At 44.8% G+C, this 143,101-nt stretch overlaps 4 protein-coding genes and 1 long non-coding RNA gene across 7 annotated transcripts in view; 4 read left to right on the forward strand and 1 right to left on the reverse strand.

Annotated features, from left to right (window-relative positions):
* The first annotated feature begins 1,891 nt into the window (after positions 1–1,891).
* OLIG2 (oligodendrocyte transcription factor 2) lies at positions 1,892–8,973 on the forward strand. The gene is made up of 2 exons (XM_080374733.1): positions 1,892–2,038; positions 2,372–8,973. Exon 2 carries the CDS (start codon positions 2,409–2,411, stop codon positions 3,291–3,293), a length of 885 nt encoding a protein of 294 aa, XP_080230859.1. The 5' UTR covers positions 1,892–2,038; positions 2,372–2,408; the 3' UTR covers positions 3,294–8,973.
* A 248-nt stretch (positions 8,974–9,221) lies between these two features.
* On the reverse strand, positions 9,222–88,038 carry LOC308058655. The gene is made up of 3 exons (XR_013925927.1): positions 87,963–88,038; positions 86,782–86,907; positions 9,222–31,170 (listed from the first exon to the last, which is right to left on the reverse strand). It is a non-coding gene; the product is annotated as an uncharacterized lncRNA (long non-coding RNA).
* IFNAR2 (interferon alpha and beta receptor subunit 2) lies at positions 87,345–103,905 on the forward strand. Of its 2 annotated transcripts, none has more exons than XM_080374718.1 (9): positions 87,345–87,574; positions 90,582–90,678; positions 93,945–93,986; positions 94,314–94,443; positions 95,468–95,631; positions 97,944–98,116; positions 98,866–99,028; positions 99,465–99,589; positions 102,571–103,905. In XM_080374718.1, the coding sequence occupies exons 2-9, from the start codon at positions 90,588–90,590 to the stop codon at positions 103,255–103,257; spliced, it is 1,575 nt and encodes a 524-aa protein (XP_080230844.1). In that variant the 5' UTR covers positions 87,345–87,574; positions 90,582–90,587; the 3' UTR covers positions 103,258–103,905. The 2 variants fall into 2 exon arrangements, with proteins under 2 accessions (XP_080230844.1, XP_080230843.1); XM_080374717.1 differs by lacking the exon at positions 87,345–87,574 and adding an exon at positions 88,422–88,713.
* Positions 103,906–104,822: 917 nt separating this feature from the next.
* Positions 104,823–117,668, forward strand: IL10RB (interleukin 10 receptor subunit beta). Of its 2 annotated transcripts, XM_080374749.1 has the most exons (7): positions 104,823–105,078; positions 107,172–107,295; positions 108,616–108,785; positions 111,045–111,229; positions 112,845–112,995; positions 114,531–114,688; positions 116,905–117,668. In XM_080374749.1, exons 1-7 carry the CDS (start codon positions 105,030–105,032, stop codon positions 117,115–117,117), a joined length of 1,050 nt encoding a protein of 349 aa, XP_080230875.1. In that variant the 5' UTR covers positions 104,823–105,029; the 3' UTR covers positions 117,118–117,668. The 2 variants fall into 2 exon arrangements, with proteins under 2 accessions (XP_080230875.1, XP_080230874.1); XM_080374748.1 differs by lacking the exon at positions 104,823–105,078 and having other exon boundaries at positions 106,118–107,295.
* A 9,915-nt stretch (positions 117,669–127,583) lies between these two features.
* The window catches only part of IFNAR1 (interferon alpha and beta receptor subunit 1), a 22,457-nt gene continuing 6,939 nt past the window's right edge, over positions 127,584–143,101 (forward strand). The window contains exons 1-8 of the mRNA XM_080374715.1: positions 127,584–127,884; positions 135,592–135,712; positions 137,109–137,302; positions 137,931–138,088; positions 139,241–139,388; positions 140,317–140,431; positions 141,269–141,471; positions 142,678–142,832. Coding sequence (XP_080230841.1) covers positions 127,665–127,884; positions 135,592–135,712; positions 137,109–137,302; positions 137,931–138,088; positions 139,241–139,388; positions 140,317–140,431; positions 141,269–141,471; positions 142,678–142,832 — 1,314 coding nt within the window. The 5' untranslated portion in view covers positions 127,584–127,664. The remainder of the gene's footprint in view (positions 127,885–135,591; positions 135,713–137,108; positions 137,303–137,930; positions 138,089–139,240; positions 139,389–140,316; positions 140,432–141,268; positions 141,472–142,677; positions 142,833–143,101) is intronic.

The following is a 143,101-nucleotide window of genomic DNA, read 5'->3' on the forward strand; positions in this document are numbered from 1 at the left end:
GTCGCTTTCCTCCGCCCCCCCGCCAGGTGCCCCCGCCGCTGCCCCTGCTCCCGGCGCCTCGGGGGCTCCTGCCCGCCCCGCCCGGCCGAGCGGGGCCCGCAGGGCTGCGGGGCGGTGTCGGGCCGGCACGGCCGCAGGAGCCCGGGGGGGCCGGCCCGGCCCCCGGCTGAGGAAGCGGCCGGTGCGAGCCTGTCCCCGGGGCTGAGCCCCGGCCGTGGCACGGCGGGGCGGCGGCAAACCCGATGGGGAGGACGAGGCCCCCCGATCCGTTTGGGGTGCGGAGCGGCGGCGGGTCCGACCTTTTAAGAAGGAAAGGTCCCAGCCTTTTAAGAAGGAAAATTACCGGGCCCTGGGAGGCGGAAGGCAGACGAGCGATGCCGGCGTTTTCCTCGTTTTCGCTCCAGCACCGCGGCCCCCGGGGCGGCCACCCCCCGGCCTGCCTGGCCCGGCTGGTCCCGTTCCCTCTCGGCGGGCCGGGCCCTGCCGGGAGCCGGCGGCCGGGGGAAAGGCGCGGGGGCTTAATTAGTTGTGTTCGTTGTTGCCCTGTTTTATGTGGCTCCAACAATGAGCCGTATAGAGCCATCCGTCAGAGGCAGGCTTCCTGCTGCCGCCTCGCCGCTTCCCGACCATGAAATAAATGCAAAGTTTGCACAGACGTGTCCCCCCCTCCCCGTCCCGCTGCTCACCTCCAGGGCTCGGCCCCAGCTACCCCCGCCTTACTCCCTCCATCCCCAGGGTGTGGGGAGGGGGTGTTCCCCCCGCCTCCCTCCGGCCGGACTCCGCAGCCCCCCAAGCAGGTGCGGGAGCTGAGGGCCAGGGCGGCCCGGCCGGCCGGGGGAGCCGGGGGCACGTCCCGGGTGGCCGGACCGGGGGCCGCCCGGGCGGCAGCGGGACACACGTCGGACCGCGAGCGGCAGCGGGCCCGGCTGTCGCTGGGACAGATTTTCCTAATTGACCTGTTACGGATCATCCCCGCAACCGTTGGGAAACACATTTCCACGCTTCACTTCTTAACGTTTTAAATACATATTTAACGGATGGTTGAGGCTTGCCGGGCCAGCTGGGAAACACACGGGTGTAAAAATAATACAACAAAGGCAAAGGGGCCGGGGGGATTTAGCCCGGCGGGAGGAAGCCCCGACCCTGTTGCACGGAGCCGCCGGGGTGAGGGGGCTTGACGGGAGCCGGCGCGGCGCGGAGGGAGGCGGGAGGCATTTCCGAAGGTCATTTTTTTTTTTTTGTTAATGTCATTTCTTCTTTCTTTCTCTCCCCGCTCCTGCCCCGGTTTTGCCGGAGGGTTGGATGGGGGTAGGTTCTGGTGGCCGCTCCGGCTTCTCTCGGTCACTGCGGAGCCGGCCCGGCGATCCCCGGCGGGGAAATCCGCTCGTGGGGAACGGAGCGGCCGCAATCCCTTTTTTCCTCCCTTGCCGTCTCCCCTTGCTGCACTTAACGGGGGTAAAACGACCGGGCTGGGAGCAGGAGGGGGCACCCGGCGGGGGAAGCTCGCCGGCCGCCCGGTGTGTGTGGCTGGGCCGGGGCCGAGCGCTTCCCGGCGGGGAGGGACGGGACGGAACACAGGGAAACACCGACGTACCGGCGGGAGCCGGGCAGCGCGGCCTCCCTGAAGGCGTTGCGGCGGCGGGGCTAGGGGCTGTTTGGTCCCGTCCCCGTCCCCGTCCCGTCCCGCCCCCCCAACAGCTGTTCCCGGCGCTGTCATTGTTGCATTTTATTATGGATTTGACAAAAGTCCCTCCCCCCCACCGCGCCCCCCCGCCGGGCTCCCCGCGCCGCGGCCGGCCGTCGTCCCCCCGCCCGCCCGCCCCATCGAGCCGGACCGGCCCCGGTGACATCAGCCGCCCCCCCCCGCGCCCCCCCCCCCCCCGCCGCCGCCGCCGATTGGCGCAGCCCCCCTCCCGCCCGGTGACATCGTTCCTCCCCGGCGCGGCTATAAAGCCGCCGCCGCCGCCGCCGCAAGGTGCGCGCTGCTGCCGTGCTCGCCCGTCTCGGCGCGCCGCTCCCCACGGCCGCCCCGCGCACGGTAAGTGCCCCCCGCGCCCGCGCCCCCCGGCGCGGCACCCCGCTAGCCCCCGGCCCGGCGGAGACGCGCGGAGGGAGGGATGGGACGGGGCGAGATGGGATGGGATGCGATGGGATGGGATGGGAGGCGCGGCGAGGCGCCCCCCGCCTCGAGGGCGCCCCGCGGCTGGCGGGGAGGGGAGGGTGGGCAGCGCGGCCTGCCCCGCCGAGGGCGTCTCTCCGCGGCCCCGCGGAGCGGGATCGCCGACGTGGCGGGCGGGCGGCGGCGGCGCCCCGCCAAGTTTCCGCGGGCGCTGACTCGAGGCCGCCTGCGGGCTCTTTCCCCTCCCCGCAGGCAGCCCGGTGCGCGCCGCCTTCCCGCCCGCCGGGCCATGGACTCGGACGCCAGCCTGGTCTCCAGCCGCCCGTCCTCCCCGGAGCCCGATGACCTCTTCCTCACGGCCAGGAATAAAGGCAGCGGCGGGGGCTTCACGGGCGGCACCGTGTCCAGCTCCACGCAGAGTGACTCCCCGCCGGAGCTGAGCGCCGAGCTGCGCAGCGCCATGAGCGCTGCAGGGGTGGTGGTGGTGGACAAGTTGGGCTTCAAGTCCTCGTCGTCCTCCTCCTCCTCGTCCTCCTCCTCCTCCTCCAAGAAGGACAAGAAGCAGATGACGGAGCCGGAGCTGCAGCAGCTGCGGCTGAAGATCAACAGCCGGGAGCGCAAGCGGATGCACGACCTGAACATCGCCATGGACGGGCTGCGGGAGGTGATGCCCTACGCCCACGGCCCGTCGGTGCGCAAGCTCTCCAAGATCGCCACGCTGCTCCTGGCGCGCAACTATATCCTCATGCTCACCAACTCCCTGGAGGAGATGAAGCGCCTGGTCAGCGAGATCTACGGCGGGCACCACGCTGGCTTCCACCCCGCCGCCTGCCCCGGCGGCATGGGTGCCCACTCCGCCCCGCTGCCCGGCCACCCGGGCCACCCCGCCTCACACCCCGTACACCACCCCATCCTGCCCCCCGCCGCCGTCTCCAGCGCCTCCCTGCCCGGCTCCGGCCTCTCGGCCGTCAGCTCCATCCGCCCCCCCCACGGGCTCCTCAAGTCGCCCTCGGCTGCCGCCGCCGCCGCCGCCGCCCCGCTGGGCAGCGGCTTCCAGCACTGGGGGGGGATGCCCTGCCCCTGCAGCATGTGCCAGGTGTCGGCCCCGCCACACCACCACGTCTCCGGCATGGGCACCGCCAGCCTCCCCAGATTAGCCACCGACACCAAATGAGCCCCTCGGCGGGGCCGCCCCGCCGCGCCCCGCGCCGCTCCGCCACCTTCAGGACCTACAAACGCGCCCCTCCGGCGGCAGCCCCCCTCCCCCCACCCCGGCCCCGCTCCCGGGGCCGTCGGAGGGGCGGCGGGAGCGGATGGAGCCCGGCCCGGGGTCTGCCCAAACGGCGGGGACAAGCACCCCGACACAAGAAAATGCCCGTGCATCTTGTTTATTTTTCATTTTACGTTGTTGTCGGTGACTTCGTTAGGAGGGGAAAATAGCCCTAGGCTCGTCGCGAATGGAGGACCCAAAACTGCAGAGGGGCTTCTGCTCGTTTGTTTGTTTGTTTGCCCCCCTCCCCCTCTCCCGCTTTCGTTTCTACACGTAGAGCCTCCGGAGCCGTTCCTGGGTCACGTCCCGCCCCGGAAAGCCCATCCCCGGGACGTTCGGCCGCCGCTCCGGTAGGTCCGCGAGCAGGCGGGGAGCAGCGGCCCTCCGGCTGGAAGCGTAGCCGGGCAAGGCGGCTTCTTTCCCCCGCTCCCCCGCCCGCCGGCGGTTCCGCCGGTTTTCTTTCTGGTTCGGGATTTGTAAATATACCGTCTGACGATAACGATGCAAGTCCGCTCTGCCTGAGCTTTCCGTCCGTGCACTTGTACTGTGTAAGCCTCATGAGTGAATAAGGGGTCGGTTTGCCTTGATTTCGTTGGTTTGGGTTCTTGGGGTTTCTTGGGTTTGTTTCTTGGGTTGTTTTTTTTTTAAGCCTATAACACGTGGTTTTTTGTTTGGGTTTTTTTGGTTTTTTTTTTTCGTTCCTGCCACCTTTAACAAAGTTTGAACTCGTTAATGCTCTTTCTGTGTAGGAACTTTCACACTGTCCGTGTTGCAATACTGAGAACTTGGGCTTGTTTCTGAAATAACAACTTTTCTTATCGCTGCCCCTTGCAGAGATTTTATCATCCGTTTATTTTTGTAAAAAAAAAAAAAAAAAAAAAAAAAAGTTAAAAAAGAAAAAAGTTGCTAAATAATATTTATTACTTGTTTGGTTGCAAAAAAAAAAAGTGATCCACTGTTGAGATTTTAAATAAAAAAAAAAAAAAAAAAAGCATTTTAAAGAAATGACCTTTTTCTCTTCCTTGCTGTTCCGAGGCAAGCGGGGAGGCGGAGGCGGGTGCCGGGTGCGGGGCGGCGGCGGGACAGCCGGCGGGTCACCGGCCGCAACGCGGGGAAGGGACGGGAATATTCTAGGCGCATCCTTGCCTTTTCCTTAAGTTTCTTGTTAGTTTGCTTCGCCGGCTAATCGAAACCGTTTGGTTTGGGGTTTGTTTTGGTTTTTTCCCTTCATTTGTTTCTCGCAGCGCAAGGGCGGCAAGGAAAGAAACAACTGTTCCTGGGTTCGTAATGTGACAATTTTTGTCTTCTGAACCCAGCGCTTGGCAAGAGCTAAATATTAAGTCGGGGAAAGGAAACATTAAACTTGGCGGTGAGGTGTTTGCTCACTGTAGTCGCTTCTGCGCAGTTGACCTTCAGCCAAAAACCACGCAAATGAAAATCCACTGAAAGGAAAATTATGTGGGGACAGTCGAGACAGTCTTCCCCCCACCACCACCCCGAAGGTGATAGTATCTCTCGCCCGTGTGTATTTGTAGCAGACCTGTACTCAGGTGTTTGGGCAGGAAATACTTCGCCCTCCCGCAGACCCCAGGGAAAGGGCTGTCTTCACGCACCTAGGGTGCGGGCGCGGAGCAGCCTGTGGCTTCCCCTTTTCCCTCAAGGAGAAGGGGAACAGCCCAAGCGAATCCCAGTTTGGGGTTTTTTTGAGGAAAAGGAGGCCGGCAGCCCCCGGCGGCGGAGGCTGCCCCCGGGGGGGCCGGGCCGAGCCGCGGGGCTCCCCGGGCGCGGTTCCCACGGTCCCGCCGCCCGCCGCCCCGGGGGGCCGCTCCCGCCCGGCACCGCGCTCCGGGTGGGCAGGGGGACCGCAAGCCCCCCAGCCTTGCCCAAGCAAATCCTTGCTCATCTCTCTCTAGACCGAAAAAAACCTAGACAGCTATTTAGAATAACTAGCTAGCTACATACGCGTAAATACAAAACAGTATATATATATATAATTTTTTAAAAATATATATAACAGGCCAGGGAGGAATTTTGGGCTCACAGACACTCGCGGGGTTATGAAAGCGAGTCCGGCCCCGGGGGACCGTGGTTTTTTACGGTGTAAAGCGAAGCGGTTTGCAGGCGGCCGGGGCGGGCTGGGGTCCCCGCGGGGTGCGAACCGGTCCCGGCGCGACAGCCCCCTCAGGCTCCTGCCTGGCCGGTTTGCTCCTTCCTTCTGCGGCTCGCTCCACGCCAATCCTTTCAGGGGAGGGAAGAGGGGCTGGGAAAGGAGTGCCCCCCACCTCAGCATCCCCCCAGCAAAGACGAAAAATAGCCCTCCTCCTTCTCCAGAGATACCCAGACCAATCCCGCCCCGGCCCCTGGAGAGAAGCTCCCCTTCCCAGCACCCTCAGTACCGATTTTAGCAAACAAAACCCGTTTAACACCGGGAGGAACGAAGCCCCGGGGACCAACGCCGAGCATCCCACTGATGGCCCAAGTGCCTTCTCCACCAGGAGAGCTGGCCAGGACGCCGGGGGCCAGGCAGGCTCCGGCGCTGCCCTTCGCTCTAAGGCCGCCTTAGGGTGCTAGCTCTGTGGCGGCCCGCGGCTTTGAAGGCGATCCTCGTGGCACAAGACCCTCCGCTTCTGCCTCCGCCGGCGGGGGAGCAAAAAGTCGCGCAAAACAGGGGGCTGGCAGCCAGGTATCTGCCAGCGGCTTGGGACGGTCCCCACGACGGCCGCCCTTCTGCCAGGCTGCGCTGCACGCCGAAGGCCAGGCTGGCCCGGAGAAGGGACAGAGACCACCCCGGTCCCCGCCAGAGCAGGCTGCTCCTCCACCGAGCCCGAGGCGGCCCGGGGATGCTGGGGAGCTCCCGTCAGCCCAGCCCCGGCTAAGGGTGTTGCCCCTCTCCCCCGGTTTTGTTGCTGGACCCCCGCTACCTGTGCCCTGCATCCCCTGCCCCAGACCTGCCGTCGTTGCTTCTCCCCACCCCCAGCTGTAGGGAGGCCGCAATAAGCAGAGCAGCTTTCCCAATTAGCAGGGCTCCGGCGAGGGAGTGCTGCTGCGGAAGAAGGGCAGGAGCAGGTGAGAATTAGAGGGAGCATCATTAGGAGCTGTTCTTTGTCTCTATTAAAGGCAATAATTAGCACCCTGACAGATGCAAAAGTCGGCAGCGGCCAGAAGCTGGCAAATCCTGCTCGTCTGCCTTCCCGACCGCGCTCCCCCACCCAGAGGGGCCCTTTCCCGTCGCTAACAGGTGGCCCCGGGGAGTCCCGACGGGCAGCGCCGCCCCGGCGGGGAGGGCAGTCCGTGCGGATCCGGTTCTTTTGCGGGGGTATTTCGGCCCCGGCGGGCCCCGCGGTGGCAAAAGCAGCGAGGACAGCGCCCCTCCCCCTCCCCCCCGGAGCCCCCTGCCCGCCCGCTGCCACTCAGGCTGGGGCTGAGCACCCCCACGGCAGCGGAGGGAGCCCCGCGGCCGGGCCGGGCCGCCAGCTGTGCTCCCCCGGCCCCCTCCTCCTGGGCTACCTGCAAATGAAATTAGGAGCCGGGCCGGGCCCCCGACGCCCTCCCGCCTGCCTGGTTCCCCATATGCTCCCCTGCACCAGGGAGTGCCCCGCAGCGCTCCCCCGATCGCGTTGCCGCAGTGGAGCCGCGGCTCCGGGCAGATAGGGTTACGGGGCGGGGGGAGCCCATATGCTCAGCGCCCACCGGCGGGGCTGCCGCGGGTCACCTGTGTCCCCAGCCGGGCTGGGAGCCCGAGGACCCGCGTTGCTCCCCCCTGAGCTGGAGCGGCCACCCTAATTTTCAGGTTCCCACCCTGCTGATCCCCGTTCCTCTGAATCCAGCCTTGTTTTCCATGCAAGCTGGCAGGGCAGACCCCTCCGTCTTTTTTAGGCTGCCTCAGGTCTCTAGCGACTTGCCGTGACAGGAGGAGGGAGCCCCTGCCCACGTAATCCATGGTCCCACTCGCGCCCTTGCCCACCCCTTTCCTTTCCCCTTCCCCAACCTCCTCCCCACGTTCTCCTTCTCTTCCCGAGTTCTCCCTTCCACCACCACCCCCCATCCCCACCCCTGCCCCCCCAGGCACAGCACAGGCAGCGGGGAAAGGGGCAGCCAGGGCTCGGCAGCACATTTAAGGCATGAACAGCAGTGCCTCAGGGAAGCCAGGGGAACAGAAAGGTTGGCCATGCCAGGGCACCCAGGCAGCTCCTCCACCTTTATGGGTCCCCCCGCCGTTCTTGTCTCGTTTCAACAGGGGATTTCTTCAGCCTCTGCCTGGCAGGTTTTAAGCCAAGTCACCCAAAATCTGCTGTGAAACCCTAATGGTGGCATGCTGCTCCCTCCAGGCCCGCAGCTTCTGCGAGGCACGTGTGCCTCTCCCGCAAGGGGGGTACCAGGGGACCAGCTCTGCTGGCTGGCGATTTGGTCCTGTGGGATGGGATCTGTCAGTCCCCTGCATGGGCCTGCAGGATCCCTTCCTTTTCACTTGAATGAATGTTTGGAATGAATATCCAAATCCGTCTCAACATTTTTCCAAATATCAGTCTTTCACAGAAAGAAGTGGTTCTTTTGTATCTACAAATCTCCCCCCAGTAATACAAACTAGGGCCCGCTCAGAGCAGGAGCCATGGGCAGGGTGAGGTATGCAAGCACAGGTTACACGCATCTAGTTATAAGTTGGATACAGAAAATCCTGTTTTTTCCCCCTTGAAAACCACAGTATTCTGGGGCCAAACTCGCCCTGGATGCCACTGCGATCTCCCCATGCCAGAGTCAGGGTGCTGGTTGCGAGGCGTGGTAACTGGGGCATAGTTCCAGAGACAAGAGTTGGGATCCTGTTCCCCTTGTTGGAAAATGGGTTGTTTTTACACTTCCGCAGGTGAGAGACTGGTGTCCCATGTATCCTGACAGCCTGCAAACTGTCTGAGTGATTCTCTAGAGGATAGGACAGAGGTGTGACAGGAGCTGAACAGCCCTCACTTGGTGCTGCAAGATGGTGCTTGCAGCATAGCTCCAATTTCCCTGTGTTGGAGTGATGTTTCCATCTCTGCATGGGATGGGGACCTCCGGAACTGTGACTTGATGTTACCCAGATTATTTCTGAATGCTCAGGCATTTTTCAATGTGCAGATGAGGGCCAGATTTTCAGAAGAGTTACCAGCATCTCTGCAAATGCTCAGCACCCATAACCCAGCCCCACACTTCTGAAAACCTGGTTGCCCATGTAGGGGGTTGAGATGGGAAGGGAGGTCTTCCAAACCTGGCTTCCAGCCATGAAAGCTGGCCCTTTCCAAACTTCCAGCCCACGTGGGTGTGGGTTAAAGAAAAGCCTTGGCCACATTGCAGCCTGCCAACCCTCTGGGGACCACAGGGGCAGCAAACCATAATTTGCCACTACAGACATTTAATAATATTTAAATATTTTTATTAAGAATGGTTAAGGCGAGACAGGAATTGTAACAACAGCAACAGGGCCATGCAAGTGTGCCAGCTCCACCTCTGCAGAAGGGCATGAAGTACTGCTGGGTCAGCCTTCGAAAGTCCAACGTGCTCCCATCTCACTGCCCTCTCCTTGGGTGGTGCTTCTGAAGGCGAGAGCGGTTTCTCACACACACACACAGACACACACAGACACACACAGACACACACACACACACACACACACACACACACACACACACACCCCCACACCCACACACACACACACACACACACACACACACACACACACACACACACACACCCACACCCACCCACCCACCCACCCACACACACACACACCCCCACACCCACACACACCCACACACACCCACACACACACCCACCCACCCACCCACACACACACACACACACCCCCACCCACCCACCCACCCCCCCCCTGAATAGCCCTGCGGTTGCTCAAACCTCTCAGGAGTTACAAACGGTCCAGGGTCGAGATCCTCCAAAAGCCCGGGGGGCTTACCCCAGGGCTTTTACCCTAAAAGATGGATGTAAATGCAAAAGAGTGTTTCCCTTTTTCATTCATCCCCATTCTTGGGATTAGCTTTAGAAGTTTTGTTCTGCCATTTATCTTCACTTGTTGGAGATGTCTTGACAAACTCCTGAGAATTAATTTCCCATCAGCTTTTTGCCTCCTCTTCTTGAACTGGCAGGTCAGATCTCACCATATGCATTAGAAGAGGTTATCTGGATGGGCCACCCTGCTCCATTGTCCCTTCTTACGCCTGTCCCTGTCCCAGCAGGAAACTAGTGTCATGCACATGGAGAGAGCACTGAGGGAATCAGACTCCTCTTCCAAGCAGCCCTCCACTCCCTGCCTGTCATCAATCATTGCATCCTGCTGCCAAAACCAATACAATTGGATCAGGCCCAATACACGGGGTGTTTCCTGCGAGTCAGAAGTGTGCCTTTTAGTTTAATATATTCCCAATGTTGATCCTATTAGCAGGAAAAATCAATCAATCACTGTCAGCAAACATCACCAGCCTACAGATTGATCACAGTGTCAGGATTGTTGGAGGATTCTGCAGATGCAGAAGGCATTTGTTAAATGCTATTTTCAGAAAGACATATACATATATGTATAAGACACACATTTATAAATGTCTTTGTCTGCTTAAAAAAAGAAAAAAACACACAGTTCCTTTTTTTTTGTATTTTTTTTTCTTTTTTTACAAAAGCGGTCACAGTGATAGTCACTTTTATAAGAAAAATCCTTTTTGAGTAGGAAATTAGCAGAGTTTTGGGAGGAGGGAGCTTGTTTTGTTCCTCCTGAGGAGTCAAGCAGGGTTTGGCTTGCTGTGCCTAAGGGAAAGGAGTCTGGAGACATATATACCACAGGGGCAGGAAGGCTATAGACTTTCCAAAGAGCAGAATTGAGGCAGCAAAAGCTGTCGGTGTGCTCTGTGGGAGAAATGACCCACTAAGGTGTGAATTCAGCCATCCCCCTCCAGTGCTCAGCCTTCATTTGGGGCTGTGCTCAATAGCCCACCAAGTTTCTCTCTCCACACCCTCCGCTCCTTTCCCCCAGCAGAAATAATTGGATTTTTTAATGCTGCTCAAGCAACATAGAAAGGAGATTTCTTCCACAACAGGCAGTGTAGGGAGCTGGGCGCACCGGCACTGCAGGAACCTGTTCCCCATCCCAAACCTGGGAAAGCCTGGTGACCCCAAGAGCCAGGCAGAAGCCAACATTTTCCCTTGCCAGCCCCAGCGACAGTGGGAAGCGGGCGAGCTCCTGGCTCTCTGTGGTGCTGCAAGCCAGCACAAAAGGTACACAAAGAGAGGCGTGAGGGAGCCTTGCCCGGGCATAGTGTCCCAGAAGGGATAGGGGGAATCTTTCTCCTAGCCAGAATGCCAGCCACAGTGGGCAAAAATTTAAAGCAGGGGGAGGGGGGAGATGAGCTGTGGTGAGAAAAAAATTTTTTTGAAGGGCTCTTGACATATGAGATGTCAGAGGAGAGGCTGTGTAACTACAGCCCCTTCCCCTGTGCTAACCAGGTTACGTTTTTGGGACTGTTTTTTCCTTCAGGGGCTGTGTCTCTGCCAGGCACTGAGCAGAGGTGCTCTGAGGAGGGATTTGCCCCCTCAGGACCCTCTCCGTCTGCTCCTCACTTTCCAGGATGGCCAGTTCAAGCCATCTGAGGCCATGTTTGCATATGCCTTAAGCTAGCAGCCCCTGAAAGCCAGCCCCTGTTTAAGTGCCTGAAGATGGTTCAGGGAATCACCTGGCCCCTATAAAATATCCCAGGTATAGTACAGGGCAACGTGCCCCATGTTAAGCTGGTCTATGCAGTGGAGGGACAGCCTGGTGTGACCTGGGGACCATAAAGTGGGAAGCCTCAACCACGACTCAGCAACATGCCCAGCAGTAGCAGTCCCTCGGTTTGTTCATCTTTTTCAGGGAAGTTTTAACTAAAGCTGGGTTAAAGAAGGGAAGCACCCCCCCCAGGGACTGACTCCTGGTTATGCTGAAGGTAGAGATGGAAGCGATGGACTTTCCCCAAGCATGACTGTCACATGTCACCGGCATGCTGGGAATGGCTTAGTGCCACCTAACCAAGGCCTAGGGGTGGTCTGTGAGGATCACTCCAAATAGCCCAGCCTTCTCACCTGCAGGCTTTGCCCACACAAGTGTTGCACAATTTAATTATTCTCACGTAGAGAAATTCCCAAAATGCCTTAATGGGAATGGAGCTCTCTTGTGCGAAGAGGAATGGGGATGCAATGCCCAAGCAGCTTTTGTACTGCTTGAAGTCTTTTGTAGCGATGGCGAGGGGAGGAAAGAAGCATCACCCATCTGAGATGCTCACAGGAGAAGTGGAACCCAGATCAAGACTTACCCCTGGGCACTACTCAAGCACCATCCTGTCATACGGACCTTGGCATCTGGCATACCCCACTCAGAAGTGGGAGATAATCCCTGAAGTCATCAAGCTTCAGGGTGACTGTCTCTTGCCTGCAAAAATGCAAAAAGCTAGTGGAGAAGAGGGGAGATGGGAGAAAAGGAGACAGAGTTCCACAGCATATGTGTCCTGCAGAAGGCAGAAGCCCCTCCTGAGATGGGGCTCTGAGCAGGATTTGCTTGAGACAGCACAATAAACACATGATTAAGACTTCATTTCTTCTTTCAGTTCTATGGGGGAAAAATATTCAGTAGCTTCATTAACAAACCTGTCCCTAATCCTAACCATACAAACTGATCCTTCTGCAAAAAACTGAAATTATATTAGCAGAAATCCACCCGGTCTTACAGAGTCTGTTAGTAAATGAACTTTTAATGTATTGAAAACATATTCATTATAATGTATAAAGAGGCAATTTTCATTTTGTTTGTGTTCTTAAGAGTGTGACAGCGTCTTGTTTGCGACTGCCCCTGGGTATAAGCTATCATTGTGTAACTTAATTAGATATTCTACATGCTAGTGTGAGGGACATATGTCTATTCACTGTAACAAACATCAAGAGTCTGCCACATGCTTTCATGTTTCTGCTACGTTGAAATAAAGGCAGAGCAAGTGCAAGCTCTCCCAAGGACCTGTGGCCCCAAACAGCTTGAACACAACCCGCCGGCATTCACGGATTGGTTACAGTTTATTAACAGCCCATAAACTTCTCATCTGCTCTTGGGCACTCGTTAGGGTTGTCACCTGCAACTGCCAAGAGCAGCACAATCGCTTTGCAGACGTGGATCAGCGTTTCTCAGATGACACTTGCACTCGCTCTCTCCTTCCCAGCTCCAGCAACACTTTATACAGGGCATGAGGTTGGTTGAAGGTGACCCAAAATTAAAAAGAAAAAGCCTGCTGGTGGAAGTTCGGGTGAGCAGTAGCTACAGAGAGGCTGCTGCACTGCCTCGTCCTTTCAGCTCACGAACCTGCAGTGAGACACCGATGTACTCAGGTTTCCAAATCCCAGCCTGAGGACCACAGGTGACTGACATCACCTGTTATGTGTGCTTGGCCCCCATCTCTTGCCTACTTTTTCCCTCATCGGAAAAGCCATAATTTTGGCAAAATTAAGGGATTTAAGAAGACAAGAATGTCTGACGGTGAGTCAGATCACTTAGTCCAGGATCTCTGACCAGCGGCATCGGTGGAGGTTTAGAGACAGGGTATGAGGACAGAGCACAGAGAGAACAGGATTTGCTCATATATTGTCTGAGCATCTGGACATCTGCAGATACCACTAAATACTTCAGGAAAAAAAGTCTTTGCCTTCACAATGTAATCCACATAGACAGTGCAATTGCACCAAAATACCCCGGTGGCACATCCAATTTGGCTACGAGCCTGCAGAAATCCAGCCCTGCTTTTTCCTTCAAGGATCTCAGCAGCTTCATTTTCTGTGGCACCCTATGCTGGGCGCTCCATCTGAAAGCAGATCATGCCAAGCCTTTCTGACTGTGCCTTTACACCAGAGTAGAACAAGACTTTACCAACTGGGAAGTGTGTGGGGAGGGATATCAGTCCCTCCATCATGCCAGGTAACTGGGCACAGGTGCCTGGCTGGGGAAATCTGGCGGAATAATTGGCAGGATTTAACAACTTGCTCGCCTGCAGCAGAGTCATAGTCTGGATGCAGAAGCTTAGAGCAGGTAGAAGTAAACCTGAGGTGTGCATTTTTCTCAGCGATTTCTCAGTGCTGTTGCAGTGCACCCTACTAGCCCAGCACCTGAGTGCCCTTTGCTCACCCAGAGGGAGCGCGTCCCACACACACACACGCTGAGCCATGCAAGAGCTGCTGTGGGCTGGCTAAGGGAGGCTTTCCAGCCTGGCTGCTGCCAGCAGCTTGCATTTTTGTCATCCCAGCACTGCTGGGCAATGGAAGAGGCAGAAAAGCCTGCTAGCAGTGACTGTCCTGGAAATAGCACGCTTGACAAATGCTTCCCAAGGTGGATGTTGTTCGAGTTCGTGGCAGGGCTTCTAGTTTTACTATTAAAATAATACTTCCACATTATTCTAAAGAGGACAAAAGCTACAGCACTTTCAATGTCTTTTGTAAGGCATAGGTCTACACACACACAGACACACGATCTTTCCCACGCAGGGAGTGCAGCAACCCCAAAGTCCACAAGAGGTCCATAAGTCCCTGAGTGTGGACCCATATTTCACAGAAACCATGGACACTTCTGCACTGGAAAGGGCATCACTCTGGTGCCTGGAGGGTGGGTGGGTTTTGTCACCGGCACTTCACTTCTAGTGTCCCCGCTTTTGTCTCTGGTCAGTGGCACGGCCAGAAGGACAAGGGCAAGGAATTACCTGGTGCCCTCAGCCCAGCCAAAAGCTTTTCTCATCTTCCTCCAGCACGAATTTTCAGCAGCGACCTCGAAGCTGGGGTGCTGCTCAAGGCCATGGCAAAGGGTAGGGCCCTGCCAACATCCTGGCTTCAAGGTTACTGGTGAAAATCTCTCCTCGCCTGCCTCTGCTCTGTGGGCACAGTCGTGGGCCTTGTAAGGTGAAGAAGATGCTATGGATCGGGTAGCTCCGGGAAGCTGAACATGCAAGGAGCCAAGTGAAGGTTTTGATGCTGATATTTTTAGTACTTTTAAATTAGAAGTAGCTGAAAAGACCAGATTAGAAACAGCACAAGGAAATAGCTGCTCGTGGGTGCTGCATGTGTCAGCATGCAAAGGCAGTGGAGGAAAAGTTAAAGGCTTTTTATTTGTAGTTTTTGTTCCCTGCTCACATGCGCACACATGTGCATCCAGAATGTCTAATACTTTAGATACCTCCATCAAGAGGCCAAAACATGCTTCTTCCAGGTTTGCTCTTTAAGGAAACAAAACTGTTCTGTTTATCCTCACAAAGGCTCGTGCAAGGCAGGCCAGACTGCAAGCTAATCCCCACCACCTCCCATCCCGGGACTGTCCAGCCCACCCTTGGCTGAACATCCCCCCTCAGAGCAACAGGGAGGGAATTCATCTTTATGGGAACGGTCTCAGCCTGACATGAGCAGGGACGCTAATTATGGGCCCCGCACTGCTCTGTATGCAGGGGGAGGTTTCAGTGGTGTGCCCTGCCATGCTGTCCCGGCTATTGTTTGCTGTGCACGTCAACCATCTGGAAAAAGTGAGCGGCGAGAGCACCCCGCTCGCTTCAGCAAGCTCCTGCCGCTTCCTGCGAGAGGGGACCCACCAGCAGCCAAGGAGAATGCTGCGGCTGTGCTGCTGCTCCCGCACGTGAGGATAAGGATGGCTCTTTCACGCCATGCCACCAAGGAGGCTCTCCGGCAGCCGTGTCTGCCCGGGGCGACTCTCACCCTGGCATTAGCATACAACATCTGTCATGGCTGAGCCCTGGAGGGCTCAGCACCGTCCTGCGATGCCGTTGACACACACGTGTGGCTCTTTGCAGCTTTCGTGCTGCTGGGCAGGCAGAGCCAGCACACGGGCAGGGACCAGAGTGGGTGCTGCACTTCTCGCCAATGCTACCGCATGGTCTGTGCTGTGCCAGGAGTGGACATGCCTTCTCTCCCTGCACCTATATGCATTTGCTCTACACCCCACCCAAGGCATAAAATTATTTTAAAAATTCAGAGTAATTTTTATCTCATTTTTTGAGACTATTATTTGAAGATATTTGTGAGTGAGATCTGTTTTGCATAACTTTACTTGCAAAGAAGTGAGTGAGGGTTGCCGGTTGTACTGATTGTTGTTGTACTGATGCCTCTGCTTGCTTTCCTCAAAAGCTTTTTTGTTTGGTGAAGGCAAGTTTGTCCAGGCCAGAACAGACAAGCAACTTTTCCATCACTCCAGCATCTCTTGTGTCCAAATGTACCCTGGCCTCGCTATGAGGAACTGCATCTCTGCGGGCATTAAAAGTTTGGCTAATGGAAAAAGAGGGAAGGAAACTGTAAAATGGAAGCGACTACAATATCACCTGCAGCAAAATGAGGCTGGTCATTCCCACTATTTGGTGTTTTCCTGTTCTTCCAAATCTTCTTCACCACACAGGCACAGAAATCATTTCACTGACTATTTTCTGAGGCAGAGACTGTAGTGCCTGCCTTGCTTCTCCACGTTATTCCTCCAGTGGAATTCTCAAAGGGGCTTCACTTCCCCACACCACCAAATGACCACATACAAAACAAATGTATAGGGGAATTTGGGCATCATTCCACTCAGCATGCAAAGCCTAAGCAACTTAGCTAATCCTATTTAACAAAGCGCCTTGAGGACGTAAGGTTCTCCATTATGCTGACTTGCAGGCATTGTCTCTACTGGGAAGCTCACACAAAATCAGTCAGAGCTGCAACGTGCAGCACCATAGTTATCACATACCAATCTGCCACGTGAATTCCTCACACCGTACCAACTTCCCATTGCAGACAAGCCTTTAGGTCCCACACACCTGTCCTGCTCTCCACTGCGGCTGACTAAGCCACTTACACCTCTGACCCCTGGTGAAGCAATGCCTGTGCAGCACCACAGATCTGCGCCCAAACCCGCCTGTTCAAGCATCCCCCTCCAGCGCCTGTTCCCCTCTGCAAATCCTGGAAGAAAAAGCACAGTCAAGACCTACCACTGAAAAGATCGTTTTGCCTCAAGTAACAGGAATCCCAGCATGGCCAGCAGGGCAGGACGGGTTAGGACCACAAGGCATGCAGCACAGAAAGCCGGGTTTCAGCTCTCCCTTCCCCAGGCATTCAGTCCACACCGGGCTGGAGCTGGGGGGTGGTGGTCAGTCCTTGGGCTCATTGGTGGCAAAGGTCCGGCTCATGGCTCCTCCCAAGTTTAAGCAAAATCAGACTTTGCTGAGGCAAAAGAATGGTGTAGTTCTGTCCCAGGAGGAAGGCAGGAGCAGGGAGTGGGGCTGGGAGCTGGAGTGGCGGTGGGAAGATGGGATGCAGTGAGAGGACTCACAGCATCGTCCTACAGAGCCAGAGGGTGGTTAAATTGTATTTTTCAAACTTACTGATTTGTTGCCAAAACCAAGTAGACAAAGAAGATGTTTTTATCCTAATGTAGGAGTAGCCAGCCACTTACTCCTTACCACATACAACTTGTGTTTCAGCTTAGCAGGTTCTTCTGTGCTTCGCTGAATTCATAGGGCAGGCTGGAATTTTCAAAGGCGCCTAAGGGAGCCAAATAGCCAGTCTCCATTTAACTGCGGTGTGATCTGAGCATCTAATTCTCTTCAGGTTACTCTCAAAAATCCCATCTCTAGTACCTATGTGTGCGATGGCCTTGTGCGCTGGCTGTCGGGCTACACAAAGACGAAAAGAGTCAGTATCTTAGATCTTCATCCTCTGGTCTCAGGACCAGATCCCAGACACCCCCCCACCCCCCTATTCCCTTTTGGCATCTAGGCTTGCTCCATTTACTTTCTCCGCAGACAGAGGGGTTTTGCTTCCTACATACAGCAAGCGGACATGGAAATTGCCCACGCTGCAAGGAGGCTGTGCCAGCAGAAAGCAGACCAGGTGAAGGGGGGAACAGTACCCCTCTGTGCTCTCCATAAAGGGGGAGAGTGGCTTTGTCTCCCGGCGCCTCCTGTTTTCGCAGGTGCTCTAGGAACTTGGCTGCAGGACGCTGGCCTGCCACATCTATTACCTTTTGGATGCCTATAATTAATCATTCATCCCTTTCTGGGCAGGGAGAATGGGAGTTTCGCCCGGCGCGGCCCCGGCCCTGGCTGCCTCCCCACCAGCCCATTCGGCCGGTTTGTTCCCTTTCAGCCCTGCTCTTCCTGCCGCTTTCTGCCCCCTCAATGGGGAAGGAGCGAAACCGGATGGCTGGCTTCAGCGCGGGGAAATGACTTCAGAGCCACCTTTGTTTCTCCCCTCGTTTCTTTGCCCGCACTTGGCCGTGTGTCGCTATGAAAGGGCTCGTTTGAAGCCGTCTGGGACATCCAATAAGCGGTGCAGCTTCGGCCAGAAACGCTCGCATCTTTTCGGGCCGAGGGAGAAGCTGAGCCAAGCTGCCAACTTTCTGCAGCACAACTGACCATGACATCGGGCATTGTGTTCGAAATTAGCCACAGGCTTCCAAGCAAATTGTCCTTTTGGATTGTATCGGTGTAAGCCCTCTATAGTGTTTGGCTTTGGCTGCTGACTCCAGAAAGCCTCCAAGAATATTTCTTGCTCTCGTGAGGAAAGCCAAGGCTTTGAAAGGGATTTTATACACCAGCGTGTGTGATTTCACAGCTTGCTGGCATGACTTTATTTTGTGAAAGACTAGATATTATTTTGCACGCATCTTCTATCATGTAATGTCGTTAAAGTGAGCATTTGATTGCTTATTTCAAGTTGTGACAAAGAAAAAAAGCTTCTCTTTTTTTTCCTCATTTATTTTCAGTGAGTTAAAACTGTGGGTAACTACATTTTGTATTAAGGTGTTTCAGGTTAACAGAGTACAGCCAACTGCTACAAGGTGATATATTTGTACTTTTATTATTCTTGCATATTTTTCGCTAAAAAAACCCCCAAGAAGCTCCTGATGTCTGCAGCAAAACATATTCACTCAACAGAATTATTTGCAACTGAGATACGAGTTTGCCATATTTTAACAGAAACAATAAATGTGTTTGAATTAGAAATTACTTTCAATTCATCCTTTGCACAGTTACTATGCTCATCTGCCTGCATTTTGAAAATGGTTTATTAATATGAAAGCAAGAGAAAACCCAAGAATTTGCCACCACAACCACATACATCACTCTCTTTATAAAAAACCCACAGAGAGGTTAAATCAGGTACGTGCTTATCCTGGCAATGTAATGAATTCCCACCTCTTCCCCAACACAGCATAAAAGGCTTGAACTTATGTATTACATTTAGAGAGAGTTTGTGTGTGTGCAATACCCACAGAGGTGCAGGTGCCACAGCCCCTGTGGTAGTCCCAGCTTGGTGAGAGGGGACCCCAATCCGCTTCAGTAGCAGCTGTCTGTTGCCCCTGTATGCCTGGAGCAGCTCCCCCAGAGGCAGTGGGACCCCTTGGTGGGACTCCCTGGTGGCAGGACCCGCCAGGGAGGGAGCAGGGCAGACAGGCTGTATCACAGCTTTATGAGCATCCAGAAAATGCCAGGCAAGAGCTGACTTATAAATAGGAGGCAGCCGGTATCGCTTCCTCCCCTGGGTGTCATTCTCCCCTCTCCCCGCAACACTAATTTGCCTGTTTCTTTCCTATTTTTTCTCCTTCTGCCTTCTGTCTAGTAGGGTGGCCAATTCAGTCACCCACCACAAATGCCTTTTTTTTGCTGTAATCAAGAAGGTGACTTGAACACAATGAGTAAGGCCAGCCCTGGCCCAGGTTTGCCAAGTCTGTGCCGAGAGAAGAGGCTGTGTGCCATGCCTATAAGCGTGCCAGGAGCTAGCTTGCAAGCGTGAGAGTCTGAGAGGAGACCCCTGCTTTCTTTTTGAAGGTTTTTCTTTCTTTCATTAATTCTTTCCTTTCCTCTCGGGGATCTGGGAAATGCAAAGGGGGAGGGATGGTAGTGACCAGGACTGAACTCTTGCAACAATAACTCAAAACTGTTGTTGTTGTAATGTACTTTTTTTTTCCAGAGATGAAAAATACCCTTCCAGGAGAAAAAAACCAACCAAAACCCTGCGACAGAGCAGAAGTCTAAGCAGTAAATTTTCAGTTTTGAGCCTGCTGCATTACACCTAGCAGCATATGCGCTCCTGTAATTCCCTTGGAGAAGAAGGTGTCAAAACTGTGTGTGTGCGCCCAGAGCTCCTCTCCCACAGCAGGAGACTCCACTCCCCCCCCACCTGGGACCCTCAAGGTGCTGATGCCAGAGAGGTGGTTGTGAACAGGGTGTAAAACAGAGAAACAGGGAAAGAGGATGAGGAAAGCCCTACAAGCTTGGTCCTCACCCCCTCTCTGGCTTCACTTGCACAAGGAGGGAAAGGGTCCCATTTCACCACAGGCCCTGATGCCACCTCCTCTGGCCAGGGACTCCCTAAGGGAAGAACTGGTTTCCTACAAGGCCCTCACGTACTCCAGTGCCCTTCTCCTGTCAAATGGGAATTTGCGCATGTGGTGGGACAGTTTGTTCAGAAAAAGAGCATCCTTAGGAACGTCAGTCCCAGCACCTTCCTGGAGAGATTCTCCTTGTGTTTTCTACCACCTGCAGGATGCTTATGGGTTTTTTCCTCTGCATTGAACTTCTGCACAGGTTTTGGTGAGGAGCCCCAGAAGAACACGGGAGTATGTTACTGTTTTCAAAACACGCGCTGAACGCTGGAAGCAGGATTCCCTGGAGCGTGAGGCAGGCTCTCCCTCCGACTACTCACAGTGGGAGCGAAGCTTCTGCTGGTGGGTCTTGCCACTTCAACCAGCACTACACCACCACCCCTGGGCAACGACAGGGCGCTTCCGAGGGAGGCAGGAGTCTCCCATGTACCGTTTGGTAGAGCACGAGGGATTTCTGGAAGCGGGGCCGGGGTGCCCCTGACAGCCTCTTGCCGTGTTTTCCCGGATTCACGAGCAGCTCCTCTCGGCCCCACCAGCAGCACGTCTGCTGTACGTTATGAGCCCAGGTCACTGCCGGGCATGCATCGATCTCCCGTTTGCCTGAACTGTCAGGCAGAAGCTTAGAATCCTTCAAAACCCGCCCGCGTGCTTTTCCCGTGGACCCCCCCCTCCCCCCCACCGAACAGGTCCGGTCCCCGCCGCGCTCGGGCGCTGTGCCCGAGGGGACCCGCGCGCTCCCGCCGCCGGCACGCGCCCACGCGCGGCCTGCGCTCGCCCCTCCCCGCCCCGGGCCCGGCCTGCCCGGCTCCGCGCAGGGGGGAGGCGGAGTCCGGGGAGCCCCTCCGCACCCCCGGCCCCGCGGGCTGCCCGGCCGCCCTCCCAAGGGCTCGGCAGTCCCGGGCTGAGGCATTCAACAGGCAACCGAGAGACAAGCGCGTCCGTAACCTCCCGCGGCTGCTTTTTGCGGGTATTTCCGCAGGACCGTTCCTCCACTGAGAGTCACACGCGTCCCTGGGAACACCGTTAGCCCGGGCCTCCCCTCCCCGCGGCGCCACACCGGCCGGCGGGACACGGCGCGGAGCACCGGGCGCTGCCCAGCGGGCGCGGAGAGCGAGGGGCGGGGCGGCGGGCAGGGCGGTGACGCCCCCTCCGGGCCGCGCCTACCGCCCCCGCCGCGCGTCGCAGCCAATGGAAGCCCGCTCCCCGCCGTGCCCGCCCTCCCATTGGCCAGCGCCGGGGCCGAGCGGGCGCGCCGCGTTTAAAGGGCCCGCAGCCCCGGGCGGTGGCTCCGCGCCCCGCGCTCCCAGCGGAGCTGCCGGGAGGAGCGCCTTTCGGGCACGGGCGGCTGCCCCGGTGCTCAGTCCGTGCCTCGCCTGTCGCCGCGGGGACAGTCGCCTGTGCCGAGCCTTCAACGGGAATCACACAGTCACCGCAGAAAAATCACCCCACGGCAATTCACGCGTCCCACCCCTCCTTTGGCAGGGACAGGCTCAGCGGTCGTAACTGTAATACTTGGTAATTATATGATAAATATTTATAGTGCTCCACTGCTCGGGGTGCGGTGCCTTATTTTTTGTCAGCTGGCAGGCATCCCATAATGAGCCTTCACACTCGGGATGAAAGGCGTGTGGGTGACTTGGCTGTGGCCTGCCAGAGAAGGTGGCGGCAGGGAGAGCAGAGTGGCATTCTGTGCTTAAGTCCATGACGCTAAAGAAAGGTAGTACCGGAGCCCTGGAGAGAAAGGGTGTGTCCTCCAAGAACAGCTTGGAGACCAAATAAATCAGCATGCCCTCCCCGCCACTGGCACCGCCAGCATTTATGAAAAAGAAATGGTGACTTTGTCCTATGCAGTGAATGAAACTTCAAGGCTAGTCCAGATGGTTATTGTACGGCTTGGGTGGTGGCAGGATCCGAGATGCAGGTTGGGCAGCTTGAACAACTTCGGGGAAAAGCTTGCCAAGCATTCACCGCCCGCCTGGGCGCGCTTGCTGGCACCATTGATATGGGCAGGACATCACCGGGCACTCTGAAAGCTCCATGTGCTTTCAGAGCTGTGCACACATTACAGTACTTCTAGGAATAAAAAGTCCTTGGAGTTGATCTGCAGGCTTTTGCTGCAATAGGAGTAAAAGACTCCAGGAACACAGCCTCTGAATGTAAAATGAAAGGCAGCTCTTCAAAGCCCAACTTACCATAAGTCTCTTTCTTGCCATCATGGTCCCGCTCAGGTCATCTCGCAGCCGTTACTGCATTGACAGATGCTATTTGTTACAGTTCTCACTTCTCCTCTTTCACAATGGAATTACCAACGCTTTTTATTAGGAAAATATTGCAAACACTTGTTAATACTAATAGCAGCAAGATTAAATTGTTGCATACTTTGTATGCAGGGTTTTCAAAGTCCTTTTAAAGTTGGTCTAATTTTTTTTTCTGTATTCCTACAAGTGAGACGGTGGTAAGATGGCTTGGGCCAGGGATTGCCATCATGCCCCCATTTCATGCTAAGAACAAATCCAAAGTAGCTGCTAGGCAGTCTGGGAGAAGTTCAAAACCTAAATTATTTTTTAAACATGGCAGGATAAATATGATTATTTTTTAATTTATTTGGGACCCTCTTGCTACCAATTTTGCTGCAGGGTACATGCTTCACTGTAAGCTCTCTTAGTTTGGTCAGAACTGCACATGGAGCAACTTTTTCTGCGTGTTTTTGAAACAAACCTCTGCATCGATTTTCTGTGGGTACCTCCCAAATTGCCAGCATTCACACTGCTTCTTGTTGACATTTAACCTCAGTCATTTCTAATGACAAATGAAAAAAAACAACTTGAAACTTAAGCCAGCCTTCCCGAGGCTAGCTCTGATGCTCTGTCTGATCCAAATAATGTAAATAAGTCTAACACTGACACGTTTCAGAGAAAATGGTAATAAAGTTATATAATTACCTGGATGGATGGATGGAAAACTTAATAAGACATCGCTGATTTATTAAACAGCATTCAGCATTTGGGGGCTGTGGGAGTTCTGAAGGCTTCATTGGCATACAAATCACTTCTTAGACAAAACTAGCAGGTTTCTTTCCTGTTCCTTTAATTAGAGCATTAATCTCATTCCCTACCAGTTTTCCTTAGAGTGGCCCTTGGAAACTACCAGGACAAAATCCTTTACTCTTGCGGAGTCTGATTCCTGCTTTAAGAGCAGCCTCCAGTCCCCACGTAGCCATTTTCTTGCCTATGGCAAGATTACAGTGTGCAGCAGGACACAATTGTTTTATAAAGTAAATAAAGTGACTTTTGTTGAAGCCAGTGTGAGGCAACCTAGCAATGTAAATGAATTAATTAAAATGCCTCACAGGAGTCACCGAACTACTCACAAAAGAGGCGGCTGAAACAGGATAAAAATAAAAAGCACCTGTGCAATGTTTTAGGGATGCCGATTTGGAGAGAACTATTGAAAATCACTGGGAAGGTTCACTGAATAAATCATTCAACTCCAGAACATATGTGTGCTCCTGGTTATGGAAACACAGTACGTAGCTGGCTCTGAACTGCAGGAATCATAGGACAGTCTGGGAGACAACAGCAGAAATACAAGCCACAACTTCTGGAGCTGCATCTACATTTAAAAAAAAAAAAAAGACCCTCTTCTGTTCATGCTTGATGTAGACAAAAATTTATGGCCTTCTGGGTCACACTGGCTTTGTCCTCTCTAAAGTAGCTAATAAATCACAATGATTTCGCTCTGATCAATTGACATCAGTCTCACTGTAGCCACCCTGAACAAACAAAAAAACGAGAGGGAAAATGTATGTGAAGCAAATAAAGCATTTGATTCTGAACTAAAGGCCTGTAAGTAAAGAGAAGAGAAGGAAAGAAATAAAAATATGAGGCTCAGATTGTCTTCTACTCCTCAAGACTTTTAGACTTATGGGAGGAGGTTACAAAACACTCAGATTGAGCTACGTGATTTTTTTAACACTAGCATTTATTGGGATTTTTTTTACAGCACTTCCATTACAAAGTGATTATAGAGAGATCACAAATTAGCATGAGCAGGTTTTTAATCTTAGATAATGCTCAAGGCCTGACTGATTTGTGCAATAGTCTCTGACTTATGGGTATCTGGGGCTAAGAGTGGTATTTCTCAAGTGACTCAAATGTTAACATGATAAAAATAATATGCTTCTCTTTTCTTTCAGTGGTTTTACAGTAAATTCCAAAATACTGCCTTAGGTCAGCTCCTTGGGGCAATTTCTACAGAAAACTCCACAGGGCCTCCTGGTGGATTCTCTCCTGCGCGTACCTCTTCTTTTGTGTTGGTACTGGCGAAGGCAACCATAAAAACTTTCACTTGCCACAGAGAAAGAGAAGGTCTGAGACAAACCTAAGCACAGCAGAGAATTGGTTGCACAGTTTCAGCTGGGATTCAGAGAGAGCTCTGCTGCCCACATGGAAGATGTACCCGCACAGAGGAATCATCCCCAACGTATGACAAGCAGGGCATCACTTGCCAGCTTTGTGCTGAAGCAGGAAACAATCTCTCTGACATCCTGAGCTTGGGCCGCTGTGAAAATACAGGGCAAGATCTTGTACTCAGCACAGTAGATTCAGAGAAGCCAGTTCAGAGCACAGAGGACAGATTAGATGGGTTTGCAGAAGATGTGCTGCAGCCTTCAGTATTGGCCACCATCAGCTGATGGCTTCCCCGACTGAGTTATGGCACACTCTTGTGGACCAGCTTCAGGTATTGAAGGCTGGATCTGCATCTGCCAAGTCAGGAGAATATCTTGTAGCTAGCCCATTATAAAAAGCCTGCCTTGAAATGTAGGTTAGGAAAGGCACATGTGAGGAAACCAGGGAGGCTCCCCAACTCCAACTGTGAATGCACATAGGGAAATTTCACTGGAGCAGCACAACTGTCTGTTTGGTTTTGTCCACCCATCACTATAACCTTCACTTGGCTCACATGCAGAAATAGCATTTTCCCATCATCCACGAAGGAGCTCACTGAGGTTTGAGGATGTCTCAACCGTGGCAAGGTGACCACGTAGGGTGTAGAAGCAGCAGGGCTGTGTGCCACCTGAATATGGTTGCTACTTGACTCCACTGTGACTGACAAAGCTACATTCAGTGCTTGTGGGTGCTTTCATATGGCCAGAGAGAAAATTCAATCTTATGGGACAGGGAACTGGATTTGTTTAGCCTGGAGAAGGAAAGCCTGAGGAGTGAATAACAGCAGTCTCCTGCTGCTTACACGGAAGCTGCAGAAAAGATGGAGCCAGGTGCATCTCAGAGGCATGCAGCAAAAGGACAAGAGGGAGTGGACCGGAATCAGCAAAACCCTGAGCACCCTGATATAACTTCAAAGTGAGCCATGCTTAGAGCAAGAGGTCAGACCACAGACCTCCTGAAGTCCCTTCCCACCTCAATTTTTTTATGATTCTGTGACTGCAAATGACGATCACCAGCCGTGTCCTCTAAACCTACGTTAGTTAGCAGTTAACTTCTGCTGTGATGCATGGTAGATTTTAGCCTTTCTGTACCTGTGAGATTAAAAGAAAAAAAAGTCATTGCTGTTAAATTTCACATTTTCTCACTTTCTGCATGGCCCAAATCAGTACTTCAAAAACTTTGTATGACAACTGAAGATCTATTTTAATACAGTCAGTGCAATGAAATCTAATCAGAGCAAAGAAATGCCATACACCACTGCAGCATTTTGAAATATTAATAACTTGTGACAGTCACTCATCTAATAACATGTAGTTGCAGTCCCGCTGAGCAGCTACGGAAGGTGTAACACTGCTAGCAGTGGAAATAAGACCCTGTTTATATGTGGGTTTCGCTATATCAGTCTGTTTCTTCTGTGATGGAAAAGCCTATGGATCTGTTTAAATGCAGGCTTTTGGTAAAGGAAAGGAAACCCAAACTGCTGGTATTTGTTCCTGGGGAGCTTGAGTGTCTCTTTCAATTGGTCTCCCTGCAGGAATCTGTACTGAGGATTTTTTTTTACATTTCTGGCAAAATAATGACAGTCTGAGGCTCCTTGGGCATAATTCAGTAATTATGAATGAAGGCCATCTTCTGAGAAGGATAAAAAAAGAAAACAGAAATTAAAAAAAAAACCCAGCTCTCTGAATTGAATATACTTGGAAAAAAAATTTGCATGCACTTCCAGATTCAAGCAAAGTAAAGACATCTTCCAGATACTTGTTCTTTTTTCCAAAGAATTTCCTGACTGACATATGTAATATCAATGAAACAATACCTCGGTAATAATACAATTGATCCTGCTGCAGTAATGAAATTGTAAGTAGAAAGACAGCAGGCTGAAGACCTCAGACTTTCACTTGAAACAAAATATTCAGGCTTATTTAGCCTGTGGTGGTTTTTTTATGTCAGGTTTTTGAGTGGAAAAGTAGCCACACTTGTCAATCAGCTAACTTGCAGCGCTAATAGATTCTGGTGTTTAGGGGGTCAGCACAGAATTTAATTTAACAACTTACAATACGCCCACATGCCCAGAAAATGTGGACAGCTTGATAGGGTTCACTGAGCCAAAGAAGTAAGACCAAAACAGTGCATTAATGTATAGGGGAAGAATAGTTGCAATCAGTTCCCTTGTGAATTGGACAGAGAACTTGGAGATGAAGCAATTATCAGCCATCGGGGATTAATAGTAAAGTGTGAATGCCAAGCTGTATATGTTAGGGGCAGAATATGTTGCCTATAGAAAACAACAAAGAGCGTTTCTTACTATTAAGTGAGATTAAACGTAATGGCCTGATTTAATCACAAAGGCAGAATTAAATTCAGATGGCAACTTCAAAGTGGACACATGCACAGAGCCTACTGCATACATTTACATATAGCTGGCATAGCTTGGCTTGCATCACAATGGGAGAAAGTTTCTTTGGCCACTTAAACAATTTTCTATTCTTGGCTTTTTGTTAACATTCACTGTATTTAGCTCTAAATTGCTTTTAGTTAATAAGATGGAGCTAAGAGTTATATTTATTCATGGAAGCTGTACTTTTTAATTCTTTCAAGTAAAAAAAAAATCCACAAAAAACAACAAAACAAAAAAACCCACCCCATAGCAAAGGGTCAGCAGGAACAGAAAGGCTGTAATCAGATCGCAACAAAAAGCTGCTGTCCCGACCTACCCGTTGTCGCCAGCCCAGGGAGGTGTTGCATGCTGCAGGTCCAAGCATGATGTCTGACACTGGGCGTGCTTCCCTTCTTCCCTCCTCCCAGGGCTCCCACACCAGGGTTGCACTGTCCAGGTATGTCTGGCTTCTTTCACAAAGCCACAAAGCAGAGGCACTAACGAGGACATCTGGGGCCAGTGTTCCGAAGCTCCAGGTTTGCTTCTTCATCCAGAAATGGACCACCGAAAGCAACACAGCAGGGCCTGATGCTGCCAGCGCTCAACTTGCTTTGCTTGTTGAGTTACAAATCTTTTGCTGGATCTTGTTCGTCATCTGAAGCTGCCTGTGCGCACCTGCATCACTAAGCCAGCCAAGATCAGCAAGCCCTGCTGGACCTGGTGTCCCTGGGGTAACAACCCTGCCTACCCAGGGTCGGTCTTGATTTGGCTGGGCTGGAGATGAAGAGAGAGCACATGCAATGCTCAAGGCTTGGATGAGACTCTCCGTCTTGAAACCTCACTTATTTTTAACAGTTTTGCATGGCTTGCTCTCTCTGGTGTTCATCCCTATGTGTCAGCCTGGATGCAAGTCCGCTCTTCCACTGCAAAGTAAGTGGCCTAAATTTACCATGGAGGGTTACTGCAGTGGAACCAAAGTGCTATAAATTCCCTTTCCAGTTTATTTCACAGCTGCTACATGGAAAATACGCTCAGCCTTTGGTCTGAATCTGAAACGTGGGTATAAGCCTTCCCATGCATACAAAACTACCCTGTGACAGGCTGGGCAGAGCAGCAGCGTTGTAACACTACATCACATGTGGTACGAACAGGTATTGACCGTGGGAGTAAGTGACGGGAGTAGCAACAGCTCTTTGGAGTTGGATCACGTTGGTACAGAGCACCAACAGCACCCTCAGTAGAAAGAAGTTGGAGAAAAAAGCTGAGGAGCCATCAATGAAATTGAGATCAACAAGATAAACTCCCAACTCTAAAACATCAGTGCCCCGTGCTGACCCCATGCAGCTCCCAGGGTGGGAAGCAGCTGCTTGGCAGAAGTGCCCATGCAGGCTCCAACCAACCTGACATAGGATGAATCTTCAGGAAGACACTTTTAAACTTCAGAGGTCCCCTCAGACAGGTTGTTCTCTCAGCACAAGGCCATCCTCACTGCATAGAGCCTGGAGTCCAGCTCCATCCCAAAAATGCTGAGAGACCACCATGCGGTGCTCACTTGCTACCCAGGCCCACAGACTCCCTTCCTTGGGGACGTGAATTGAGAAAGTAATGGAGAAAATCTCTCCCACCAGTACACAGAAATATCAGTGACATTGGTGGCCAAGGACCCAATAACTGTGGCCATGATCCACCCCCCTCCCCAGGGTGGCTCCTCTAGAGTCTTGTCCTCCAAAGCCCCATGTACTTCTGCCTCCTTGAAGACCCTGCCCAAGCCCTGCTCCCTAGGCTCAGACCACCCAGATCCCTGCTTCCCAGTGCTCCCACCCACAGACCCCCTAGACAAAGTCCAGGGGAGCTGCTGAGCCAGAGCGGGTAATACAGCCAGCAAAAACCTTCACAGTCTGACACTGCAAAGACTGGCTGTGAAAGGAAAGGGGACAAAATGGGCTGGGAGGGAGAAGGTATTCCAGAAACACCCATTTGTTTCCCAGCCAGCTGTGGGCAGTGGTGCACTGCTGGCACAACGGCATTAAGAAAAGCATACTGCTCCTCCTCAGGGGCAGATGGCAGAGACACAACCACCTCCATCACCTCTTACCACCTCATTGAGTACAACCCACCCTGGCTGTAACCCCAAGGAGATGGTCATGTCAAGGAGGTACGTATTGCTGGTGAGGTCCAGGCCACGACAGGAGAAGGCAAAGCCACGCAAAGGGCAGCTGCCTGTCTGCAACGCTGAGCAGGCAGAGGAGACCCCCTCCCATGCTGCACAGCCCCTCTCCAGGCATTAGGTTTGTAGCGGGGGACAGCAACCTCCCTGCTGCAGGATGGCTGGGGCAAAACTTACCACCTGTTTCCTTGAAATGCCACAGTTCACTCAGCAGGTTTTTAAGGGGCCTGTTTTGATATTCCTCCTGGGAATAGAAGGAATATCCCCGGTGCCTTTAAAACAAGCTGTCTAGGAGAGGAGCCTAAAATCCTTGGTCCTCCTCCCATCAGCCTTCTGGATAAAATTTGCCAAAGGCACATCTAAGCAAGGGAGGAGCAGAGCCTATAGCTCTGGCTAATAGAGGAAGTTGTGGGGTTTTTCCCCACACTGAGATACCAAGGCGGTAACTCTCAGGGTGGAGGTTTGCATTATATAATGCCCATGAAGATCAGAGAGCAGCCTGTTTACTTCCCAGGGAACCCACCGCACAGCATAAGTGGCAGAGCCCTCTGCTTCTCATCCCAGGGCTGCTTTAGTGCTGCTGGGATGGGAACCTCTGCTTCAAAGGAGGTGAGACATTTCGGACCCGCCACTGCTTATGGAGAAACAGCTTTCTCTCCTTGCTCCCTTAACCTCGGCAGGCTGATGGCTCTAATGACACAGCCCAAATCCTCTCACATCGAAAAGAGGAAGGCCAATTTCCCAGAACAAAAGCCTGAAGTACTAGTGTGACAGGTCACTAAACATGATCATCTCCTGCTCCGGGTGAGAGCATTGAAGAGGGATCCTGCTAAGTAGGGACAGAATATGGGACAAGGTCTTAACCTCCGCCTGTGCCTTCGGACACTGGGATCGGCACATAAAGCATCTCGAGTGCCGGAGGGGGGGATGCTGAGAGCCGGAGGTGTCGGCCAGGGGCTTCAGCACGTTTCTCAGGCAACTGCAGGGGGAATGTCACAGCTATAGCAACTGGCTCTCCAGTGGTCTGGAGGGGAGCGGGGCCAGTGGCAGCACAGCCATTGTAGCCCAAAGTGAAAGGTCAGGCCGTTTCATTTTTCACTGGTCAGCTGTAAATTTCCTAGGAGCATTGGCCATGATTTACATGATTGTGCTGCTACCTGCCTTCTGGCTGGTGGATTGGCAGTGCACAGCTAAATGCAGTTGTGCTGTGCCCTCCCCTGTGTCCCATCTCAGCTCCTACAGTCCTTCACTGCTGCCTGGGGCCTTTGCTGGGCAGCCACCAGGTCTTCTTCCTGCACAGAATCTGCCCCCAGATGATCATGAAGGTTGGGTAGTCATCACACAAGCTTTTAACTGTCCGAAAATTAACTCCCTGGTCCAAACCGACTGTCCTGTCTCCTTTTTGCACTTACGGGAGGTGCAGGGGCACCCACTTTTTCCTATACCTGCCTTGGGATGGACGAGGGGACACAGGAGCCCTGAAAGAGGTGAGATAAATCCTGCTCTGTGTTTCTCCTGACCCTGGCTTGCAGCATTGCTTCGCTCCAGCTCCAGGCCCAGGAAGCTTTCTATTTTCTTCATTCCATCCAGTCTGGGATGTCAGGACGGGCAGGATCCAAAGAAAAAAGCATCCCAGCATCCCAGCATTGAGTCACCAATTCAAGGCCTCCTTGTTCTGCTGGTGCAGTTGGTGGCTGAGGTAGTTTTAGTGGCTGGGAAAACAGATGATAAAACCTTCTCCACCCCAAACTGGTACCTCCCTCCTCCCCAAATAAACCCTGACTGGAAACAACCCACTGGCTTTCAGGCTAAGCAGCCAGGCAGGACTCTGCTTCACCACATAGCCAGTCTGTACAAAGGCTAGCACTGGAATCCCTTCTACACTGCCCCAAATTTCAGATAGACCAGCCTGCAAGGGAGAACCAAAGCTGGGGTGAGCCCACGTCCCCATCTGGGCTAACATGATGTGCATGTTTGGGCTTGGTGCAGATTTCCTTCTCCCTTGCTTCTCCCTCTGTAATACAGATCTAATGCTGCTTTGCCATGTCAAAGAGCTCCTGCAAGGACTGGCACCAGCATTGCTTCTGGGACATAGAGAGCAGGTGATAAATAGTCTGATATTTACATTCTTGAGGAGCAGCAGCATCTCTAGGATAAGCACATGGGTCTCCTGGAGGCAGACACCCTTCCAGCCACAGTTTCATTAGGTGGAGCAAGCTGCTGCAATGGCTTCATGCTCCTGAAAAGGCATGCAAAAACATAATATTTATATCCCACAAGCAAATAAAATTCATACCTTTCACAGTAATAAAGTGGACAGTGTGCTGAGCCAGAGCTGAGACCTGATCCTCAATCCATCCTCTTCTGTAGAGGTACTGAGGTTGCACCTGGAAGAAATCACAATGTTCAGTTAGTGAGATGGGCAGTCAACAGTAAGGTTTTGCAACATCCCACTGTCTGTAACTGCCAAAACCAAGTTGTATGGGTTTTCTTTCTTTTAAACCAAGAATAATTCTGCTGGCTCATTAAATATTGCCACCAGTTCAACGAGCTTTGGATCAGGTTCATAATCATGCAGATAGTAACAGCGCTGAAACTGGGGATACTTAATTTTCCCCAGAGGTTCTGCTATATGATGGATGAATTTTATTTATCACTGTCAAACATGCAAGTATGCCTTTAAATTATCCCAAGGACATGAATATGCAGCAGAGAGAAGGGTGCTGGAATATGGAATGTATAGAGGTGATCAAAGAAAAACAACGGCACTTAGAAGTTTAAAAGGGATATTCTAGCCTTCATTAAGAAATCGCTTTCAAATTATTTGAAAAAAACTATGAATACTCATGAGACTAAAAAGATTTAGAGCACAATGTTCAAAGGACACTGTACAAACTATTTGTGTAAATGATTTCTTCTAGTTCTTTGGCTGAGCATCTCTCATCTTGTATGTTTGGGAACTTGGCATTATGAGTTTGATTGTTTTGAGGGGAGGAATTATTTTTAAAGTATTAAATAATATACAAAATCCCACTTACATGTTATACTTTATCCTGAAGGACAGTGATAGTCAACACAGGCTATACACAGATCTCAGCTTTATTCGAAGTTTATATCCGGAGCCTGAATTTTCAAGTAATTCAGGCAAAGAGGGAACAGGGGGCAAGCAAGCAGTGCCCTTTGGGAGGGGGCAGGTGAATGAAGGAGGTCTTCAGGCTGGTGGCTTCTCAGTAGTGCTCCCATTTCATATGCTCTCCCAAACAGGCACTTTCTGAGCTAAAACTTACCCCTTTCCTGGAGCCACTTGGTTTATTAAACCCCAGCCCTCCTGCTCCGAGGTCTACACGTCTTTCTGAAACCAGCTGGTCAAAAGCCTCCTCTCTGTCCCCCCACCGCAGGGGCTCCTGGCTGCTGGCAGCAAACCAGATTGTGTCCACAGGCTCCTGTGGAAGCACTCGTAAATCTTGGCCGACCAGCACAGCGCCTGCCCTTCCCACCCTGGGCACCCTGCACCTCTCAGGTGCATCCCACCCATGCCCTCCCCAAAACCAGCGAGATGCTCAGTGACCACCAGTGGCCAGGGCTTAAATATTACGTATTTCTAAGGTGTCACTAGGGCTCTTCCAGCCACTGCTTGTTGTAATTATCTCATTTACCCTGAGAGATGCAACCTGTCCAGGTTAACGGAAACTATTCATTGGAAGCAGCGGAAATGGCAGCAGTGAGAGTTCAGTGCTGGCTCCCTGTGCCGCTCCCAAACGCTTTACCTCTGCCTGCATGGGAGGGCTGATGCTCACAACCTCCTGCCACAGGCGGCCCAGCCTTGCCCTCCCATCTGCTCGCCTTTTCCTTTATGAAGGCAAATATAATGTCAGATAAAAAGAAAAAGGAAAAAAATAAAAAAAGAAAAGTGCGCGCAGACACTAGTTTTTAATGACTGCATCGTTAAGTGGCAGCCGATCTCCATTTCATGCATGTTCATTAATCCACAGCCGCGCTCCCTTTCCCATATGGCTTTGTTTCTGCACATACAGTTGAAGAGAGGTGGGAGGGGGGGTGAGTAGGGGAAAAGAAGGCAGGAGGGGGGGGGGTCGAGATCTTGATGATTTCATATCGTCATAGGTTATTGCTGGTGCCTTGCCAAAGCCGTCAAGCCGAACCATCTGGGTTTGGGAAGGTTCTGCACTTCCCAGGGCTGGGCTCCATATGGGCGGCGCGGCGGGCGTCCCTGCCCTCTCCTGGCCCGCTGTGAATCACACTGATTGTTATTCAGGTGGGATGGCCCGGTCATGAACTGCACTAATCAAAAAACAAACTGCACCAAAACACTGAGGCTCACACACTGGCTCGGGCCTCCCCCTGACCTCTGTTAACCAGCCGCTTCCAATGGATGTAATGCAGGTTGTTCTTCTGGATTTTTGCACCTTCCACAGTTACCAGACATCTGTGTAAATCCCCACCCCCTCGTGTTGGGCATCAGGGTCAGTAATGTTCAACAATTCAACGTGGGAAGTCTCACTGAGGAAGTACCAGGCCATAAATTTCCTCCAACAAGAGCCACCTATCAAGCTAAGCCTTGTTAAGAAGCTTCCCAGATATTAATCACAATAAAGGCCGCCGCTCCTGTACCGTTGTGTTGGGAGAATGAAACAGTCGGAGGTTGCAAAAAAAAGGTTTCTCACTTCTTTACCCTCTAATATTGGAGCATTGTGATTTCATTTGTCATTTCACAGGCAATGCCGGCATGCTGGTACTCAAACACCCCTCTGCTTTAAGCTCATAACACCGTGAAAAGCTGGCACAACTCACATTGGCAGACTCTGCTGCTTTCCATGGGACATCAGCCTCATCTGCACCAGTGCACACCACAAGAAGTTTCCTCTGCACCTCATGGCTGTGTAATCAGGTAAAAACAGCCTGCGACTGCACCTCAAAGTCAGTTTTATTTGCCAGGGGTTGCAAGCTGCCACCACCTGCTGCCGTGTCCCAAGCCCTGCAGTTGCAATGCCATCAGTTACCCTGCGCATGTGTTTTTTTGTCTGTATTTGTACGTGTATGTGTATGTGTTCGTGCATGTGTGCACATCTGCCAGCATGAGGAAGTTTTGTAGGTCTCACAATGGCACAGCTGAGGATGGCATTTGAGATTTGTGCTGGTGCTGGCTCACATCTGCAGTGGGCTTTGCCCTCATGTTTGCAGTCCCACCCAGCAAAGCACGCCCCAGCATTTCCCATATTTGTTCCCATCCCAGAATTCAAAAGGGAATAAACCACCCTTATTTACAAAAGATCACACCACTTTGGGAATGTCACTTCTGATGGCTGGCTTCCTTTATTCTTAAATGAGAGGCTATAGCAGGACTGGAAGAGCCCAAGAAAATATAGCAAAGCATTTAACGGCTTGGAGACCCATTTTGCTTTGTTAATTTTCATTAGTTAAAACAGTATCGGTCTGGTTTGAGGACTAGGGGGACTGCTCAGATGTACACAAACTCCTGCCTGGCAGCTACAACTGAAGAAAAGAGGTGGCTGGAGTAGGAGAGAATAGGGCAATGTGCAAGCAAAATGTGCTGTTTATCTGAAAAGAAACAACCCAAGCCTAACTCTCTTCCAGATAAAGCCGTGGTCCTTCAAAGACCCACATGTGTGCCTGCTTGTGCAGGGTGAACAGCCGGCCCATTGATTTCAGAGGCGGTAGGCGCGCTGTGCAAAGTCAGAGCAGCCCCGACCTTTGCAGAACTGTAGCCTAAAATGAATTTATGCTCTTTTAATGGAGATAAAGACAGAAGGGGAGAACATAACTCAGGGAGACAGTTCTGCTCCACCGTTCCTTCCTCCGTTAAGAGCAAATTTTTCCCTCGGAAAAAAAAAACAAAAACCCAACAATGAAAGCTCAGGCCCTTGAAGCACTCGTGGTAAGAGCCTCATCCCTTTCCTTGGACAGAGAGCAGCTGGCTGGGTAAGGAGCAGCCTCGCCAGCCTAAGAACAGGATGCTGCAATGCTTACAGAGCAGATCAGGTCTCTGAAAGAAAAGAAATCAAGCGCTTCTGGCATTTTTGCTTGGGGCAGTGAGGTTTTGCAGTAGCCACAGACCCATGTGTGCAACACGCAGCTGCCAGGCTCTCAGCAGAGGTGCAGGGAAATTTGGGAGGCTCCAGAGCTACCCTCTGTCCGTGGTGGGAGCAGGAGCGGTTCGGTCTGCTAAGCCCACAGCCAGCCCTGAGAGGAAAAAAGTGGCTCCCCTTTCAGGCAGTTTAGAAAACCGCTTGATCCCCACGGCTGACTGGTGGGAAGGGATACACACATGTGCCTCCGGCTGTGCCAAGCACCCAGTGCTTCCTGGTGCACCTCAGTGCCTCTGGGATGTGGGTCACCCCAGGTCCCATCACAGCCGGGGCGATGGGTGAAGCAGTATGTCACGATAACCCTGGCTATGCCTGGCAGCACTGCAAAGCAAGAGTCTCCCTTCATTAGCCCGTTGAGGAATGTGGGCTGATGCCGCGTCCCCTTTTTACCCCCACAGCTCTGTTTTTGTGAGGTTGGCAGAAACTGACACTTTTTCTTTTGCTTAATTAAGTTGTTCAGAAGAAGGCTGGTCAAACAGTTGCGTCTACGTGGGGAGTCTTGAAGCGAAGAGAAAGCGGTGGGCGTTGCCAACATAAAAAGGGGGATTCTGTTATTGTTTGGGTGTAGACGGGTCATTTTTTCAAAGTTACTGCTGCCTGAGTGACCACAACCCTGCAAGCAGCAGCAATGAAAGGACACTAAAGCTGCTAAATGCAGCTACCTTGGGCTCCAAAGTGTAAGGGAAAAGAAAAAAAGGACAAAAAAAAAAAAAAAAAAGAAAAAGAAAAAAAGCCAGAAAGCAGGAGCACTTATTTTCTCTCTCCAGAGAAAGCGTGAACTGATTTCCATATGGTGCAGTGAGAATTAGAGCAAGTTCCTCTGAGACTCCTGTTCCAGGGGGGTGGGTGACAAAGCTGGTGCCAGGGGAGCTCTGATAGGCACCCTACTAACTGCCCATCCCCATCCCCACACAACAGCCCATTCCTTATTCATCCCCAGCCAGAGAAAAAGCCCTAGGAACAATTACCAGCCACTTGTAAGTCCACCTGGCTTTCAGCAGAAGCCTGCCTGCATTTCCAAGACTGCTGGTATCCCAAACTTGAGGGGTGTTTCTCATATTTCGGCAGTCCAAAGGCAGGCCTTTGACCCTCAAAGCTCGGCATTACACCTGCTGCGGTGTCTACATGCTGCTTCATGTTCTGAAATACTTACCGACTTTTTACCACATGGGTTTCAAGTCCAGCGTCACCTGGCTTCTCCTAATGCAAGCGACTGAGCAAGTGCAGATCTTACCTCTACTGGCACAGGTCTCTCCAGGCAGCCTCAGGAGCCCCAGTTTAACCATCACTGTGGTGTAAACTTAGGCTTATGGCACACGTGTTGTTTAGCCACAGCTTGCCACATGGTCAGCACCTGGGGGTTATGACTTTATAGCCATGCAACTGCACATGATAAGAGTCAGGTACACCTGGGAGCCCCAGCGTTGGCATCAGGCTAGTGGGTTTTAATTGAGACTATGGATCAAAGGAAGGTGCCTGCTGCCCTGACAGCAGTCAGAGATGGTTTGGATTGTGGTCCAGTCTCAGCTGTGAGTTCTCTGGGAGCTGGAGGGCCATGTCTCCATGCGGTCCTCAGACCTCACCACTGGCTTGGATGTTTACTATATAAAACTGAAGCTGTTACGCGGGATTTGGAAGGGTTCACCCCTTCTTTGACTAGAAGTTGGTGTGGGATATACATCTTTAATCCAACCAGCATGTTCTCAAAACCCAGTGATCTTCCCATCCAGGGTCTGGACTCACATTGAAGGTCCCAAACTTTTCTGAATTTGCAGCCCTTCTCTATTCAATGAGCACTCCAAAATGCCTCCCTCCCTCTCCTTCCCACTGCATACTTAGGGGAGCAAAACACCCATTGTCCCCCATGCACATGCACCCCCCTGCCAGACCCCACTGGACTCCCCTGGCTTTCCAGGGCCTGCTCCGTGGAGGCACACAGGAGACCCGCAGCTGCTCCCAGTGGCTGTGGTAGCCAGCATTTCTCTTCGGCAGCCAGTATGCGGCCAGCAACTTTGCTTTATTCAAGGTGCCTCTCCTTCCTTCCTCTTCTTTCCTTCCTTCCTTCCTTCCTTCCTTCCTTCCTTCCTTCCTTCCTTCCTTTCCTCCTCCCTCTCTCCCTCACCGGTCAGAGTCGGCCGCAGGTTTTCATGCGGCGCATGCACAGCCCCTCGCAGCCCTGTGCTCCAGCTGCTGGCGAGAAAGAGCCTTTTTTTTCGGCTGAGACTCCACCGACATGATGTCTTTACTCCCAGGAAAACAGAAGGCCTTCCTTGACACAGGCAACCCCAAAAGGGTTGGGATGCTGAAGGGAAGGTCCTAAAAGACAGAAAGGAGGATTCACAAGGGCTGGATGGAAGCCATCGCACCATTCCTGGCACTGGCCCTTCCACATGGGGCTCTGCTGCCCGGCAGGACAAAGAGCGCGGTTTTCACCAGCCCCACGTTCTGCTGACGAACGCATAATAAACTGACAGAGGGAGACGAAGCAGCATTTCAAAGCCCCACGTGCGGAGGAGGTAGAGCATAGCAGGAGTGGGGATGGACACTTTCTGCAGGTGTTCGGCCAGTGTCCCCCCATTTGCATACATTTGCATACTGTCAAACAGTTGGCTGACAGACCCTCTGAGAAGGTCTGGACTGAACCCAAACCTGTCAGGGACTTTCTCCTTGCCAGTCAAGGTTGGCTTTGGTTGCAATTAGAGAGAGGAAAGAAATACTTCTGACATTGCCATATAGGAAACTATGCATGGGGTGAGTTTAAACAGAAAATATATGTTTCTTCAGGAAAAAATCCCCTCTGAATTACTATGCCAGGTCTTGAGGGGGAAAATGCGGGGGGGGGGGGGGGGGGGGGAATGAATTTGACCTCTTTGATCTGGAGGAAAATATCTTCTTCTTTACCCACTTGCCCGCCAGCACTCTCTGCGCTACCAGCTCATGGGAGAGTCACAGCCAAGGGGGTGCTTTTGGGGATATAAACCAATAAATAACCAGAGTCGGGCTTGGCAACAATCTACCTGCCCAGACACCACACCCGTACAGAGGGCTACAAGCAGGATGGGGTGACGCTCCCAAGCCCCAAATCCCCACCATGGGGGCAGCCGTGGTGGAAGATGCCCACCGGGCTGGGGGCAGAGGATGAGGGGGACCCGAGCGCTTAGCAACATCAGACAATGGCGAGGCATGGAAATACCTCATGGATATTTACCGAGAGAAAAAAAAATAACAGAAGGGACAATGAGGGTATGTTTTGGAAGCCTACACCCCTTTTACTTGTTGTTTTACATATTCTTCCCTCAGCCATGAAAATTTCATACTTCATCTTTACCCAGCGGTGGACACTAGAGTTTCACGAGCAGGGGACAATAGGTTCTGTTTATTCACCCACAATAAAGAGCCTGTTTAACTCCGGACTGCAAGTGGCTGAGCCATCTGGCCCATATCTTCACAGTAAAACATTGTCCATGACACAAAAAATGATTACATCCACAGGACAAACTAATGTGACCTCTAAATAAAGCCTTCCTCTGAAGCTATGATATCATACTGCAGAGGGGACACCGGCACAATTGAATCTGGTCACCCAGAGCACAAGTGAGATAGGACTATTTAAATCCAATTTTACAGGAGACTTTTTGTCCTCCGTGGCAAACCACCCAGATCCGACGACAGCATTGAAACATCTTTTTTTATGCACTCTTAAGGCAACAGAGCAGTTCTGTCTGGCCTTGGCAGTCCTCTTCAGCTCGCCCCGGGCCCAGGAAGCACCCGTCCATTTTCAGAGCCAGCACCTGCAAGCTTTTCTTCCAACAGCATTTTACTGATAGAGCACCACCTGCACTGGCCCCCTTCTTCCCCCACCCCCCAAATAGCGGGCAAACAAGCGCCTCTTTCTCCTCAGTGCCAGTTGGAAAGTCCAAGTCTGCCACAGACTCACAAATAGTTTCTGAGCTCGAACAAGGCGCCCTCAGCCCCACCGTACCTGAATGGCGGCTTCATGGGGCAGAACAAGGACCCAGGCAAAGGGCCCATCTCAAAGGCAGAAGTGTCGCTCTCTCAAAGGAGGCAATTTATCTTCGCCGGTATGGTGCTCCTACCACTGTATCTCTTAGAGAAACGTTCATAAAAGGGGATGATAGATCTAATTAAAGAGGCTAATCCTTTTACAGGGACAATGCTACTGATGTGTGGATATTTACAGACTTTGTGGGAATGCTTCGCAGTAACCCGAATGATTAACGCAAGCTGAACGCCCATTTTATTAAGCTGAATGTCTGCTTGGCTGGAAGGCACTCTGACAGGCAGACAATCTAAAGGGTATCGTTGCAGCGGTGCGTGCTAGCAGACATGCACATCCCTTTGGCCTTACACAAGTGCTGGCTGCTGTTCCTCTTGCTGGGGCACTGCTGGTGCTGGGGCAGGATCAGACCCGGGGGTTTACAGGCATTAAAAGCAAAAGGTGGTTGGAGAGGACAGAAGTGGAGAGGGGACCTTTGCCAATGAATTACTTCGCTGTAGTAACTTTGATAAATCTGGGATTTCCAGAAGTTCTAGGCATGAAAAGGCTCTTCTTTCTTAGGCACAAAAAGGCTCCTCTTTTTTCTCAGTGACAGCACCTGTCTGGAAAAGCACACTCTCCTCACACAGGTCAAGCAGGCTTTTTTTTTGCACCTAATTCATAGCATCAGAACTGTAGTTATAGTGAACTGAAAGTAAAATCAGGAGCAGACTATATTGCTCAGTTTTATCTTTGCTCCTTGGAACTGAGTTCGGGACTGATTCAAAACTCTCTTTTCAATTTAGCAGAAATTCTTTTTACCCAGTTGTTTTTTTTTTTTTTTCCTCAGGCATAAAGTGCCTTTGTATTAGCATGCTTAGCTTGAACACCTGAATACCCGAACTCTATCTTTTCATATGAAAATACAGTTTGCAGGCCCAATAGATAAAAAAATCAGTCACCAACATAGAGTTTTCAATGGCAAAGGCTCTTAATCCGCTGTGGAATTATAAACCTCACACCCAAAGGATTAAACTTCTCCTACACAGATCATTAAACGGTGCCGCATTTTTGGCATGGCACTTCTGTTACCCGCGTAGGTTTCCAGACCCAGGCCTCTTAGCCACACAACACCTGGCATTAAAAATCCTGCAAACTTCCTTGAAGCCCATAAAAGTACCCTGAAAAATACTGCAGAAGCTTTGGTCCTGGGGTGCAGTGCCAGTGCCACCAATCTGGGACCAGCAGGGAGCTTATTGATGCTTTCTTGGTGTTGGGTCCATTGACCTACACAGGCAAGGACGCAGCTCCCACTAAAAGGCAAACATGTGAATACATCCCAAACACCACAATTTTATATATATATGTACATGCATCCACAAAACCCCAACATAATCAGGTTGAAAGAAGAAGATTATTCAAGGCCAAGTGTTGGCTTCTCAGCGGAAAAATACATTTGAATTTAAAAGACCATTTGCTGAAGGCACAATTATCAATAGGATACAGCAAGTTCTTTTTTTTTTTTTTTTTTTAAGTAAGAGGTAGATTTTCTGCCAGAAAAAAGGCACCTTTTCCTTTTGCTGGCTCTTTACTTTCTTCTCGCTTTTCCTGTATTGAAACAGAGATTTAAATACCTTGTTCCACCATCTCAAAGATTATCTAGTAGTAAACGTCCCTGGAGAAAGTACATAACTCCCCAAAGACAACATCATTTTTTTTGTTTCTTTCAAACTTCTTTCATTTCAGCTCTTCCTTTTCTCTCTTTATCACTCTCATTTTAATCCCTTTGAACTGTAACACTGGGTTGATTCGAGCCCTGCTTCCCCTCCCCTGTACGTTAGCCTAAATCTGCAGTACCTTCCATTATCTTGGTAGAGTAATAGTGAGATAACTGAGAGGGAAAATCAGTCATGATTTTGCACTGAAGTTCAGTTATGGTTTTAGAGACTGGAATAGAATGAGAAAGAAAATAAATAAGGTTTAGTGCCTTCTCCTTCCCAGTCCTCACTGCCATGAGCTTCCAGCTGCAGAAAGGGGGCAAAGCAGGCAGCAGCTCTCCCACTCAGGGCAGGAAAAGGTGTGCACTGTGGGCTGATTTAGCCAGCTATTAGCACGCTATCTGCATACAAACAAATAAAGCAGAGAAATGGGAAGGGTAAAATTTGCCTTTCCTGTAAAATAATGAGCAGCTGGGATGGAGCTACCTCTCTCCCAAACTGTAACTCCAGCCGTTTGCTGTTATGCATAAAAGTAGTGGAATTCATCACCGGGTGTGGAAGGGTTGGGTGCCCCAATCCACCACAACTCCCTTGACCGTAAAAGAGACAAGATGCATCTCACCTCACAGTAGGCTCCCCAGGAAGGTGGGAGGAAGCTGGGGCAGAGGAGCCCCTTGTGAAGATGCTTGGTGCTCTCCACGGGTGTCACTGCTCCCCACACCTGTCTGGGAAGGAACCAAAGAGGAGGCTGGCGGAGCCACTGCACAGCTCCAGGCACCTGGCCCCAGCACGCAGAGGGCAGGGATGAGGATTCATCCACTAGAAAACTTACTCAGGTCCCCCTAAGTTGCCTCATTCCTCAAAACGGGTATTTTAAGAAATTGCTGTGGTTGCCTACAGCTTTAGGAAAGGGCTTCTTGGCAGCACAGCAGAAATATAAGCAAAACCATATCTAAGTTGTTCCTATGGTTGTGTAGCCAGTTCTCCAGTGGAAAGGGGCTGGAGTTAGCCGTGCAGGTTGCTGCAGGGCCTGGAGTGGGCAGCAACTAATGTAACGGCTCTTTAGCAAGGCCAGAGAAGGCTCAGCCTACGGAGAAAATGCAGGAAACAGAGAAATACTGTGTGCTGTAGGCACATTGTGGGTCACTACTTGAACACTTCTGCTCCCTTGTGCATAAACTGTTGGGTTTTTTCCTGTAGGGCAGGGAAATGGACAGTTTGACCCTCTAGTCTCCCGTGTTTCCTGTGGGTAGGAGGATGGTGAAACCGAAGATAATATGGAGGACTCTGGAGTCTACTTTTGCTCATTTGCAAGGTTCCTTTGCTAAAAATAACATCACAACATTGAAAGAGGGTGACTGTAACTCAGCCAACAAATTCCTATTGTAAAGCCCACACTAGCTATGTGTGCACATGGTGGTGTGCACTGAAACCTGGAAGCTAAATTCATTTTCCCCTGTGTGGATCAGAAAAAGGAAAGTATTAAAGGAGAAGGACTTGAATCAAAATGATCAATCTGTTTGCACTCAAGAGACAGAAGAGTTTTCAGGTTCTCCAAGGGCTACTCTTAGCATCCACAGTGGTGTGAACCCAGTCCCCAACATAGGTCTCTCTTGGCTTTTGGAGGAGTTCAGATCTGGACCTCGGCTTTTTGCTTGGGCACATCTGTAGGTGGCACAGGTGTCGCAAAAATGTCCTTTCATCCATGTTTTTTTGGAGAGGATGTCCTGGTCAGGATTAAATTACATTGAATGTAGGAACAGATTTTCAGTTTGCTCTTGCTAGACAATTTAGGAAATTCAGTTAAATTAAAAAAGACTAAAGAAAACTTTCAAATGAGATCTGGTTTTGTGACGTACAGTCAAGGTTTGAAAAAATCATTGCTACTTTGAAAACTTCAGTTATATTTTTCATTAGGTGGTCTGGAGTATCTAGGTCTTGACACAATCATGTCCTGGTTCATATCCGATTGGCACCATGACCTGACATGATGGGATGGCTTGTGACAGCAGGGATTTTAAAATATTTGGTAGACAACAGGAGTCACTGTGCTTATGGTAGAGCAGCTGCACATGGGACGGGCTTCCAGGTACGCCAGTTTTGTAATCAGGTTTTTAAGAGGCAAAAGCTGAAAGCTAGATCACTGTAAGAAGGTAGAAATGGAGGCTGAGACAGGGAGCACCCATCTCATGCTAGAAAGCAGAAATAAGTGTTGTCGTTCAAATGTGCCAGAACTGGCAGTACCTCTGGGGCTGCAGGACACAGGTAAAATGTTTCTGTGCCATCTGAGAGCAAGAAGAATGACTGGAGTAGAAAAAAACCGTGCAGGAGCACCAGCCATTCCCAGCCCAGGGCAGACACTCCTGTTTCACAGTCTGTCTTCCTCTCCAGAAGATTAAGAACTACAAAAGCCCAGGTAATGTAATGCTGTTGTAGGTTTTTCTGCCATTTACATATTACCTAGCATGGGCTGGCGTGGTCAGGAAAAGCACAAAGTTGACAATGTTACAAAAAAGGAGAGGGGAAAAAAAAACACCTTGAAAAAAGAAAACTCAAAGATGTTGGCTGCAGCTTCCCACCTGTGTGCATTTCTTATTCATCTTTGGTACCTCTTTCTGCACCTTTTATTTACTCCAAGTCTTCTTTACCTTCAGTAGTTGCACTGTGTGAATGTGGATCAATGTGCTTAAATCACAGAACCCACACAAATGGCCTCTCATCCATGCCTGCACCACTGCACTCGCTAATAGTCCAGAATACCTGTGGGATGCTCACCGTTACTGGAGTGTTATAGTAAAAACATCAACATCTTCCCTGGGAGATACAGTAGCAAGCATTTACAGCTGTTTCAGAAAGCCTTTTGCTGAGCTGTACTCTGCTTCTTATGAAATATCATCTATTCAACTGTATCAGTGAAAAAAAGAGATAAATTTCTGATCTGTTTGCAGACTTCAGATGTGGGAGATCCCAACGGACATCCAGAAACAGGGGCAAGTTTCACAGCGTCAGGGGCCAGTATCATCAGGCTGCTCATAAGAGCAAGGAGTGTTGGTCTAAGCAAAATTCCCAACAATATTGTGATAGTCAGATAAAATGGTGATTTCTCCAAGCTCTTTGTGATACATTTTCTTCAGGAGTATTCCCCTTTACACTGCCACCAACCTATTTATATCCATTTTAGTCAAATCCTCGTTGTCCTTAATCCCACTACAGTTTCAAAATATAATAGGCAAATATGTAAAGCTTCTGTTCCTTTAGCTGAAAGAGTCTGCATTCTACCTACAGAGCTTTCTATTTCTTTTAATGTGTCACCGTAACTCTACATAACACCTTCCCAACTAATTTCCCCTCAATAATTTCTGGTGGTTTCAGCTACCTCCACCACAAAAATCCTCCAACTTAAACCGATCCAAATCTAAAACAGCATTACTTGCCTCTAGATATGTCCATTTAATATATCCAATACAAGCAGCCAACTGCTGTTCTCAAAAGACTATCTGACAGATTCTATTCACTTTCAAAGTAGCTCTCCATGGTTTGAATAATTATCTTTCATTTCCCCCTTTCTGACACTTTTCAATGATTTGTTGACATCTGAAGAGATATGTGCAATCTCACAAGAGGCAGCTGGACTTTCTACCCAAAAGATACAAATACAAAAAGGATTCCCATACAGAATTTGAAATAACTATGTTCTTTGCAAATGGAAGACTAAATCTGCATTTTAATGGGACATGTTTTTAAAAAGCGGAATTCATGAATAACCCTATGAGTTTTAACTTTTTCACTGCCAGTGACAAATCAGAACTGATGCTGGGAAGAAATCCTACCTTCCCTTTGTCCGATTTGCTTTCCCAGCACTTGCTGCCACAGCGGCTGGAGCTTTCCTGCGACGCCTTCCTGGCCCTCCCAGCATAAAGCTGAAGATGCAGCTCTTGCGCCTGGCTTGTGGGTCAATTATCAGCTGGCCAGGTTTGGAAAACAAGGCTATTCCCCCTGGCATCTGTGTGCAGCCACAATCACGTGAAGCCCACAAATAGGCAATATACCTTCGGAGTTATCCAACCCTGTTACAGGAATATATGGGCATTCTCCAAACCCAGCAGTGCTTATGCTTACACTGGCTGCGTGAATTCTTGTTTCCACTTTACAGATGGAAAACAGAGGCAGAAAGAGTGCAGGATTCAACACCTCACCCAGGATCACTCAGCAAGCCTAAATTTGATGTCTGTTTGTGAATACCCATCCATTACTGAATACTTTACCCACTACGGGTTATGCTTTGCCTGCACAACCATTCTTCTAACTTGTGCTGCGACACATTAAAATGTCCCTGGCAGGAAGGGCTTTATCCCCTCTTCCCTCCTGAACAGTGTACAGAAAAGATAGCATTAAGCAACAAGTTCTGTGGTTTGTTCTCAAGTTATAGAGTGTTGTGTTTGTTCTCTTTGACTCCCAATAGATTAATTCCTTGCGGCACAAAAGAGGACAGACAAAACCTTTTTCTCCTTATGGCTTCCCTCTCTCAGCGGTGCTGGCATCAAACAGGCCTCTGAGACGTGTGGGAGCAGCAGCCCAGGAAAGGTTGGCTGGAGTGTACGTAGCTGCTGGAGGGCCCAGGCCAGCCCCGTTTTGTTTAATGAAAAGTCTCCCTTTGTGGGAGGGCTGCTGCACGGCACCCCGGGCCGAGCCGGTGCCTCACTTGTACATCCCAGGCAATGCCTGCGGAGCGAGGAATGTGCTGCGGCACTGGGGGAACAGCGCAGGGCACTGAGCTAAAAGAGTCAATGTGGAAGGAGAGGTGGGCCGAAGGGAAGAGGGGAGTCCGAGGGGCGCTGGCGGGAGGACGGGGAGGCAGAAGGACAACACTCTGGCAGCTCCGAGCTGTGTTTTGGGAAGCCCTCTGCCACCCTGGCTGACACCTCTGTCATTTGGAAGCACACAAAGGAGTAAGCGGGAGGAGAAGATTTCAGGGCGCTCCTGGAAATTCCTACGTTGCTGCACAACTTGTGGAATAACTGTGGAACACCTTATGCCATGACCCAACAGTAAACAGAATAAAAGGGTGGAAACCCCTCGCTTGACCCTTAGCCGCGGCCACCAAGGGCGGTCCCTGCACCGTGCGTAAGGCACACACGGCGCCTGAGGAGCAGCCGGGCCACCAGGCGCCAGCTCTGACGGGCCTTCCTGCCGCAAGCCGAGCCCCGCTCCATGTCAGGAACTGGGAAGCCCTGTTGTGTTGCGGGGAAGCCGGGGGGCGCTCCCCACCGCCAGGTGCAGCGCGCAGCCCCCCGCTTGCCCTCCCCCCCCCCTGCCCCCGCCGTCCCCGCGGCACAGCGCGGGGCTCTCGGGCTGCCGGCAGCGCCGCGGGGCAGCGGGAGGAGGCGCCGTCCCGCCCCACAGCGCCGCCTGCCGGTCCCGCGGCGGCCCGGACCTGCGCCGGGCGATGGCGCGGGGGGGGGAGCCGGCGGAAAGGGCCGGCTGAAGCGGGTGGCCGTGCTCCCGGGCCAGCCGCTGCCGCCCGTGCAGCCGTCAAGAACCAGCGGTCGATGTATCCCGCTGGCCCGTCCAAACAGCGCTGCCGCTGCCACGGGGTCTGGCCGCGTGTGCCTCCTCGGAAAGGCGAAATAATCCCGCGTCCTGGAGGGACGGGGCGGGGCGGGCGGGTCGCTGCAGCAGCAGTGGGCAGCGGCATCTACAGCTTTTCATACGCGGCGCCTGTGCGCGAAGGGTACTGCTTTCACCTATGACAAATTCCAGGCTACCTATTTACATACACTGAGCTGCAGAGCACGCTGAGCAAGCGCGGGCGGCAGGTCTCGCAGGTGCCCTCCGAGGGGCACCCCCTGCTCCCGGGGCGAGCGCGCCCCCTGGTGCCAGGGCAGGACCGCACACCACACCGCACCGCTGCGCCCGCCCGTGCTCCCCCTGCGGCGGGTCATCACCGACACCACTGCGCAGTTCCTAAGCGCCAGCATAAAGAGAGAAAGAAGGACCCATCCTCTCCAAGTATGAAAACGATAAAAACTTGGTATGACGTTTTCTTGCAGGTATCTAGTTTAAAATAAATTAATTTTCCAGGTAGCAACACCGTACTAGACGATGGCACCATTCAGCTGTAGATGCTGTAGATCATAATTCTTGTTCAGTCAATGCACACTCTAAAACCAGTGTGGGTTTGGAGCAGAAGTCTGGGCTCAACAAAAATGGACCCAGCCCTACTCCTGATGTGTGAGAGCCCAGAAAACCTCAGTTTGTTCCCTGCAGGTGTTATCTGTCCAAAATCGCAGGGAGCGCTTAGAAGACTGGGTTTTCACCTGTACCTGCCTGCAGTGACTTCATCAGCTTTGGTAAGCATTTGGGTTCGGTGGCCCTCCAGCTTGCTCTGGAGGTGCTCCTTGCTCCAGTAGAAAAAATTCAGGACTTGCTCATATGCCCCTATAGTTGTGGCCTCAGCTCTCAGACCTGTCAGAGCTGAGTTCCGAGCAACTGACTCGCGCAGGCAGTGCACAACTGAAGGACATCTTGGCATGCTCAGCCTGCCTTCCCTTTGCTGTTCAGCCTGAACTCTTGAGGGAAAGGGATGTCATAACCAGGATGTGTCGGCCCGTGCAGCCTTTGGAGCCATTGACCAAGTTCAACTAAATGTGACAGTGGCACCACACGCAGATTCTACATTTTTGCAAGTTTTTGTGAAAATCAGAAGCAGGCAGCGGTCTCACCAGGGTGCTTTCAGCTGAGTGACCAAGGCAAAAGCCAGCCCTCTGCCCATGCCAGCAGGTGCCAGCTTGGCAGTGCCTCCCAAATTCCGCCACATCCTTCCCTGAAGGCAAGAAGGGGACACATGGGTGCCCGAGCCCACCCGTAACTAGCAAGGACCACTGCTCATTTCCTCCCCAGCTTCCTCAGTCTACCGCAACAAAAAAGAAAGAAATTACATTTCATCTTCTCCTTCGGTAAGCATAGGGCAGGTTAAAAGTTCATGGGTTGCTTTTCCAAATCCTCCATCAAACTTCATGTAAAGCTTTTGAAACGATGAACATTTCTCAGAGGCGGCCGATCTACTACTACTGCGGAGTTAAGCACAATTCTTGCCATGACAAGACAGGAGCCTAAACAGTGTAAATGCTTTTATTGCACCTAATTTTATCTCTGTGTGTGCCTCATTACTGTATGGTAGCTTGTTTCATGCGAACGATTGCTGGTTTCCAGAAAAACAAGAGGACCTGTGGTGTCTGCATTGAAGGTATCCCTCAGAGAATAAGAAATCTCCAGTGGAGAAAGAGGTGGGTTCTTGTTAAGCGCTGGAAATAGGCTGAAATGTAAATGTGTATTCCTTTCTGCAACATGCCTAATTGCCCATAAATGTCATTAAGTCGAGAAATGTTTTCCACCAAATTAACTTTGACTGGTGATGTCTAATTAGCTGGAGATGCTGAAAGATAACAACTTATCAGTCACTGTTTAAGAAAACATACTTAATGGTTGACTTTTTTGTTAGCAGCCATGTTGAACCAGGTATTGCAGCTGTCAAAACCCAGCATTATCAGAGCAATTAAGGACAATACCTCGGTGGAGCTCCCCACCAAGATAATTTGACAGCTCGTTCACAGACAAGAAGTGCAGTTGAGCCTAAACTTTCTGTGAATTGATTTTTCATTGCACAGAAGTAACCATAAATTTTACTCTCCACCCCCCCGCCCCCCACCCCCCCACTCCCCTGAGTGTGCTACGTGTAGGCTTCACGCATGCAGCTCTCTTTTCCCACTCACCTACAATCAAGGTCTCCAAAAGCAAAGGCTTTACCATCAGTGTTTTCACAAGGTGGTATTCAACTCTCTAAAGTAAAGGAAACTATAAGGAAGGGATGGTTAAAGCCTCATCTTTTAAACCTGTAGTCGTGTACATCCTTTTATCTTTTACAGAAGGTAAGTTTTCCACAAGGAAGGTCAGTGCCCACTGCATATGTGGGGGGATGGCACCGAGCACAGAAAGCCTGAGCTCCTGGCGCATCACCCAGAGCATATTTAACAAGGTTATACTGCAAAATGGAAACCTCACATCCGAGTTCTCATGAGGAAAAAAATAACATCAGGCTTTCAGAACTGTCTTCCTTTTAGACGTGATCTCTCGTAAGAGCTTCTGGATTCCTCTCTGCTGAGTTTATGTCATACTGCCCATGCACAGAGCTGTTTATTCAAACTTTTCAGTATAATATGTGCCCTCTCTCATTCACTGGATTTCTGCCAAATCACTTCCAAGCTTTCTGACTTCTTGCTCAGTCCTGGTGTAAATCAGCACAGCTCCACCACAGCCAATATATCTGTAATTACTTATGCACAATGAGCACCCTCTTCTTAAAACATAGAGGTATTCTACAATATTATTATCCTTATAATCTATTGGATTACTATGCATTAGAAGATTTTAACAGTAATTTCTGCTATTGGCTTTTTAGCCCATGATACTGGTGGTACACACTTCTCTCCTTTCCTTTCCTAAACCCACCCAGGTGCTATTAGCTCTACCATAAAAACAGCTGTCTAAGTTTCCCTCCAAAAAGTGATTTTAACCAAACTCCCACTTTTCTCTTTAAATTGTGTGTGGCCTTGTTCTGTTTAATACTCTATCTAACAGGATGTGTTGGAGGAAGAATAGAAATAAAATCTATGTGAGTGGAGAGGGTGATGCATTAATAATCACCACAGTTAGGTTATAAATTAGAATTATATTTCTTCTAGCCTGGGAGGTTATTTTAATCTCAACACTATGAACATTTCTCATGGCCCATTGCACATATGCCACCCACCAAGGACATTGAATCCGTGTTGTAAAGAAGATGCTGACCTCCAGAAAAGGTTCCATAGTTCAAGCTTAGGATGTCAAAATAGGAACAGATCCTATCCAACAGAGGCAGGGCTATGACTTCCGACTATTCTTGTTTTATCCCAGTGGGTTGTACTGTAGGATATCAAAGGCCTGGGAATTGCAAAGCTATCTACGGGATGCAGACACCAGCCTGTTTGTGCAAGTGGAAGGTGTGTGGCTAAACACTGATGGGGGTGATTTGCAAACTCTGAACTGTTTGGGATGAAATTAAACATACATATAGACGCTTCAGTAGATGGTACTGTGTGTTATATTGTGATATATTGCAGTTATCTGCTCTCTATTACCCATTTCCTTTGAGAAGGCCCCTTTACAGTGCTGGTGTACAATATTGCTTCCTCCTGTGTCAATTATTTGTGCCTGGCAGAGGATGTCATTTAGTGGGTCATCTCCCTCCAGCCTTTTTAGCTTGAGGATGGGAGCTGGATTATTTGGCACTGCATGCCCCAAGCCCTCCTCTGCACAGCAAGCTTTTCTCCTAGGCTACTTTCAGCAGAGCAGCCACCAGCCACCTCCAGCACCTAGTCAACAGCCCTGTGCTCTTGCAACAGTCCAGCACCACTACTCACACAGCATCCTTGAGGACTTGTTCCCTTTTGTCTCCTTGCTTGACACCGGCTTGTCCCGCTCATTCTGGAACCTGTTCTTTTGGATTTATTTTTTTTTTAGCCTTTTTTCTTTTCCAGTGTCTTTCCCTTGCTCCCCTGGCTGTCCGTACAAAACACCCCCTTTTCTGCCAGCTGAGCAAGCTTTGTTCGAAGCCAGACAAAAGCTCTCCATCACTGTCCTTGTTACGCGGGGGCCTACACAGTAGGTAGCTGCCATACCAAGTATGAATGTGTGATAAAGTTTCCATGGGGGAGTTCTCCCTTTCAGTCTTTCCCTCTACTTCTCAAAAGCAGCGGTCAGCAACGTCTATCCTCCAGTATTTTCCCACAGTTACTTCATTATTTTAATTGTACGTTGAACCAAAATACTCTCTTTGATCTTGGGTGAAAGTTAAGATAGGACGTGTTGATCGAGGAGTATCATTTTATCCTAAAGCTAGGGGCAAAGACATTACTTTATACTGGAATTCTCTAAAACCTAGGGAGTCTTGAACTAGGGGTTTTGTTTCAAAACCATTCTATATAATGTCATTTTCCAGAAAAAAAACAAAGTCTCTGACGATCTTTTTGCAACAGGTCCTACAGGTGGGTTGGAAAAATTAGCATGTCACCCTTTTTTGCCCACAAAATGTAAAAAACCTTTAAAGTATTTCTCTCTCATTTCCTCACAGTAAGTTATCATTTACAAAGGAGCTGCATATTCATACATTATTTATTTCATGTTCACAGAGTACTCAAGTGTCTAGCTTTTTTTTTTTTTTTTTAAGTGGACACACACTTACAAATGACTCTACCGCATGTGCCACCCCATGCAGAAGTGGGTCCCACACAGCAGCTGCTCTGAAACTCACAGAAACCGCAAACACGGCTTCAGCGCAGGAAGGAAAAGAATAGGTCTGCTCAGTCTGCTTCCCCACTTCCATTAACAGGAGTAACTTGGTTACTTTGAAGCCTGCCTGGGACACTAAGGTTAACATCCCTACGAAACCCTCACACAAACAAAAGTGCTTAAGGGCTTTTGAGTCAAAAATACTCTAGAGTGCAGAATCCCCTAAAGTCGTGAGGAAATACTTGGTTTTATACCGAGTCAGCTCGCCACACAAGATAATTTAATGGCATGCCATGTAAAGAGTAACAGCCATTGACCCAGGGATGTACAAGCTTTAACTGTTATCTCCCACTAAAAAAAACACATGTGCCACTTGTCAGGAGACTGATTGAAGAAGCTGTTCAGCTCTTAATAGCTCAACGGCGTGAAGTATCTGTGTAGAGGCTGGGGAGATGGAAGTCAGAAACAAAGCACTGAAAATTTTGTTCAAAGCAATTTACAGACACTTACAAAGCTGATATTTCCAATGGAATTATAATAATCACAACTTTTTGCTAAGGCTGGACACTATAGAAACCTGTGGGTTTTTTCTTGCCTGATGCAAGGGATGCCTAGTGATCAAGGCAAAACATACCTGAGTAAAGCTGATACATATTGTACCCACGTTCCAGTGTGCATTGTAAAATTTAGTAGAAATCATGCCAGACCTTCTGAGGTAGCTGGGAATTTTTTTCAGAATTATGTGAATTGTGTAAAATTTTGTTACAGCTTCAAGCATTTTTCCCTTTTAATTTGCTCCAGTGAAAGACACTTCTTTCTTGAAGCCTCATCACACTGTGTCATTTGAAAAGCCCTAGTGTATAGAAATACTGTCAAGGACTCCAGGGGCATGCACAGTCTGGACTGTGCTTCATCTGGGCTTCACCTCATTGCTTCTGGGAGTGGAGCACTATGTTTTATTGGGACTTCTCATCAGTCCATCACACTGAACCTCAAATATCTGTGTGTTCTCAGGTGCATTCACATTATGGATACATTTTGAAAACAAGTCACTATACACTGCCCATGGTACTTACAAGAAAAAATACCCTCTACTTTAAAAACATGTCTGGGGAGAACAAAGGTTTAGCAGTGAATTCCTTATTGCAGAATTTTAGATACTGTACTCAGCACATGCAGAAATAGTCACAGCTATAGATAGCCTTGCAAACCATTTTAAAATGAACAGTGATAAAAGAGAGGGCATTTGGAGCCTTGGATTAGGATTGGCATCACGGTCACAGTGACAGCTTCCACAGTAAGTTCCAGTCCAATGAAAACCACAGGCTTATAACCTGCTAAAACTAAAAATCCTCTATGGGGTTATCTATGACTCTATCTACAAACTGCTGCTTAACACAGAAAGATAAAAAATAATGGAATGTACCTTGTAAAATGGCCAGGGGCTTAGGTAACACAGCTTTTGCATTGTTTTAAAATGATCTCATTTGAAAGCCAATGAAACTAATTCTTTCTTTTACCTCCATTGCCTTTCATATCAGACTTTTGGAAATACAGGAGGATGATATTTAAGTTTACATTGCACTGTAATCGTTGCTGCAGCTCTCACAGAACAGCAGGCTAATAGGGAGGACACAGGGAAGAGAAAAGGCAGCAGCCAATTTAGAGGCAGGGGAAATGAAATTCTTTCCAGCTCTCCGGCAAACAGCTATTTCCTTTGCTGGCTTTCAGCACTCAGACTTAAACCCACCACTTAATCTGGCCACGGTGAGCTGGAAAGGCTTATTTGCTCACCAGTGATACCTGTTGACCGGTTTCTCTCCCTCTCAGTTTCAAATCCTCTGTTGCTGTCAGCGACACATGCTTTCCTGCTCATCTGGGGTGGCCCAGCCTCATTAGCAAAGGATTTTGTGCATGTTAGTTAATTGAGCCCCATTCCCGCCACCTGCCACTCGCGAGCCTCATCTGCGCACTAACTGCTTCTAATTGTCATCATACGGCCGGCGCGCCGCAACAACTTGAGAACAGACCCGTAGCAGCACGCACCGGGCAGGGCTCTCCCGTGATCTGGGGAGCAGCAGTGCGGTGAGCGGTGGCGAGTGTAACAATTTATCAGGGGACCAGATGTTTCGAGAGGAAAGGCACCTTGTGCTAACATCAGGTGCTAAAGCTTTGATGTTTATTATCATGTCAGCCGCTAAGTCAAGCCGCATCTCACTGGTAAGGCAGCTTGATAAATGGATTGCCGCTAGCCTCTCCACCGTCTTATTGACAACGGAGATATAAACAGGGGGGAGCAAGTACAATGATTTAAACATATGTGAAGTTTTGCAGCTCATTAATCTACAGTGTAAATCCCACAGCAGAAGTCCCATCACTTGCTAGGACTAGACAGGACAAAGCACGAAGAAAAAGGTATTCCGGAGGGACAAGGCTGTGAGAGGACTGGACAAATTGACCTACTATGTTTTTGACATCTCCAACGTTTATGCATAAACTGGTGCTGCTGGGCATTTTGTTCTCAGCAAATACAAAATGGATGCAGTCTTTAATCTTGGAGGATCCAGCAGCGTGAGCGGGATGTTCCTGGTTTCCACAGACCTCTTAAATATGCAGGCTGTCCACACATTGTGGAATAGTTCCCTGTCCTGAGGAGTGGTGGTCTTAAAAGAACAGATAGTAAATTACAATAGTCTTAAAAAAGCAGATAAATGATACTAGCAAATAATGTCATAGAGAAAACCAGATAAACTGCAGCAGTAAATAATGTCAAAAAGAACAACAGGGTAAAAATCATGAGTTTTCCTGTGTCATTAGTTGTAAATGAGTTTTCCTGTACCACTTGGTAAGGTATTTCCAGGTATACTGTGAATGTGTCCTAAGATTTATTTTTTTAAAGAATAAACAGATATTGTAAAAAACAGGCTTTTTTTGAGCTACATCTGTAAATGCAAGGGAGTATATTCTGATGATGTGAAAACCTGATTTAAACATTGATAAACCCTGCCATCTGATACTCAGTTGCAGCACAGTGTTAGGCTTTGAGGTCCATACTGAATGCTCTGAAACAGGGACCACTTCATAATGATTCTGCAATGCCCCCTCCACCTGCCGGAATAAATTTCTTTCCATCAACACAACCCCCCCCCCCCCCCCCCCCCCCCGTGCCTGGGCTCAGGGTTTTCCCTGGAACCTGGTCCAGGATTCTCCATGGAGACCCTGCAGCTTGGAAAACAAGGGGATTCTCCCACAAAACAGACATTAAAACAATGGTGAGACAATTGCTCTCTCAGGAATAACCTTCCCATGGCAGCATAACTTGCAATACAGTTTTCTTCTTCAGACTCCTCTTCCCAAGCCTCTGCTCCCTACTGCAGATGGCTTCCAAGTACTGCCTGCAGACTTCAGGGCACTCCATACACCTCCCACCACTCCTTCCCTCCTGCCTTGATCATCTTTTGCTGGGTTAAGCCATTGACCAGTGAGGCTGTGCAGGGTCCATCCTCGGTTTTCAAGACCCACTTGAGCAAAGCCCTGAGCAGCCCAGTCTGATCCCAGAGCTGGCCCTGCTTGGGGCAGTGGTTGGACCAGAAACCTCCTGGAACCCTTCCAACCTAAACTAAACCCTCCAATAAAACACACCCAGTATGTTACAAGCTAGGCAGGCCCCTGTATGCAAAATTCAGTGAAGGATTCAGGGCAAAAAACTATTGTGAGCCACCGATTTTCCAGGGGTACTGGCAGTCCTAGATATTGGGGCATCTCGCCTTGCTTGAGCTTTTTGAAAGTTCAGCATCTACACCGACTGCAGTTGTCCTCCACAGTCAGTGGAAGAACTGGGAACCACTGGAGCGCGAACGGCCCCACATGTCTCAAGCCCCTGCCTTAAGGCAGGACAAATCCACCCCCTCTGGCTGAGCAGGTCTTTTTCCAAGACTGCATCAAGCAGCCTGTGCAACCAGCTCAGGGTGGAAGTATAGCAAGGTAGAACTGCAAGGGATTTTAGAAATGGGGCTAGGGCTCTCTCACAAGTTTCATTTCTTGTCTTTTTCTCTTGCAGTAGAGAAGTGCAGACAAATTCTAAAAATCAATTCTGCTGGCTCACTTTACTAAAAAAAAAACCCATTTCTTAGGGGATAATCAGGGAGGAAAACTAAATAGAGTCAAGGATATGTTCAGCAGAGGAGGGTGATGCTCTTAAACCATAACTCCATTTGATGTGGTAGCTTAAAACACAGTAGTTAACTAAGAATGAACTGTGCTGGTGATCTCAAACACTAGCCTGATTTCCAGATGTGCTCAAGTAAAATGGAACGTTATTTAAGTCCCCCCTGCGCCTTGAAAAATCAGAGAGCTTTTATTTAGGCATCAAAATTCAAGCAATTTCAGTGTTTCATTTTGCGTACCCAAGATTAAGAAGTAATCCCTGTGACAGACCCCAGTTGTACAGTCACAGTGCAAGCTTCCTTGGCTCATGTGAGCCCAGGTTTTCAGAAGAGGTCAGGGCTGAACGAGAACATCTCTTACTGGATAGTCTTTGAACATCATACTATATTAGCCTTTTTTTTTCCTTTTTCTTTTTACATCTGTTTCTATAGACACCCATACCAGCAATGAAGCAATGCTGCTTCAGGCTTCAATTCATACTGATTCACAAGTGCCCGCCACTGATCCCTTGGTAAATAGAACTGCAGTCCCTTGAATGCAAAAGATCTAAAGAAATTGCCTTTTAAGTTGCAGACCTAAAGCTGGCCCATCACAATGCTTTTTCTTGATGCCTTGCCTAGGATTTCTCTTTATTTTCCTTTTGTGGTTTTGTTTACTCAGTTAAAGATTATCCTGACAAAGGAAAAGAAAGAGATTTTATTTTTAGAAACATTTAAATTTTTTTTAGGATAGAAATAGAAGCATCATTTTGTGCCTGAAGAGTGTACTCACTGTATACTGTCCTCTGGTGCAAATGCAGCGTCAAAAAGACTCAGCTGGGATGTTTTTAAGCCTCTTGATTAACTTCTGCAGGAGAAAGTTTTAAAATGTTGAACTGAAAACCTGTTTTTATAATTCCTGGACTTTACTAGAAGAGTTTCCTCTTTGCAGCATGGTACAGGTACAGCAATAAGCAACTAAAAATTCTGTATGGCTAATCTATATATCCTGCATGTCACAAGATGATAGCTAGTATGTCATAACAAATCTGAATTTTGCTGTGTTACACTGATAGTCACAAAGAGTTTTAGTTTAGTTTGGCTTCTGCAGGCGACAGCAACATGAGAAAGGAATTTAACACCATGAAGTGCCTCTAACAGGCAGCACAGAACTGAGTGGGGTGCCACTGATTATTAGTATCGCTCCGCTGCCTGAAATTCTGGCAGGTTTTCCAGAACACTAACAGCTTTCTCTCAAATATTTTTATCACCTTACAGAATATAATTTTTGAAAAGAAGTTAATAAACTGATCTACAAAGACAGCACTAGATGTAGAGAGTGTTAGGTCACTCTGATTTCTTTTCTGCTATATCACAGAGCTCATACCAGCAATAATAAGCCACGCTTTGTATGCACTAACTGTGTAGTGGAATTACCTTTTTTTAAAAAAAAAGAGCTTGGAGTGAAGTATTAAACTCCAAAAGCAGAACTCTCCCATAACTGCAGAGCTTAGTGTAAATGCATAATCCTTGATATACGTGATCTTTTTGTCCCCTGGCCTGCGAACCAAAGGCTGGGGCTTTGCTGCTCTGGAGATGTGGCAGACTTCAGAAGAAGAATGGCAGTTTGACACCGTACTGTCACAGTGAAAGCGGGTCCTTCATGTGACCCAGGCTTGGAGGCTGATGCTCTGTACCCAATAACAGCTGAAGCTGCATCTGCCACGTTTCGTGGGCCCGCCACACCATGCTGTGTGACCAGCTGCCTCTGTTTACGCTCGGCCCCTCGCAGCCTTCTGGCCTGGCTGCAGCCAGCCGCAGCCCCATGCTCGGGCGCGGGGTTTCAGATGTCAACGTGCGCCAGTCGCGGCACCGCGGGACGCCCAGCGCATCGGGAAGGCTGGAAAAAGGTCTGCTGGCTCCGCGAGCTGGAAAGTGAAGCCGGCTCCGCGTCGTAGCAAGTGGCCTCTTTGCACAGGGGAAGTCAGGCTAAAAACTCTTTAGCAGGGAAAAGGAAGCACTGGGAGAGCCACTGAAGAGAATCGCCTTAAATCTCTTTTTATTAAAAATAAATCACCTGTGCCACAGTGTAGTCTTAATCAAATCAGATGGTATCCTACGCATCCTACAAACAGCAATAGCTAACGCCACTTTCTTCAGGCCAGCTTGCTCTATAGATGTATGCACCAGATGACACAGAAATCCCTGATATGGCAGGGCAGTAAGTCTTTATCAAGAGCACGGTAAAACGCCTCCTCCCCGCCTCTTTGGAGAGGAAGGGAAAGGGCCCGATCCTGCAGTTTCAGTATCACAAGGGGAATCTGCAGGATTGGGCCCACGTGTCTTTTCATCTACCAAGAAAACAAAGCGATCGCACTTTGTCAACCCTCCCGCTGATCGCTGTCATGGCACATCATTTCCCGTTCATCCCTTGAAGATGGCCCTGGGACCACAGGCAGGAATCCCTTTGACAGGAAATAATTTTGTCTTCAACAATGAGAGTTTCAAAGCAGTAATAAAATTGGCATTGCAATAAGAGAGTGCTAGACCTAAAGGCACGGGACGAGCCTCCCAGGAGACAGGTCCCAGCACTGCCCAGCTCAGTGTGCTCTGAGCGCTCCTGGGCTTGGCCAAGAGCATCAGTCGATGCGCAACTGGTACAGCCCTCCTGTGAGAAAAACTGCTGCACTGCGTGTAACCCTGTCACTGCAGCTTGGCTGCAGACAGCACGGACTCCTGAGCCTCTGCCTTTGAAAAAAATTTAATTCATCTTGATTACTGCTTTTACCTAAATGGAAAATGAAAAAAAGCACAAAATATAGCAGAGCTTCCTTCAGGTCTTCCTTTATGTGTGACAGCCAAACTTCTGTCCTGGTCATGAGTATCTGAGTAAAATAGCATGGACAATTTGAAGATTCTTTCTTTGACAGTGATCTGAAAAAACTTTTTCAAAATAAAAACACTTATTTTGATATAAACTACCTACTCCCACAATCTTAGCTTCTCCTACTCCTTTCCTACTATTTCTCAGTTTAAAAATCATTTTGATGCTGAAGGATTATGGTCAAGAGTGGGCAGAATCAATTATGCTGCTAATTTTTTTGCTTCTTTTCTCCTGCAGGACAGCCAGCTAAGAATGGTTAAGGGGCACTGAGGTAAATTCCCATTCTCCGTAGCTAGGCAAAGTGTATAAAGAAAAGGAAGCTTGACTCTTGGTAATTCACTAGCATAACAGATGTTTAAGGTAAATGCTACCACTCCTACACTGAAAATGCAATTAAGTAGGTTGTCAATAAGAATGCAAACAACAGCCAAGCACCTAAAGAGTTTTAAACATGTTGTGGAAAGAGCGGTCACTACAAATCCTGTTGACAGCTCTAGAGTCAGTGAGTAGGACATCCCAAGGGGAGATCTAGGACATTAGCCCTGCCTCTCTCACATTGAGCAGTACCCACTTGTCAATCTGGAGGGAGGACAACTCCACCACCCAGAATCTGAGCTGCCTGAATTACAGCCCACCCACAGATAAAGCCAAGGTCAGCAGTGATGTTCCCGTACCCAGAACACTACCTCCTGACCCAGGACACCCCGAGACAATTCCGTTTGCAAGGGAAAGGGAGGAGGATGCATCTCTGTTAGCTGCTGAGTGCAAGCTTGAGCCACCAGGTACTGCCATGTCCTGCCCAGACTTCTCTGCGCGCAGTGTGGCAGGTGGGAGCCCGCTCTGCACAACACACACACTTACACATTGGCAGGGGGAGGGAAGGGCGTCCTCTTGGTGCAGTTACAGCATGTGGGACAGGAGAAACCAGGGCAACTCTCCCTGCTCTACTTAATCTTTAAATATTTTTACTTATAAATTTATATTTCTATAATAAAAATAATATTTATATTATATAAAAATATTTTAAATATGTTCACTATTTATTTTTCTTCCCAGAATGCCTAAGTCTGGTCTTTTAGATAAGGTGCAGTAGACGCTATTCTCTTGGGACCCCCAGTTACTGGATTCCTGTTATTTCGAAAGGGCCGTACTCATGATGTCCATGCATTGAGCACTTGTCACAACATGAAACAGAGATTCGGGTATTTGTTTCTACCAGAACACATGTTTAAACCGCTGTCAGCCTTCTCTTTAACAAAATATATTAATGCCCACTTTTCCTTTTGAACGTCTAGCCCCACTCTTGTAAGGCCTTATGGTATAGTCCTGAGGGCATTCCTCACAGTGGTGGAAGACCCAGGTTCAAACTCCTTTGGGCACAAGAGGAAGTTAAACCAAATTGCTGGCTACTAGAAAGCAGCATTTGCAAGGAACATAGTAGCTATGCTCTGAGGATGCCAGGTGAACCGTGGCTAGGAAGCAAGACTGGTAGTGAATGATGGATTCATGAGTCTCAGCTCAACGTGTCAGATTAAGCAGAGATTTGGAGAAAGCATCATCTGGATCAGAGCGGTGCTAGGCACACTTCTAAGTAGACATTTATGCAGCTCCAAGGTTAGGCAGCATCTTAATCATCTAAGGCTGTAAGTTCAGGAGCCTATGGGCGCCCAGGTCTTCAGGTGGCACAGACTGCCCACCCTCTGCTCAGACTGCTCTCAAGCCTATTTGGTGAGACACTTTGGTGAGAATGGCCAGTACCCGCAGTTGTTCAGTTGTGCTCATGAAAACAGAGAATTACAGAGACCTTGTGATGATGAAAGCAAGCTAGATTTATTAACAGATGAATTGAAGACCTTGCCTCACTTTCACCATTAACAAACAACTTCTGAGAGAAAAAGGTATCTAAGCTTTTTTCTAAGTTTTAGTGGTAGTGTTAGGTAGTGTTAGGACTTGGTAGTGTTAGGTTTACAGTTGGACTTGATGATTTTAATGGTCTTTTCCAACCTAAATTATTCTATGAGTCTATAATTAAACACAACTGAAAGTTTTGATTGTGTTCTTTGCATGATTACTGCAAAGTGTCATTCAGAAGCCTCCTCTAGGGTAAATCCTCAAGTGGTGTAAAGCTGTCATTATTCTCTCAAGAATACGGCTATGAATATCACAAAATATTTAAAACTTCAAAAATATTTACAAACTCTTGAAGTCATCCACTCTTAATTCTTGCAAAAAAGCTAAGCAGTGGTATGCCTTGGAAGAAGTCAGGCACTACTGTAAAGGTTACTGGTGTTTTCCTGACACCAATCCACGTTTTGCAGTGATGCTACAGCTTCCAGATGGCGAGGGAAGGCTGAACTGTGGCAATTAAATTCAGCACTGATTTCCAGCATGGAAGGTCACCTTCAACCTTTCCTCCACCTAACCTTAAACTCTGATGAAGAAAAAGAATGGGGAAAGCAATTCTGTCTGCTCAAATATTTTGTTGGGGAAAAAGAAAAATATTCACAGCTTAAAATCTCAGCAATGGTAGCACAGAAACTAGCAGAGATCCAGCTGGAGCTTCACATCCTACAGATGCAAGGACAGCAGGAGTGGAAAATGCTGAATGCTTCCGAGGATCAGATCTTAAACACATCGTGCTGGCAGAGCCTGCTTCCCTCTCACCACGTTTCTGTTTTTAACATCCACAACTGCTTTCTTTCAGATTTGTATTCCACATATACAAAGAAATGTCAGGCTGAATGAGTGCTGGTAAAGTTTGAATTTCTGGAAATCACTGTTCTTTAGCAATAAGGAGTGAAGAAATGTGAAATTAGCCAGTATACATTTTGAGGATAGAAACAGAATAATTTGAAATAGTCCATGGAAACATTTCCTAGAAGCAAATACACAGATGAATGGGTCCCTCGAAAATTACCCCAGTAATTTGCAGGTGGCAGCTAACTATTAATATGTAAATTGGTTTTAATACTTCTTTTCCAACAAATCAGGGAATGGATCTTCTGTTCAGAGTGAGCACCATTAAAGGTCACATGGTGTTCATGGCTGTTCACAGCCAGTTTATACACCTTTGTGAGGACGAGGTCACTGGCACAAACCAAACTTCACTCGCTCGTGCTGATAAGTACCTGGGCTCCAAAGTCCAACTTCACATGAGTCACGACCCTGTTTGCTCTCAGACTGGCAGCACGTCTGTCCTCAGTAGACATCATCCACGCTTCCAGTGGAGAATCCACCTGTGCTTTCCAAGCTGTTGTTCACGTGTGCTGGGCTGATGCTTCCAGCCCCATGCAGACAGTTGGGGTTGTCTTGCTGAAGTTCATGCAGCTGTTTGCAACATGTTTTTGCAACACGTTTTTGCAACATGCAAAGCTTCCTGTGGGTCTGACTTTCACCAACCAAATGCCTTCTGACCTCATATTGCTCCCTTTCAGACATTTTTATTCAAACCATTCACACTCTGAGTTTCACTCCAGCCTTGCTGACCTCTTTCAGTTAGCAAACTCTAATTCAGTTGCTGCGATCTGTGGGTGGCGATGGTTGTCTGCCTGGTTTGGTTGGGACGGTCTTCTGGTTTTGCTTCTTCGACAGAATCTCTTCCTGGAGTCTTAGCACTGATTCAGCCTCCAAAGGCAACACCTTGGCATTATAGCAAAAAAACCATTTTCATTTTCTCTTTGCAATTGAATTAAAATTATGTTACAATTCACATTTACATGCCATGCAGAGCTCCTCTGACATACACAAAGCATTTCATAGTTCCTTCATTCTCCCAGGTATCCATGGTTCGTAGATACATAAGGAGGTACTATTTCAAACTATTTATTTTCAGATGTTTCTGAAAAAGCTTCTGATCTGATAGGATTTTTAACTGCTACAGCCTGCTGTTCCACGTATTTTCTTATTTAGTGTTCATATCTGACACCTTGCATGGAAAAAGAGAAAATTCAGCCCTAAAATCTGAGAGGTCTGCACCACTCAGTGCTCAGACCAATGCAGAGCACAAGAATTGTTCCAACCAGCTAACACAAAAACCTGTTCAAAGCTGCAGTTTACCAAATCAAGATTGAAATCCAATATCTTTTAAACTCTCTTTTCAAAAAAAAAAGCTGCCACACTATCCACAACAGGATACTATCACAGGGATTTTTTTGGAGTACGAAGCTTGTTTGCTTGCAGGCTGAAGGGAAGGGTTGTTTGCAGTACAAGATAAATTTCCATAGGAGTGGTTCCAATGCTTTCAGATTTGCACCTGCCAACAGCTGAGCATCCAGATTAAAATTGAAGTGTTGAATTTGGTCTGAAAGACCTTGCCTGGATTGGGGCATTCCTCTTTGAAGGACAGTATGTTTTACCTGGGACCCAGCTGCAATCCACTGCATCATTTATATTGGAGGTACCAGGGAAGTATAAGGGCCTCTCAGCTTTGGTATCTGCTTCTCACCAGATCAGTCCTACAGCTTTGAATTCTGCAGGCGGCAGAGCCCATCTATTTCAGTAAGCTCAGCTACAGGGAGAGAGGAGCTAAGGCCTTGTGGAGATATGTTCTTGTAGAGGTTTAAGCCGAAGGGCTGTATTATGCTTTTTAAGAGCGCACCATTTCAGTTTGGCTTTCTTAATGGGGTGTAATTGTAATAAGCTACCACAGAACTGGTATCTTTGCACCAGAATCTTTGCATACTATTTTAAGCCGTAAATTCCTAAAACATTTATGCTCCTGCCACTTCAAGAGACTTATTCTGACAAGCAAGGCAATGTCAAAACAGTCAGTAAAAACTTCTGTATCACTCCAATCACTCCTCAAAATCCTGGCCCCACTGAACCCAGTAGCAAAATTACCTGTCTTCCTAGTAACTGGCCACACCTCTGTAAATGACAGTCTTCACATGTTACATTCTGTTCCAGTTCTGAGGGATTCTGTCTTATTTAAACAGAGATTTTAGGAATGACCTCTAAACTTTCTGAAAAATCAACCATGCTGTCCTCCAGTCCAGCAATGACTTTCATATGATGCTTCTGATCTTGTATAATAAATTCACAGATGGACCATCCTTGTCCTTCCAACGCCTAAGAATAACTCCTAAGTACTGTTCCCAGGGGATTTGATTTAGTTTACACACATCTGCTGAGATACGTGTCTTTGAGCTCAGATTAAGTCTTTGTTTGACTATATTTGAGCATTTGTGAAACCACTTGGCAAGAATGTCCTTATTTTATTCATTCAAAACATGTGCTGATTGTTGCCAGTGTGATCTGAACACCTCCGACAGAATTGTTGTCTTTCATTTCCAACCTATTCACAGGGAGAAGGAAACCCACCGCAGAAAATGCTCAGCTACATTAGCCCTAAAGCTGTGCTCCCCCAGTCTCTTTTCTTTTAAAATAAACAAAAAACAATTGTTCTAATTTTGAGCAAATGCATTTCAGATTCATATCTTTTCGTAACTAGACTAGTAACATTTTGCTTTATTAGCCCCATCTCTCAGTTTAATACCTCTTTACTGTCTGACATGCTGTGTATCAGATGGGGGATGTTTCAATGAAAGCATTTTATCTTTCGTAGCAGAGAAAGGACTAGGAAACTGCAAAACATAAGCTCGCGACTGGCTCTCCAGGAGAAAGGTGAGGATGCCAAGGCCATGGATGTAGCTCACAAAAGCAAAACATGTCTAACAAAGAGCACATGACACTTCCAGCTATGTCCCGGTCTGCCTCAGCAATATACAACTTAAACTTTTTTTGAGTGTAAACCACCAAGTCTGTCACACAGCAAAGCCACAAGACTGATGCCACCGAACCTGCAGTAAGAATATGTGCAGCCCAGCGCCTCAGGAGGACAGTATATCAGGGCCTGAGGTTTATGGAATTTTGTATATTTTATATATACCTATACATACCTATATATACCTATATATATGTATATACCTATAATTTAGGCAACTGCATTAACTTGTCAATCTGTTCTTCTCCGTAGGTCTCATCTCACCCCCCTAGCATAAGCTCCCTACATCATGTTACTTCCATGAATTGAGTTACAACACGGCTGACCAAAAGCACATTGCCCGGGAGAAGCAATGCCTGTGTCTTTCTATAGGAAATATGGCATGTAGTGAGCTGTGGCCTTCTTCTGGTGGCTTACCCAGGTACCACAGCCACCCCAATGACCTTCCTCATCCTTGCTGTGCATAGGTAGCTGGTACTAACTGCAACATCAAATGTGCCGGCTCAGATCTCTCTTAGATGGATTATTGTTACCATTATTTTCACAGATAAAAGTGGGGCATCCAGCTGTCTGGGGACACACGGGGCCAGTTCCTACTGTCTCCTTCAGGAGCAGCTTGTAGCGTCGGTGGACGCAAAAGGGTATTTTGGGGAAAGGTAGAATCAGATTTCTCCTCCCCACTGTGCCCCCACCCACTCCTGCAGTACGTGGCAGGGCAGAGAAACAAGGCTGTAACAGCATCAATAAGGGCAGGCTCAAAGCAACAGCTTCATGGCTGTCCTGATGGATGGGGCTGGTTACTGTTCACGCCCTTCCAAGACAAGGACAGTCGTGGGGCCCCGGCAGTAACCTCCATGCTCTGATCCCTGCATTCTCCCACCATGGCAATGAGCCTGCTTTGGGCAGATTTATCCCATGCCTAAGGGACTCCCTGTCGCAGTGTTTTTGTGAGGACCCAGGCAGCACCTCCAAGCACAGGCGTGCAGCAGTACCGTGCTGCACAAGGTCAGAGCTATGGCCTCTCCTCGGAGCAGCAAGCAGAGGATACACAAATAAAAAGCCATAGGTGGTTGCTGTGCATCTACAGGTCTTCTAGAAAGCTGCTGGATGTTTTGTAGAAACAAATGGTTTATGGTTTCTAAGACATACTTTAAAACCTAACATAGCTGATGTCACATGAAGCCCAGCCAAGGGAAGTCAGAAGCCTTAGGACCTGTGTAAGCCCTTGCACTTAACCACACAGAGCAAGCCCAGGCTAGCTGGAGCTTGTTTCACCAGACACACTGTGCTCGGTGAGGCTGGGGAATGCAGCCTTGTGTTCACTTTGTGGGAAGACCTCTGCCCAGAGACAGAGCTGCTCTGACACTTAACCTGAGCTGATGTTTCTAAGAGCAGACACAACAAGACCTGCCCTGTTCAGAGCACGGTCCCAGAAGTTTTGGGAAGCATTACCCATACAGGGCTGGTCCCTTCTCTGTGCTACTTAAAATTTTAGAACTGAGATGTTTTAATGCTGTTAGCTGTATAAGTGCAATACTACGCTTTTTTCCTTCCATGCAATATTTGTGTTGCATTTTCCTCTCCCTACTTAGGACTGTTAGTAAAGTTCTTCCAAATACGCTCCTTTGATATACTTGGTTTCTGTGGAGAACTTCTCATCTCCAGCTGAATCTGAGGACCAACAGTAGTGCCCTCACACATTATCCTACTTTCTAGTCAGAATGAAAATCAATTTAAAAAAATTTAAAACAACTAAAAGCTCTCACATTCCAGCACATTCTTAAGCATTCTGGTCAGGCGCTGTGTTGCCAGCAGTAGGCTGACAAGTGCCAGGCAAGACTGTCAAACAGGGGATGAAATAGAGCCCACTGCTTTCAGAATGTTAAAACTTCTTGTATTTTACCTCCCCATTTCCTGTGGTGGACATGTTCCCTCAGCACAGGATGACCATGCTGCTACTGTCCCCATCCCAGCACTCTCACGTTGCACCGGAGGAGAGAAGAGCAGTCTCCACACTCCTATTCAATTTCTGTATGACTTAGATTGCTCTTCTTAGCTCCCCCTTATTCTTTTGGTTCAATTACTGCTGGAACAAGCCCAGATATCTGGGTACGTATCATAAAGGCAATTTTTAAATAAGGATTTGTTGTGATGAAGTCATTATTTAGTATCACTGAGTCCCCAGGCTGTTTCCCCCCAAAGTCTCTCTTCTTCACTGGTAAGTGCTGCTAACAGCAGTCACAGCTGGGAGGGGACAAACGGGCTTAGGAGGGGAAATATGGACAGGCTGTGGCCTTGCCAAGGCTCTCTTAAAGTGTGGCTGGCAAGTGTTCAGTTGTCCATGACAGTTATGATCTCCTCCCCATCATGTAAGCAGAGCAACAGCAAAGGCGGCTGGGAACCCAGGCATTTTCTACGCTTTGGGAAGACTGGGATGACATGCCACAGATTTGGGGTGAGTTGTTTTTCTGCCCTTTTATTTCCTCAGTTGCCAGTCCCTGAAATGGAGGAAAGAGTGGTTCTTTACACACCAGCGCGGACACTGTGAAGATAAACCCATTGTTCTTGTGACAACAGTGACCCGCATGTGAATATGTGTGATGTGCCAAGCTCACTATCACACTTGCACACCAGGTGAATGTTTCCCTTCCCATGCCCCTCTCCGGAGCACTAGACAAGACCTATATCAGATGAGAGGCCAGCTTTACGATAAGGAGGTGTGGAGGTGCCCGCGTAGCCACAGCCAGCGGAGACATCAGAGAAAGGAAAGGACACGGGAGCTGCCAGAAGCGGAGCAAGAGGAGCGGATGTTTTGCAAGCGTTCAGTGTGCAGCCATAGGGGAGGGTGTTACCCTGTCTTTTATAGCAACACATGGCAGTCTCAGTGTGACTCCATGTTGGCTGTTGTGCCTCCAGGAAAGCAGAGAAAGATTGCAGACTCTAGCACATGAGACTACCCGTCCATCCTTTGGAAGAACTGATGGGAGCTTCTTGTATGCCTGCCAAAGGGAAAAAATAGCAACACAATTTACCTGGGAACAGATGGGCCTTCCTAGGCAGCCAGCCTTAATTAACCAACAAGACAACTTAACAGCCTCAGGCCGCGGCGCATTGCAGAGGCCTCGCTGGAGTGGCGCAGGGCAGTAGCCCAGCCAGCGAAGAAGCACCGAGCCAGGAAAAGCCCTGGACTCAGCACAGCAGCGCGGGGCAGCCGGCGAGTCAAAGATGTCACTTGTTCTTTGCTCTCCCTGCTGCTCCTCCATATCACACTGCTGACACCGCAGCCTGGGGCCAGCGCTCGAGAGGAGAGGCGGCAACCCAAAAGGACAAGGACGTTTCCCTTTCAGGACAGGGAGGGGAAGCAGCCTGCTGCAGCGCCGAGCCTGAAAGCCTGCCAGGAAAATGCCCCCTTCCCGGCTGCTCGAAAGAGGTCACCTGCGGTGCCTTGTGCCGTCTCTTTCCTCAGTTTTATCAGAAGTTAAGAGTTGTAAAGTTAATTTGGAAGCGCTCAAAGGCAGATGGGGAGGGGTAAAGGGAAGGAGCACAAAGGGATTGCATTCACAGTGCTGAAGGAAGGCTTCTCACTTGACCAATTAACAAATTTCTCTTCATTTTCCAGCCCGTACATGGTTCTTTCTCAGCAGCTTTTCCCGCCAGGCTCAAGAATCATTAGTAAGTCCCCGTGTGCTCCTTCTGCACGGTAAATGTTACTGGTTATCAGACATGGCTGCGACAGTGCCTCCATTCCAGACTGTGCATCTGCTGGCTTTCAAACTCACACATTCACTTTCTTACTCTTGTCCTTAACCTTTTTCTCGGCTTAAAAAAAACCCCAAACACTATTATGTGAAGAGTCTCAAAAGCATCCCATACACATCTGTATTCCCAGTCAAAGAAACCAGTGTATTTTTGCCTTAAAAATGATAGCAGATACTCCTTTTCTGCACACAACGCAAACTGGCTAGATTTAAAGCTTTAAAGCTCTGCACAGGGTGAAATTGTAAATAATGAAATCTATATATTGAACCTGTTGGGAGTTGAATCTGTTGGTTTTGTTGAATCTGCTGCTCTGGGAACTACAGCCCAAAAGCAACTGCAGGTTAAAGACAAGAGACCTACATTGGTTCACGAGTAAGACAATTAGATCTTTTCTATACATTTCTGTATATACACATGTCTGTCTAGCTGTATATACTCAGACACATATGGAGACTGAGGATCCCACTTTTCCTCTTATTCCCTCCCCCATTTTGAAGAAGTTTTTAAAACTGTCATAAAAACGCTGCAGAATAGACTTGGATTATTCTGTATGTTCAGCCTGTGCATTACTGACCTATGATTTAATTTATAGATAATGCAGAAAGCAAGTACAATTCTCCATCTCTACTCTACCACGCATTGCTGTCCTGCCGGTGCTGTACATTTGCCTTGGTGGAGGCTATCTCTCTATGCCACGTCTGGCTACGTTTGAGGGTTCATGTTCCCTTTCACATGGAACCTTTAAAAGCAGCAGGAAACCATTGTTCCCAGCACAGTAATTGTCAGAGTACATCTTTTCCTATAGACTCCGTTTAGCAATAGGAAAAGCTCGCATTCACACCGCCAAAGCAGAACTAAGAGTAGGTACACTAGTTTCTGTGATTATTGGATTAATCTCCACGATGTACAAATAAGGTAATTTCAGACTCTTTTTTCCTTATGGATGGCTCAGTTATAGTCACTTGCGGAGCCATAAATAGGTAGCCAGTTAGCAAAAGACTATTTTTTTTTTCCCTACAGAAATCACACTATTGGGTTTTGAGCTAATCTTCGCATTTAAGAAAGTGTCAACTGCCTTTCAACATCTTGGATTTTCTGTTAAGGTGAATCAGGAAATTTCTAATATGCTGTGTAAAAGTTAATTAGCTTCTAATTTTTTTGTATAATTTAAAATGAAGAATATTCCCTCCTCTTGTCTGTTAAATGAAGCTGAGCAAGGCTCTTTTACATGATGAGCAGACAGCAGGACAATGTGAAGAAAGTCTTCCTCCCAATCTAAGCAAGTCAACCCTAGTACTTGTAGGCCAAACACATTCTGGTAGGTTGCAGTCAGCCAAAAATATGAAGAAAACGTCATGAAAGGAGAATATATTATTTCTGAGACCCTTTCTTTTCCTCGGTTCTCTATTATTGGCCTTGCATTTCAAATAAGCTCATAGCAGAAGACTATGGTTAAAGCCTTTGGACAGACCGCTCTGGGTCTGGCGGTATCAGGAGGGAGCCCCATTCAGATGAAAAAGGACCTGTCTTTTAGTGTTCCCCACAGCCAGCCTGATGTCCATACCACATGGAGGAGTCTTAGCCCTCCCACTTACCTCCCTCAGGCAACTCTTAAAAAGCAACGCACAACTCCTGATCATTAATGATTCATTATCTGTATCCCTCTCTTTCTCTCTTTTGTCCTAACTGTCACAGTGTAATTCTTTGTCTATTTACTGTGTATTATTGGCCAATAACACTTTGTAGGGTCTTTAAAAAGAGCTGTTTACTCAGAGTCAATAACACATTCATCCACGAGGAGTTAATGCTCTCACATACACTAAGGGGGACAGTTTCAGAGGGCTGCACAAATCCCACTGCATTGTTCATGGGGATTTGTGCACAAACTTCTGCTTACCCCTCCTTGGAAATCTACATTTAATTCTGTTGTGTATGGTAATGAGAGTGCAGTGTGCTAACATTTCCACGTCTGCTAACCCAAACAACTTAACAGAATATACTTTTTATGTCATTGTCAGTCATTGATCGGGTAGTTGGTTGGCTTTAGTTGACAGGGCAAAGGTGAAAGTCTATCTGCATCTGAAGAATTCCTGATCAGGAGAAGTACTGGAGGAGGTATAATCCAAATAGAACAATGCACTGCAAATGACCAAAGAACATGTGCAGCAACAGCAGCAGTCCCGTGCCCGGTAGCAAAGGGAAGCCTCCAGGACTACTTATACACTGCTTGTGTGATGGATTCAAGACATGCAATCTAATCACTGGGAATCTCCATCAAAAGAGACCTTGCACAACAGCAAACCTGCAAAGTTTGGAAGGACTTTTCAGAACCATGGAAAACAGCACAGTAAGAAACCTGTACATTCTAGGCATGTATAGAAGACATCTTCAAAGCACTATGCAAATTTTAAACCCACTGCAAAGCCCGGTATTTCATTACTGCCCCTACTCAGTAATGAAGCAGCGGAGTTTTGTCTACTGACTCCACACTTCAGAAAGAACTGGGCTAACTGAGGTTACCTTCTCCCTTCAGCATCATTACCACACAACATGTAAACCTACAAACTCACAAAGGTCTTCACAGAATAGGAAGACAGGAAAAGCTCAGTCTCAGTTTAGCAGAACACAAAATAATTGAAATAGCAACCAGTACTTTGATTCAGCTCCCTGTTAGGTCAGACAACACGTTTAAAATAGAATGACTCAGTGTGTCTCTCTGGCTCAGTGGGTCCTTACCTGTTTTCAGGTTTTTTTGCCTAAATCCTTGACACTAGCCAGTGGTCTCTGGGTTTGAATGAATTGTCAGAGTAGCCATTTTAGACAGTCTAGAAAAAGAACCTCAGGATCTTGTCTCTTTTGTGTATTCACAAACTTTCTCACAGTCCCTAATGCCAGCTAAGACTGTCAGTGCTAACCAAGCAGGCAGGAGGACAGCAAGCTGTTCTGCTGCTTTCCCAAGCCCATAGGTTGAGCACCAAACCTGAGGTGGATCACATCACACTTGTTGAGTCAGCCTGGGAGATGAACAACAATTTTCCCACCTGTGTGATCATCAGTTCTCTCTAATTCACCAGCATAGCCCTGCTTCATCATCACACACAAGGACTGCGAGCATGGCCAACACCACCTATGGGGTTTTCCTGCTTCTCTGCATTGTAGGTGCTTGAAAAGCTTGTAGGAGCATTCATGTGTGCCTGGGTCCAATGCATGGAGACAGGCTGTGGGGCTCAAGGCACATTTCTTCTGACCCTGTACAAACCAGCCCCTATATATTATAGTGATGGCATTTGAAGTATCCCAACTGAGCAAATAGGCATGTTCAATTTATTTAGCATGATTTGGACAGCATGAATGCTCCCCTTCTTTCCATGAGTCTATTGATACTTTTCTCTCTAGGAATAGTCAGGACAGGTGCTGCCCACACAGTCAGGTTACTGCCTCTTTGGAAGCTGCTCTTAGTGCCTCATTTCCTCAGTGTTCCTCTGTGTTCCTGCCTGTTAAGAAAGAAGAAGCTGCCACTTCATTTAACAATTGCGAAGTTCTTCCATGCTCCTAGAAATGACTCACTGCAAATCTGTTTTGGATTAAAGCTACAGGAATTCTTTCATGAGTTACCTATATCACACTCATGCACGAAAGGCTTTCATTCCACCTCAGAGCTGGCTAGGAATGAAATCCAACATCACCTGTCTAGTTTCAGTGCCACAGAGAAACCTATTTAGTGAACAAATAGCCTGAAAGTCAAAATGTGGTGATCTTTGAAAAAAACCTCAAAAATGTATCATTTCAATCAAGTTATCTGTAGCACACAGAAAGAAAATAATATTTCATTTCCACATGACAGCCTAACTCTAAACGTCTAATAAGTACTTCAATAAGCTGTCACTTTGCTTGAAAAAATCACTTGTGTATGTCTAATTCTCATCTTCTACCTTAATCCAAGGAAGGCTAACCCTGGAAATCTGGACTTCACCACATGCAAACTGGAGGCAGAATTTAGCAAAGGGATTGTATAGGAATTACTGTAAAAGGACTTGAGGCTTTTAGCCATGGTTTGTGCCACCAGTTTATGTATACCCCACTGGAAAGATTTGCTGAAAAGGAAAACCAAGGAGAAACATAACCTTCAGAAAAATAAATCTGAATATTATATATATATACTATATCAAACCTATTTGATTTAAAGCATTATATATATGGACTGTCCTGAACACTGTCGCTATTATATGCCACTGTCAAACTAAACTCATCAAGCCAAAAGCTTGAAATTAACGCTCCCGGAAAGAACTGCTGGAGGACCCACTGTTAAACCCCAAATATGGTGTTATTATTAAGCATTTGAGATCAATTGCATCAAATCCCTCTGATAAATTCAGTGAATTAAAGCTAACACAGAACTATTAGATTTAGCAATAGAAAACACAATAAAGGAATGGATAAAGGGTTATTTCTGAAGAGTAACTGTATTTTAGCATACCTCCACATTAAAGTCAATGATCTTTTTGAAGAACACCCAGGCTCTGGGCATGATTTGTTAGGGTAGTTACAGCACAACAAGAAATAATACGATGAAAATTATTTCCTTATCTTCTGAATTAAAATATATTTTCCTCCAAGAAAGAAATACAATCTCATAACAGAAAAAGCCATGAAAACAAAATGCAACTGATGAAACTACAATTTTCTCCCAGAAGAAGAGGTTTTTCTCTTGAATCCTATGAAGTATTACAATTAAAAAGATTGTATCACATCTGTTTTCTCAAAAAACACGCTGTGCATTGTTTTGAAACTACTCTTCCACGACAGGTACTAACATTTTCAATGATCAAAAACCTATGTGCCCTATGAGATATGTATGTTCTATGTATAATATGAGATAATTTCTTTGTTTAGAACAACACACAAGAGGCCACACTTATGTGAACCATTTATGCATGTGAAGAGGATTAAAAATAAATAGATGATAAAAATAATGCCTTGATTACAAATACATATTTATGAGACAGGGTAATTCTCTCACAGACACCAAGAAATTCTTTTATCCCAAAGAAGTTCTAGTGGTGTTTATTTATTTTTACCAAATATTACATTTCACAGCAAACCTCACCTGATAGAATAGCTGCAAAAATTATTTACAAACTGTAACTGGGATCAAACACAGTTAAAGATAGAAAACTTCTTTTTGAAAGTAATTCTTTTCATGTCACAGAGAAGAAATTGAGGCACATGTAAGCACAGATCAGCAAGCCAATTAAGAGAAAGGAACAGACCCAAGGTCTCCCAAGTCCAAGGACACAACACTGACCTTAGAGTTACTACACAAAGTTCAACAAATACCAGATAACCACCTTAGCTGTCTTTGAAACTTCTGGGAACCCTATTACAACTTCAGGTTTTAATCAGCTGTAACACAAAGATAATTTTAACAACTTTACAAAGGGAATATCAGAACTGACTGCTTTGTGGTATCTGGCACCATGCTTGCAAGCATAAATATAGATTTGGGTAACATTTATTTTCAAAGCAAATAGACACTAAGGTTTCTCTAAAATAAAGTTTAGGAAATGTGGTTAGTTCATTCTTTTGTAACTCCAGGACCTGTAAAGGTTTAGCCTTTGAAAATGATTTGTTCCTTCCTTCATTTATTTTAATCTTTTATGGATTTCCATTTATTATTTAGAAATGTAAAGTGAGTTGTTTATGCAAACAAGGAAAATTATAATTTTCTGATTGTATATGCAGAATCATGACATTCCACTACAACGCATTATTAGCATGATAATACTTTGCACTTTTATAGTGACTTCCATACAAGGAATTCAAAGCACTGAAGAAATTGTCACTTTGACCATTCAAATTTATATTGCCAAATTGGCTAGGAAAATATGGTTCTGCAATCTTTCAACTGCTCTCAATTGAACTGTATTTAACATAATGGAAATGCTTTATAATTTCAACTGGTTCAAAAACTGTTGCTTTTGAATAAATACTATATGCAAATCAACACTTAATTGCATAGTAGTCCCCCACAGCTCCCTGCATGCTGCAACTTTACAGATGTTCCCAATAGTTCAGTGGATTGTATAAAGAGAGATTACAATTAAGAGTTGTCTTGCTAAAGGTCTAAATGCACCAGCAGGTCTTGCTAGCTTCCTATGGGCATGTAGTGACAGGAGAAGAGGTAACACCTTTAAGCTGAAAAGGGCTAGATTTAGATTAGCTATTAGGAAGAAATCCTTCACTGTGAGGGTGGTGAGGCACTGGCACAGGTCGCCCAGAGAAGCCGTGGATGTCCCATCCCTGGAAGTGTTCAAGACCAGGCTGGATGGGGCTTTGAGCAACCCGGCCTAGCAGAAGGCACCCCTGCCCATGGCAGGGGGGTTGGAACTAGGTGATCTCTAAGGTCCCTTCCAACCCAAAAAATTCTATGGTTTTATGATTCTATCACTCAGTCAAGCAGATATTTGATACACATCTGCTTCTCCTGAGACATCAATCCAAAACGCTCAACAGGATACTTGTTTATTTTTCTTTTTAGAATTAAGAAATACTGGGGATGAGGGGTGTTCTCTGGACAACTGTCCTATAGCTTGGGAACTGCCAGTTAACTGCAGCCTGTCTAGTTCCTCAAGCCTGGCAAGCCTGACACAGCAGCTTACTCTTGAGACAAAGATGTGAATGTTGTCATTGCTCTGAGTGGCAAGATGCTGCTTTGGGTGCTTCTCTTATTTTAACACCATTGCCTATCCTATTTCTGCTGCTTTAGAAATCACACATCAAAAAATCTCACCACAATAACACTAAAATCCTCTGCCTTCCCTCCTATACACCAGTCAACCCTTCCATCACTGAAATGTCACATGCCAGCATTAATACTCTTCAGAGTCTGTTCAATTTCTTCTTGTCTCCTTGTGCAACAGTCTATTCTCCATATCCCCATCTGTCCCTTACTGACATCTGAGTCTCCTCTCTGTCCTCACCAATACACACAAAACTCAGTAACAATTTTTTTTTTTTTTTTTTTTTTTTGGTTGTTGTTTAAGACCGGAGTATGGATAACCCATATTCCAGATATGGTGGTCCCTATTTTTTCAATTTAGATAATAAGCTCTTTGAGTCTGAAACTTTACCTTATTTGTTTATACAAAGTGGGATGGGATGCTTACTTGGAGATGCAGTCTGTGGGATGCGCCTGCTTTATATGCTACCTGCATTGCACAGGTTCAGTCTCAGCTAGGATCTTCAAAATGCATCTTACAAAGCTAACAAGAGAGACAAACCTCTTATTCAAAAGTCTTCTGTTCTGAAAAGCTTGTGGAATCCAAAACTAAGGATCAATAGATGATGTTTTCTAGCTGGTTTCTCTTCTCAGTAAAGCCTGCCCGTAAAGAAGTTGCCTTGTGCCCCAGGCAGCCAGAACTGTAACCATCCACAGGCAGAATCTGGAGATTAAGGACTGCGCCTCAAATCCTGGCAGCAGATAAGAGAGTGACAGGAGCTGCACATAACTCATCCCACAAGAGAGGGAGGGAACACAGCCCCACAGAGGGGCTTGTGACAGCCATGTCCACACAACACAGCATTCACTTTTGTCAGGTCTCCCAGGCAGATGTTACTGTCATGTTCAGGTGGATCTGGGCAGCGCCTTCAGGAAGGAGGCCAGGGAGAGGTGCAGCTGAGAGATGGCAGGCTGTTTTCCTGAAGCTGATCCTTTTCCTTCCCCTGAGGTGTCCTGGGAGCCCATTACACAAGGAACTGCTTCTTTCAGAAAGTAGAGAGTTTTCAAATACATACACCAGCAGACTCCATCAGGATCTTAAATGTATTCAGGTGGCTACTTCCTCTAAAAGCAATGCAAGTTTTTTCCCACTAATCTTATTTAAGAAGCTGGGCTGCATTTCCTTCTCCTGCACTTTAATTTGCTTTGTTTCCTCCTTCCTAAGCCCTATGTCTGCCAGGAGTAGAAGAGTGATCATTTCTCACACGTGTAAATCACAAAAATTACCAGCAGGAACTGGTTTACACCTACTGCACTGCTCACCCGTATCTTGATGTTTCCTGTGCCATCATCCAAAGAGCCAGAACTACCTGTTTAGTACAATGCCACTACCGAAAGTTAAAATAATTACCTACAAAGAGAGTACATGTTTCTTTCATCTAATTAGATAATATGCCCACATGTTAATATGCTCACCAAGGCACCTACTCCTTAATTGGAAAAGTCAAGGACAGAAACTAATTAGCAGCATTAATCAAAAGCAGAGGTGTAATGATAATTAACAACACATCCCCACTACAAACCCAATCCCTTTATTATAAGGTGTTCCAAACTGTGAAATTAAATGAATAGAGTTTTACAATAAGTGTTTCCAAATGCCATCTTCTGGTAAAACTACATGTTATTTCCCCAAAATAAAGACTACTAATCAGTCTAAACAATGTCATTTTTCACACAATGACTGTAAGCAGTTTGTTCAGTAATTTGCAAAAAAAAATAAAGAACAACCAAATTCCTAGGTAACTCTCCATATTATTGCAGCCACTGAGTGCCCAGTGGCCAGACAGGTCTGTGTTCTCGCTGAGGTGGAATGCTACCTACCATACTCAAGGAAGTGCTCACATTAGCAGAAAAAATCCATAGTGATATGTAAGGGTTAAAAGAAGAGATTGGTCAGCTTTGGTGGGTTGGCAGGGGTTCACTAACCTTTGTGCAATGTGCTAAGATACGCAGAATGTAGGAAAATACTTAGTTGCTACATATTTGTGGCCTGGGAGTTTAGACTTGGGGATATAGAACCAGAAGAGTACGTCATAAATAACCTTGGACAATAGTAAACAAGCACATTAAAGGAAGATACAAGTTTTCTGTAACTAGAGAACAGAACAATAGGATAAGAAGTTTTTAAATCAGTAGAAATGAACTGCACATGCACAAGAGACCCTGGGTCAAAAGTTTATGCAGACAAAGACTTTAAGGAAGACTTTGACTTCCTCAGAAGACCTTCTGAGAAGACCCCCAAGGTGGCAGCACGTGTGCGTGAGGAGGTGGAAAAATATGTAAAACATTTTGGCAATACAGTTTGAATATGTATTAGTTTTCGGGGAAATGTTATGCATATGTGTTATATTGTAGCATAAAAATGGTGAGAACCAGAGCTGGCATGTGCATACTGGGAGGAGTGCTCCTCTGTGCACCTGGTGCTGTAAATAAAGAATACCTGCTTAATAACGACTCTGTTGTTATTGCATTTTATCTCGGAATCCTGGCATAGCCACACCTAGCCTCCCGCCGCAGCAAGGAGTGCTCGAAAGCAAGGGGGCTTGGAAGCTCTGATTTTTTGTATCGATAGAAGGTGAAGGCAAACACACTGAATCTTGCTGAGGTGGAAGTTTTTGTGGTCTGCACAAGCAGGGGAGGCTACAGGTCTTAAAAGCACGGGCAAAGACCTCAAACTTTTGTGAAATAAAGGACTAATGAGCTGCAGCAAAAAAAATCAGACCCACTGCCCTCCAGCAAAAGCTTCGGGAGAATACAGGGCTGAAGGGGAAGTCACTCCTCTCCAGCTCTCCCCTTCAGCCCTGCCATTTAGGAAACCTTGCAGTTCCAAGAGTGTCAACACATCCAGACACATCCCAGAAAACAAATCTGACTGCTCGAGGTTTTGGGTTCCCTGATGTTCAGTAAACTGAGGCTGCTCTGGATTTACAAAGAGGGAGAAACCAGTGGGTTGTCACATTAACTGCACACCTATCTTCTCTGGGACTTTCCTGGGTCACTCCTTCTACCCTCTTTCCACACTTCTACCCAAATTCCTATATTAACTATTCTTTTCTGGGCTTCCTATTACAGAACTAATGGAAATGCATCTTCACGGCAAGCTAAAAATTATCACCCCATGTAGAAACATAGTCTGCAGTTGGTTACTGCCAGCTGAGCTGCGAATTACATTATTATAATATTAACAATGATTTTCCTGGGCTCTGACATGTTATTAAGTGATTACTTACAAGAAGGAGGACATCAAGGGAGGGGAAGCATTAAAACAGTGAGACTCAGTGTTTGAGACCACAGGAGTTATGCTCTCAAGAACAAAATATCCACAGAAAGAGAAATCTCTGCCCACACCTGTGAAGCCTGCTTCCCAGGTCTACCACAGCACGTTTTGCATGTGGGACCTGCAGCCCTTCACTAGCTGGATAATTTCTAATGCCATTCACTTGCTCTTTTCACATCTACTCAAACACACCTGTGAGGCAAAAAAAAACCTTACCTGATGCAAAGCTTAAAAGGAGTAGTCAAAAACCAAGGAGAACAGCAGAAGTCTTTGTACCAGACTAACATGCAGGCTGCTCATTTGCAAACAAAATGTTCAGATTCTGATACCTTTTGTAGGCTGAAAATCCTGCTGCTGAGCAATGGAAGATTTTACACCCCTTCTCTACCATTTTAAGGCACTTTACTCACATGCAGTCACGTAAGGATTTAATAATCTTATTTATTTCACAGAGACAATTTGTGCAAGTCCAAGGATGTATGTAAATGCTTGCAGGGCTACAGTAACACCTAAGTTTCATCACCTTTATTTAGCTACAATACCATGGTTTACATGCATTTCACGTTAGATGTTAGTGCCTGTCAAATACTGAGGAAAAACTTCCCAGGGATCTAAGCCACCAGCTTTCCAGAAGCTGAAGTTTACAAAAGGGAGAACAGAAATAAAAACCTCTGAGGTAGTCTTCACATGTCCCTCGAATCAAGGTTGTTGAGGTTTTTCATTCTTTTGCACCAAAGAGAGCTGCTACACATTGTCCTTCTCTCAAAGGACTAAGGCAATGAGACTGTTATTAAACAATACCTGATACAAAATAAATCTAACTTCTTTGTCAGCCCTCTGCAGCTCCAACACAATCTTTTTATTATTTTGGTATTTCTCTGTTACATCTTACCAAAGAAACAAAGCAAAACAGGAAGAGTACGTGTTCATTTAATTTGGTGTGTGGACTAAGAATAATTGCCATCAATATTGATTAACCCTTGGAGACACCAGTGAATTTAAAACCTGCAGAGAGTGAAATCCCAGGTGATGCATGCTTACATGTTTCTATGTTTATATTTATCTGAGAAAACTGTGAAACTAATGGTCCCAAACTGGGAATAACATGTTATCATATGCTCCAGGATTGTGCAGTTTCTGCAGCTCTCTACCCCTGCTAAGTGCTCATCAATGACAGGTTGATTCAAGTTCTTCCAAACCTGGGTATTCTGAAAAAAATCAAACCACTTCTGAGAGTTTAGCAGCCCCACAAAACATTTAATAGTCTTCTAGCTCAGTGCTAGTTTTTAATGAATACAAATCACCAGAGAGCAGATTCTGTACCACCCCACTGCAAACCCTACTAGGTTAATTGACTTCACTGAGGTGGCATGGATTCATGCAGAATTTGGCTTAATAAGTCATACCTATATCGTTTCAGTTATTGCACTACAGGCAATGAAAACTATGGGCCAAGTACCAAGCACAGAGATGTAGTCACATGGAAAAGAGTTCATATATTAACTTCTTTATACAAAAACCATCTCCATGCAATTAGTACTACTACTAGTAGTGAAAGTAATTTGAATTTATTCTATACAATGCACTTAGAGTAAGTTGTAAAAATCTGCAGTAATAGGTGAAAAAGTCCTTTGTCATTATACAAAGGAAAAAGCAGCAACTTGGAATTTTTTCCAAGGTTTAGACTTCAGAGACCACCCTCTTTAGGAAAAGAGGTACTTCTTGAAAGGCTGAATTTACACTGGAAAGTGGCCACATCTTCCTAACCAAAGCAAGTGTCCCATCTAGAAGCATAATCATGGACTTCCATTGTGCCATTATAAGGTAAGGATAAGCACTGTTTCCCACCCACCTGTCTGGGAGGTATGTATATACATGGTCCTCATGCACAGAAACTCCTGTGACTATCCTAGAACTGTGAAATACTGAATGAACTGTAACTTCACTGTACGTACTTAAAACTTTCTTTTTAATCCCTGACTAGATCTTCAGCCAAATTTTCAAAGCAAGTATGAGTTATATTTTTAAGTGCTCCCTTTTTCGTAAGAACATTGCGAAGGTCAAAGAGCAGGGCCGTGGGCAAGTAGTACTCTTTTCCTAACTGTCATATAAAGTTGCATAGAAATCTAACCAAACTTTTCTTAAGACCACTTAACAACTGGTAAGCTGCCAATGCTGATTACCCAACCAGAAACAAAAGGCTTATTCAGACCTCCATTTTTGAACACAAACAATATTTCAGAGAGCACATAAAAGTCACTGTAAAACTGAAAGAATGTTTCCCATCTTTAGTTCTTTTCTTCCAGACAAAGAGTATGGGACGTCGCCATTCTTCTACGCCTCCCTAGTCCAAGGAGGGAAGTACAACATCATGTTGCCAGTTGTAATTCTCTACATAATGAACCATGCAGAGATCAAATTAAATTTTACAGATCACAGTAAGCAAGGATTCAGTCTAGCACCTGCGCATCCCCTGAGAAAATGATCAAGGTTACTTAAGGCAGCAGTTTTCAGAGAAAAGTTAGCAGGTTCTCTTAGAATAAAGTGTAGAAAGGTAGTATTTGTCATTGCTGTTATAGAAGTGTCTCAAAACACCAGCCAAAGATCAGAAATCAGCAGTAGTGACCTTTCATATGCACATGGCCTGACAGCTATCTTCACCCTGAAAGAGCTGCATGACTCACAGTGTAACAACAGGCAGGAGGCAGTCAAGGCATGTAAGACAGAAGCAGAACCTGTACAGCAAGGACCTCCACAACCCAGGGATAGAGTCTTAGGCAAGGAAAAGATCTGATGGACAATCCATTTTCTGCAAACACAAAACAGAATCTTCCCCTGTGCAGTTGAAATGCGACCAGGTCTACATAACATTGAGTTTCACACGTCTTGGCATGCCTGCACATTTTATTTCTGCTACATGGCAGTTGTATGTAGGAACTCAGCTGTATTCTTGGGGCCATTAGGCCTACTGGGTTCACATAGAGTTTGGAGCCTTTACAGTTCCTGAAACTCCACAGGGAACCTCTGGGAGTTCACAGGCACTGAAACAGCCCATGTTCACAAAATCCTGTTATCCTTAAGCACACCTGGCTTGGATGTCATGCAGTCTGAGTCTGTCCTCCTGATTCTGCAGCCTTAAGGACATAAGCTCAGTCAGACTTCATCATACCTAAAATTCAGTCACACCCGTGTCCTGTCTCATGCAGCAGCCAGCAACACAGATCTCAGGAATAATGTAAAAATGGTTTAAGCATCTTGTTATACCTTAACATCCAATTTCATCTGCCATCTGCCACTGTATCTTGTAGCCCAGTGGTACCTGGGAAGTATTGCAAAATATTTCTACCCTGCATAAATTCACACTAGCAGTAAACTTTGTCTGCCTGTTCTCTTTTCCAAATGATTTCTGAATGTGCTGAACAGTGCAGACCCAACAAATGCCTATGTGGAAGAAACACATCCTGCACCCACTGTCTAACCTATCCTAGAGTTCTGCATTCCCTCATACTCAAAAAAAACCCAAGGATTGTGCTTGACCCCCCACCAGAAACGTACCTCAGGCCCTTCCACCAAAAGGCAATAGGTGACACCCTTCCCCACCCACCCAAGTTGAGGATAAGGCAAGTTCTCTCCCCCATCAGGATTAATTGGCCTGCAAGGTGAGACACAGGGGTGACACAGGTGACACTGAAGGTGACAGGCCACATCCTAGAAGCATCTAAGACTGGATTTGGATTTTAAGCAATCTTTCAAGAAACAAAATATTTCTTAGTAAAAAGGAGAAGGATCTCACCAGTTTGCTAAACCTAAAAAGCAACAAAAGAGTTGGGCCAAAATTAAGAAATTTGCCCTTTATTGCAATTTGAGTCAAAACACGGAGGTGGTAAAAACTGACTGAAATGAGTCATTTGCAAGGTACCTAAGTAATACCAGAAATCTACTGTCTCTCAGCTTTGCACAGTGAAATCTTTCAGAACAAATGAATGTTAGCATCTTGTGTGGGGACTTGTAGAGAAACCACACCTCTCCCCCACCAACAAATCTGAAAGCATTTCAAAATATACGATCAACACAAACAGACATATTAAAGATATGTATGAATAATAATTAAAAAATGTAATGGCTCCTATTTTAGGTGTGCTGGTTCAGGATACCCTGGAAGGTTTAATAAAGTACATTTGATTTTCTCCTAGGAGAAGTTTCAGTCTTCCAAAGTGTTGATGAAATCTTATTAAGACAAAGTCAAAGAGCATAGATAGGTGTATATCTAATTTTAATACAAGTACTTTCTACAAGACTTTCAAAATACTCCTCTTCAATGGCTTTCCAGTATTTTTTCCTAGAGAAACAGCATCCCCTTCAGGCCAAAAAAGATCACATTCCAATTTCTTTAGTCGCAAAAGACTTAATAATTACTTACTAAAATATTGCACATTTTTTATTTTTTTCTGATCCTAGATTGCAAAACATGAGCATACAAAAAATTTATAGGGCTGTACAAAAATTTTTTTTAAAAAAGGGGGGTGGGAAGGGGCAGTCTCTCCTAGTTTTGGATCCACTGAGTTTTCTGAACAGTCCACACAGCTGAGCTGAGAACAAAATAAAGATAGCAAAACCAGAAATAAGATTTAATAGAAATAGATGTGTCAGAAGCAAATAATCAGGGAAAGTTATATAAAGATGCCTATACCTGGAAATTGTGTAGCAAAGTTCTCCCTAACACTATCACTGAGTCACGTTAACAGTAAGCACAGCAATTGGAAGACAGGCTTACAGCCTAGTATTTTACTAGTTTTAATCAATTTCCAGCATTTGTATACTCAGTGAAACCCTGCCTGCATAGAGGATCAGCCCTTACTAGAGGTGTCAGTGGTGGGGAAGTAATAGGATGTATGGAGAAGAAATGAAATCACACAGGACATGGGGAAGCTGAGGATATCTTGGTTAGATGTGTGAGATGAAATGAGAGCCCCACGAATTCACAAAGAAAATAAGAGCAACTCAATCCTGTCTTTCTTCATCTTCCTTTATACTCTCTTTCTTTGTAATGGGACAAACTTTACCAACAAACCTATCAGTAGCCAACTACTATAGCAATTATTTTGCCACCTGAAATCCCCAGTAACAATAATACAGTCAAAAAGGTCGACATGATGTACGAATGACAGAAAACAGGATGCCTCAGGATGTGCAAGCACAAGAAGCTATCAGCAGAAATTAGGTCAAGCCAAACAAGACCTACATGCACACTAGGAGTTTCCTTCAGACCAGGGCAAAAACCAGATGTACCAGTGCATAACTTCAGGATAAATACCAGCTTGTTGAGCTATTTTGAAATAAGCGTTTGAATTATTTTCATGATACTTCCTGTGCTTGTGGCATACACACATGATCATCTTTAATAGTAAAAACTATTGAGCACAATTAGGCTGAGCAGCCACAAGAGAGGAGGCATAACAATGGTCTGTTATTCCATAAAGGTTGCGAACTACCACAGCACGGGGACTGCCATGTGTGTTTAGCTGCTGTGCTTACTCCTCCAGTTCTACAGCAGCAGTTGCACTCACAGACCCACCCACAGCTGGCAATTCTTTGCCTTGTCTAGATACCACAGTAGCTGCAAAGGTGAAACAGAATGATATTTTTGTCAAGCACCAGGCTGGGTAGTTGTGATATGCTTAGAATACTTTGGACCTCTGAACAACCTCCATAAGCTTTGGCCTGCACAGACAGCAACGGTCTGACCCTGTGTTGGTCATGACTGATCAGATTTTCCTTCCAGACAGCCTTGCATTCAAAAACTGAACAGCAAAGTGACAACTGAAAAGAGAGGGTGCTTACTTCACCAGCGTCAAAATCCAACTTTTAACCCAGCCATTGGGTGTTAAGATTCCTGCTCCAAATTCAGATATAAAGTATTAAAACACAGAAGGAAATGTTTCTGCCATTGCCCTAATGAAAAAGCAACCACCCCTCTATATGCCCAGAACGGAACAAATGGGTAACAATGACTTCTTCTATGTTAGTTGGCCTTTTGTAAAATTTGCTTTTCTTATGTGAGTTTTGAAACTAGTTCTAAAACTTCCTGCTCTTTTACCAATCATGTGTGGCATGGGTTAGCAGTGGCACATTTAATCCTGAGGATTAATTTTACTGTAAATTAAATTTGCTTCATTGTAACAGATGAATCACAATGAACTCTCCAGATTATTTTATGTAACCTTATATTGCAAAAAAAAAAACCTGAGAAATATAGGGCAGATGCCTTCGTTGATAGGAAATTTAGCACCTCAGTTACTTCCTCAAAATACCTGCCTTCCTCCTCAGTATCAGCTTTACACCATGTTTCACATGTAATGAGCTGTTCTTCATTCAGTGTGGACCTTGTGCAAGCAATGTATCAGACAATCTCTCAGAGAGCAACTGTTCAACCAGCTGCATGCGCACTAATAGATATGTATGTATAAACACACACATATGCACATACACACACACATTAACAGAACTAAGAAAATAATTGTCTGCGATATGAGTGTATTTAGTCTGTGCAATTTCTTCCCAATTTTCTTTGAAGAATAATGTCAGTGTTTACTAGGACAGAGCTCAAGGCCTGACCCCCTATTGCACTTACAAATTCTACTGGCAATTTTTCACATTAATTACAAGAGATGGAGCCATTCTCTACATTAAACACCAACACCAAAACCAATTAACCAACCAAAAACAACCAAAAAAACCTACTAGAGATTTCATTGCAGAATCTTATTCCTGGTATAGCTGAGTATCCCTTTGATTTCAGCACAATTTTTCTTTCATGGCAAATGCAAGCTGAGCTGCCAAAATTGGGAGGCTTTATACTTTGCACTACACAAATCTTCACAATTCCTTGCTTGTAGTCCTACCCTTATCCCCACCTGTGCTGGGTCAGTACCTGAGTGAGAGTACTTTGCTGAGTGCTCCAGAATCAGGAACAGCTAGAGGTGGAAGTAATAATTCAGCACCCAAGGATACATTTATTTCTAAGTCACAGACAGATCATGGGATAGGAGGTAATTTATATTTACATTGGTAATAGCGATGACCTGGTGACTTGACCAAAAATTTGTGAAAACTGAGTTCTAGCTCTTCTTCACCACCAACATACAGGATAACCTCAGACAAGTAATTTCTGACTTTAATCCTAGTTACCAGAACTGCCAACAACATGTAATTCATCCTAAAATCACCAGGGGGTGGAAGGGTCATGCACCTTTGAAAACACACCTTCTTACCTCTCTGCTTTAGTCACCTCACCTATGAAATAATACTATTTTTCCCATTCTCTGCAAAGGGCTCTGAAGCCCACAGAAAGAAAGCCCTACTTAAATAGAAGTAAAAAGTATGGTATTATGAAAAATTAGTCCAAATAAGGAAAGTCTGAAAATAAATAAATATATTTTAAAAAATAATCAAATGCAGGAAAGACATAATGCTAGGAATGGGAAACAATGTAAGAAAGACCTTGAGGCTAGCTGGAAAAGACATATTCTACATGAAGGAAGAAAGTAGAATGTTAACAGATACCACATGTAAGCGAGAGGGATTTAAACTTACAAAAAGGACCAAGCTCTCTTCAGGTAATTCAGCAACCCTGCAGCTCAAGGATACGCTACACCAGCCAAGGGAACAATTCAGCTCTGGGTACTCTGTTAGTCTGAGTGAAAAGAATAAGCTGGCAGCCATCGAAAGGAAAAAGCAAAGGCAAAAAAAGACATATCCTAAAGTTAAAATATTCAGAGACACCAGAGACTGTGAAGTTGGCCTTGAGCATGGGTAAAGCACAACACAGGCACCAGCACACAACTGACATTGCAAACTGCAATTTTACTGCAAGTTTACAACCAAGCTTACTCAGCAGTCACTGCACAGATGGAAACAGTTCCCTGTAGCCAGTAGCTGGGAACCTATAAAAAGAGAACCTGATCCACTGGATCTTCAGCTACACCTTATCCAAAAGGCTTCCTTGGAAATGTTTTTCACATTCCTGGCTTTTTTGCCAGTCACCCCTGCTGAAGGCTGGTGTCCTCACTCATCCCAGCAAAATTCTTCTCCCTTCACCCCTACAAATATTGGTGAATAACAGTCTGCCACAACATGGTCACCTTTTCACTGGCTTCCTCATCACAAGGTAGGTAGGTAGATAGGTAGGCAGGCAAGCAGGTGAAAGAGTCCCTGCATCTGAAGAATCAAGGGCAAAGTAGCTGATTCCTGCATGAGCCAAAGCTGCTGAACTCACTGTTCAACCCTCCTGCTGTTGCTCAGTTAAGCTTTTTTCCCCTCACCCTTCTCTCTCCCCCATACAATGGAGCCAATGACTTGAACGTTACTTCATCCCTCCTCTACCTAGGCCAGACAGAAGATTCTCTGGATGACCAAGTGACAACATCATCACTGGAGACAACGAGAAAGGCTGGCGAGAAAGCTGAAGATCTCACTTTTTGCTGTGTTTATAGTTTAAAGAAGTGGAGAGACAAGAAATGATCAGAAAAAAGGAGAAGGAAATGTTAAGAGAAGAAAAGCACAGCTAAATTTCAGCATCTTCAACACGAAGTGCTGAGAGACCACGAGAGCCAGTGAATTAATCTGATAGGCAGGAAAACAACGGAGTTTGGGAAACCTCTGCAAAGATGGCAGAAAATTGGGAAGAGGTTTCAGTAAAAATAATGCTGGAAAAGCAGCTGAAAAATAGAAAGACTTACAGGTAAAACAGCCTTAAGAAAAAAAATGTGTGCTGGAACAAGTGAAACAACAAGAAAATAAAAATCAGAGTTTAGGAGACCTTTATGTTTGGGTAGGCAGAAGCTGAGCGAGCCATGGGAAGGTCGTGTCAGAGGTATAAAGCAGAGGTAGGCATGTCGGAAGGCACAGTACTGTGGTGGCAGAACTGATCACAGCAGAGTAACATTAAAATTTCACTTGCCCTTCTGATTTTCATTCCAGGCTCTGCTTCCAGATAAACGTTCTGCCCTTCAAAAAGTTAGTTGGGAACTGGAGTCGGAAAACACAAATCATGGTGCCACATATCATACTTGTAAGACAAACTGATGCAAAGACGTACAGTGAATTTAGCCTGGAGTTTCTAGTTCAGAACTGGGACTTTTTCAGTTTACATCTGCGATCTAACGTTATTTCTTCATGAAGCAAAATGGGGGGAAAAAACTGTCTTCATACATGATCTATTCATGTGTTAAAGCAATAGATATATTTAACCAGAAAGTCTGTAGGTGCCTAAAAGATGGTGATGGGAAACCTCTGGTTGCTTTGCCTCGTACAGCTGAAGGAGATGTAGCGTAACCTCACGTCCCACCGCCAAACAACTCCCGAAATTACGTGTGTCTCCATGAGGGACGAAACCTACGGTGGAGGAAAGGGGCAAGGAGGTGTCAGTGAGGCCGCAGGGGCTGCGGACATAGCCATGAACCACACCTGGCTTCGTACCCCTCACCTCAGGTAGGTGCCAGAGCTCATGAAGATCGCTCACGCGGCAGACACGGGATGTATTCAACGCCACAGAATTCCTGTTCCCGCCTGCAGAAAACGCCCGGGCAGAGGACACCTCACCCGTTTCGGTGCCCATCAAGGCAAATCTTTACAGAACCTTCCCAGCAGCACCGCCCCGCGTCGGGACCGCGGAGAAGGCGGCGGGGGAGCTGCGCAGCGCCCCGCGGAGGCCGAGGCCTCCCTCACGGGGACGAGCATTGCAGAGCGGGGGAGGGGCGCGGGGGGGGGCGCGTAAAAGAAAGCGAAACAAGGGCGGGAACCGGTTTCCGCGGGTGCGGGAGGGGGGCTGCGCCCCGCCCGGGCAGCCGCCGGCCAGGCGCAGGCCCCGCGCCGGGTGAAGCGGCGCCCCCCGGGCGCTGCCCCGCTGCCCTACCCCGGGGCGGGGCCGGCCGCGCGCCGCAGCGCCCACTCCGCCATTTCCCGTTGGGAGTCGGCGGCCCGTGCGTCTCCCTCGGACCGACAGGGCAGCCATGGGGGTCCGGCGCGGAGCGGAGCCCGCGGGCATGCCGCCTGCTGCGAGGTACGGCTGGGGCGGCGGCGTCACCCCGCTTCGCCTTAGCGGGTCGGGGTGCCCGTCTGCGGCGTGGGGCGTTGGAGCTGTTGCGTTACGGCCGCCGGAGCGAGGGCTGGGCCGGCCCCTAACGGCGCCAGGCCCGCGCCGGCGCCGCCGCCGCGGTGCGCTCCCGCCGCTCCCTCGGGGAGGGGAGGCGCCGGCGGCGGGCGGCGGCGGCTCCTGGAGGACGGTCTCCTATCGCCGTTGGCGCTTGTCGGGCGCGTTGTGGAGGCCGTTGTCGGCCGGATTCCGCGTCCCCGCAGCGCGTTGTGGCGCAAACCCGGCCGAACCGCAGATGGAAACAGCGGGTTGTTGGGATCGCCCCGCCGGCAGTGTCACCCAGTGCAAAACTGACCCTAGCGACACTCGGTGAGGTGCGTTTGTAGCAGGTTTTGGTGGCAGGTAATCGTGTAGCTCAAGGCCAGAAATCTGTAAGGGAAAACACAGCGGTGAACTGAGAGAGCCGCTTGTCGCAGGCGGTGTCGCGTCGTGCGCCCCCCGCCCCCCCGGAGCGGCAGAGGCGGCGCGGGGCTGTGCTGGGTGTGATGCTGCCCGTCCCACGGTGGTTCCTCCGCGCACGGCCTGGGCTGCCGGGCAGGAGCACTGCTGGCCGCGTGGGAAATGGGCTTCTGGTTAACAGGCTCGGGTCATTAGGGTTAAATGAGTTCGGTCTCCGTACAAGCGACTTACCCCTGCAAGGCCCATAGCGTTACAAGTTGATCCATACACTGTGTTACCCACGTCGGTTTGGAACATTCTTCTGCTGACTTCTGTGCCTGAAACATTTCCTGTGGTGTCTTGTCTCTCTGTCGATGTTCTGATAAGTAGATTTCTATAAATAAATACACCACCTGCTTGTTTCAAAGAACAGGGTGTGTTTTCTGCTTTACTGATGCTGAGCTTTTCTGAAATACAAGCTGGTGACTTCCAAAACTTCAAAGGCTGCTTTTTTTCTGATGAGAAGCAAATGCAAAACAACCCAATCGGAACTCCAGTTAAAAATGGGCTGCTACCGAAGACTATGAGGAAAGATGAAGCTGAGTTTTGAAAGTGCTGGGGGCTTCACACAGCTCCCAGGGGAGTTACTGTGAGCCCAGGCTGATAAGGTGAGTGGGGGCTGGACTCACTAGGATTTGTATGACTTCTTTCCAGGAATTGCTGAAGCTCTGAAGAGGGCGAGTAACAAAAGCTAATCAGAATTCTGACAGAAATAGTTTTCCCCTGGAATTTCCCCCAGAGCTTCACTGGCATTGATAGATCTGCAGAACACATCCGGATTTAGACAACTGTGCAAACTCTGAGATGAACCTGTTTTGTCATGTATTTAGCACCTTAGAATATGTAAGAAAAACATAACTTGGCTTTGAATATGCATCATGTAACACATATGTGGTGTTCAGCCTACAGAGCCACACATTAGCCACTTCAGATTCCAAGAGTGGCATAGTTCTTATTCGTGACAGCATGTACAGCAGGGATCGAAAGTATGCAAGTAAATGTATTGCCTAATACTACATATGGAGTGCTTTGAACATGTCTTGTAACTAATTGCAAGGATGAAGGCATAAAAGAAATATTTTGCTAAATGAATTCAGGATCCTCAAAGTTTTCCCTGTAAGAGAAAATTTGGAACAACCTGAAAAATCAGATCCTGCAGGTGTAACTTTGAAGTGACTGTGAAAGTAACATTGTTATCTGTCACTTCTGAACAGAGCTGGTAACCTTGTTGAGTAGAAAGATACCTTTTTTTTCCCCTGCTTGTGTAAGCTGTAAGTTTGAGCTGAATGAGAAAGTCAAATTATTTTGTCACATTTGCCAGCACCAAAACTACATGGACTTGATACATATGTGTGATTTCATTGCTTTCTAGTCTGCTGATAGCAGTGATAACCTTAAAGATTTTGTAATTAGTAAATCTTATCTTGGAAGACCAGTATTTTATATGCCCTAAATATTCCTCATGCTTGAATGAATCAATAAAATGAACGAAACTGAAATGAAAAGAACATTCTCTTTGTCTGTAGAATGATTATAAGTTGCACTGATACAGGTTCTCAACTTTTATCCAATAACTTCATATAGTTTGAGCAGAGGAAGATTGGCATCTCAGATAGGTTTGAGTTTTTTTAAAAATTCATCTGTTTTTACTGTGTTAAGTTTGACCATAGCACTTTTTGTCATGATTTTAATTTTTAAGCTGTTCGTTTTGCAGAGAAAATAATTTACATTGTATTTTAAAATCACTTAAAATTATAAAACAATTTATTGGCATTAAACCTGAGTAGAAGATTCCTTGGAAATAGTTATACCCTTGCCTAGCTGTCTGTAGATGCATAGATTTTTCTTAGTATTATGCCTATAATTCAAAACCAGATCCTGCAAATATTAATGCTATGAGGATAATAAGTAAAGTAAAATAATAACGTGGAGGAGAGGGAATATTTTAATAGGCCTTATGTATTTAAAAAATTGTAATATAAACCTCATAACTTCTTTATAATTACTAATTCTATAATTGGGTTTTTTTTCCTAACCTTCCTCTTGATCTACCCTCTTTTTGGAAACATTTTTTACAACAGTGGTGAGTTCTTGTAATATTTCAAATAAAGCCAAGCAATGTTTATTTTCATTGTATTTAATAAGTTGGAGTGAATGGTGTAGAATTTTCAGGGACTACCTTCATGCAAAAGTAATACAAATAACCATACAACACTTTCTGTGTTTATTTGAAATGTTAAGAACCCTTTCCGTGAGAAAAATGGAAAGTGCTATTGTAATAAAATTGCCTGTCTAATCTGAGGATCCTTGCCCCACCCCACCCCTGATAACAGTAACTGTTTCAGTACCATTGCCTCCCCAAAAACACTGAAGAGGTTAAAATAACTCTTTGTACATAGACCTCGTTTTACTTGCAAGTGATGTACTAAGATGATTTGCTGAATGTGATTTTAAAATTATTATTATTTATTTGCAGGTACAGATGCAAAATGTTTATTTTATCATCAGTAGTTTATATTTCTTAATCACTGTGGAAACACTGATGGATGTACCAATGCATTTTTATCAGCTTGGTAAGTAGCCTGTACCTTTTATATTGCAAGAGCTAATTTTGCACTAACGCTCCTCCTGGGTTACTGAAGTAAGATACCATCATCTTATTACAGAACCCTGCCTGGAGTAATTCACAGATTCAGGAATCTAGGGTATTAGATTCTACGTACTCCATTCTATACATAAACCATGATCTTCCCGTAAGAAAGAAATGCTTTGAAACAGCATACTGCATTCTGCCTCTCTAAATGTCCAGTGAACTCTTAGTTGGATGTGTTGGCTTTTATTTTTTTTATAATTCTGATTTTTTTTTTTCAGGATTTCTTAGTTTCTGGATTAGCAGGCACAACAAACATAGTTTGTTGGCTGAGTAGTAGTTGTAGTGACAACTTGTTTTGATAAGGTCATTTAATTCTCTAAAAAAGATAAGACAGCAAAGAAGATTCCCCATTCAGTTTACAGACTGTCTTTATTTCTCCAGTCTTGATTTTTCCAGTTATTTCGTCTAAGATAATTTTTTTCCTTGTCTGTGCCTCTCACGTGAGAGTGCAAGGTACAAAATTTTGCAGCTCTCCAGCTATCTTTGCTAAACACATTCGTTGAAACAAAGTTCTGAGGCAGTTTGAACTCTAGATGAAAGGAATTTGGAGAGGCATTTGAAAATCACAAATATATACAGAACAAAAAAACATTAATGTCAACAGGAAATATATCAGCAAGACATCTGACACGTGAGGTGGGTGGCATAAGAGATAATGGCAAAAGACTGCATCCCCTAATCCGAAGGGTTTGCTCCAAGGAAGCATGTCATTACTGGAGTCTGTGCACTGACACTGTTTCTGTGATGGGAATACCCTTTAACGTGCTAAGGGCTGTGTGTGTATTGGGAGAAGGGAAAATTCCTGCCACAGACAATTACAAATGTGAGCTTGTGTTCAGTTGAGCAATAACTGTTAAAGTATCGCTTTGTTGTTCATATTCACTGGATGTTTTTTCCAGATAGGTGATCTGTTACAAATTATTTGTTCTACTTGTAACTGCACTTCTCTGAGGGGTTGTTTATTATTCAGTCGTAACATAGAAGGACAAGTGCAAAAGGAAGATGTGCAAGAGAGGATGTCTGTGGTTTGAATGGCAAAATGAAGCTTGAGAAAGATGAATTTTCTGTCTTGTGGAAATATAAATTTGCTGCATGTGCAAAACCCAAGTGAGCTGCTTAATCTCTTTGCATCTAATTTCAGAAGGGGTGCTGGGAGCATAGTTTAATATTTGTGAGACAGAAGTCCAAAGAGCCAGAGTTATAAGAGATACTTGGCTAAATATCCATCCCAAATGATTTCAGCAAACTTGGGTGCCCAAGTGTATTTGTGTGCACTTCTGTGTGTGCGCACTGCTAATTAAAGAGCAATTTTTAAGGCACTTCTCTGCAGCCATAAAGATTCTGTGCAGATATCTCTTTAATTAATTGAGTAGAAAATTTTTTCTTTTCCAGTGCTGTCTGCAAAAGCAGACAAGGATCATAAGTAATTGCATTAGGAAATTCTCCAAGTGTGTCTGGGACAGGACAGTCCCCACTGACTCACTACTATTCTGAATTCCCTCTGCTTTACCAGGAATATGTATTCTATACTATGTTTTACATAGTCGGGGGTTGGACCAGATGACCTCCAGAGGTCCCTTTCAACCTCAGCTGTTCTGTGAGAGTCCTGTCCTATCCATTATTTTAAAATCTCCATAAGGATTGTTTTAATTTTTTATGAGGTATGTCCCAGATTTCTTTGTCTTTTCACAGTCATTCTTAGTGATATATCTTGTTGAGACATCAAGCAGTTCTGTTACCTTATTTGTCATAGCGTGGCACTTGAGAACCTCAGTTGTGGACCAGAGTGCTACTGTGTTCGTTGCTGTGCAAATGTAAAGTCAAAGACCTGTGCTACGGAAGTTATCATTCTAATTGAGATGAGGAGAATAAAACAAAATCTTAAGGCAGTAGTAATCAACACAGTTCAACAGAGGTAGCAGGCCAGCAGTGTTTTGGGTATTGTCATATTTCAGGGTAGAAGGTTTAGGTGTCAAGACAAAACGAGTTCATGGAGAACAGTTTTAGGGAAAATATTGAAGTAATTTTGCAGATATTTCCATGGAGTTTGTCTAAAGCATGAGGAAAAAAATATGCATGTCTGAAATTAAACTAAACTTCTTTGGCCAACTGAATATGGGAGTCGGCATTTCCTCAGCAGGACAGACCACAAAATGCCTTTGAAATGAGGACAGGAAGTTTGTATTTGTTGCAGTCAGAAAGCAGAAGGGAGATGAAGGATCTTGAAAAAAATCAGAAGGGTCAGAAAAAAGAATTTCAGGAATGTTATTGATGCCCCGTGCTGAAAAGATGAATGATGCAAGACTGGGTTGGTTAAGCAAAAGAATTCTGGGTACAATGAGAATCTGGATGGCAGTCTCTTAACAAAGGTTATGCAAGAACATGGGGGGACCTCTAGAACATCAGGATCTGCAAGAAGGCTGGGTTCCAGAAATTACTTGGACAGTAGGCCCGACTGACAGGCTGAATATGGCCTTAACCATACCCTGTAACAGAAGTGTTGCAGTACCTGTTGTTGTTCTGTTTTGTTTTCTTTTGCAAGCAGGGAATAGAATGCTGTAAGCACTCACAGGGAAATGTTACAGAAACAGGACACAAAATAGACAGGGAGTTACTAAACAGAGCCTGAAATGGGGAGTTACAGGAGTTAGCTGACTGAAGACAATGAGTAATACACCAACAACTACAGCCTTGAGGACTCCCCACATTTAGCAAAGAAGGACATCTGTGAAGATCAGTAATGTACTTCAAGCAGTAATAGTATATATTCCCAAACCAGTTTTAAGTTTCTTGTTGTGACTTAAAGTGGTGTTTAATAGACAGAGTGAGCTACCTGAAATAGTCAGAATCCTCTAAGACAATAGTTGCTAAGAACATCTAAAGTACGTTTTTTCACACTGAGTCTCGAACCTCATCTGGCAGAGATCAGCATAAGCCTGCACCACAGTGTAGTTATCAAAGAACTAGCCCCTGGGAGCGTCGGATTAATGACAGAGGCTGGAAGGGGACATCCCATACTCTGGGGAAGGAGGGAAGGGTAGAGGAAAGTAGGAAGATGATGTGAAAGGAAGAAACAGTTCCACTGAGGGAACACTGAGTATTGTCTCTAATTGTTGCAGATTAATATTGCTAATAGTCAGATATTGTAGACATACAAATGCATTAATACATAGTTTCATTTTCCAGTGTACATCATCATTCTGTCTGCAGCTTGTTGCAGCTTGTCTGGTAAGAGTTTTTATTGTCTTTCAAATGCTTCTCCTAACACAGCTCAAAATACTTGCATATTCTCACCAAGCATCATTTTAAAACTTCATGCTGTTTCAAGAACTTAATTGAAATATGATACAGGAGGACAGTCCTTTGCATTGTTGTTTCTATTGTGCTTGAACTCTGCTCTGTGGTTGCTTTATTTTGAGGCAAGTATTAGGCTCCTCTAATGGGGTTTATTTATTAGAATTGTTGCAATCTCACATTTGTTTGCCATTCATATTAGCGGGTTTTTTGTTCTTGATTGTGGGTTGTGTTTTGTTGTTTTTTTTTTCACCTTTCTAGAAAGATTTCTGGGAGGGCCACCTCACAACCTACAAATGGAATCATCCAATTTTCAGCATATTTTGTCCTGGCAGGCAAAAAGTGATCCAGCTCTTCCAACATACTATCGTGTGCTGTATACTGACCGCAGGCAAGTCTTATAGATACAAGCTTCACTTGTAATGTTTAATGACTCAAAATACTGGGGGTTTCTTGGTTTAGAATCATAGAATGGTTTGGGTTGGAAGGAACTTCAGTGATCATCTAGACCCAACCCCCTGCCATAGACATGGGCACCTTCTACTAGACCAGGTTGCTGAAAGCCCCATCCAGCCTGGCCTTGAACACTTCCAGGGATGGGGCATCCACAGCTTCTCTGGGCGACCTGTGCCAGTGCCTCACCACCCTCACAGTAAAGAATTTCTTCCTAATACTTAATCTAAATCTATCCTATTTCAGCTTAAAGCTCTTGTCCTGTCACTACACACCCTGGTAAAAAGTCCCTCTCCAGCTTTCCTGTAGGCCCCCTTTGGGCACTGGAAGGCTGCTGTAAGGTCTCTCTGGAGTCTTCTCTTCTCTGGGCTGGACAACCCCGACCCTCTGAGCCTCTCTGTAGGAGAGGTGCTCCAGCCCTCTGATCATCTTTGTGGCCCTCTGTGGCGTATGAAGGTATGGACCCTAAGTCAGTGAAGAAGTGAGATTGTTTTTGCATACATAAGTGTTAGTTACATACAAACGCTTATCTACCCAGGTTCTGCCCTGGAATGTGCCTGCATGCAGCAAGCACCTGGGAGTTTGTCTATGTGTAGCAAAGCAGTTGTTTGTTGTGAGCTGTTCATGCACTTGCGATTTCACTGCCTAATGTGGCCATTTATCTGTACACTAACAGCTTTGTCAATTCAGCCTTGCTTCTCTATAAGGTCAACTTATTTTAGTACCCTACAGCCCTCCTCTGGACTTGCTCCAACAGGTCCATGTCCTTCCTGTGTTGAGGGCCACAGAGCTGAATACAGTACTCCAGGTGGGGTCTCATGAGAACAGAGTAGAGGGGGAGAATCACCTCCTTCGACCTGCTTTGTCTGTTTTTCCACTTGGAAATGTCTCCCTCCGTGCTTTCTTTTATCAGAGAATCCAGATTATTTTGATCTTTGTTTTTAACTTGGTTTGATTTACAGGAACTGGAAGATTGCTAAACAGTGTTCAGATATTACGCAACTCTCCTGTAATCTGACAGATGATTTTAAAGAGACTTTTACTCAGTATTCTGCATTGGTTGAGAGCATCATAGGAACTGAAGTTTTCAATTCTTCTCTACTTCATTTTGCGCCACTTACTGATAGTAAGTTCTCTGTCTGCATTTGCTCATTTTAGTAGTTCATTTGTAGCTGATGTATAAATGATATTCTGCTAGCTTTATAGTAAGACACTCCAAACTAACTTGATCAGTAGCTTAACACTTTAAGACAATATGAATTTGTATATAATCTGTCATGTGTCAGTTACAAGACCTAGAATATATAGATAGCTTTCTAAAATTAATGGCTACAATAATTATGATAAATGGACAAGGCTCTGGTTTTGAAATCATATGTATATATATAAAATATACAGGAAATAGCATTGTGTCAAGCATTGACAAGCACAAAATAAAAATCTCTGATGCGCACAAGGTACATAAATTAAAGAAAAAACATATTGCTTTTATGACTTCAGTTAATCAGTGTTAAGAGTTAAAGAAGTCCTATATCTGCACTAGGTCTAGGGGAAGAGATTTACTTGTTGTTCATCAGCCTGCTCTTTTCCCTTTCCTTCTGAAAGAAGATGCTTATTAGCTGCAACATACTCTAATGCTAGAGGTGGCTTCATCCTTAGTTCTGCTTAATACTCAGTTTTGAAGTAACAGAGACCAAGACTGAGGAACAACTGGAGGACTGTGGAGGAGAAACAAGTCATGTTACCTCTGAATTCAGTGCAGAGGTAGCTGCTGCTGTGTCCACTTATACTCTCAGACATGATGAAAAATTGGAAGAGATGGGGAGAATAGCCACAAGGATAACTGAAGAATATGAGAATACCCATCTGAGGTGGAGGCCTTCAGTCTTTCAGACTTATTTTAAATAAGCAGAAGGATAAGAAGATGCATTGACCACTAGTTAATGTGATGGCAGGCTTCTTCAGTCTTGTAAACACAGCATAACAGCGTGCCCTGACTGGAAGCTGAAGCTTGATAAATTTTAGCAAGGAACAAGAGGCATGTTTTGAATTGACTGCTGGAACAAGCTGTCAGGTGCTCTGAATGATTGTCCATCACTGGCAACTTGTACTTGAAATTGGATGCTTTGCTAGTAGTTCTCTAGTTTAAACCATAATCAGTTGAGTGAAGTGTTGTTTTCCAGGGTACAGGACTTAGATGAACCCTATAGTTTCTTGTTTTACTGTGCCTGAATATCAAAGAATAAATATTCTGAGAGATTTTCCTGCTGGCTGTAGTTGATGTCAAATACCTACAGTGGAATCTCACTCCTCTTGACAAATGGATATAAGCAAAGACAGAAAAGCTTCGTAACAGAGTCAGGAGAACAACCACATTTGACTGTAACCAGATTTAAGCTAATCTTTATTTGTAACTTAAAAGATGAGAAAGGAGTAGGTGTGCAACCATTTCACTAGGGCATGCTTTCCTGTTTGAGAGTAGATGAAGGCTCACATTTGTTCTAAGTATAGCAACTTTTTTTACTATTTTCTACTCTGTATCAGGAACAGAAGTAGATAGCAAATGTGTATTGCTTCTTTGAATTTTGCAGAGGTTGGCAAACCAGTGTCCACCTTGATCAAAATGTTCGCGCTTCTGGAAAAGACAAAAGTGAAATGCAAACTCTGTTTTCATGGGGTTTTTTCCCCCCACATACTATGCAGCAGTGGAGGATTATGTGGATAGTTTGTTTTCACACCATTTTCTAGCATTCCTACTTCTTTCCTGTGTTGGAGGAAAGAATATCTTAGGCTTGATTCACTATAGAAGTTCCTCTGATCTTGCTGGATGTGTAGTTTTGGAGAGAGGAGGCAATTAGTGTGCATAGCTCTTCCAACATATACATGTTGTGAGGATCTAAGCCTGAGAGATTGCTCTGAACTCAGTGGAAGTCTCACAGAAGTATAACTATGTTTTGCTAGGTCCTCTATTGCACTGTCAGTAAGTCTTGAAGCTCAGCTGTCAAGTTTAGACCTGTAGCCTTCCTTGCAACCAGTGTGAGTATGTGCAGGGCTATATACCACTGAACTTTACAAAGATTCCTTCCAGACAGTGACTAGAAGATGATGATGAGCAAGAAAGTAATCAGTTTTTCCTATACATTAACTTCCGCTTTCCTCTCAAATAGATAAAAAGCTCACATATCTGTGGATCCAAAGCAAAGCCTCTGTCACCTTTCATCTTCTTCCCTCACCTTCCCTGCTTTCTGTTTTTAAAATCTAGTCACGCGGGAAAAGATCGTTTTACTAGGGAACTTAAATATTGCAAGGCCTTGTGGCTTTACAACAGTGACGTACTTTGGAATCTTAGTCAGGTATATAGCTGTCAGGGAAACAGAATTGGTGCTGAATACATAATGTATATTTTTTTCCAACTTTTTTTAATCTTTTTTTCAATAGCATTCCTGGGACCACCAGAAATTAATATCAGTTCCTGTCTCAACTGCATAAATGTTACCATAAAGCTGCCAACCTCTTACTACAGAGAAAATGGAAAGCTCCTGTCTTTAATTGATATATATAAAAGCCTTTATTATGTTATAACACTAAAAACACCTGATGGAGAGCATAAGGTAAAGAACTTTTTAGTTTATTAGTGCTTTAGGGGAGAAATACAGAAAGCATAAAATGGCTCTGATGGTTAGCAGATTCACAGAAGAAAATATGTGAATGGAAGATACTTAGAAAAAAACAAAGAGAATGGCCAATGTAATCTTAGCTTACTTTTACTGCAGAGTAACAGGCCTAGAAGAAAAATACTAGTTGTCCCATATCCTTACCTGAAGTAAAGCACGGGGCACTGGCTCAAGTGATTATTCTCTGGGAGGACAAGGGAAAGACAGTTTAGCAGAAACTGCTAGCAGGTGTGTGCGCTGGAAGTTTTAAACAGCAGGTCAGACAGGTACCTGTTGGGGATTTAATCGGAGTAACTCATTCTGCTGGCAGTCACAGAAGGACCTCAGCTTGCCTGCTGTGGATATTTTTCCCCTGATTTCTGAATCAGAATATCACTTGCAGTTTCAAATCTGTAGAATCTGTGTGAGGCTACTTCAAGGGGACATACTGTGATCAACAGTTGGAGAGAGCAGACAATTTATCTTTCATAACACAATATTTCACAAACAGGCATAAGGTAGGCATCTTGATATCAGCTAGAACTAGAGATGAAGCAGCTGTCTAGGTAAACTGCTGAGTTACTGTGCCAGTTTTTGCGGTTTTGCATGCTACTGCATTTCTCTGAAATAGCTATAACATTTTATCAGTGGCTGGGGATCTCTTTTTAGGCAAATACCTAACTTTAAAACATTGTCTTTTATGGCAGAGGCCGCAGGAGGAAACCACTGAAGAAATTTTTAATACTGTCATTGAAGAATTGTATCCAAATAGAAATTACTGTGTGTCTGTTATGATCACTGCATCTATAAACAAACATTCCATCCCATCAGCCTGGAAATGTGTAACTGCGGACTCTGTAGCTGAACCAGGTAACTGTGCTGTGGTGCAAGAATGGATCATCTGACTTGATTATGTGCAAGTGGAGTGTTTTTATCTAGGAAGATTTGCAAATCAGTCCTAAAAATAGTAAGAGAAAAAGTACCTTCTGTGTGATAAATGTTGTGGGGATTTATGTGAAATATAAAAACCCATCCACTTTGGGGCTATAGATCTATGTTATTCCTGTGAGCCATATAAATCTCCACTAACTGCATAAATAGTTATCAAAGATGGTGTAATTTCTTCTTTATTTCCTGAATCTAATTTGAGATCTGGTCTTGTTTTGACTTTGGACCAGATGACCTCCAGAGGTCCCTACTAGCCAAGATTATTCTGTGATTCTAAATAGCTATTCTGAATGTGAAATATGAAATGTGGTCATTGGAAACTTCATTCATGTATGTTTATTTGGCCGGGTTTTTTCAGTTGCAGATTATCATACAGCTGCAGTCGCAGGTGCTATGTGTGTTTCACTGATGTTAGCTGGTGTCCTGAAGTGTTTGCATGCAGGAGGTTATATTCTTCAAACAGAAGCACTTCCACGTGCCTTGGTATGTAATAATTCTCATATTTAAGCTTCCTGCTTGGAAGGAGGAAGTTTACTATCTGAAATTTCTAACCTGTGCGTTAGGTACAAGTTATGCAAGTACATATGTTTTAACTTGCAGTTTACTTATATCAAAGATAGTCTATAGGCTGCTAAATCTTGTCTGTTCTGTGGAACAGTCTTTTCAAAACAATTTCTTGCTACTTCTGTGACAAGTTACTAACAGAGATAGAGATGTGATCATCCCACCTTACTCAGTGGTTGTCAGGCTGTACCTGGAATGTAGTATCCAGTTCTCATCCCCACAGCCCAAGAAAGATGTGGACAGACTGGAGAGGGTCCAGAGAAGGGCCAGGAAGATGAGCAAAAGGCTGGAGAACCTGGCCTGTGAGGAAGGACTGAAGGAGTTAGGTCTTTTCTCCGTGGAGAAGAGAAGGCTCAGGGGGTACTTCATTACAGTATTCCAGTACTTAAAAAGCAGCTACAAACAGGACAGAAGCTCTCAAAACAAGGGACAATGGGCACAAGGTGCACCATGAGAGGTTTCATCTTGATATAAGAAAGAGATTTTTTTGCAGTGAGAACAACCAATCACTGGAACAACCTCCCCGGGGCTGTGGTAGAGTCCCCATCAGTGGACGTTTTCAATATGCAGTTGGACAGGGTGCTAGCTGATATCATCTAGGCTCCCTCTCCATGAAAGGCTGGACCATAAATGGTCTTTCAAGTTCCTTTCCAGCCTGGGCTGTTCTATGATTCTGTGAAGTTAGAGGGGGTAAGCAGTAGTGAAGGGGAGAAGTTTCCCGCAAAGTAACTTTTAAATTAATTCTTTATGGTACACAGAAGCAGGCTAGGTCCTACAGCAGAGCACCCAGGGTAAGACAGTTAACCTCTTGCCCTTTGAAAATTACCTTATATGTAAATCCTTCTTGCAGCAGACAAATTTCTCCTACTCTCTGAGCTAGGGCAATAACTCCAAAACAAAAGGCCTATTCCAGTTTTTAGGTGAAGTACATAGGGAAAAGACCTGTTCTCCACCGAGAAGGACACTCTGAAAACATTCAGGAGCAATGTGTATCCATTGCTCCTTAGCAAAGCAATTTCTGGCACATTTTGCCTCTGTTACTTGATCCTACAGCATTGTACTCTAAGAACAAAACCAATTACCCCTATAATATTTTTCCATTTATCACACCAAAAATCAGAGCATTCCCTGAAGATTTGAGGGTAGTTTAGTCAGGTCCCTGATTGCTGGAGTTTAAAGAAATTTTGAGAGATTCTACAACTGAAAGCAAGTATCTTAAACTTGCCTTCAAGGTCTTTTCTTTATGATGTTTCCATAGGAAAGTAAGCTGAAAAGACAAAAGGTAGCTTTAAGACCTAGTTGGGTATGGGCATATTTTTTCTGTAGTGATACATAAAAATGGCCTGGAGCTGGAAGCTTTGGTCTCATTATCACCAAAAGATGGGCCAGTTATTTAGGCACATCTGGAGAAGAGTCACTGTTAGTGCTCCAAGACTGACTTTATTTTTTTTTTCTTAAAGCTATGCAAAGGAGTCAAGAACAGCATATGAGAAGTGCTAAAAGTAAAAAGTTCAGCAGTCTGGTAAAAGCAAGATCTGAATGGTTGTTGGAAATGATCTCACATACAGTAAATGAGAGCTTACTCTCAATTCACCTCAACAAGGAGACAAAGGATCTTCAAAGGCCTTCATAGAGATGAAATACTGCTTTGAGGAAGCAGTTTTTAAAGCATATTTGTTTCTCAGGAAACCTGACTCTACTTTGTAATGTCAACAGTAGCTTCTCAGTCAAAGGAAAAATCCTATTTACTGAAATCAGACATACCTTGCAGGTCCTCAGCCTTCCAGTTTCACAGGTGTCTCATACCATAGGTTGGGATTCACTTACATGGAGATACGTCTCTGCCAGAAAAGTATCCTAGCTGTTAGTTCCAAACTGTTACTAGCAAGTGCAGGATCCCTTCTCTGGGCAGCCTAATGTCCATCTTCCTTCTCCGGTCTCAGTAATGATTTATTACTGTACTCTGTTATAAATTGGCATTAGTGAAAACGATGCCTGATAGTAGAACACTTAGTAGGAGAAAAAGGATATTCATATGCAAGATAACTCTGCCAGAATCTAGAGCTGGCATAGTATCTTAGAAACTAACTCTTGAACCAGGCTGTCATGATCTACCTGAATATTGGAGTTGGATGAAAACAAAAAGCAAAGGAAGATAAAAGAAACAATATAGCTCTGGAAGAAAACTTTAACCCTATTGGGTTTTCAGCATAAATATTTTACATTTTCTACAAACATATCCAGAGCAGATTGGTATCAACTTTTCCTAAGACTTTTTTCCTCATGTTTCTGTCCTTTACTATGTCATTACCTTCATATCCCTAACACTGCTGAACACGACTTTGCCAAGTAGTGTCTAAGGTTAGTTGTTGGGGGTTTTTTGTCAGCATTTTCCCCCAATGCTGTAAATATAGCGTAGAGTAAAGCTGAGAAAGTGACTTGCTTCAAGTGGTACATTTCTAAAGGACATTAAAATTGATCATCCTATAAGGCTTCTCTTTTGCAGGGTAACAGCAAGAGGTAATAGAGAGTTGCAAGACTCACCTCAGGTTTAAACTGTATTTCTAAAATGAGCTTTTAGTCTTAGAAAGATACCAAAAATTACAATTAAAACATTTAGTACCTGACACTGCTTGGCAGTAGTGTCATTTCTTTGAGGCTCTCCTGTGCTGTGTGCCTTGATTTATAGTGAAGGCTGTCACGTTTACAGGAACAGAGAAGAGGGAACAATCCTAGATGCCCTAAACTCTGCAGAAAAAGCATAGAAGCACAGAAGCAGCATAGAAGGATTTGTTTGTTTGGCAAGCTCATGACTGGGGGTACTTTTTTCATATTTTCTTTTGCGTGTGTGCAAATTTGGCTGATTTTTTTGTTTGTTTTAATTCACTTTGCTCTTTTAGGTGTTCATAAGGACATTAACCTATTCACCTTGGACGTTTGAATCTGAAAAAATAGCCTCTGTAGAGATCATCTACAAAGAGATGAAGAAAAAGGCAAATGAATCTAGTGGTGGTGTCAGTGATGAAGATGACAGTGATGACAGTGAAAGCAATGCCATAAATAATCATGACTATACAAGGCGGGATATTTTAAGTAGAGTACCTCATTTCTCTGACACATCGAATGTATTTGTGCCGTACTCTACAGATAGTACATGTGATGACAGCAGCAGCCAGGCAAGTGAAAATCCAGATGCTAACCCAGAAGATTTTGAAAACAATGAGATGGACGTTGAAGAAGACAAAGACACAAGTAGTGAGTTACTTAATCCTTTCTCTAAGGTAAATAGTAACTATTCTTCTAGGCAAAGAGAGAGTCCTTGCTTTACCATTGACTTAAAAACTGTGCTGTTGGGAGCCTCTGAAGAGAACGTGGATAGTTCTGCAGCTCTTCTTTCTTCCCAAGAAGATGCAGTTGACTGGCAATGTGCTCGTGCTTTTGAAGCAAATCTGGATGACACAGAAAACATGCAGAAACCAAACTGTCATAATGACTCTCAGGAATGGCAAAATTCCTGTCATTCTTCTGATGAAAGTGACTCATCAGATTCGGATATGGAGCAAAACACTGAATACATAAGAAGATGATTGTGAGAACTACTATTATTTCATAACATACAGATTGATAGTGTCCAACTTTTATTTCTGGACTCAACATACTGATCTTGTCTTTTTTAAACATTCCGTGAATATATGTCTGAACCCTTAAAATATGTAACACTCATTTTTAATAAATAAAATCTGATCTCTCCAGGTTGTTCCAGGTATGGTTCAGGTTGGATTATCTACAGAGAAACAAAAATGACTATTCAGGTGCAGCAGAAAGAGTAGCTATTTCATTTTGCAGTTTGGTAGTGAATTTACCTTCTAGCTGTTATGAAGTAAATATTTTTTTCGTAGTAGTATGGTGGCTGCTTTTTAAGTTTTTCTTTTTTATTCAGCTCTGTGGATGGATTACTCTGAAACCTGTTTTGCTGGATGGATTGCTGTATTCAAGTCAGTTCACTGACGTCTACATTTGTGCAGAGAAAGCTGATAAGTGAAATTGTGGGGGCATAGATAAGAATACTCAGCTTATAAGAGTTCTTACTGTGAATCAAGGCATTAAATATATCTTTTAATGATATTTTTTTGTAATATGACTGCATAATATATATACAAATATAGTTTTTAAATATGACATTTAAAAGTTACTGTGGTGTACAGTTTAATACTTGTGCCTCAAAAAGAATTTTTTTCATATCCCTGTCTGATTTATTTTTTTTTACTGTGAGTCTTGCATGCCTTTGAAAAGCTACCTGAGTTAGCCTGCTAAGATTTTACTCTTTATGTGAAGGTTTTTAGGTATCACATAGGTGAAAAAAAACCCAGCAGTTTTCACCTTGCATTGATCTGTTCAGGTACTACTTTTCTGCCCACAAAATGCTGGAATATATTCTGCTGCTGTGCTGCCATTAAGGACTAAGTAGGTGTAAGCACCTGACAGCTAATTATTTGCAGCTTTATGCACCCGTAGAATCAGTGGATGAAACTTCCACTCAGGCTGAGCCCGTAGCACTCGGCTGTTTGCACAGTGTAGCTGGTCCCCTGGTGGCAGAAGCCAGGGGCATCGCTCACAGGCAAGCAAAGGCAGTGGGATTGTGGCTGTCCCAGGGGAGGTCAGACCTGCCTTGTAGCCTCCTTTTGAAACAGCAGGTGCCAAAAGGGCCGGAAACGAATGTATTAAACCGCCCCGGCAAAGAACCTGTATTTTCATTTGGCAACAGTAATAGCTTGAGAAAGAACACTTTTCACTTGGTGAATGATAAAACTGCTTCCCCCCAAGTACGTGCCGGTTTTGATCAGGGGTGCCGAATGTTCTGGTAGAAGTAGCGGCATCGGCATCTTTGCTCCAGGGCAGATCCTGAAGTCAGAAGATAAACTTTTCCTCGGGTAACATTCTTCCTTCCAGCAGTGGGAATTTCCCTCGGGATCAGGTTTGACGTTACGGGTCATCTGACATCGGTTTACGTGTTCTTTGCTTACCCGCTTTATGCTGAGCTCCCATCTCCCGCCTGTTTACATCACCAATGTACTGTAAACGGCGCCGACGAACGGCGTTCCCGCCGGTGGGGCAGTCTCAGCAGCTGGGCACGCTCCTCCCGGGAAGGGGAGGCGGTCCCGCCGCGGGGGAGGCTGTGGCCGGCTGGGGCGCGGGTGGTGAACCGGGGGCGGCCGGCCCGGTCGGCGGGGGGCGCAGCCCCGCCCCCGGAAGGCGGAAGGGTTTCGGGGCGGCCCCGCCGCGCCGCCTGCGAGGGCAGCGCCCGGTGCCACGGTGCCGGCTCCGCCGCCGCTGAGGGAGGCCCGCGCCGGGAGCCGCCATGGCCGCTGCCCTCCGCTGCGCCCTTTGCGGCTGCCTCCTGCTCTGCGGTGAGTCCGCCCCGGCCCGGCGGGGGTGGCCCTCCCGATCCCCGCCTCGTCGCGGGGAGGGGGCGGCGGCGGGAGCAGGGGTCGCCGGGCGCGGGCGGCTTCGTTCGCCGCCGCCGCGCCGCCCCGAGAGCCCGGCGGGGGCCGTAGGGAGCGGGCGGCCGCCGGCAGCCCCGGGGGAGTCGGCGCTGCCGTGAGGAGCCGAGCGGCAGCGAGAGCGGGCGGGCGCCCTGCGCCGCGCCGGGCGGGGAGCGGGGTTCGGCCGGGCGGGCCGGAGGCGGGGGCAGCGCTGGCGGGGTCCGGCTCGCTGCCGGGCGCTGTGCCTCAGCGCGTAGGCGGCCTCTGTGCCGGGAAACGGGAACTTCCCGGTTCTGGACACTTGCGCAGGTGCCAGCGGCGAAGCGCGGCGGTGGGGGCGGGGCCAGGCTCCGGGGGGCGCGGTACCCGCTGGGCGCGGGGGCGGTGGTTCCCGCGGAGTTCGGCGCAGGGAGCGCGCAGCCGCCTCCGAAACCGGCCCGGGCCGCACGTTGCCCAGGGCGGGCCGTGTGCCAGCCGCGTGCAAACCGTCCGTTTAGGAGGCGCGAAGCCCCGCGGTGTTGCCTCATCGCCTCGGGTACGCGGGTGCCGAGCAGAAAGCTGGAGCTGGGGCCTTTCCCAGTAGAAGACGCCGTCAGGGAAAGGGGCCCTCAAGGGCGCTGTGCTTTTTGCTGGGGGGTTACAGCCGGAGGGAGCTGCCCCCAGGTGTGGGCAGCGCCCCGGCAAGGGTCCGTGGTAGCGAGGACCACGTCCTGCTGGACGGGAGAGGAGGCATCGGATGCCTTGCGCCAGCCAAACTTTTTTCCAGCTTTGCTGTTCACGCCGAATCCCTGCGGTGCGTTCCTGCACCCGCCTTCCTTCCTTAGCGTCCGGTTCAGCTGCCGGGAGCGGGTGCGGGAGCAGCAGCCGGGCAGGGACCGCCGAGGACGAGTGCCCGAGGTGATGGTGGCGAGGCCGCTTGGGCGAAGGGAGCAAGCAGCTCCTGTTTTCAGCATGTGAAGTGTGTTTGAGCTGCTTTATTGGGTGCAAGGGTAACTTAGGAATCGAGCCTGTGAAATAGTTTTCCTGTAAGCAGGGTTTAGATTTAAAACTCTTGTCTGCTAAAGGTGGGTAGCTGACCGTTCGTGTCTTGTACTTATGCATCAACTATAGACATAGAACATGTTACCTATCTTAGAGCGTATGTCATTAGGTTTTACTCCTGTGACATTTAAGCACTAATCTGGTTTGACAGGGTTTCCATTGATCATTTGTGTTGCAATAATGGGCTGAAACCTTTTCTATTTTGGTTTCAATACCAACAATTACATTAAAAGAACTAAGTCATAATTGTAATGGACCGTTCATCGATACTACTTTAGGATTTCCTGTATTCAGTTTCAATAAAGCAAAACAATGGTGGTTTCATCCCTTGTGAAGAGTGCCAATTAATGATACATTTATCCGTATGTTATATTTTATAGCTCTCTTGCCTTCAAAGGTACTTCTTTTTCATCTCCCTTTTTCAAAAGGTTAGCTTGACAGACTATGTAAAGCATTTCAAATGGCAATGCTAATCCATGCAGTGAGGTATAAACATGCTTATGGTGGGATTTTTAAAAATCATTTCAGTTTTATACCCAGGTCTATGTAGAAAGACTATTTGTGTTCCTCTTCAGAAAAACAAAACAAGAAAAAACAAATTGATCAGGACGCCCATGTTATATTCAGAGTGCTAGTGGAGCACTACTTAGCAAAAATTGATTTTGATAATCTCAGCGAGAGTTCATGCACGTAGCCTAATGGGCCCTGAGTCTTATGCAGTAACAAGTCAGTCACGCATAACAAATGATGATATCATAAAGACCGTAGTTACTGGAAATCACTGATGCTGGCTAATTTGTTTTTGTTGCATAAGCTCAGAAAAAGCCATAGGCATCAGGATTTAAATTAATTATATTTAAGTCTGTTTTTCAAAAGTGAGGCAAGGGAGAGAAAGGAGGCTGTATTTAAGTTTCGGATGACTGAGAAGTCACTAGAGAAACACACACTAAAATGTTTGGTTTTGATTGCTCCCACAGTATCTGCAACAGTGCCAAAGCCACAGAATGCAAGAATCACTTCAGTTAATCTTCATAGCATTTTTCAGTGGGATGCACCTAGGTTTCACAAAGGGAATATAAGTTACACTGTCCAATCTAAGAGGTAAGTCCGGGGCGGTTGTGCTTTCTTTAATTCATGTTTTACAGCTGGGTGTGTTTGTGATTTGTTTCCTTTTTCTATAGGAAGATCAGTAGCTATCCCTTTCTTTTAGTCTGCAAGAGGCTTATTTTCTGAGCTAAATAACAGGGCAGAGGCATTTTCTGCACATTTCACACCCAAGGCAGCTTTGTACATACTTTTTGGAACCAGAAACACGTTTTGATGTTGGCTGTTATTAGCTCTGTGTGTGTGTTTTTCTCTATCGTGTAAGCTGTTACCTGCAATTCAAGAGACTTAGTCCTGCTGAGCATTAGAACCTTATCTGACCTTTGACTGCAGCAGCATTTTGTGCTCTGCCACAAACGCAGTCAGCCTGCCTGCACCCTTAGTGGAAACGCCCGATGAACTGCAGCCTTGTGGGTCATCCGTTCAGTCCCTTAAAGTTAGGACGTGTTTTCTGAGGTCTTCTTTTGTCATTTTTGATAGGTTGACTTAGCTTTGATTCGGTTTTGCCACTGTGTCCTGCTGAGTTGGTCTTTCCTGTTGGGAAAGGTGGTCTGTGCGGCTATACTGAGGAAGGCATCCGCCTCCCCGGCACGGCGGTGGGCTCCCTGCCTGCCTCTGTGCTTGATGAGGAAACCATGCTATGGGCCAGACGTCTCATGTTCCTGCTGAGGGTTGAATTCTTTGGCCAAGACAGGATAGGATGTAAAGTGGAGATGGTGGCACCCACAGGCAGGTGCCTGCTAGGGAGAAGTCCCTGAACCAAGGGTACGGGCATCTTGGTTGAAAGATTTTTCTGGGTTCTGGTAACAATTACCTGTTGATCACTACATTCCTAGGTGGACTTTTGATGCAAAACAGAAAGCATATCATATATTAAATGGTTCCCAGTCAGTTCTGAGGCTCTTATTTATCTGGCTTTTCCTTATATGAATATCTTAAAGACTGTTCTGAACAAAGTCTGAGTTAGACAGCAAAGCCATATATAGCAATATTGTCTTAACAGTTATCAGACAAGTCTGTAAATATTATCTGTTAAATGAAGTTTTGTAACCACTGGCAAGAAAATTACATCTATTTACTGAATCATAATTTTAATCTCTGCCTTTATCATGGATTTATAGATGCATATAAGATGTTTAACGTGTGTGCACACTAGTAATGATGTTTCTTATACACTGGATATATTTTTTCTTGTTCATGAGTTATAACTGGTTGTATTAACAAACAGATATGCCACTTTTCCAGTTAATTGAGAGGAAAGACATTTAGTCAGTTATAATTTACACATAATATACAATTTGTTTCTCTTCCATACAGCATCAATTTACCGGGAAACGCATACAAAAATGTGAGCACAAACTTGACACTCACAGAGTGCGATGTCTCTTCTCTGTCTGCATATGGAGACTACATTCTACGGGTCAGAGCGGACTCAGAAAATAACCATTCAGACTGGGTGACTGTCAGATTTAAGCCAATGGATGACAGTAAGGCTTTTTCTAATCTTCCACAAAAAATACTGTCTGCTATTAATGCACCTTTCCAATTTGGCTCCGTAAGAAAAGCTGTAGCATGCAGATAACCTTCAAATGTAATTACATTGAGCTATAAAATCTTAGTTGTAACACTTGTTTTGTGAAGGCAGAAGTTGCTGTCAGAAAGCATACTAGGTTCTAGCTATTATAGCTAGATGTTAGTATTGGTACTTGAAACCTCTTTTGAGGAGGTTTTCAAAAAATGTGCATTTTTCCCTTAAAATAAGGATAATTTATGTTTTTCAGCCAGGGAGAGCTTTTCTTCAAGAATTCAGACTTTCTGTATATCTAAATCAGTTCAATTACTTTCTTTTTCATTGCTATGTCAGGCAAAAGGCTTTCTTTTTATTTCTTTAATTTAAAAAAAACCCAAAAAACAATTTAAGAGAGTGAGATTACTTTTTAGTCAAGAAATCTTCATTGCACAACATTGCCATTCTCTTAGTGAAGCTTTACAGTCTTTTGTGAGAGGTGATTTAGACATTGCCTTGCATCAGAGTGCACAACAGAGATGTTAGTCATGTTGCTGTCACCTGAGCTTGGGAATGAGAGACTGGTTTTTACCAGTGAGCGTCCTTTGTTTTGTACGTTCTTACTCCACTTGTAAGCAAAAATAAAATTATCTTAGAGTAAGTAGTTAATGGTACCCAAGGCTTTTTTCTCCTCACAGCTATTCATACAAAACCATGCAGGAAGCTTGTTATACCTCATCTTTGAGAAAAACTTTTTTTTTTTTTGGTCTTTGTTCTTTTGCTTGAATTTGATCATTCTGTTACTTGGATTCCAGAGTGCAGTTTTACTGTTTACAGCCTTGTTTTTCAAAATGCTTTTTATTGGTTTTCTCTCCAAAAGCATAACAGTGATATAATTTAATCTGCATAGAACAGAAGCACTGAGGCATAACATGAGGAAAAAAAAAAAAACACAAAACAAAACCAAAACATCTTGCAAGTATAAATTACAGCCAAAGGAAAACATAATACAAAAAGTATAGATGGATTTTCAGAGTAGAGAGCAAACTTGTAAACCATTAACAGAGTTGTAGTTTGACATATATTTGAAAGAGCACGTGGCCTTCAGAGCAGGCTTAGCTTTGGAAAGGCCGCTTATTCCTGAATGGGAAATTCTCAGTGTAAAACTACCTGGAAAGAAAGAACTGGGATACTGGCCAACTGGCCAAATCTCCCAGGGGGACATGAGGATTTTTAATGTTGTCATAGCTCATCTGAGCAGGGCATCGTGACAAAAATATCTGATATTCCTTTCTATGTTGTTACTTCTGCTAGTGCTTTTTTAATAAACTCCATGCTGTATTGTAGAAATACTAGAAATAGAAAGACTAAGAAAAAGAGTAACCAAGACCCTCCTCATGTTATTTTTCATAAGCTCAACAATGTATTCATCAGCGTTGACCATACCATGAATACAGTCCAGGAAGCAGGGGGCTTTTTTATTTTTAATTGTAGAAGTACATATTTTGAAAGGAATGTAAGATTGTCTGTATATTGATCTCTTCCTTTCTTAGAAAGTTTCTAGCATGACTGTATCCACGCAGAACCTTAGTAGAAGCAGACACGGCAGAGTAGTTTGCTGAAATTACAGGACACCCTTCAATGGAGAGCTCATTGCCAACACAATGTAGTTGATAACTAAGCTACTCATTAAATAGTTTAGGTAGTGGCACAAAAACATAATAATGACAAGCCATTTACAAAATGCAAGAATATAATACTCAGTCTAAGGAATGCAATTGGTAATACATGCAAAAATATTTTAAATGTTTCAGTTTTTCAAAATTATTGCAATGAAAGAAACATTAAAACACTTCACTAGATGCTCTATTATGAAAAGACAGATGTTGCAACAGCTTGGCCCAGATAGAGAAGTGAGTAATAACCTACAGAAATAGTCCTTCCTCTCCCAGGAGCCACCACAGCTGGCAAAAGAGAACCGAGTTAGTGTATGGGAAATGTAGTCTGCAATAGTATATGTTATTAACTACAAAAATAAATCCCTTTCAGGACCAGTTCTATAAAGAAAGCATTTATTTATGCCTGACTCGTGAAAGGAAATTACTTTCTTCTAATAGCTAAAATTATTGATTTAAAATATTAAAGCATGAATTTTCATGGGTTGTATAAAAATGTGAAATTGAAAATAACATGAAACTGAATTCCATTCTTTCTTCTCTTCTGCCATTCTAATATATAGCAGTCATTGGGCCACCTGATCTAGAAGTGAAGTCAGAGTCTGGGTTCCTGCATGTGGATTTCAGAGGCCCTTTTGCCGAACATGAACATGACAAGTGGTCTCTAAAGCAGTATTACGGCTCGTGGAATTACAGAATACTGTACTGGAAGAAACGCAGCAATACAGACGTAACTTCTGCTTCTGGGGTATTGTGACTCCGTGACTTCGATATATGCTTTTCTTGGTAAAATACCATACCGATAAAGTTCTGAAAGTTAACAGTACTGAAGTAAAAATGTATCTCTACTAATTACAGTGTAATAAAGTCTAGTCACTACAGCTGCTATTCAGAGCAAATGGCAGATAGCTGTGTAGTTAAACAGTACCATGGATATAATTTGCTCTTTCCGTAGATAGAAATAACTGCTACATTACCAGCATTTTTTCCCTCAGTTTAGCAATGTGTTTATTTGCAATGCAGTCTTCCCCACCAAATCTGTATTTCACACATATGAGCAAGGGTAAACTTAGAAGCTGTAACATCAGCAGTATCTGTGATCATGGCGACAAGCTGACTTAGATTCAAATCTTAGGTCGTTCAAGTATTTCTGCTTTTCATAGGACTGGCCTTTGAATACTACCACGGCTGAGGCCTTATATTAACCATGGTCACCTTCACCTCTTCAGGTTCTGTCAGTTGTAATTTGCTTTCTTCCCTTCATGGGCAGCCTCTTACACAGACAGACATGTTACTCAGCTGAAAAGACTTCTCCATACAAAGTGTGTGGAGAAAGATCATAAATAATACAGTAATTATAAGGTCATGAGTTCTGGAAGATACTGGTCACAGTATAATTAGTGCTATGTACTTCAGTATATTTTTCATATAATAGGACTCTACTACGTGTAATTCGGATTTGTATTTGTTACCCTGCAAAATTCTCTGGCATTCGGTTCCAGAAAATGAGGGATCATCATTTCCCCAAAAACCAGACTAGTTTTCAGTTCCCAGACTACAAGAAATGAAGGTATTTCTGCATATGGGATGCAAAAGTAGGCAGATTACCAGAGAAAGTGGGAACTTTAGGCAGAATCTGTGCTTGTAACACTTCAGAGCACTTCCCAGAGTCTGGGAAATTTCATAGGGACCAAAGAAGCAAAAGGCATAGACTATTTAACTTCCTAGGTTGTTTTTGAAGTGGATGCTTGCTTGAAGTGTTGAAACCTAGCTATAGAGTCTCCTCACCCCTGAGAAAAACCTGTTATTACATAATGGAGCATGTTGTAGGGATTCCTATACTCTGCAGGAACCATATAATTACAAGGACATAACCAATCGTGCCTCTGAACAGCAAGTTGCATCTGCTGTCAGTCACCTAATAGCTTCCACAAGCCTTTTTCTTTCTTTCTCTTTTTATTTTTTCAGGGATTTTTTTGTCTAGATCATCCATCCTACTTGCTCTGTCTCAAATTAAATTATGTTTGTCTGTAACAGCATTCTTAGCTGATCTCATTTGGTCAGGCAGTTGTTTCTCTCATTTATCTCTTCTCTGTAGGGCTCTTTAGCCTAAACCTTCATTAGTGTTGCTAGGAGCAGCCAGAAAGTCAGTGGTGCGAATGGTCTCACAGTAACCACAGGTGAAATCAATGTAGAGGTATCAGTTTTTTTGACATAGGCAGGGCATTTTATTCTGCCTTTAAAAGGCTTATTCATGTTGCAGTTGTAACTTCTAGGATTTGTCTTACTAAATGTAATTTTAATTAATTAGTCCATTCACTGGACTTGTGCTTTTCAAACTTTTTGTGTTTTTCTGTTATTAGGTAACTCACATAGATACTAAACATAACTCTGAAATATTATCTCAGTTGGAACCATGGACAGTATATTGTATTCAAGTGCAAGCAGTTATCCCCGAGTGGAACAAAACAGGGAAACTGAGCAAAGAACTTTGTGAGCAGACAACCCACAACGGTAATACCTTGTGCATCACAGTGGGAGCTGGGGAGTACTGTACGGAACTGGGAAATGTGCAACGCTGTTCAAAATTAAAATAGGTGTAATGTATAACCTTCAAAAAATGGATATGTCTGTTACTTTAGTATTGTTTGGTCGTTAATACATGTGTACTTTTGGAGCAAAGGAGTTGGAAATGAAAACTACAAGCTGTATGGCACCAGCGGCATGATGTTTGACTTCGCTGCAGAGGCCTCTGTGTTCCTCATACTCTGAAAATCAAGAGTTAAATGGAACATAGGCTCTTCACACTGTGTGTCTGAATTTCTTCTACAGTCAGCTATATTCATCCTATGGAAGCCGTTGTTCCATGTATTTGTAACTGAGAAAGGAATTGAACCCTGTGTTGCGGTCTGCTTCATCTGTGGTGATATCGCCAGTGTCTGTCACGAGGCTAGGCCATGATGCCCTTTCTCTGTCAAACACAGCAGTTATTAATCAATAATATGAACAAATACTTTATTTAGATACTTTCCTTCTCATTTTGAAGGCAGTTAAGTACCAAAAGCGCTTTCCTTTCCAGCCATGCCACCTTAGCTGCTGCATGTGGGATCGAGCCACAACCACCATGTGGTCTGACCCTGTCATCTTAGCTGGGAGCTTCATGTCCCTAGTTAAAAGGATGGGGTCCTAGATACTGGTTTTTTCACAGGCATAATGTGTATTTTAGCTAACTTACACCCTCAGATAATGTGTGGAAAATCAGAGGCAGAAACACAAGTTAATGAGGAAGCCATCCAGGGAAGGCCTAGGGAGGCTGCTGGGCTAACCTGTTTCTCATATGTTTTTCCTCATAAAATGTTGCCTCATATATATTTCCTACATGTATATTATCTGCATTCAGTGCAGTTGAATTACAGGTAGGCTTTGGTGGCGGTGTTGCTTGTTAGTTGTAGGTAGAACAGTGCTTAGTAAGCATAGGTTGGTTTAAAAGTGATGTATGGATACGTCTTCATTCCCCTTGCCTGTTGTGACATCCCTGGGCATGACATAATTTTTTGCAAAAGCTCAGTAGTCTATAATTTTACAGACTTTTGTCCCCTTCTGTCTTTACTTCCTGCCATTTTACAGATCTCTTTAGGAGAACAGTGGAAGCCTATAGTCTGGCAGTGTTCTGTCTACCCTACACTCCTGAACCACCAAAGAGTGTACAGTAGCTTTTTAAGTGATATTACCTTGTGGATGATTCTGTTGGTCTTTTTTCCTTTAATCATTTGCCTAGTATTACATGTAGAATCACCAGCACGTGTAACTGTAAATGTCTATATATGATGGCTTGTAAGCTTACTTTATTGAGAACCTCCTCAGCCTATCCAGACTAAAAATTTAAGAGCTAAGAAGTGTTTTGCATCTGGAAACAAAGACATATGTTTGCAGTTACAGTTTTATAATAGTTTGGGTTTTTTTTTAATTCCTTTGAAAAAGTGAAAATTTGAAAAAATACATTCAAAAATTAATATCACCGTTTAAAATTTTTTTATTGTATCTTGCAGGTATAACTCCCACGTGGGTAATTGTGGCTGTTCTTATAGGATCAATGTTGGTCGTTATAATAGCTGTTCCTGTTTGTTTCTTTTCCTTTTTGTATCTGTATCGACTCACCAAACATGTTTTCTGCCCTTCATATATTTTCCCACAACACTTGAAAGAGGTTTGTTTTCTACCTAATGCAATTTGCTTTTCAAAGGCTCTGTGTGCCAAAATCTTTAGAGCTTCTTACATTTTGCCTTCTTGCATTTGCACCCAATCATTGGCCATCTGTAAAGTGCAGACTGTTCTGAGGGGGTTTTAGAATATAAGGAGCAATGCTGGTTATCTATTGTTATATAGTTGTGTATGGTAAAACTTGCTCTTCTGCCAAACATAAAAAGCCATTCAAATGAGCATAAGTGATGAAGTCATGAACTTTGGAAAAAGGTGACAAACAAAGGTACTTCTCAGCATGAGAAAGGTAGTGGAAGTTAGTTCACTTAATATCTAATTTCTGGCTTTATAAGATCAAAAATTTACATGAATGTTACCTCTGTTTTTTCATCAAGTTCTGTGGTGCTGCACAGACGTAAGTAAAAAGCAGTGAAATTACACTTCCCTTTGAAGTAAACTGATGTATAATAAACTTTAAAATACTGTCATTTTGCACTGTTCTGCACAGAATGGTCCAAAATATTTAAAAGTTGCTTGGCATAGACTTTTATTTCTAAAGCAACTGCATAATTTGTAATATGAATATTTATATGGCTTTGAAACAGGATGTTTTCTTTCATTTTAAAGTGAGAGTAACAGGTGTTAACCTCTAGTTCCTCTTTTTAGATAGTGAATGACTGAGAAACTCCTGTATCCCATTTTAGACATAAAAGTACACATTTGTTCTCCTTAGACAAAGTTATTTCACAAACATAATGAATTTTAACTTAAGTAAAGAATGTAGTGAAATCTGAAATTCAAGATAAAACAAGAGCAATAGATGTTAGGCATTACTGTTGGGGTATACCACTGACCCTGTTATCCATATAGCAACATAAAAAGGCTGTATCAGAATCTCCTCCAAGAGACAAGGCTGTATGGTGTGTTACGTACACTAAAGCTAACAACCTCTACTCTTCTGAGTTCCCTGCACTTTCTCTGGGTCCTTAATTTTGACTCATCTAGAGGTCAGAGACTAAGGATTTGCTGCTGACTTAGCAATCATCTTGTGCTTTAAGTTGAGCACATCCTCAGCACAGTAGTTTGCTGAACCTGGAGCCCAGCTGTCAGGAAGGTAGTGTTGCTCTGATCAATACAGGATGGGGTCAGATGACATGCTTACAGGTTTCTCACAAGAAAGGGAGAATTTTCATTTTGTGCTAGTAGGTTATAGTGATTAATCACAGTAATCTAAGGTCAGTCATGCTTACCTAAAATGATATTTATCAAAGGCAGTGATTTCACTACATGAACATTTGAGTTTGCAGGTTACTGACAGAACATTTCAAATCACAGTTTGCTAGAAAAAGGTCTAATAGTGATAATATTAGTATTTGTTATTGTAATACTTCTCAATACAAAAATCTGAAGACGAGTCCTGATCAAGCAGCTTGTTTCTTACATAAAATGCACTGAAGTAATAGACAGTGGTCAGCTCATGAGAACAAAATGTAGTTGCACTCCTTAAGCTGCTACCAATAAAATGAACTGCCACTTCAGCTGCAAAAATGAGTGGTTGACATGTTATTACTCTGTTGAGTAGATGTGCTATTCTTGTGTTGACATTCAAAATACAGTCATGACATCCTGTGAAGTCCGTGTTGATTCTTGAGGGTGGTTTCTTCTAGTCAATCGGACAGGGAGTGGGTGGAAGTTGTGATGTTTTGGTACTAAAATTAAGTTATCTTTGTCACTGAACTGCATAGCCCTGGAAATCTCCCTGCCTCTCGTTGACTAAATGGTTATGGTTTATGTTGACATTTAAAGTGTCACTATTTGATGTGTGAGCAGACAGCTCTCTGAGGTGGCAGGAACAGTTCACATCTCTTAAAACCATTTGAAAAATCTCTCTGCAAACTTCTTCACTGACAGTCAAGGCACCTTTTTTTAGTTTTGTACAGAACCTAGGTATTTTTATTTTTTTTTTTTTTAGGAAAGTTTATATTCCAAAGAAGTCACTAACCCCTGGGGTATCTTCTTGCAAATAAAGGCACTTCTGACTTGCTTCCAAGCCTTGCAAAGGATGTTGAAGCAAGCAGAGAGGTTATTATGTTGTCACCACTCTGGGACTTCTAAGGATTGAGAAAGCCAATTGATGTGTGGAAAACAATATAAAAATATTTGTAAGCTAACAGGATGCTATGGTTGGTACAGCCTAACTCTCATTTCCTCTTCCCTTCACAGTTTTTGAGCAAGCCTCCCAGTGGTTCACAGTTTTTTTCTCCCTTCCCACAAGAAGAGCATCTTTTTTGTGACAAGGTAACTGTCATTTCAGAAGAATCCAAAAATCACAGTGATGAGACTGGGGATGAGGCCAGCAAGAGAACAGAGCACCTTCAGGACTCTGAACAAGAAGATTCTGATTCAAGAATAGTACCAGCTTTAGAAAAGGCATAAACGCCCTCCTTATGCTTCACTCATGCCAAAAGAAAAGCAAATGGGCTGTTGAGTTTGTCTTCTTATTGCTGCGTTCTTAAGACAGTAAAAATTCATATAGAAAGATGTGTACACAGACTTTGGATGGAATCATTATTTTTTTAAAGTGCAAGAAACTTGACTATAAGTGAGGAATTAAACGATACATGATTTTTGCCACTGTTTATAGTGGTTCACTGTTCAGTTGTAGCAATACCTGTGACTGTGTTATGACATTAATTTAAAAAGCAATTATATATATATAATTTTAATACATAAAAAATATTAATTTAACTTTGATGAACTATTTATTACCAGAGCTAATCAAAATGGCATATAGGATAAGGTTTGTAAAAGAAAATCTTATTTTGTAAAGAGAGACCTGAGCTGACATTTTTTTTTAATGAGAAATTATGTGTACTTCTTAAGGATATCCCTAGCGCCATATTGAATATTTTTTTTACCTGATGCAAAATTGTAAAGCTGTTATGATGGTATGAGCTTGGTATGAATAAACAAAGCACAAGTATTCAGTGTGTTTTGCAAGGTGTTACTCATACTTCATCACTAAAGGATAATAGGAACACAGCAGTGTACTTCCAGGTAGCCCTCCATGTTCAAGTATTGCTCAGTCCCCAAGTCTCTGCCCTGTGGTTTCTATGGCTAATTAAATTTTCCCTACCTAATCCAGAGTCCACTGAAGTCTGTGGAAAATTTTGCAGTTAAAGTAGGAGTTATAAGGTAGGTTCATTTTATTTATCTACTGATAGGTATTCTTAATAAAAAAAAAATAAATCCAGGTTGATGTGACTCCCGTGCTACATAATACAATCTTACCTGCATAGCCCTGTTTATGTATCTGAAGGTTATGTCCACACTGACATTGGGGCATAAAATACGACCTTTGCACTGTGTACTAATTTTGTGAGTGATGCAAATCTTTTTGTGGGCATTATTGCATCAAGATGAGAGTGAAAAATTAAATTCTGTCAGCAAAAGTAACTTGCCACTAGTTAAGTAGTGTGTACATCATGATTTCATGTGGGAATTGCCTGGCTACAGTTTTGAGGTTTGTTAATTTATGCATAAATATTCACTTCTTGGGAACTGTTGCAGGAAGAAAACATAAGGAGAGCAGGCACTGATTCTTTCTACCAGCCAGCTATATGTAATCTGCATGTGTATTTCTGCACTTTTTAATTGTGATCATATTCTAGTTTAATGTGGAATATGGAAAAAATGGGGAAGCATTTTCGGTTTGGTTTTCTTAAGGCATTTTGCTTCATCAGTGCTTTTCTTCACCTTTCACCAAAGCTGCTCTGTGAGTGCTGATCCTAATGAAGGCTGATGTCCTGTGCCTAGTACACCTCTACCCTGTAAAAATTCAGCTCCCTGTGTGTTCCCTATCCCTTCTTCTGCAGTGGGAGCTTCTGGTTTGTTTTGGGATGGGTTTGGGTTTTTGGGGGTTTTGGCTTTCAGAAAGGCAAAAAACATGTAGCAGAGCTCATATGCCCAACGCACATGCTAGTTGGCTGGCCAGCTGCTGTCCAAAGGGGGCTGAGATTTCCCTGCCTTTTCCTCACTCTCAGTAGAGCTGCTTTCATCTATGCGGTGGCTGATTTTTATGGAAGAGCAGGAAGTTACTGTCCATCTAATGTGGCTGAAATCAGTCAGCTGGTTCAAAGGTTATGATGAGGGCAGATAAGGCAATCCCATGTGCTGTGCCACATCATTACAGGTTCATTGGTAAGCCAAATTGTGGGAGAGAAAAAAGAAAAATCTTAGGTATTCAGAGATACAGTCTTTTTAGATTAAAGCAGGAAGGATGTGTGCAAGAACATAGTCTGAAATTTTGAGGGGTTGGTTTCCCTCAGTTAGAAAGAGGAAGCATTTCCCCTCACATCTTTGCCAATACCATTTGTTCTACTATCATATGAGAGAAGAGGGAAAGACTGTTCTCAGAATACTTCTCCTTTCAATGTATCCAGACGGGTGGGGGAAGGAAGGATTTGTCCTGACTGCTTTGTTTAACTTTTTTTTCATATGGAACATGGTGTCTTTAAAGAAACAGCTGTTTTAAGTTCATGTGAGCCCATCTGTAACCTACTATGTCATCATCAAAAAGCCTTTATATAGTGAATGCCAAAATTAAAACTATATTAAGATTCCAGCTGCACCGTGACTAGTATGAAATAGGAATTAATTCCCTGACTCTGCATCTCAGTAAGTTGCCAACATTTCCAGAAAGTCCAGAGACCTGTACGATCCTAGCAGAGGTTCAACCCTCAATCATACCATGCTACAGGTGTCAGGACATCAAGTTGACAGAGCTCTTAGACTACACCATTGCTAGTGTTATTCTAATGCAGATAACTTGGTAAATAAAATTAGGAGATTATATGCCACACAGAACAGAAATGAAGGCTCCGATGCAGGATGTATTTAATAAAGATCATCCTGAAAGGGCAGCGAGATACTCTGTGAAATCTTGATTCAATTATTTGGTGCCAGGAGTCTTATTTCATGTAGAGCTAACCTTGTAGTCAGGGCATCCTCTAACACTGATGTCTGCTTGCTTGTCTGCTCTCCCTGCAGTCATATAAGCATCCAGCATGTGCATTTGTGCAGTGCAGTAAAGCATCATTTGTGTTTCTGTTTATAAAGGAATTCAAAAGTAATGTTAAATAATGATTTGACCTTGTGGAGGACTGTGATTAGTGCTTCATTGCTGAATTCTTTCCTCAGGTTCAATTGCTTAGCTACACTGTTCTTATAATTCCCTCAACTCTTAAATGAGGATTATGGTATGCAGATGCAAGAGTTATGGGAGAAACGGAAGCTCCCCAGGTAAGCAAACGGACGTTGTGTGAGCAATGACAGAGGAAGCAGGAGAGGCGTACGGCCTATAGCTAACACATACAGCACCCGAGACATCTCAGCAAGGCTGCTGAACACACCGTGAGGGCGACAGGGGAGGATGTGTGGTCAGTGACTGTTAGAAGACAGATTGAGCTTGCTGAACCAGGTGAGGCATTTCTTGGATGACTCCTATTTGCTAAATTTCACTCATCTGATCTCACAAGAGGGTTCATGACTAAAAAGATGGTGATAAGTTGTACTTCAGAGCTCCTACATGTGGTGCTCATTGAGACCTGACTTGCAGTAAACGTGGAGCATGTTCACCTCCAGGCGTGATCCACAGGAGTTGAAAGAACCTGCCACAGACAAAAGAGGTTCTTCTACCACACGTAGAAGGAACTTTATGTAATATTTCAGAAACATGATACAAAGCACAAATACAGAGCATTGCAACAAGGATATGAAGAATTCACAGCCCTATGAAAAGGGAAAGCCAGACACGGCACCTAAATGTGCTGCATGGCCCCACAGGTACCCCAGGCAGTACAAAGCACCTAGTGTCTTTTCAGAGAATCAATAATGTAGAGGAGAGTTGATCTTAAGCTAAGCTTGTGGTGAGTACAATGAAAATGAATCAATAACATAGGTGAACTTCTAACTGTGCTATGATTTAAACTGCAAAGTACAGCAATTTGCTAACTGGCACGGCATGCCAGTGGTTTTGGCAAAGTGATGAGTAAAACAGACTACTTTGAAGACCTGGAGATTATTGGGAAAATATTTCAGACATGAAATGCAAAGCAGAGCAGGATGATTAAGGAATGGAGAAGTGGGGAAAATTGAGGGCGAGCCATCTAGGCTTCTGGTGAACAAAACGGACTATAGAAGAGGGCAGCAAGTTAAGACAGTAAGAGAAGGATCAGCAGTTCAGTAGGTTCTGGTCAACGGAGTGGAGCGAGTATTTCAGGGAGAAAGACAATAGCAAAGCACACAGCCAACTTAAGGACAAAGGATGAGGTCACCCACCAGCTCCACATTTTTCTGTATGCTCTCCATATTGGTAACTTTGGTGTCTTTCCTCCACAGCAGGTCCTAGAGGCAGGAGGGAAGATAGGCTGGCTGGCTGCAGAGTGCAATCCACATCTGCTGCCTGCCTGGCCAGGAGGACTCCAGCTGATCAGCATAGCCAGAAAGGCTTTCAGAAACTTTAATTCTAGATCAGGGGTCCTCAAACCACGGCCCGCGGGCTGGATACGGCCCCCCAGGGTCCTCAATCCAGCCCCCGGTATTTACAGAACCCCCCTGGCCCGTCCTGTCCCCCCTGCCGGGGGTTGGGGGGGGAAGCCAAGCATCCGCAGATGACTGCCTGCCACTTCATCCGCGTGCCGGCCCCCTGTTTAAAAAGTTTGAGGACCCCTGCATCCACGACAAGCTATAGGAAAAGCTTTTACATAGACTCTTAACCAGAAATACAGCATAAGAATTTGTGATAGTTACCCATTTTTTTCTGAGGCAGGTTGGGAATGAACCGTTATTACTTGGCAAAGGGTAATTTTCTAGTAATGATTGGTTATTGAATAAGTGGTATGGAGTGTCTGTGCAGATCAAGGCACCTTCCCTTGATATTGCACTGTCTTGAAAAAGGAAGGTGAAAATAGCTGTTTTACAGGAAGAACTGTAAATAACTGGCTTAGCTGAGCACCTGCATGCAATATACTGGAAATCACTCATCTGCACTTCCTAATACAGAGTCCTTTCTTATTTGTTCCTTACAAATTAGATCTCCTTCAGTTAATTTTGCATGCTTTCAAGCAATTACTGTAAAAAACTGAAGGCATGGAATGATAATGATATTAAAAAAGACAAATGAGAAACCATTGGAGAAATCTTACAGAAGAAACCGTGGGTCTAGCAGCACTGATGTGCATTCACTAATGCTAGAATTTCACCCTGAACAAATCACCAGACCAAAGAATCTGTCTAATAACTTCCAGCTCTTCCATTTTCCCATCGACTGACATTGCATCACTCCAATATGGTCTCTCATTTCTACTTGCCTCTCTCAGCTCCTGTTGTTTAAATTACACTTCCTAAAACTAGATTCCAAGGATCTCAGAGTAGGGACTTTCTTTTCTAATCTATGTAACATAATCATAAAAACTATGTGAATCACAACTGGAGCTTTGCACATGGGTTATATTTTCAGACATGCTGACGGAACAGAGCAACCAGGCTCTGAAACTCGCCCTAATCAAGCACAACTTGCTGGTCATTATGAAATACTATCTATGAAGATGAATGTTGTAGATGTATTATAGTCAGACATTTTAAAGATACTAGATAGGTCTTCACAGTCTGTAAAAATACAAGCAGGCTTTCCACATTCTTTCAGCCTGATTAATGCAAATTATAACACCTTTTCAGGCATCCTTCAAAACTTAATGCACTGTTCTGACCAGATGCCTGTGTTTTATTTACCTGAGTTTTCTCATGTACTGAAACATTCAGCTGTCTCATGGCTAAAAACATTTCTGATACGCAGAAATGCATCTGTTCCAAACCCAACTTTATCCTTGTAGATCTTAGGATGGAGGGTCAAAAAGAAAGGGTAAGAGTTAAACCTAAGGGTCTTCCTAGAACATCATGAGCGTGAAAATAAAATACTGATGTGGGAAATATTCTTTGAAATACCCTTAATAATCAAGTCCTGCAGTGTAGCTCTACCATCTTTACTGTTGCAGCTCTAAGCCTGACCTTGCTCATTGTATCCTGCTCCTTTCTGAAAACCGATAAACTGGCATCTGCGGTTCGGTATGTCCAGAACACAGCAAAGGCAAGACCAGAAGGGTGCACAGAGCAGGCAAAGCGTGTCATCTCAGCACCAGTATGGGAGCAGCTGTGAGAAAAAAATTACTTCAGCTTTTGTCATTGCACTGGAGCATCTACAGTAGCAGGAACTGGGCCTTCTGACTCTGGAGCAGCAAGAGCCACTCTCACTCCTCTGGAAGCCTCTCCTGGAAGCAAGATCTTGTTCACATTTTTCTTAAAGAGAAAGGGCAGTTTGCTGGAGCAACAAATAAAAAGATTAAGACTTGTGTCAGGCATTTTCCGCCTTACCTAGAAGACTCACTTGCTCCTCTGCTGGTGGCTGAAGTCTTTAACAGGACACCCAGACCACATGGAGGAATTTACTCCTTAAGAAACTGTAGAAGAAAAAGAGGTGGCGTTTGCAAGGCAGAGGAGAAGCGCTACCTGGAAGGCTGAAGTTATCTGATCAGTTTGCATCTCAAATTATAACCGTGCCCTGGACAATACCAGCAAAATCGGGGAGAAATTCCCACTGTGGTACAAACCCGCAAAGATGCACAAACCAGTATCAGAATCCAGGGATTTAACACCCCGTCTTTGCCACAATAAAAGCCACAGAGCAGTTGGACAGATTGAAGTGCAAATTAGAATGAGAGGGATATTGAAATATTTTAGAAAATTTAAACTGTAGTTTGGAAAATTTGGAAAATATTTTGGAAAATTTGAGATGTAAAAATTGAGGCCAAATATACAAGCACAGTGCTGGGAAAGAAGCAGGTGGGGTATTTTTAATATATACTACACTTGTAAAACTAGAAAAACTATCACTCAGCTGCAGAATATCAATTTATTAATAACAATTTTATCTAATTCCTTTCAGTGAACATCAACGAACTTTGTGCACAAGGCAGAAGTAGTAAGTTATATTTTGACCTTAGCAAGATTTTTCATAATCTCTTACAAGATACTGTCACAGACAAACTAAGGAAAACTGGTCTAGGCAAAAGGAGACAAATGTGGAGCTTATAGCGGGTCACAAACTATAAATGAGACAATGTCTCACTGTCGTGAAAGAGGCAAATGCCAAACAGAATACACAAAGTGCACTATAGTCCATGAAACACATAAAATAATCCTTTCTGTTATTTAGCACTAGTAAGGCCATGTGAAGAGCTATAACCAGTGCTGGGAAAAGTCAGCATGAGGACAAAAAAATGCTTTGTGAAGGAATATGGTATTATGTGGTCTGGCAAAAGGAAGTCTGATGACAACATGACAATCTTCAAAAATGTGAAAGGCATCTGAAAACAGGAAATTAGTAATGTATGCTATATGTCCATGATAGACATGAAAGCAGTTACAAGGCTGCAACAAGACAGAAATGAAGAAGCTTTCTAGTGATGAAAACAGAAAAAGTATAGGAGATATTACCTGATATTAAAAAAAAAAAACAACAACAAAAAAAAACCCAAAACAACCAACCAAACAAAAAACAACCAAAAAACCAAACCACCCCCACCCCCAGATCTACAAACCCAACAACTAAAACCGAGTGTGCATTAGGGAGGGGGTAGATCCAACGGATCCTCCCTTGGGCCTGTACAATAAACCACTGCACTCCCTAAGGTGCTTCCTTCCTGAACCTATGTTTCTACGCTTTTCAAATGAGATGAAACACTGCATTTGCTTCTTTTATCCTGTTCCAGAGCTGTCATGAGAAGAAACAAGCAAAAGATTTCTCCTTTGTCTGTCAGCCAACTGAAATAAATTCATTGAGGCCTGCATGGGTTAGTTTCCTCCATCACACATATGTTTTAGTATTGACATTTGACCCACCTTGGTTTCAAGAGTGTGTAGGTGTGTGGGAAGCTGAGAGAGGCCACACGAGCCGCTCTGATAGCAGCAGCCGGCTCCTACTCACACTTCTTCTGAGTGTTGCTCAGATCTCTGCAGCAACAGGCTGCAGGCACAGAAGCAGCACGCTTCTCGCAGGTGTCTGTGTAAGTGTTCCTGTAAGTGCATGTGCGTCAGAAGATGTGACACTTCCACCAAACAATGAGCCTTGTGTGCATATGTTGCACACATGGTCTGCACAGGTACAGCAAATCCAGCACCCCTGGGAAAGTGTGGAGCGACTCTTGTGGCACAAGTCTGCTGCTTATAAGCAATAATGCCCATCTTATCATGGGAAAGAGCTAGCTGTCTTGGCTCCATTTGACTCCGTAAGATGCTTGGTGGTCTTCCTCAGCTGGAGAAGCATAGCATCAGTGATGCACAAAGCGAAGGCCTGTTTGGTGTCAGCCATTAACACTGGACATAACAGTATGTCATTTGGGCTCCTTCTCAAGGAGACTGCCAACCTGAAGAGCCCCAGTCAAGATTAATACTAGAAAATTACCAAAAAATTGTCCACAGCAGACTAACAGGAATGTGACTGCCATGGGAAAGGCTTATCTCCTGAAAATGGCATTCCTAATATTTAAAAACTAGTAAATGGTTGTCATTTCACTCCATTTACCAAAGAGCAGTGACAGTACAACAGCTATGCTGAATGTTGCTTTGAAATCCTCTCGTTTGAGATTTCAAAGGTACTTCAGCAATACTAATATACTGACTTCTTTTTTGTACAGCCTCAGGAAAAGGATAAATAACAGCCTCTATCTTAAAGAGAATCAGTTTACATAAAATCACACAGGAAGTTGTGGTGGAGCTGACTGTTTCACAGGTTATGTTCTACTTTGCTACTTTCATCACAACACGCTTTCTCCTCGCTAATTGTCTATTAACTGTGTCACACGATGATCGTGATAGATATGACAGTCCACACCAAGGGGTACTTAATAGCCATTCTTCACTCAGTTCTGTTACATGATACACTTTCAATAATAAATACACTAAATTACGTATTTATTGCATTGCATATTTATTGATCCAAGTAAATTAATAATAGAAACTAGAAACTAAAATTACATTGATTGTTTAAGCATTCCATGAACTATTTTTTCTTTAAAGAAACTCTGCTAGGTACAGACACCTGTAGCCCACTAGATAATGTTAGACATAGTATGTTTCAAAGGACATGGCTATCCACAACCTCTTGTCCACAGCCTTCGCTATAATGCTATCAGCCCCTTCTCAATCATCAGTCTTTATGATAGGACAGGTTTGCAGCTTTTACAACCCTGAGTTGGCTAATGCTAATTCATTTACAGGTATCAACAGCATCTGCATTTCATGAGCACAGTTAGATAGTTAATGGTACTGGCTTTTAACAAGCAAAACTGACATTGTGGTTACCTGTTGATGACCACCTCAGAAAAGGAAATCACTGAAAGGTTATCACACACAAAAAAAATTATGCAAACCATAGACATATTCTGTCTGGATCAATTTTTTCCATCTTAGATGGTACACATGACTTGACTGCTTCACAGATGTGGGAGGGATCCCTGCACTCAGAACGCAAGATAATTTTGTTGATTTTTCTATCTTGCCCTTTAGCAATCTTCAAACATTTCTTAAAAAATTCAGACCAAAAGAATTAAAGCTCCAGTTATGCATATCTTCATCTGTGTCCCAGGAGAGCCTAGGTGCTGCAGACATGCTGAGAGTATGTGTGAACACCTCATAGCAAAAGAGGCATCAACAGCAGCTAGGAACACCTTTATCCAGAAGTATGACTGGAAGGATTGTCATCTCCTCAAGCAATAAAAAGTGTAATGTTTGTAACACCTAGGATGTAGAGGGCATAGACTTTTGCCTATGACAGTTACAAATCCTCATCTCTGAATACATTGCTATGACCACTTAGGAGTATTGTTCCTTTGAGGAGGTAGGAAGTGAAAGGTAAACCCTGATTGCTACACTCCCAACCACTGCAGCTGGGTGATCTTGTAAAAATAACAAACAGAAAAAAAAGATGAGCTCTTTAGACATAAACCCGGAACTTCTGCCTGCAAAAAGTGAGCTGAGTCCAAGGCCCACTTCAGGGACTGCAGCATGCAGGCTTGCATTCAATACTCACTGCAGCACTCGTTCGTTCAAGAGTCTGGGCAGGCAGCACCAGAACACAGATTTCCTCCTCCACAGACAGGCACCCTAACTGTTGAATGAGAGGAATTAAGATCCTTCTCCAGGAATCAATGCATCTTGTGGTTTCACGATTTTTAATTTTTTGATTAAGCTGAACAGCGCACTTTTTCATGTGAGCTGTGTGAATAGGCTCTATTGACATTTATCGGTTGGCACGGAGTATGTGACCAGAAAGCCAGCGCAGAACAAAGGGAGGAAACGCGAGTGCTGTGAGGACAGCGTGTGAGAGCTGCACAGCCGCCGACCCCTGCCCTGCAGGGCAGACTCCCGCCGGGCCTGCCAGCCCCGAACACCGGGCACCCGCCCTGCCGGTACCGGGCCGCCAGCCGCAGCGACACAGTCCGTTCGCGCTACCTGGGCCCCAGCCAGCCAGGCGGAGGCTGCTACGGGCAGGCGGGGCCGCAGTTAACCCGACAGCAGGCACAGCGGCCCTGCGAGGGGACATCCCGCACCGGGGCTACGCCGGCCCTCTGCCGCCTGCACCGGGCCTGAGGCAGCGGCCATAGCGTGGTCGCCGGTTCAAGGGCTGACGGCCGCGACAGGAGCGCCCCCGGCCCGCCGCCCGGTCACGGACGGAGGGGGGGGGACGCGGGCAGCCGCCCACCTGCCGGGGCTTTCCGCGGAGCGCCCAGCCTCCCGCCCCGCCCCGCCCCTTAAGCGGCACCTCCTGTTGCCGGAGCGCAGAATAAACGCCTGAGGGGCACCGGTCCCCGCGGCGCGTCACTCCCCGCTCGCTCCGAAGACCAGCGGGCTCCCGGCCTGCCGCGGGCATGGGCCAGCGCCTCGTGCTCCCGCCGGCCCCGCCCCCCCGCCGGCCGCGCGCCGCGGCGGCGCCCCGCGCATGCGCAGCCGCCCGGGGCTTCCGGCAGCGCTGCGGGGCCGGCGGTACCGCGGGGTGGATGGGTGGCGGAGCGGCGGCGGGCGGCGGGCGCGGGGCCCCGGCGGCTCTGCTGTCCTGCCTGCTGGCCGTGCTGCCCCTGCGCTGCGGAGGTGGGTCCCGGCGAGCGGGCGGGGTGCGGCACCCGGACGGCGGCTGGGGGCTGCCGCGGTGCCCGTTCCCCAGCGGTTGGGGGTTCGTGCCGCCGCTGCTCGGCTGCGGGCCCTGCCCGCTTCGGTCCTGCCGCGGCTACCCGGTGCCTCGGCCTGCGGCGTGCGGGGGTGGGGGGGCGGAGCGGGCCCGCAGCCGGCCGCGTAGGCGTCGCTGCGGGGACCGGTGGCACCCGGGCCGTGGGTCGGGGTGACTGTCCCGGGAGTAAGCGGGGCCCGGTGCCGCGGGCTTTACTCGCAGCTCGGTGGGCTGGCTTCGTCCCGTCCGCTTCGGGCTTGCGCGCCGCCTGTGAAGCGTAGTGGCTCCAGCGCCGGTGTGGGGCAAACGGGGTTCGAATCGTGTTGATTTGGATGAAAGGCATCTCAGCCTGGCCTGGCGGAGCCTGGACCGTAAATACGGAAATGAGAGAAGTAAAACTTCAGGGTGAGAATTTCTGTCTGGCAGGATGGTGTCATGAGCCTCTTCTTACACCCTTAGACAGCCAGAAACAACTATTGTGCAAAACCTTCTGCAAGGGGGAAGTATTATGCAGCCCAGAGAAGCCGTCAATTCCCTGCCTGTGTATTTACAGGGCGTTGTGACATAAAACGGAGAGTATATGGGCTAAGCTAGTTCGGATAACGGAAGCATTACAGCCGTGGGCTGGTGTGCGTGCGCTGCTTCTGATGCCACCTAAACTCTGGAATTCACTGTAGGATTGTATTGTTCTGGTTGGGCATACCCAGGAGACTAAGGTGAGGCTGTTTTCAGGGGGCAGCACTTTGCATTCACGGTAGGATTCAGGCAGAGAAGCAGCTCTGGGACCACTTCTTTTTGTTTTCTTTCAGCTGTTTGATTTGTAGGTGAATTCTTGGTACATCAGCCCTGCATTTCATCCCAAAACTGGACGCCTTGTGATAGGTGTTAGCTCCTTTGATTAACCTATGGGTGTTATAACAAATGACCAACATGCCACATAGAGTTAGAAGTAATTGCTGTGCTGCAGTGACCTCTTACCTTCTGCCTTGTCAAAACCAGCCGTTCCCCTCCGCTGCTCCTGTAATAAAAGTTCTTGCAGTAAGAGTTCTTGGTTCTCTAGAGCACCTTTCTGCTCACAGTACCAGTAACAGTTGGGTCATTGTTGATGTGTGTTTGGTTGTGGCTTTGTGGTATTTTTTATCACATATAAAAGGCCTCCCTTCCTACATGAAATGTTAAATTAAAGTTTCCATTGCTTCTACCACATACTTAATCTAATATGCAGTGAGCCATTGTGTATCCTTCACAGGATTTCCCCTTCATTGTCTCCTGAGAGAGTTTATTTCTGATTTGCTAAGACTACTTTCTCCTGTTGTTGAATGTCTCTTGTTGTTTCTTATTGATATATAATCGTTATTATTTTAACCATAATTTATTGAAAATATTAATTAAAATATTATAAATTAAGTAGTGATGTTTGTTTATTAGAACAGGTTTGTATTTATTTTAGTTTATTAAAATTTGACAGGGGAAGGGAGGTAGGCAATTGTGCTAAAAGCTTTTCTAGTCTTTAATCTCTTCTTTCCATAAAAAGAATCTCTTTTAATGTTGTCCTTAGCACCAAAGTGTCATCATGCTTTAAGTGAAGAAACATTAATTGATTTTAAAAGTCAGGCTTTTAATATTAGTAAAATAAACCAGGAAGAAGTCTTGATTTTTAGACATTACTTTGTGTATCTGGTTTCTAGTTAAATCATGACATTCCTGTGGTAATTAAATGTTGTTGACTTTATTCCTTCGTTCCCGGATTACTGTTCGTTGGGATTTAAGAAATTAATTTAGGGAAGGAAACACAAAGCACTTACTGGAAATAAAGAGTATTGTGTGAAAGGATGGATGGGTGGACCACCTATGTGTGTCTGTAGTATTGAGAATAAATGTTACATTAAATCAACATGAATATCTGCTATTCTGAAATAATAGGCTGTGTTGGTAGAGGAGCTCCAATAGCATGTATTTTGACTTAGTGTTGCTTTTGAATCTGTATTGTATACTAACTTCGTAAGCATACTGGAAAAAATTATTATGTTAAACTGTTTAAGTATGATTTTATTTTTTTTCCAGCTCATCAAAATTTTTTACAGTTCGCTTTCAAGCAGTAAGGATGTATAGAGTAGGGACATGCTAATAATCTGTGTGATAAAACATTATAATCTTATTAAATCCATATATAACTAAGTGGGAGGAGCTCACAGGTTTTTTTCAAAAGCAGACATAGAATTGGGAAGTATCCTCAAACTGGAGAAATACTCCAGGAAAAGGTACAGTGGTATTGAAAAAAGGACACAATGCCGGGCTGTGTACTTAGGCAAACAGATGACAAAGGTTAGTCTAAATATCAGTTCTGGGGGGAAAAACCACAATGTTACAATGTCTTGTAATTTATGTGTAGAAGTTTAAGTGCTGCGCTGTAGAAAAGCCCAAAAGTATTGGGGCACAGCAGTGCTAATTAGAATGAAAAGGTTAGGTTGTGTGTTTTGTAAGCTAGACTTCCATTTACTGATCTAGCTGGAGTACTGCGATGTTCTGAAATAGACTGTTTCAAGCAAGTTCAGCCACTTGGAGAGAATACAAAAGAGGACAATAAAAGACCTTCAGAAAGCTAGAAAATATGGCTTAAAAAGAAAACTAAAAGAATTGTTGCTGCCCATTCAGTTTTCATTGTTAGTCACGTTTAACATAGTTTTCAAATACATCTGATGTAAAGGGTAATGTGCTTTAATATCCATAGCCAAAAAGTACGTGGGCTAAATGTGCATAGAGGAGGCGCAGGTTGGACTCTGGGTTTTGCAGTCTTTTCCATGGACTATGAACAACAACTAAGCAAGCATCCTTGCTGTAAGGAGACTTGGATCTACTAGATCTGATCTGGGAGTTCCTTGCTTTTGATTTACAGAAAGCTTTCTGATGGTAAGGATAGCAAAATATTTCAGGGATTGGAAGCCTGTAAAGATAGATTATGCAGTGATAGAAACTGTAGGACTTCCCTACACAAACATCTGATGATGTATATAGAAATGGCCACCTGCTTTCTCCAATATGAAATATAGGTGAACTTGCAAGATTTATTCTGGCTGTTTCTATGCTTCCAGTATATGAATGGGTGGTTATGAAGTGTTGAATTGCAAAATGGTGATCATTAACTTAGAACAAATCTCAACCAAATACTTTCCTCAGAGTATAAAAGTATAGTTGGTTCTCTGATTATATCTCTTTTTACCTGCAACAGGAGATTAAATGAGTAGATGAAAGAGCATAATTGAGGCCTGGAACCCTCAATAAATAAGTATTTGAATTTGGATAAGAAATTTGATTTCCTGGTGAACATAGTTTGAATTATCAGGGTTGTCTGTCAGAACTGGGAGATCCTTCTGAAGCAATAATCTGATTTTCTGAGCAGGTCAAGGAGGAAAGTACCTAATGAAGTTTGAGAGAGATCTACAAAGAGTATTGTGGCTTTTTTCAGGTGGTTGGGTTTTTGTGTTTTTTTTCCCCCCGTTAGGTTTTATACTAGGTGAAGCCGAAAGACCATCCAGTCCAGTGTTCATCTACAGCAGTGGTTGGTAGGAGAGTAGAAAGAGTAAGAAAGACGGTTTGGTTGCACTTGGCAAGGTGGTGTTACAGCAATCTGTAGCATTGAGACTTTGTATCTGACTCTGAGTTGGTAAGCTAGGTAAGAGTTGAGCGTTCAGAGGCTCCTAGGGGAAGGAATTCCACAGCCGAAGCCTGCAGTGAAGCAACAGTTTCATGTTTGTTTCACTTTGTTGGCACAAGAGGGGGGCTTGTTCTGATGCTTCTGGCTTGGTGTTGAGAACACAGCAAATCATCTTTCGCCAGTTGCATTCCCCATGCCACTTTTAAGTCTTTGTAGATCTGTCATATCCTGCCCTCAATACCCAATACCCTTTCCAGGCTGAAGAATCATAGCCTGATTCCTTCCAGGATGCTTCCATACCTTGGATTGCCCTTGTCACCCTTCTCTACCTTATTCTGTTCTGCTATCTGCTTATGAGAGTGGGTACTCTATAGAGCTGCACATGGTGTTTAAGAGAAGTCTGTAATGAACTTATATAATGACATTAAGCTTTCTTTTTTAATCCCTTAATTCCATATCCATTTCTAACTTTTCCCCCTTTTTGGCTACTGTTGAGCACTGATTGCAAGTTCTCACACTTGTACATTGTTGTTGAACATGACACTGAACAACTTTCTGAGAATTCCCTGAAAACTATAGGGTCTGCCCTGAGCAATTGGTACAAGTTACTTGTAACTGTAGTGGATTTTAATTTTATGGGTGATGCCTCTGAATAGCATGTTTCTGTTTGTTAAAGCTCTGTGCTGTAAAGCCTATCATGTGCCACCGAAAACAGCTCCTTCGTGCCTGGTTTCAGGAGTTTGTAAGAAGGATTAAAAAAAGAATAAATGTCAAGACCGAGTCCAACCTTGATCAAACTTGCATGAGGAAGCTCTCTGAGAAAGAGGCAGTCAAATCTGAGACTTGTGACAGTCGTCTTTTGGGCCATTAACCAAAGCTAATCTGGAATAAATCCCTTCTAATTCATTGTGTGTGCTTTTACTCCAGGACTGGAACACTGTCTTCTCCCAAATGTCAGAATCCAGAGCTGTGTTTTTACAACATTGTTTGTATCCGCAGGGAGGATATGATTATTTGCTGTGGTATTCACCAGCTTTAGAAAAAGCTGGCCTAGCTTAAAAAGTTAGCTGGATATTTTATGTCAGCATATTTTTTTGTAACTTGGAGAGAAGGTGTTATCTCCTTAGAACATGAATCTTGAAATTATTTTGTTTCTCTTTCCAGTCTTCCTTTTCCCACCTGACGTCAAATGGAAAAGGTCTAACAGGAGTTATTGTCAAATCCTTATCTTAAACATTGCATGAATGAAGCTTTACAATGTGAGAAATATACTCTGGAAGTGTAGTATTTTATTTTCTACCCAAGGCAAACAAAAAATAATAGCCTTAACATATAGTAGTGTTGGAGCTCTGTAGGTGCAGTGTGGTCCTCAGCCAATACTATGCTAATCCTGCCTTCTTACTGCTTACTTCAAGGTTCTGTGTTGTTCAGGGTAAAGAATCTAGCTTGGGAATCTCCTGTAGTAAAGACTGCTTCTGTTTAGTACTGCCATGGCAGGTTTTTAAACCTGGTCACTTTCTGTCTTCTTTAGGAGGCTGTTCAAGTGTGAGCAGTCGAATTGCATTCCAAAAAGGTGGTTTGAAACAGGTTTTCTATTATACTGTTTAAGATCTTTTACAAATTATTTAAACGGATTGAGTGTATGAGTGATATTTTTTTTAAAGTCTGCAAATAGGTGAATACCAGACAAAAGCACTAGCCTGCACTTCAGATATGAAAGATGTCAATCTGTTGATGTTTCTTTAGAACTGTGTTGTGCTGTATCACAACACTTAAATGATCTTCCACTGCATCATAAGGCAATTAATTTTACTAAGCAAGATTATAATTTTCAGTCTGTCAGTTACCATAGGTGGTGGTATTCTTCAAATTAATGTTTTTTGGTTTTGTTTTTTTTTTTCTTCCAGGCAGCTCTGACAGGTTTGTACTTTCTATAGTAATAGCAGAGTTAAAAGCTAGTGGAACTTTTTTGTTCCAGGCTTTTGGATTCTTAAATTTAATGCAAACATTCTCAAATAAAGTGAAAAATAATGTTTTCCCATGAAGTATTTTCTTTGTGAAGGATATAAATATCCAAATTTTCTATTTGCCAAAATTTGAGATAGCTGCCTTTGTTATCATAAGCTTTTTGGCTGAAGTGTAACCATGTGTTGGATAAATATCTGGAGGGGATAAAAAGTTATTTCCTTTGCTTTCTTGTCTTCTGATGATCTAATGTAGTTTGGCATTCTCTGGGCTGATCTGTTGGCTTAGAGTAACAAATTCATGCATTGTGGAAATAAATTCTGTAGTGGGATCCATGAGGTTTTATCCAAATATTTTGTTTTCAATCTGTGTGCTTTCAGGAGTTATTACTGAAAGTCAGTAGTCTGTGGATACCACCTCAACTCTAATCTCTTAAAGGATTTTGTGGATTACTTTTCCAGACACATTTCCTTTTATAAAGAGAACTTGGTCATTGTGTAAAATACGAAATAGTTTTTGCAATGAAGAGCCACTCTTAAAATCAAACTTAGGATAACCTTTGAGATGTGCAAACAGACTTTGACTGCTCAGGTGACATAGGATGTATTTGTTCAAATTTCTTCACAATATAATCAAATATTAGACTGACATCAAAAAGCAATTTCAGTTGTGATCGCCAACGTAGGCTTTTAGGAGTTTCAGCCATTGGGAAGTGGTTAATAATGTAACACAACTGGTTAAAATAGAAAGCCAAATTAGAGAGGTGTGTGTGTTGATTAAATTTCTAACATGTCAGGGGAATAAAATAAAATAATAATAATAAAAAGTAAAGTGCATTCTTGGAGGACAGAGGCATGCACTGCCTGAATTATACATAGCCTGGGTTGTCAAAGGTACCTAGCATAGCATATTGGGCAGAAGGAGTTAGATGTAAGTTTAAGCTTTAACTTTCAGCTCCAGTTGTAACTTTTTATCCTCACTGCTTTGAAGCAGTGCCAGACTAGTGTGAAATAATTCAAAGCAAAATGTGCGTTATAAAAAGCTAGACAAATTTCAATTTTCATAGCTATCAGAGTAATTCCTTCTCCCACCACATTGTTACTCTCATCTGTCCTATTATGCCTGAATCGTATATTAGATGGAACACCTAGGATTCAACGTATGTCAAAATTAATGGTGAAGAAGTCATCTTTAGGAAGTGGAATATAAGGTGATTATGAGGCAGTTGGGGATTTGTTAATAATTATTTTTGAAAGGTGTAAAATAAAGAAAAGAACGCTATCCCATAGATGAGTCTAGCATGCATTCTTCTCTCCTGTTAGCAGTCTGCCTGTTCAGCCTTCTCTTCTTGTGGTCGAGTCCTTCCCTTGATGTTACGGACATCCTTATATGTATCCTGAGACTTAGTCCTTGCCCTCTGTAAGTCATTTTATGCACTGTTCTTTGAGTAAAAGAAAACACGGGATTACCATGAGCAAGATACAAGATCTGCTATGTGATGAAGCCTTGCTGAAAGGGATTTATGTTCGATACATTGAATTTATGGCAGTAACATATGACGTAATACAAGTCTGGTGTCCTCAATCTGTTCCACAACTGTGAAATGTCAGCTTTGGGTCAATCCCTAACATTTTGCAGCTGAGATCCAGATGTTGGATCCAACCAATAAAATACTGGTTTAAAATAATTCAGACTGCTTATAATGAATGCATGACAGTGAACACAGATCTTGAATGTTACAACTGTATATACTTTTTTTTAAAGGAGTGTGGGGAGAAAGACTTTAGGGACAAAGAGCTGCATAGTCAGATAGACAAAGGAGCAACCTGATGCACAGCTCCTGAGCTATATATTGAAATGCCACTTGAGTAGCGTGAGGTTTTCTCAATGCTGATGTTTATTGTTATCACATTTCACTATAACTCTACCTGTTTTTTAACAAATATAAGTTATTGTTAAGTATGAATACTTTATCTCAGTCTTTATATACCTTTATTTTACTTTCTTGTAGGCCAAGCTAATCTGAAGAGTCCGCAGGATATTCAGGTCTACATTGTAAATACACATTTCACTCTAAGTTGGAACTACACTGGGAATGATACCGGTGTGACATTTTCAGCAGAATACCGGTGGTAAGTAGTAACTTTATTCTGAACCAGGAACGTCTGACGGTTCTTTGTGTAGAAAAGCATATTGATTGATTGATTACTGTACTTCTTGATACTGCCGTGTAAAATTTTAGAGAATTTTTTGAAATCCAGAAAGTAGAGGCCAGGAAGATTAAGTCTTGAAATGAAGTGGAATCCTCATATTGTCATTTGTTTGTCTAATTCATATGTATAAAATTAGATTGTTCACTGATAGCAACATGTTATAAATACAGAACATGCCTGGTAGTAATGCTTAATACTAGAGCAGCTCTTTGAGAAGATTAACTGGTACACTGAGAAATGTAGTATTTAGATTTATTTACTGTTTTGTTTTTTCTAATGAAGCTACGTTGTGGCCCCACATACAGAGAAACTGAGAGAATTTTCAGTGTGGCTTTTGAATAATTTGTCCATAATGAATCCAGTTTTCTTACCTGCAGATTTTTAATTGCCAGTTGAAACTATTTAATTCTTGTTCTTAAATGTTTGCTTGGTTTTCTTCAGTTGTTTTATATACCAGTACTTATGCATACATATACGTTTGGTATTTTGTGGCACTTTACTGACAAGTAAATATTAAAAAACACTTCTAAGATAAAAATCACTTAAGTTCTTGATTTTAAGATTTCCTAGTGTATAATTTTGGATTTAAGAAAAGAACTTCCCTTCTTCAATGTGTAGTTGAGAAACAGCTGCTTTGAAAATAGTTTTATTTTTAAAATATAATACTGGTCTGAAAGATAAGATGCGAGTTGAGGATAAGCAGTTACCACTTCAAGTCTGTGCTTCTTTTTTTGGTCAGGACACTTTTAAACTCTATATGAAATGTCTCTTAAGTAAGGTATGGATGACTGTTAATTCACAAGAAAAATAGCTTCTGTAAAGCTAATTATGCCAACAGTTATTGCTGAACTTTTCTCTTTTGTGTTTTTCTTTTCCACTAATCTACATTCCTTGCTAATGTTAGAACTGGGGGGGTGGGGAGGTGCCACTCTTATGCTCTTTTAAGCACTTCTTGCCAATGAATTATAAAATAAATCATTGCCAGACTACGATCGTGTACTAAGGATATAAGTCTGGATTTTAACAGTTCTTTAATGCTGTTTTCTGACACTCTGTGTTTACATGGTGACTAAAGCAAACTGGTATCAGGCTTTGTAGACCAATAGTTAACCTTTGGTAATAAGGCTAAACTAATAAATTAATAGATTAATGAATTACATGGCGGTACCAATTCTAGGGTAACAAAGTAGGTAACACTGATTATACTGGTGCTGGTGATAAAACAGCATTAAATGGTGTGACACTTATTAGGAAAGAATCTCAAGACTTTAGATTGTATATTGATTTTATTCTTGTGGCGTTTTCTTTCTTACAGGTTTGAAGATTTTGATGGGAATGGAACAGAATGGAAGGAGTTGCCTGGGTGCCAAAATGTTACTCGCATGGAATGTGACTGTTCCTCAGCAATAACCAAATACTATGAGACGCATCACGTGCGTGTAAGAGCTGAAAGAAGGGAAGAAGTGTCTCCATGGTCTAGCACTTTTGAAATGATTCCATATTTTATAGGTATGAGCTCCACATGTACTGTTAACACTTCAAGTTAAATGTCCTTCAGCACACTATTTTGGAAAAAATGCTTGTTGTTTTCATTGCTCATAACATAAGCTAGTGGTTTTTTTCAGCCTTAACATAAGGTAAGGTATTTGCAGGCTAAGGGATGTTAGGATTCTCTCCTTTCTCGAAAGGGGAAAGTACTCTAAGTGATGTTGTTTTTCTGACAGAATTTTCTGTATTTCAGAAAAGTCCTTTTTGATGGTGGACTTTTCTGCGAGTTTTTTTCTGACCTTGTGACTTTTCAGTAGTTCCAGTGTCTGGTATGGTACTGAAGCCTTCCCTCAATGTTGGGTTCATTTGATTGAGCTAGGTTTCTTGCCTTGCATGTTTTAGAATAACTTACACTGATTTTTTTCACTGTGGATTCTGGAAAACATTCACTAGTAATACTGCATTTTAACTCTACTGCTTTTAGAACCAGGTAATAGTGGTTGTTAGTTTTCATGTACCTCAGGCAGTGTCTAATAGAAATCTAACCCAAGAACCTGTAGGCAGTTACTGTGGGTTTATTAACTGCTCCCTTGATGGTTTTTTCTTTAAATAGTCATGTTTGACTTTTTTTTTCTTTTAATATTTGCAGCTCAGATCGGTCCCCCAGGAGTAGAGTTGCAGTCCACAAATGGGGCCATAAAAATTAAGGTTTCTCCTCCAGAAGCAAATCGGGTCCGAAAAATGTGGATAGCTCATCTAAGTTTTAAATACAATTTAGTTATCTGGGAAAATTCGTCAAATGCAGAGGTATGATCACTTTTTTCTTACTTTTTAACCTTAACATAACTGTCAGAGATGTGCTTTAACTGCTTTGTGCTCTAAAATGGGATTGTTTAATTATGTAACTCTGTCTTAACTGTTGCTACGCAGTTTAAAAGTAGAGAAGGGGTGATTTTTTGGGGGTTGTTTTTACTGGAGGATTGTATTAGATACTTCGTGTTAAGAGTTTGTCTTTTCTGTTAAATGCTGGAGCCACTTTCCAATGCATGAGGAAAAAGGTGAAATTCTCTCAGTTGTGTGGGAGCAGGAGCTGCCCTCAGCCATCAGGAACAGGGAGGGAATGTTGTTCGAGGCAGCATTTGCAAGAAGGCATAGATATAGGGGAGGGAGTGGTAAGAGGCTAACTTGATGTTGCTGAGAATAAGACCGTAGCTTGACTACAGCTGTCAGGGCACTGTTCTGTGTCATTAAGTTCTTTGGGTTTCCACTGTAGGTTGTGGGTTTTCTAGGGATTCTTTTGAGGTCTTGTAATAATGAACTAGTTTCCAAGCTGTAATGTGTGTCTTGCACAGCAGGTACAGCTATTCTGTAAAGACCAAGGTAGAAACAGTCTTTATTTTTATATCCTTTTAGAGAAATGGGTGCCAACTAGATTAGGGTACGAGTTGAAGAGAGATCCATGTTCATCTGGAAGACTGAGTCATAATCGTTACACATCAAAGGAGAAAAAAGAGCTTTAAGTTAAGGACAAGCTGTGTACAAATGTCAGTCACTGAAAAGTCTAGTAAACCAAAAGCAGAGAGGTAGCAGGAGGGGGAGGGGGGAGAGTGTTCCCTTGTTCAGTCGAGGGAGGGAAGTGTATGGTTTCTTTTCCAAATATGTCCCTGAACAATTGTGTGGTGACTTATGGATCGCATAGAGCAGTGCTGCAATATCTCCCCGCTTTCATATGTTAAAGGAGCATGACAAGTTCCTTCCTCTCAATCACGTGGCTAAGTTTGAAAGTTCACTTTAGCACTTAGGCAGCTTGTATATTTTCCTTCATTCCCTATTTTAGTATTTTTGATGGCATATTATACAAATAGGCTGAAACCTGTGGAAGAAAAAAGATAGTTTAAAAAAAAAATCAGCTCATCGGGAAGAAGTTATCTTCATATGCTGCTTGCAATTGTTTTACAGTTCAGAAGTCAAACAATTTTTCCTAATCACGTAATTGATGATCTTGCACCAGACACTACCTACTGTTTGAAAGTTCAAGCAACTCTTCCTTTGGACTCAAAAGAAGGCTTATTCAGTCCTGTTCATTGTGTAAAAACTACTCGTAAAGGTACAAAGAAAATAGTTTTATTTTAAAATTATTCCCAACAGTTTAAACTTGAGGAAGTAAATTGTTCTAAAGCAGTAGAAATAGGCAGAAGTGCGAAGTTCCTACTTTCTTTGGTATAACGGCAATCTTGACAGTTAAGTACACTTTCTATTTTAAATCAATATAAAATGTCACTTGGCAGTATTAGAGCTTTAATAGTACAAAAAGTTATTTTGCTCTGAGGCAAATTCTGTCGGTTAATTTGGATTGCAAAAGCTACTCTGTATTTTGGAAAACTTGGATATTTTTGAATTTGTGACTTTGAATGAGGAGGAAAGGGATATGTACAAAAGGCTTTTGTATACTTGGCACTAAATGAATGCATATAAAGTTGAGCTAAGCTTAAAAAAATACCGGTGTTATGTAAGCCTTGGGGAATTTATTGTCATAGATTCTGAAGAATGGCTTGGTGGCAATTTGCCACCAGTTGCTTGTGCTGCATGTCTAACTAAATTCTTTTGTGTGCTCTTCAGGTGTCAGTTTAAGTATTTTAAAATGTTTGTTTCAGGAAAAAAATAACAGCGAGGGATTATAGAAAGTAAAACATTGAACTGAACAGATGGTACATCAAAATTACTTTATTTTTAGGCATGTGTTTTTAATGCAGTTGTTCTCATTGAGTTATTACTGAACCAGTTTATTTCTACTAATTGCAACATTTCTGTATTTAATTTTTCTGAATTGATTTTATTTTTTTATTAAAGGCTTAATATGCTGCATATATCACACTTTGATTTGCCATCTTTATAATGAAAACAGACAATTTTTTAACTACTGAAAGTGTACCATGACCATTTACATGAGAAATGCCCATTCAGTGAGAAATTGCCGTACTTAATAAAAAACTTTTCACTAACTGTGGGTTTCCTTTCCTTTTCATTTTGAGCAGTGACTGACCTATTCTGTGCAACAAATGTGAGAGTTCTTGCTTTGAATATGAAATTTCATCTGCATTGGAATAACACATATAAACAACATGTGACCTACAATGTACAGTATCTCATGTGAGTTAAACATTTTTGATATCCCTGTTTAAACAGGTTATGTCATTCTAAATGTCACCCATTGTATTTTGCAAATAGTTACTAGAAGTTAAATACTTGGCAAAAGTGGCTTAATGTATTAATTGAAACACTGGGTACCTCATCTGGACACAGTACGGCTTTTAAGAGGATTGCATATAACATTGTATCCTACAACTTCAGGGTACTAGGCTTCTTTCTTAAGAGTATTAAATACATGATGAAATGGACTACTAGATATATGCTAAGGAATATTTTTAAAATATATGGTTGCATTGCTTCATATCTTTACAAATATGAAAAAAGATTACCAGAAGTGAGCAAAATTACAAGTGTTCAAGGTATCAGTTGTCAACGTATTTGATTATTTCTGGTCAGATCCCAACATGGGGGGAAAAACCCCCATCATGTCTATAAACCTGTATTTTAGTATCTAGTTGTTGCACAAATATTGTGGCCAGCATGTAAATGAAGAGGAGAAGTACCTCTAGCATTCTTTGGAATTTCTTTGGCGTAACAGAAAAATAATTGACTTAATAGGACTGTATGAAAAATCTTAATTTGGATTTTTAAAACTTTAAAACAGACATACAATGTTTCTATTGAGGCTTGATTAAAGTACTAATTTGTATTTCATAATCCAGTTTAACTCCATTGTTTCAGTTATACATGAAAAAATAGTATTTGAAATATGAGAGATTTCCAAGACGCCCATTCTTCCAAAAATAAAAAAAAAGCCTATGTAGCACAAGTGAACATGCTGTGGGTTTTTTTAATGTTCAAGGACCTCACATCAAAACCTGTTAAAATCTCTTGCAGTGGGTATCTAAAGAAACTTGATGATGATTACTCAATGAAATGGCTCAATGTACCTGGATGTGAAAACATCACCAATACACAATGCAATTTCTCCTCTATCATTGCTACTACTTTTGGATTTTATTATCTCCGTGTGCAGGCCATGAGTGAATATAATAAATCATGTTTGTCTAATGAAGTGAAAGTAGATCCTCTGATAACAAGTAAGCAAACGTGTTTTCTTAAACTTTCACTTTTCAACAAACTTGTACCTAATGCAAGTTTCTTTTTGCAAATAATAGCTAGATTAATGAAGGGGAATACGTCATTCCCCTACAGAAACCGTTGGGAATCCTGGTCTCAACAAGTTAAGCAGGAATTTTTCCATAGTTTTCTCTATTCAGCACAGCCAGTATTTCACTATATTTAGAATCATATAATTTGCTTTACAAAATTAATTCACAAAGCATTATATGGCATTTTATAATCTCCCTGTATACTACATTAATCACTGTGTGAGATTGTACTAGAAATATCCCTAGTCTGACTTCTGCCATTGGTAGGGAGCGCTTTTTGATACATCAGAAAAAGGATGCCAAAGTCAAACAGTTTTGGAATTCACTGCCTCTATTTTCTTGTGCATCTACTCTCACCTCCTCCTCTCTACCTCTGCACAGTGCACCCCTGAATTTTGTGCTGAAGCAGTATTACATTCATGTACAACTCTGAAGAGCTTCACAAAAAAGCAGTCTTAAATGATAGTGACATCTAAGTCAAAAACATGTAATGCTCTCCAGAGTGAAATTATAGTCATTTTCTTTGTTGTGTTCTTTTGTTTTTGTGAGAAATGTGACTTTATTAAAATGTTTGACTTCAAAGAAGTTATCAATCATAAACATCAAGAAGTGTTTATCTAATATGTAGTGTTATATTCCATTACCTTCCATATTGAAGATGGAATCCATAGCTATTCTATATGTCAGCTTTCCCTTGTCCGAGCTCTTGGTAATTAGATAATTCTTTAATAAGATATCGGTGACCTAGGTAAATAATCAAACAAAAGAAAACACAAACTGTAATGTTTCTCACTCTTCAACTCTGCTGTAACACTGAAAGAGGGTATATGTGAAAAAGAGGGACTGTATCCTGATGTGGTTAAGAAGTGTTTAGTAGTTTGACTTGCACAGTTAATCTCCCCATCTGTGTATTCCATGCCACTGAAACTTGCAGAAGCATATGAATGTGGAAAGAGAAAATAATTGAAACATTTCTCAGAACTCAAGATTCTAAGTAAAGCTCTCAGTTAAGTAAGGCTTTTAAGTATGTATTTCTTAAGAATTGTCATAGATTTAAATTACAGTATTTTACGTAGTGTTTTTATTTGTATTCTTTCAGTCTTATTTCTAATTTCTCTTTTGAAATGTCTTTAGATGAGATTGGCCCTCCTGGTGTAGAGGTGGACATCAGTGATGTTTTGCTCCATATCCAGATTTCTCCTCCAGGAGGACCTGAGTGTGAAGTCATGAGGGACCGTTATGAGTTGTCTTACCGGATTCTGTATTGGAAGAATTCATCAGATAATGGGGTATGAACTAGTTAAATACTTAAAACAGTATATAAATTTTATTATTATTTAAATACTGGGTTTGAGTTCTCCTCAAGAAGCTGATTTTCAAGAGAGGCACATATATGGTATATCAAGCATGCAGTCAATTTGGTTCAGGTTTTGGGTTTCAGTGGAGTTTTTTTGGTGGGTTTTTTTTTTTTTTTTCCTGAAAGACTCTTTCAAAAATTTGGTCAAGATGACTTTTGCCAAAAAACTGAGATTTTGATCTTTTTCCATTGATGTGTCTA

This window comes from Falco punctatus, assembly GCF_963210335.1.
Source record: "Falco punctatus genome assembly, chromosome: 2".
NCBI lineage: Eukaryota > Metazoa > Chordata > Aves > Falconiformes > Falconidae > Falco > Falco punctatus.

What these genes read in the sequence shown, in the direction of transcription:
- OLIG2 (XM_080374733.1), top strand. Translation starts at nt 2,409, where the DNA reads ATGGACTCGGACGCCAGCCTGGTCTCCAGCCGCCCGTCCTCCCCGGAG.
- IFNAR2 (XM_080374718.1), top strand. Translation starts at nt 90,588, where the DNA reads ATGCAAAATGTTTATTTTATCATCAGTAGTTTATATTTCTTAATCACT. An exon ending in AATGCATTTTTATCAGCTTG is followed by an intron (nt 90,679 to 93,944) that starts GTAAGTAGCCTG and finishes TTCATTTTCCAG; the next exon opens with TGTACATCATCATTCTGTCT. An exon ending in GGACTCTGTAGCTGAACCAG is followed by an intron (nt 99,029 to 99,464) that starts GTAACTGTGCTG and finishes GGGTTTTTTCAG; the next exon opens with TTGCAGATTATCATACAGCT.
- IL10RB (XM_080374748.1), top strand. Translation starts at nt 107,111, where the DNA reads ATGACTGAGAAGTCACTAGAGAAACACACACTAAAATGTTTGGTTTTG. An exon ending in TACACTGTCCAATCTAAGAG is followed by an intron (nt 107,296 to 108,615) that starts GTAAGTCCGGGG and finishes TCTTCCATACAG; the next exon opens with CATCAATTTACCGGGAAACG. An exon ending in ATTTAAGCCAATGGATGACA is followed by an intron (nt 108,786 to 111,044) that starts GTAAGGCTTTTT and finishes TCTAATATATAG; the next exon opens with CAGTCATTGGGCCACCTGAT.